We start from the raw sequence: 128,829 nt of genomic DNA on the forward strand, positions 1-128,829 counted from the left end.
TCAAATTAGGAGAAATAGTTTATGCCGTTCATGAAACAATATTCTCACAGCACTTTTTATACTGTCTCGTGTTTCAAAACTATCCTTTTTCTTTTTCTTTTTGGTTTTTTCGAGACAGGGTTTCTCTGTGTAGTTTTGGTGCCTGTCCTAGATCTCGCTCTGTAGACCAGGCTGGCCTTGAACTCACAGAGAGGTCATGCTTGACCTGATGGTTTTTCTAACTCACTAAAGGAGTATAACCTTTATTTTGAAAAAAAAAAATTGACCTCTCTCTTTGATTGTATTTCCGTCTAGAAGCAGTGACCTAGAATAATAAGATGACTAGGCCTAGAAGAGCAAAGAGACATTTAAATTCTAGTTTGAGGGATTAGTGTTAGAGATAAAGAATCCTTACACCAGATCTGGTGGTTTACACGTACAATCCCAACGCTTGGGAAGCTGATGCAGGAGGATTGGCAGAAGAATGAAGCCGACTTGGGCTGCATAGCAGGATTCTGTCTCAAAACACAGACTCCATTGATCACTGGGTATTTTAGGGCTTGCCTTCCCCAGAAGTCCCTCTGTTTAGGAAGGGATAGCACCGTCCTGGAGGGAAAAAGCATAATAGCGAATTAATACATGAGGGACCCAGGTCTTTTCTAGCTTCATTAAGACGCTTGGATCCTTCTGAGTGAGAATTCTTAGCTTAGTTTGGCTTGGATACAGGTGATGCCACCTGCGTGGAGTAAAGGGCCTGTTAGAACTGTACGGGTCTTGGTCTGATATGGACACCTCCCAGGCATTCTGCCAAGCAGCTCTCCTTCTGGGGGCCATTGTTGCAGCTGAGAAGCTGCCTGGATCTCTGGCTGATGGGGTGCAGTCTAACACTGCAGTGTGCCACAGTGAAGTAAACCAAATGCAGGACTATTGGTCTCTTGAGGAACAGCTTCCTGCTGTCTGGGTTTCATAAGGCAGTACAAATTAAAAAATGGTTTAGAAATCAGTATTGGATTGTCAGGGTTTTTTTTTTTTTTTTTTTTTTTTTTTTTTTTTTTTTTTTGTCCTAAGTAAGGAAATATTTGAAAAGGGAGGAGAAGAAAGATGTGGTTATAGGGTAGGGGGGAATCACTAACACCCCCACCCAATCTAATGTCAATCATGAAAAGATATCATCTTGGATGAAAGACAATTTCAAACATTGACTGCATCTAGCTTTTCATATATCACAACTACTACGTTGTTCTCATTTCTCTGGTGACCACACTTCATTACAGATGTGCTGGTGTGTAAACCAGACCCTGGAATTACTGTTCAGATAGATAGAAACTTCTTCCTGAGGTTATTCACCCTCAAATGAGGAAATCTGGATGCTTTAGGCTTTGCTTGACATGAAGATAATTATATAAGTCATAAAAAAAAACATTAAGTGGTTTGGAAAATCACACACAAGCCATTAGCCAGATTATACGAAATATGAGAAACAAGACAGCTCCTATGACCTAGTTTATCAGGCCATTGCCAGTTGTCTGCTAACTACTACCATTCTAGAATCAGCCACTGAATGCAGTAGACACTTGCTTCCTTTTTCTCTCCTGCAGGAGGACACTGGAGGCAGTGGCCTGACTTCCCCAAACCCTTTATTTCTCCAAAGGCCCTATATGTCAAGCTACATGCATTGTATGCATGGTAGGGCTTTGTGTTTTTATTTATTTAGTTTTGAGAAGGTGGGGGTCTCTCTGTTGTCAGCGTTGATCTTGAATTCCTGCAATCAAGCAGTCCTTCTGTCTTGGCCAGGGCAGTAGCCGGGATCCCAGGTGCATTCTACCACCTCCAGCTTATATTTGATTTTGTACAGCCTAAGTTTCTCTGTGAGCTCCAAAAGACACTCTTGCCACTGAACTGCATGAGTTATTATCAGGAAAGAATATGCTTGCATTTAATACAGCATAAAATGGAATCCTAACTGTAGCTGTCATTCTCATAACCACGACTGGTCTTACCAATCGTTAGACTTTAGAATTTGGGGAGTGGGGGAGTGCTTGAAGAAACAGGAAGATGTATTGGTCTGCATCTGTTACAACATATTTGAGAAACTGGATAGATGCACATCTAAACATTTTGTTGAAACTCTACCTCTGCCCAAAAATATTGCAGATGTCACTTGATACCTCCTTGGAATTTCAGTGCATCACCATTCCAATTTATTGCCAATGGTAAGAAATCAAAATCATCATTTTGAAACTTTCCCAGGTTTGCACAGGTCAGGTCTGATGCTGCTTCCTAAAACGAACTTGGGTTTGTCCTTTTCCCTAGCTTTACAGAAGCAAACATATTCTGGAAGTGTTTGTATCTCTCCTCTCCATTTCTGACTGTCGAAACTGATTCAGACTAGCTGAGCTGCCTTACTGATTAAGCCTTTGCCTCAGCAATCCTGAGAATCAGAGATCCATGTAAATGCTGGGTGGGCCCAGGGGCCTGCCTTTAATTCCATCCTTGAAGGCTGAGACAGGCCTCCTAAAAACCCCACAGGGAGCTGCCAGATGAGACTAGTCACATTGGTAAGCTCTGAGTTTGACTGAGAGACCCCCACCTCATTGAATTTGGTGGAAGGATAATCAAGAATGATTCCTGGTGTCAACCTTGGTCTCCGCATGTTTGCGCATACACATACCCACATAAGTGTTCCAATACACACACACACACACACACACACACACACACACACACACACACATACACAGAGGCACGAGCGGATTTAAATTTTAGCATTTAAAATATGCAGAAAAAGTGATGGCTACATAAGTCCAGTGGGTGGCCCTGCACCCACCCAATACTGACAGTACTAAATGGGTTTAGTGAGTTTTTTTAAAAACGCATCAATTTGGGAGGGAAATGTCAGGCATGGGAAGAGTTTGGAGGGGAGAGAGTTGGGGATGGATTTGATCACACATATTCATGTATGAAATTCTCAAACAAATTTTTAGTTTTGAATTAAAAAAAAAATGAAGAGATAAAACTTTCATATGGCCAACCCTTGCACAGATGCACACTAAGAGAGGAAATCGTGCTGTGTCTCAGCCAAAGCAGAAGGAGGTTGGTTGACACTGAGCCCACAGCCACAGCGGGATCTCTGGTCCCACAGGGGGTGCCCGGAGGAGGGAATCCAGGGATGCCAACGGTTTCTCCTGAGGCCCTTGGCAGTGCAGCGCTGTATCACTAGATGTCAGTGTGGCCTTTTCCTGTCACTGCCTTTGTGTGTGGAAGACAGCAGCACCCAGGACCTTTCCTCAACCCAGGGCTGGCTTCAGAACCATCATTTCACCAAGTATTTTGTCTATTTTAATAGTTTCATTTTTCAGCATCTTTAAAAACACAGACACTCTGAATTAAAGGTTACTCTTTTAAATATCACAACTTTTTATTCTCAGTGCTCACCCTAGGAAGGTGGCCGGCAAGGACGTTCCAAGGCAGGTAATGGAAAGTTCCACTCAGGGTCTTTAAAGTCAGAGAGTGTAGGCCCAGCCTCAGGAAGCCACAGCACCCTACCCCGACACCATTGTTCACAAAGGGAGGGTGGGGGAGGGGGGCAGGAAACTGTGGCCAAGTGTTTCTGATCAACCTCAGGAGGTATAGTGGTCTTGTTTACCAGTTTGGGGGGTGGTGGTTAACTGTCCTTTGGGGTTTTTTTTTAGAGATAGTTTGTCATCAGGAGATTTCTGGAGCCTTGAAGAAAAGTCGCTGAACGAGTTAGCTGTCTCTGACACAGCGGCTCCCAGGAACTGGGTAGCTTAGACCAGAACAAACTCACAGCTTCTGAAGGTCGCTGGGTTCAGATCAAGGGGCAGGCAGAGAGCTGTTTGCTCCCGGATGCTCCTGAAGATCCACCTCCATGCCTTTTTGGCAGCTTTGAGGAGCCACTGCATTCCATGGCTTGTCTCTAACCCCCCACCCCACCCCCTTCTGTCTCCAAAGCCAACAATGATCAACCTAGTCTCCCTCCCCATGGGGGGGGGGGAGGGGGAGAGGAAGTAGAACCTAGGACCTTATATGAGCTAGGTAAAAGCCACATTCCCAACCTTAAAACAACAACAGCAAAACAGCAAAACAAAAAACAACACACACACACACAAAAACCAACCCACAACTTTTTATTTTGAAGCACCAACTCACTTACTGGCCCAGGCAGGCCTTGAACTTGTGATCCTCTTCTCTCAGCCTCTGTAGTAGCTAGGATTAGAGATCTGGGCTACCAAGCTCGGCTCTGTCTAGTCTTTCTTGGCATCCCTCTGCCGCTCCCTCTCCTGTCTGTCTCTTTTCCCTGCGAAGAAAGTGGGCCAACCCAGGTGGTACAGGACAATCTTCCTACCTCAAGACCCTTCACCTGCAAAGGCCATCTTGCCATAGAAGGTAGCAGATACGCAGATTTTGGGAATGAATATATGGAGAATCATGGGCTGCTGGTGGTATATGTGTGTGGGAGCAAATATCTAGCACAGTAATTAATTTAAAAACAGCATAGGATGCAAGTTCCAGTGCCACTGACTGGTGCTTATTTATTTATTTATTTATTTATTTATTTATTTATTTATTTATTTATTTATTATATGGCAGACAGTATCACAGAATAGTAAGACCTGAATTGGCTTAGCTCATGGAATATCAACAATGAAAAAGAAATTTGTTATACTCCCTATTAATATTCAGTCGCTCCCCAGCCTGACTGCACTAACTCTACCGGCCCTGGTGACCTCTGCTTCCAGGTGATTGGGTGAGATGCAGCCACAGCACTGAGAAAAGTGAGACCTGGTGCTGGGGAGACATGCTCGGGTGGGCCTCTGTGCATCCCATCCACAGTCAACAAAAGGACTGGATGTCACTGAGTAGGGGAGTGCTGGTTTAGATATTCTTGTTTCGGCCACCAACACAGCAAACAAAAACACCCAACTCGATCCCATGACCTGCTGCAAACCAAGGGCGGGTTTCCTTTTGCCTATGTGTGGCTGAGTTCAGTTCCTCCTCCCAAGTGGTCTTTCCCTCCATATTCATACCCGGCACTAGAAGCACCGACCAGAAAGCTCCTGCCCCAACCTCACCTCTTCCTTCTTTCAGAGTCTGTCTCCAGCCTTCAGAGCCCCCTCCTCCAGTTTCTCCTCCTGCCTGTGTGCCTACATCAACTCCTAAAGGGTGTACTTTCCTCTCCCCCATCACTCCATTCTCCAAAATGCTGCCCGAGATAACCTATCCTTTCAAAATCTAAATATGACCATGCTGCAGCTGCCTAGGAGAGGAGTGCTCTCTTGCCTTTTGGATCCTTGCCCAGCAGGCCAAGCCAGCTGGACTCTGGCCCAGCCCCACTCTTCCAGCTGGTTCTCAGACTTCCTTGTCTCCTTCTCTTCACTCCAGCTAGTGAAATGCTTGTAGTTCTTTGGATACTCAAAGCTCTCCTTTGCTTCATCCAGGTTCTTGCACCCTAGGCTATCTATAGATGGGTAAAGCAACTGTCTCAAGAGTCGGGACTGCAGCTTCGTTCTTCGCCCAACTTCCATCCCTTGGCTCCTGTGTGCAATCACCCCATACTCGGGACCATCTTTCTGTCTAGGCATGGTGGCTGCAGGCCATGAGGGCAGGATTAACTTTGTGTCTCTAGTGCTAAGACATTACACACGTGCAGCCAATGTTTGTTTAAGAATGAAGACGTCTTCCATAGGGGTCCGGATGTATGCTAATATTTCTGTATACCAGGGATGACCCGGCTCAGGGCTATGTTCCAAAAACCTATTGGTTCAGACTTGGAGCTCTAGAGTTCAGCCAAAGACCATCTGGCTTCTGGGAAACAGAGGGTGTGGTAAATTGACCAGTAGCTCTTACCACCCAGTTTGCCTTCTCATTCTCAGCAAGAGGTAATCCTGCGTTTCTGACTCTACTCTTTCCCGCTTGCCCTAACTTGGGAGCCAAGATCATTCAGATGTCACCCCAAGGGAACTGACCACTTAAAGCACAGACTGCTTCAGCAGTAAAACATAGAGGACGACCAACTTGGCATGGGAATAACAGTTAGCTAAACCAGTGGTAATCTAAGGTGTGCATTAATGACTGCTGCCTGCCATTCTGATCCACAACAGGGGCTGAAAGCCTGCAACGGTCTGAGTCTGGAGAAGCATTCACTGTGGGGAGTTAAAGAGAGTACGCTAGAGCCACTGTACTGGGGAGGTTTATACAATCCAGGCCTAAAAGACAGGGCTTGCCTCTACCGGGGCCTTGGCTACCACGGAGGGAGGAGGTGGTACAGGGTCTTATGCTCCTTTTTAATCATTCATATATTGCCTCGGGGATTTGTGAAAGTGGTAGGAGATGGGGGTGGATGGTGCATATGCACCGGAGGAGGGAACACATGCATTATGTAGCAGGGAGCTATTTTTTTTTCCTCCAAGTTCCTTTTCACTTCTATAGCCTGGGAAATCCCCTTGGTACTGAGCCCATTCTTCCCACTAAGTTTTATATCTTTGCAACAGTATGGCCCCAGTAAAGCCTTTTACAACACCATGGAATCTAAGAGGTTTCTTTAGAATACAGGAAAAACATCATAGGTTATGTTTGTTTTGTGCTCAGGGTTTGAAGTAAAGGGTGTGTGTGTGTGTGTGTGTGTGTGTGTGTGTGTGTGTGTTCATTTATGTGTGCACATGTCTGTGCATGCATTCAGAAGACCAGAGATCCATCTTGGCTGTCATTCCTTAGAAGCCCTACACATCATTTATTTATTTATTTTGGGCCAGGGGTCTCTTCCCTGAGTCCTGGAGCTCCCTGATTAGGGTAGGATGATGAAGTGGTAATTAATGAGGCAATTCCACGGAGTTTATCTGGTAACCAAAGGGGTTTATTTTGGGTTAACTTACAACAAACAAAAAGGAGTTGGTTTCGGGGTTCAGGAGGGGTGAGGTGTGGTTCGACGTGGTTCTCTGGAGAACTCTGCCTTAGTCCGCAGTACCAGCATCCAGCATCCAGCATCCAGGACCACGAGGTAGCCAAGAGAGAGCATTCCAGGTCTTAAGGGGTCCCCCCTCGGCATGGGGGGGCAGGTACCTAGCAGTTATCTGCTGCCTATTAGGGGCGGTGCTTCAGGAGTACAGCACAGACAACCACCCCTACAGGATGGCTCAGTGAGCCTCAGGAATCCTCAGATGTTCATCGCCTTGGAGCTAGGATTACAAGCTACACTACCATACCTGTCTTTTTACATGGTGCCGGAGACTGCGGAGACCCAACTCTGGTCCGAATGTTTGTGTGGCAAACAGTTTATAGACTGAGCTATCTCCTCAGCTCCAAGATGTTGGTTTTCTTTCTTTTTTTCTTAATTAAAAGATTGTTTGCAAGCCAAAGTGAATTGAGAGTAGATTATAATACACATATTTAATCTCTTATTAATAACTTTATACTAGTTTGATAAGCAAGAATCAAGTTATTTTTATTAGCAGGTGCTGACATTCTGTCTCAGCTGTTTTTAGAAAAGAAAATGATTCTAAAATCTACATTAACTAGAACACAGGGCACTGCTCAGGAGCTGATTGACATGAAATATTTTTGTGACACACTGAAGCCCAGTTAATACACCAAAGATTGTTCAAAGTGTTAGCTACCCTATGAAATAAAAAAAATTAAAAAAAAACCCTTTAGATATCAAAGATTTCAAATAACTACCTCTGGTCTTTCTATATATCCTTATCCAGTCAAGCCATTACATACAGTCATGACGACTAATCACTTACTAATGACACTTTAAGTGTTAACAATTCAATTGTACAAAATAGTGAAATCAAGTCCATCAAGTTTTAGCATATTCTAAACTGCACAGTGTCACAACCTGCTACAGACAATATGCATGATATCGTTCCACAGTGGGTAGGACACCGAATTCCAAAGTGCTTTCAGACAGACATTGGATCTTTGGAGACGCTCAGCTACTCAGACTGGTACTGTGCTCATGTGCACTTCACACATTTTACAGGAAACAGGTTGAGCTAGGGTAAGCGACTTGGCTTGCCCTAATGGCAAAGCCAGCATTAAGCAGAATCAAGACCTAACCCCAGCCTGACTTGACTTTACACCTACCCTGTGGTGTGTGCGTATAACCCTGTCCCGATGCGTCGCTTTGAGCTCACTAAAGAACGGATGGAGGCAGGCGGAGGGAAGAGCAAGTTTACTAAAGGAATGTGGAGAACTGGTAGGCTGTGATGCAGCTACACATCTGAAGTGAAGTTACAGCTGCTTGGCGATAAAACTCAGTCCTCATGAGGATTGCTATTTGGAGAGAGACGAGAAGGCTGAAGAGAGAGAGAAGAGCATCAAGGAAAGGACAGAGAAGAGTCCCTCCACCCCGGTGAAGTCCAAGAGTAACAATGTAAGTGTGTGAGTGACTTTCAAGAATCATTTTCGGGCCAGTGAGGTGACTCAAGCAAGTAAAGGCACTAAACCCACACTGCAGAAGGAGAACTAACTCCTGAGAGTTGTCCTCTGTCACACAAGTATGTCACGCAAATTTCATAGCATGAGTGCTTCCACATACATTAGTATACACAAATAAATAAATGTAAAAAATTTTTTTTTTAAAAAGAATTATTTGTCGGGCGGTGGTGGCGCACGCTTTAATCCCAGCACTTGGGAGGCAGAACCAGGCGGATCTCTGTGAGTTTGAGGCCAGCCTGGTCTACAGAGTGAGACCCAGGACAGGCACTAAAACTACAAAGAGAAACCTTATCTCAAAATAACCAAAAAAAAAAAAAAATCATTTTAGCATGATTGGAAAATATGAATATACTCATTCACTGAAAAGCTACTGTATTGACATAGACTGTTGAGTGTCTAATGAAAAGTTTAATGCCATGATCAGAGCTATGAAGGGATTATTATATAGCATTGTCTTCTGTCCTGGGAATGGAGTGGCTGGTGACATGTGCAGGGAAAAGACATTTAACGAAATGATGATGTAACACAGGATATTTTATATAAAAGCTCAGAGTAGCTATATATGTATATTAGGTGCAATGCATGTATCCTTTTCCTCCTTCTTCCTCCTCCCTCTCCTCATTATTATTGAGATTGGTTTTTGCTGTTTCTCAGCCCCCCCTACCCCCCCAGACAGGGTTTCTCTGTGGTGTTTTGCTTCCTGTCATGGATCTTGCTTTGTAGATCAGGCTGGCCTTGAACTCACAGACATCCGCCTGGCTCTGCCAACCGAGTGCTGGGATTAAAGGCGTGTGCTACTACCGCCGCCCGGCTCCCTCCTTCTCTTATCTTTTGAAAGAATGACTAAAATCACTACATAAATGACTCACTGCAAATACAAAAGGGGAGGGAACGTGACAACGCATTCATTTTTGCTGTTTGCACAAACTCACTTGCTGTTTTTCTACGCCGACAATGCTTCTGGCATCCTCCAAAATGCGAGCACCGGTCGGAACCCGCTGGCCCAAGCACCACACACAGGAAGGCACCAAGGATTCTGTTAAATTCCATTTAGAGAAACCACAAGATTTTAAAGCCGCTATTGCCCTGGAGATTTAATTCAAACATTATGGGCAAGGAAGCGAAAGTCCAAAAAGGTAAAATAATTTACAGTCTGCATAATTTGGCTCGGGGTTGGGCCTGAAAGCCGAGTTTCAGGGAGATAGTCTCTGCACCTCAGCTTTTGCTGTACCCTTGAAGGTCAGGCTGGATTATCATTCCAGTTTTGTGTTCTTCCAATTGTGGGCTCCCTGCCCCAGGATAATTCAGATCAAGTTGTTTTTTGTTGTCCTTCGCGCCCGCCACCGCCCCCCCCTCCCCGCCAACCCGTACTGTTCTTTTTGTTTTCCTTTAAATCGTCCTCACGGCTGAGACTGATTTGTTCAGTTGTTTGTTTGTTTAATCAGTGTATACAGCACCAGCGAAGGTCACATCCACCCATTCACAGGCTCCGGTCCCAGGGCACCGCCACCAATGCCCCAGCCAGGAAAAGGTGCACTTGCTCTTCTCCAGCGTCCACGGGCCACGTGCGGGAGGAGGGGCCGCCTTCTGATTGGTTCCCGGAGCTTGGCCTGGAGGGCGGGGCCACCCGTCTGTCCATCACCACATGCTGGGCGGGGCAAGGGCGGGCAAGCCTGGCTGCCGGGCAGAGTCAGGCCGGCGGGACCCAATCTGTGCGCTGCGCCTGAGGTGGGCCGCAGCTCCTCCAGTGCGGGCCGCGCGGCGACGGTTGCTGGGGCGCGCGCCGCCCGTTCCTCTTCCCCGTTGCGAGCGGCTGGCGCGCAGGGAGGCGGCCCCCAGTCCAGCCGGGCGCCTCCCACTCTCCGAGCCGCCGGGGAGCCGGAGGATGGCGGCGGTGGCGGCGGCCGCCCGGGAGGAGGCGGTGCGGAGGCCGCGGAGCGCGGCAGCGAACGGTAGCGGCCCGTCGCGGCGGCCCGGCAGCGACCGCGTCCGCACGGCCACCTGAGCGCCAGCCGCGAGCTGCGTCCAGCCCGCCTCGCTCGCTTGCTCGCTCGCTCGCTCGCTCGCGGCCCGGGGCGGCGCGGACATGGGCGCCAAGCAGAGCGGCCCCGCCGCCAACGGCCGCACCCGCGCCTACTCGGGCTCGGACCTGCCCTCCGGCAGCGGCGGCGGTGGCGGGGCGGACGGCGCTCGGGCGGCCCGGTTCGCGGCCCCGGTGCCCGGCGCGCAGCAGCCCAGCGCCTCGGCCGGTGCAGCGACGGCGGCGGCGGCTGCTGCGGCGGCGGCGGCCTCGGTCCCGACAGCGCCCCGCAGCCGCTCGCTCGGAGGGGCGGTGGGTAGCGCGGCGGGCGGCCGAGCGGCGCAGTCGGCCTTCAGCATCCCTGGTGGCGGCGGCGGCAGCGGCGGCGGCAGTGGCCCGTACGGCTCGCAGGACTCGGTGCACAGCAGCCCGGAGGACGGCGGCGGAGCTAGGGATCGGGACCGGCCAGCGGGCGGGGGCCCTGGCGGGCCGCGCCTGGTGATCGGTTCGCTCCCGGCCCACCTTTCCCCGCACTTGTTTGGAGGTACGGCCCCCTGCCCCGGCAGCAACCCCTCCGCCCCCCTGCCACGAGGTGAATGGAACAAGAATTGTTTTAAAACAAACTGACGAGACAGCCTCGTGGTTGTAGTTTTTAGTACCAGGAAGTTAGGGGTGATCGGTGGTTGAGTATAGTTCTGCTCGGGAGCTGAAGGGCGAGCGATTTTAAAGGCCCAAAGCCAGAAGGGACTCACGTGGATGTTTGAGTGTTTGAAAAAAAGGAAGTTATCTCTCCTTTGGATCGACTCCTAACAAAGCTGCAGTCCTTGAGCGTCTGTAAATGGCTCTACATACTTACCGGGTACATGTTATTTGGGTGTATGTGTTAACGGGAAGTGTTCTTTATCCCCCCCCAGGAAACTGCTACTTTATATGTGGCTGATGTCAGTACTGTTTGGTTTGAAGCTGAGTGTGGAAATGTTGAAAAGCAGTTATTTAAGGAGATAATCTTTACAGTGATCACAACTCGGCCCACAGAGGCAGTAATTGGTCAGGGTCTTCCGAAAAGCCGTGCTGACTAGAGTTAAGGAAAAATTTAGAGGTCAGGTCCGTTGTTTGAAACAGGAGAAAGGGTGCACTTTGATTGTGAAAATGTGAACTCAGACCGCATATTCCCACGTTATATGTCTGGCATTATACATTCATATTTGTGCACAGACTGATGTAAAATTCGTCCCTTCTGTTTTAAAGACCCTATTCATGTGTTTATAAATGTAGAAATTCGGTTAAGTGGAGTGTTCACTGATCTGTGTTCTAAAGCAGTTCTACTCCAGTGTTAGTTCAAAAATGTCATGTGTAGTTTCCACCATCTTAATGATATTTTGCACGTTTGGTATGAAAGCACTTAGTTTCAGCTACCTTCATTGTTTTTTTAAAGTATTTTTTGTTTGCAAGGTTCTGGGACTCTAACCTAAGTAAGTTACTGAGCTTGTTAGGCAAGCTCTTTACTACTGAGCTGAACACCTAGCCGGCCACTTAAATAGCTTGCTTGCTTTATAGTAAGTTTTGCAACGCCAATAATTATAGCAGTGTTTCCTAGAATTGAGGCACCTTTAAGTCTTGTTTTTGGAGAAAAGAACTGATCATGTCCATACTGTGATTTGAGACATTGTAGTTTCTTGAAAATTGGAGAGTAATGCTACATTTTAATAATATGTATCTTTTTAAAATGAAGTTGTCATTAAGCAGTTACGTTATGATCGTCAAAAGTATAAACAAGAAAAGGGAATAGGAAAAGTCTTTATCCTCACTACCACTTTGATTCAGTTTTTCTCTGGGCTGGTGATTTCTCTTTGACAAGAGTCAGTATGTATGTCTTTATTTTGTTAAAGTAACTATTCAGAGCAGGGCCGATAGCTGGCCTACCTGCTATTAATTCCTAATAAATTGGCAAGACCTATTTGCCAAGAGTTGGAATGCAAGCTTTTTGTTTGTTTGTCTGTTTGTTTGTTTTTGGTTTTTTTTCGAGACAGGCTTTCTCTGTATAGTTTTGGTGCCTGTCCTGGATCTCACTCTGTAGACCAGACTGGGCTTGAACTCACAGAGATTCACCTGGCTCTGCCTCCTCAGTGCTGGGATTAAAGGCGTGCACAACCACCGCCGGGCAGTTTGTTTATTTTTTTAAACTTAATTCTTAGATTTGTGTATGTAGTTCTTTAGTAGTCCTGTGGAGTAGGAAGACAGGTTTGGTAGCAAGACAGTGACATTGAGGAACCTAGGGCAACTTTTCTCATCCAGATCTGGTGAGCCTGAGTGCTAGGCAGTCGTAAGTCTTCAGTTGTGTGGAATGGCTTTAACTTTTTTCTCCAGTTCATTCTGAACCATTAGAATATGAATCATTCTTGGGACATTTGAGAAAAAGAGTCACTCATTTTTCCGTGTTCCTGATTCTTGTGAGAAACTTCAGTTGATAAAGACCTAAAGAAGACCAGAAATGGCCTGTTCTTATGTGAAAACGCATGAAAAATGCAGTGACCTTAAAATCCTTGTTGAGAGAAAAATAGTGAAGTCCATCCGTCCTTAGTAGCTTTCCTAGTGAGACTCGTACCTGTATGTCCGTGAATGGGGTCATGAGAAAAACTTATAGAAGCACGTTTCTAATTAAACTGAGATGGAGGGTGTAGCATGAATCTTAAAGGGTCTTAATAAAAACAAACCTGGAGCCATGTGTTGGGGTGAATGCTGGAAGATCAGAGAAGCAGAACAAGCCACAGCTTCCTCACCTTGCCAGTTCCTCAACTGATTCTGTTTGCTCATACTGGAGGCCTCTGTGTCCTTATCCAAATGGATCTTAGCTGAACTACTGCTCAAAACCTAAAAGCTTAACCAGCTAGTTCCTGGTCTCCATGCCTTATACACCTTTCTGCCATCACTTCCTGGGATTAAAGGCTTTTGTTACCACGCCTGGCTGTTTCCAGTGTGGCCTTGAACTCACAGAGATCCAGATGGCTAGGCTTCTGCCTCCAGAAGGCTAGGATTAAAGGTGTGTGTGCCACCATTTTCTGGCCTCTGTATCTAGTGGCTGTTCTGTTCTCTGACCCCAGATAAGTTTATTAGGGTGCACAATATTTTGGGGGACACAGTATCACCACAGGAGGGAGCAAGATGTGGAGTCTTAAATAATTAGACTTGATTCTTTAAATTGACTTCATTTTTATTATGTCTTATGCCACTGTGTTTATTCAGTTACAGTTAAAGATTGGGCCTTTGCAGTGTTTGTTGAGTTTTGAATTGTTAGGGCATACATAATGGACTCCATCTGGAAATGGAGAAAAAGAGCATTTCTAAATTAATGGGAAGTACTTATTGTAACTATATATAAAACATTGATGTTTGTATTGTTTCCTAAGCAGAAAATATAGTTCTAAAAATACTCAATAACATTCCTTTGTAGACTCTCAATGTTATGTATTGAAAGAGAAAACCTAAACTATTAGTCTTTAAATTGCTTTACTCTTAGGAGTGTGGCAAGTATATTGGTAAGCTGCTCTATCGCAATGAGTTACCAAATTGAATGAGGTTTTCTGCGATGACTTTTGAGTATTGCTTTCTTTGGGATGTATATTTTGGCTGCACAGTTCAGTTTTTCAAGACAGCGTTTCTCTGTTTAGATCTGGCTGTCCTGGAACTTACTGTGTAGACCAAGCTGGGCTGCATACATTCTTAATTCTCTCTAGAGAATTAAATAACTAGAAGTGAGGTGTATAACCAGATATTTCGGCTTGTAGGCATCAAGTTCTCCTGGAGATCAGGATATGGTTAGACTCTATGAAGATCTTAGAGGAAGTAGGGCTTACTTGTTTTTCTTTACTCTTTGTGGTGAGTCGACTACTGTGTGTGTGTGTGTGTGTGTGTGTGTGTGTGTGTGTGTGTGTGTGTAGTGAACAGAAGTCATCTTTTGATTGCTGGTAATATTCTGGTACCATTTGCTTTAAAACTGCTCTTTAAGGGCATCATCTAATATTTGAAAGCCTGGGTATCTTAAGGAGAATTTGTTTGACTTTATTTTATGCCTGTATTTTTCCCATTAAGTCGCTGATGTTCATAAAAACTGTCAATAGGAATGGGAAACTAGGCTTCACTGATGCAGCTGTCAAAGCAGGTGAATTAGACTCTTTAAATACCCAAATGAGTGAAGATTCATCTGGAGAAATCCTATGGACTTCAGTCATGGATCTGTGTGTCTCGCAGTGGGATTGTGAAGCGAATTCACTTAAGGCATTGAACCACAGTTCTGTGCTGCTTTGGCTTCTTAATTGTCTTGAGCTTGTTTGGGTGTGGCTTGCCTGTGATTATTTCAGCAGCCTGTAATTCAGGTGTCTCCTGTTACAGTGAAAAAGCCTGGGCCATCATTTAAAATTGAGTGTTAAATAAGATTTGTATTTCTAGGGAGATTTATTTAAATTAATTTTCAGCACAGATGTGAGGTTTTATGGAGTTATTCTCAGTGATTACTTACAATAGGTGTCAATGTTTGAATTTGGGAAACTAGTTAATCTGCTCTCCATTCTTGGATTTTCTTTTATACAGTTGATAGTTTTCTTAGGGAGGGGCGGAAGAGATGCTGCTGTGTAGGGGAAGCCATGCTTCTAACTGCCATTCCTGCCATCCTGCCAAGGGACTTGGATGGTTAATGTTTCTCACTGGTAGCATCATCTATCTTTAAAGATCACAGGCGATGCCTTGTGTGGCTTACTGAAGTGTGGCCTGTCCTGGACGGTCCTGCTTTGGGAACTGTTGGGAAGTAACCTCGAGGTTGGAGGAGGAATGGGCTGAGTCGCACAGGCCGGCCCTTGGAGAGCTGCATGACTTGGCTGGTGGAAGAGTTCTGTCTGTTGTGGGCTCGCACCAGCAAGCCTGCCGACTCCCTTCTGCTTGGTTGCTTTGCCTATTGACCAGTAAGTAGGTTCTTATTGCTGGCTGTTCACCTGCCTCTTACTCATCTGATGCGTAATTATATGGAGAATTGACTTAATGTTCTACCTACCAGATTCACTGTCTATACATATAATTCATGATATTGGCAAATGGGCAAAGAGAAAAGTGCAAGAACTGTTGTATGTAATATAGTACTTTCTAAGATTACTTTATATAAATATTCCTAAACATTTTTAAGTGCCAGTTTAAATTTTTTTTAAGATTTATGTATGTATGTATGTATGTATGTATGTATGTATGTATGTATACAGCATACAGCATATGTGACTGCAGACCCCAAGAGGGCACCAGATCTCATTAGAGATGGTTGTCAGCCACCATGTGGTTGCTGGGAATTGAACTCAGGACCTCTGGAAGAGCAGTCAGTGCTGTTAACCTCTGAGCCATCTCTCCAGCCCCAGTTTAAATTTTTGTAGGTTCTGAACTGTTTGACATTAACGTGTTTAGAAATTGGAGAAACCATGGTACTTTGTGTGAACAAAAGGTTCAGAAAAAACTTGTGTGTTGTAGGAGTATTCGGGGTTTTTTTGTTTGTTTGTCTTTGTCCCCCCCCCCCCCCCAGATGAGGTATCTGTGTAATTTTGGTGCCTGCTCTGGCTCTTGTTCTGTAGCCCAGGCTGGCCTCCAACTCACAGAGATCCACCTGGCTCTGCCTCCCGAGTGCTGGGGTTAAAGGCGTGCGCCACTGCTGCCTGGCTGGAGTATTTGTTTTCTATGCTGCTCACTAGCAGCATATTACCAATATAGCTGTTTGATGCAGTACACATTCGTCAACTTCTGTGGTTCAAGAGTGGGGGCACTGCGACCAATGCTTGCTCTCACCTGAGGAGGATCTGCATCCAAACTCCCTCAGGTGGACTGGCATAATTCATCTCCTTTTGGTGGTTAGGCTCACAGCACTTTATTCCCCTCCCCGCCTCCTAATTCTTAGTGTGGAGTCATTGCACTGAATAAATGGATTTTGTTGTGTGACATTCCCCGCCCCCCCCCCTTTTTTTGTTTGTTTTTTGTGATAGGATTTCTCTGTGTAGCCTTGGCTATCCTGGAACTTGCTTTATAGATCAGGCTGGCCTCAAACTCAGAAAGATCCACCTGCCTCTGCCGCCCAAGTGCTTGTGACATTTTCATACATTTATATTGTGTATTTTGGTCATATCCACTCCACCATTAACCCCTTTTGTTCCCATCTCCTTCCTCTTCCCAACTAGTTCTTTTAATTTCATTCTCTTTTTAAACCTAGGTTTCAAAAACAAAGTATTTGTGTTTGAGTGTGGCTTATTTCACTTAATACTCTCCATTTCTGTCCATCTTTCTGCAAATGTCATTTTAAAAGATTGTATTTTATGGGAGTGTTTTGATGGCACGTGTGTGTATGTAGATAGATGCACCATGCCTGTGCCTGCTGCACAAGGCATTGAAGAGGATGACAGAGCCCCTGAAACTCAGTTGTGAGCCAGATGTTGTGAGCTACCGTGTGGATGTTGGTAACGGAGCCCCCTCTGCAAGAGGGACAAGTGCTCTTAACCACTGAGCCATCTTTCCAGCTCCCTAATTTCATTCTTTATGGTGAATAGAACTCCACTGTTAGTGAATATACCCTATTTTATTCATTTATTGAAGGAGACCGAGGCCAGTTCTATGTCTTAGTAATTTGAACAGTATCACTATGAACATGAATGTTCAGATATCTCTGTAATGTATAACTTAGATTTTTCGGGTATATTCCCAAGAGTAGTGATGCTGGCTCATATGGTAGTTCTATTTTTAGTTTTCTGAAGAGCTATCCTACAGATTTCCATAGTGGCTTGTTAGCTTACCGTGCCTGCAGAGACCACATTCATTTCATCTTAGGTTCAGCTTATTGCCCTTACCACTTTTCATTGGTTAGGTGCATATAGGCCTGATCCACACTCGATGAGAGGGAAAGGTTTGAACACCAGAAAGTGGGAATCAAAAGTGACCACCCTAAAATCTGTTTTCCACATTGAGATAGGATTAGGTTGATCAGGTTAGCATAGAACTTCTAATTTAAACAAACCTGTGTTTTTATTTACTTTCTAAAAGTTGTGGTGATTTATGCGGCAAGTGCAATAGTGGCCTTGACTTTCAGTCCCTTTAAGAGGCTGTGCATGTAGTCAAGGGTACAAACATGAGGCTGCCCTTACATAGTTCTTCCTGGAAGCTGAGAAGACTGTCTGGTGACCGTTGTGATACCATGTAACAAGTTCCATAATAGTACATTAAGCAAAATGCTTAGTTAAATATGTGTTGTGGGCGCATGGGGTATGGGGAGAATACTTAAAAGGAAATAACATATGAACTGTTTTTGAAGGATATAGACTTTTTGGTAGGGAAGGCACTATATACTTTGTAAAAGCCTGCAGAAGCTTGAAGTTTGGTAGAGTGTGTCTGGATTGTGGAGTTGGAGGAATGAATAGTGAGCATAGTAAGCTGAAAGAGTAGAGCATTGGGCTGGTTGTTGAAGTCTGCAAGGAGAGAGGTTGTTGGGTAGAGGCTTGTCTATGGCTTCTCTTTCAAATAGGGCTTTAGAAATGTCCTGGTGACATTCCAGCCAAAGTTAAGAAGAGCAAGCCCTGAGACTGGGACAGAACACAATCAAGACCAGGAACAGAAGCTAGTGTGGCTGTCTGTCCCGTGGTCCTGGTAACCCAGGTAGTTGGAGTCCAGAAGGCTGTAGAAGATGAGAACACATGTGGGTTGGGTGAGCACGAGGGTGGAATACTTGGTGACGTTGTCCGAGATTCTTGGCTTTGCTCTCAAGAGTGGTGCAGAGGTTTAGAATGAATGGTTTTGAGCAGAGAACTGAGGGAACCTGGTGGGGTTTAAAAGACTGTGGCCTCTCTGTGGGCATAGACAACAATCCAAGTTAAAGACGACTGTAGGCTAGGTGTAGCATCATAGGTAGTAAGAGGTGGCATGCTTCTGATATTTTTAAAAGTAGAGCTAAGGTGATGTAGAGATGAGAAAGAGTTTAACAGTTGAGTACTTAAGTTTGTAGCTTGTGCTATTATACAGCACATATTATTAACATCCTGCCAAACCAAATTTTACATTGCTCCTGTTCTTGGAAATTTATTAGAGACATGGTAATATTAGAACCCAAGATCTGCATTTATTTGGTCAAGGTGTATATAAATACAGAATAGTAAACACATCTTGTATGTTTTTCAAAACTATAAAGCTACGAAATATATACTCACTCTGTAGCCCAGGCTGGCCTCAAACTCACAGAGATCTGTCTGCCTCTACCTCCCAAGTGCTGGGATTAAAGATGTGCACCACCAGCACCTGGCTGAAGCTAAGTATAATAATAATTGAAGTTCCAACTGTAATCAATCCTTACTGTAACTTGAATAAGCCTGATTATGATTAGCCTGAACAGTTCATTAATTTATCCTATTTGCATACATGTAAATGGAGTGGGGGCATAAATACAATATATGTGTATATATAATGTATGTACACATATTGCCTTATTACATGTGATTTATGTCTGTTCTTGGTTTGAACAATACATTTTGTTTTTATTGATTTTCGTTTCACTCTCTATTGTTTATTGCTTTCTTTCTCATTTTAGAGTTAAATGTGTGTTTGTAGCTGCTTTATTTTTCATGTGTTTTCTAATGCTCAGGACATAATCAGGCTTTACTTACCTCTCAGTACATCTAATCCTCCCCATAGCGTTGGAATGCTCCCTTGTTTCTTCCTCACACGCTCATTGTTTAAAAAAATCTTGAGGAATAATTTTGTTAGTGACATAGTTTGGTTCTTTGCATCTAGGAGCTATTGAAAGTGTGGCTTTAACATTTGCAGGTGGCAGATTTATCATTGTTTTGCTACCTTTTTTTTTTTTTTTTTTTTTTTTTTTTGAAATAGGGTTTCTCTGTGTAGTTTTGGAGTTTTTCCTGGAACTCATGCTGTAGCCCAGGCTGGCCTCAAACTCACAGATCTGCCCGCCTCCCGAGTGCTGGGATTAAAGGTGTGGGCCACCACTGCCTGGCTTGTTTTGCTATCTTTTTGTTCACAGAAGTAACATTATAAAGTGTTACCTGGAAGTAGGTTGCATTGTGGTCAGAAACTCTTAAGAACCTGTAAACGATAGAAACATAGCTCAAGATAGCAAGAACTAGAAGAAAGTCAATCTGTTCAGGGTTGGTCACAGTCCACCTTCTTATCTAACCTCTTGTGCCACAACTCTGTGTGTGTGTGTGTGTGTGTGTGTGTGTGTGTGTGTGTGTGTGTGTGTGTGTGTGAGGGCAGGGGTGGGGTGGCATGTGCCTGCAGTGTGTGGAGGCCAGAGTTGTTGTTGGGTGACGCTGTCACTGCTTTTCTACCATATCGTGTAGGGATCTGCCTGCAGAGCAGGGTGGGTGGGTACCATGTGTGGATGTGAGTATGCATGCATGTGCAAGCCAGAGGCTGACACTGGGTGTCTTTCTCTGTGAACATGGAGCTTTGTGTCTGTACTGTAGTAACTGGTCAGCACCCCGGAATCTGCCTGTCTCCCTTGTAAGCACTGCAGTGACAGAAGCACATCTGACTGGTCTGTGTGCTGGAGATCTGAACTCACGCCATCTTCCCAACTTATTTTTAGAGACTGTTTCTTACTGGACCTGGAGCTCACCAGTTGGCCAAACTGGATGCCCAAACTCCAGGGATGCTGGGGATCCAGACTCAAGTCTTCCATGTTTGTGCAACAGCCATTGTATTAACTAACCTATCTCTCTAGTCTCTACTAGTTATATGTTCTTAATTTCTTCAAACTATTGAATTAGGCTTCATAGTAAACTCACTGTGCCAGGCTTGTGGTAAAAACTTTGTAAATATTGATTCTTAAAATGTACATGAAGGTCACATTATTATATTTTTAAACAAGATTATTGGTCACCAAAACTATTGTCATTTAAATCTATGAAAATGTATTGCTCTAGAAAAAAGCAGTATGTCGCTGATGTAAATATATGTTCTCTTGACTTTGAACAATGAAAGTAGATTCTATTGTAGATACTTTCTACAAATGAGACAGACATAGAGTTGCCTGAGAAGGAAAGGGAAGTACACTGTGCTTACAGCTTGGTTTGTTGTATGACCATTTGACTTTGTGACAGACTATTTTTAGGCTATCTGGATGTGTGTTTGAGATGGTCACAGTGACTGGTAAGGAGGTAAGGAGCCATTCTTTGAAGTGTGATTCTGTAGGACAGAGCCTGAAGAGTTGGCTCGCGCTGCGCACATGCTCCCCCATCGAGTACATCTGCCCAGCTGTGTGAGGTAGTGCACCTCAGGCAGCTGGCGCAGCCTGGCATTCAGTAAAGCAGCTCAGTTGTGTGCCGGCACTCTGCTGTCAGCAGCCTAGATCTGGGAAGTCTTGATTTGCAGTTCTTGCAATTATCTTAGGACAAAATGATATACTCTGGCAGGATATGATGGTGCACGCCTTTGATCCAGCACTCAAGAGACAGAGGCAGGTGGCTCTCTGAGTTCGAGGCCAGCCTGGTCTATATAGTAAGTTCCAGGACAGCTAGGGCTACACAGTGAGACCCAGTCTCAAAAAGGGGAATTCCCCACCCCTGTGGTTATCCTGAAGGCTAGTTCTTTAACTGCTCTCTGCACACTCATTTCTGTCTCAGTGCACAGCAGTTTCCAGAGGCTTCTGTCTAGTTTCTTAAAACACACTCAGAAACTTAAATCAAGATGTGATGGGCCCCTTTCTTTTAAAAATGCTGAGGCAATGCCATGGTTTTATTATAATAATTTGTGTATTAGGAAAGTGATTTCCTAAGATTGGTCTCTTGACTTGGAAATAGGAATGGCAGATTCTTTTGTTCACTTGTTTGGGGGCAAGACTCGGGAGAGAACTGTTTGCAGTAGCAGCATTTTAGATATTATTGATTATGTAGTTCAGCTGTTCAGCTCATAAAACCTAACAACTTTGTCTCAGGAATCAGTGCCTTTTCTTTTTCCACACAACTTCCTATTTCTCCCTTGTGTTTTAAAAGGTTTATTTAGTTTTGTTTTTAAGTTTGTTTAATTCTGTTTGTTTGAGACAGGGTTTCTCTGTGTAGCTTTGGAGCCTTTCACTCTGTAACCCAGGCTGGCCTCGAACTCAGAGATCTGCCTGTCTCTGAGTGCTGGGACTTAAGGTGTGCACCACCGCCACCCTGCTAATTCTGTAAGCCTTATCTCAGCTTAAACAAGTTAGCCACTGAATTTCATCTTTAAAAATTTCTGTATTTTTATTTTTAGCTTTCTTTTTACTTTTGTTTGTGTTTCCAAACGATCATGTAGTTCAGGGTAGCCTTGAACTGATTAGCTGTGTAGTCCAGGCTGGCTGGACTCCTGATCTTCCTGTCTCCACCATCTCTGCAGGGTTACAAGCATGGCTCCCAAACCCAGCTCTCCACATTGCATCTTATTAAGTCTGTCTGGGTCCTCTGACTCTGCCTGGTATGTTGGTCACACCATATGAGACCTTTACTCATCACTACCCAGGAGATTGTCCCTTTCCTGTTTCATCTCCAGGTTCCTTGGTCGCCTGTCATCGTCTTTCTTGATAGTCTCCATTGTTTGGGGTGGAGCACAATTTCCTATGTCCTCCTGAGAAAAAATATGTGTGAAGTAAAACTTTGAGGCCTCTCAGTCTATAAAATATATATATTTGTTTTTTCGAGACAGGGTTTCTCTGTGTAGCTTTGTGCCTTTACTGGAGCTCACTTGGTAGCCCAGGCTGGCCTCAAACTTACAGAACTCCGCCTGGCTCTGCCTCCGGAGTGCTGGGATTAAAGGCGTGTGCCACCACCGCCCGGCTACATTGTGTTTTTTCATATGCATATATATATGATGCAGGTGTGTATGCCTTCTCCCTTCATGATTATTCAGTTTCTGGGTGCTTTTTCTCTTTTGTTTACCTTTTTTAGTCTTTTTGGGGGTGTTTTCCTCAAATGTTTGGTTTTGACTGGTCATGTAAACACTTATAGGGTACTTGAGAGCTAATTGGAAGCTTTCTACACATGCATTCACCTTTCTGAGCCTTAAGGAATGGTAAATTGTTTTCTCTTGGGTTTAGTCATGTTTTCTGGAAATGACTTTTCTTACATATAAGAAGCATCCGGCCGGGCGGTGGTGGTGCACGCCTTTAATCCCAGCACTCCGGAGGCAGAGCCAGGTGGAGTTCTGTGAGTTCAAGGCCAGCCTGGGCTACCAAGTGAGTTCCAGGAAAGGCGCAAAGCTACACAGAGAAACCCTGTCTCGAAAAAAAACAAAACAAAACAAAAAAAAAAGAAGCATCCAAACTGGCCTCAAACTTGTAATTAATACTCTTTCCCGAGCATCCTGAGTGCTGGAATTATAAGTATGTACCGCCATGCCTGGCTTTGAAGACCTTTTTTTAAAAAATATTACATTACATTATTTATTTATTTATCTAGTATCAGCTTGATACAGTATAAATTCTTCTCCTAATAGTGAAATGTTTGATTGAGGCTTGCTCAGTAATTGAGTAAACCCAAAACTTATTATAAGCCACAGTCATCCTAGGGTCCCCCCTGCTATGTAGCCTCCCTGGTTCTGTGGGTTGCAGTCTGATTGTTCTTTGCTTTATATCTAGAATACACTTATGAGTGAGTACATACCATGTTTGTTCTTCTGGGTTTGGGTTACCTCACTCAGGATGATATTTTCTAGTTCCATCCATTTGCCTGAAAATTTCATGCTGTCATTGTTTTTCTCTGCTGAGTGGTACTCCATTGTGTATATGTAATATGTTTTCTTAATCCATTCTTCCGTTGATGGGCATCTAGGTTGTTTCCAGGTCTGGCTATTACAAATAGTGCTGCTATGAACATAGTTGAGCATGGGGCAAGATTGCTCAGCACTAGAAAGCAGTTGGCGTCCCTTCCCCATGGGATCTGACTGGCTCCAGCAGAGCTCATGCTGTGTGTTCATGCACCAGAGAGCTCTTCTAGGTCTTGTAGCCACACTGCTTATTTCGACTTCATTATGTCAAAGCTCCATCAACTCCCTGGAGCTTGAGGTTGACTCAGCTCACCATCCTCCAATCATAAGGAGTCCTTTCTAGCTCCCATTCTGAATGTCTTTTCAGCATAGTCAAGTGTGAGCCAGTCACTTGGGACACTAAAAAAATTTTGGAAATTTGCCAGAATTTTGAGAGGCAAACAAACAAAACCCCCCAGACTCATTCTTTGTTACACAACAGTTACCAAGAAATACAATTTTCTAGTTGAACAGAATGCACATTTTAACTTTCAGTAGATATTAACCCTCCCCAAAGGCATACTAATTTATCTGCTCTGCTAGTACAATTTCTGCTATCTTTGCTCTTAGATGCTTTTCTTCTTTTTAGGTAACTTCTGCTTTTCCTCTGTTTTGCTGATAACTTTTTCACTTGGAATTTTTGGCTATTAGTGAAAATGAACATTTCCATGTGCTTACTGTTAGCCACGCATAAGTTTTTAATTGCTTGTTCATTAGCTTTGCCTATTTTTTGTCTGATATGTTTATATTGTTTTGTGGTTCATTGTATAATGCAATACATAGTGGTTTTTATATATACATATTTCAAATACTACTTCTCATACCACTGGTTTATAAGGTTTATGAATGAAGTTCACTGTATTGGTCTTTAATGATACAGGGTTATGAATTTAAATTAAATTGACATTTGTAAATCTGTTCCTATAGCTGAAGAAGAAAAAAATCTTTACTTTTTTTTCTTCTTCTTCCCCTTTTTCTTCTTAGACATAGTCTCACTGACTAGCAGCCAGTCTCAGCTGGCCTGGAACTTGATATGTACACCAGGTTGTCTTTGAAGTCACAGAGGTTTGCCTGTATGGCTGTTTGGGGGAGGTTTTTTTTTTACTACAGTTTAGAATGTATAATGTTGAATTTCATAGAGACTTAAATTATATGAAGCTGGTATGTCTCATTTTTTGGACATTTGTGTTTGAGAGTAAGGAAGAGTTGAACAGCAAGAAGAGACTATTTGTGGTAGTGTGTGAGAAGTGAAAGCTAATAACTACCATAATCTGGGTAGTATTTCTATAAATAGCTGTGTAGTATAGTGTATTTTGTATAGAAATATATGTTAGAAGAGGGGATTCTTATCAATAAAAGTGATGCTTGGGGGCTAGAGAGATGGCTCAGAGCGTAAGAGTGAGTGAGTACTCTTCTTGCAGAGGACCTGTGTACAGATCCCAGCACCTACTTTAGGTGACTTACAACTGCCTGTAACTCCAGCTCCAGCTTCTGGCACCCACAGGCACCTACCTGTACTCACTTGCACATACCCACACACATAGTTAAGAAAAATATAAAATCTATCTATTTCTAATGGATTTCCTAAAACAAAACAAAAAAAATCTGAAATATTTTGGCATAAAACTGAGAAATATATATTAGGATGAGCTTCAATAACACCAGCAGAATTTTGTTTCTATAACTCTCAGCTTCATATAGCATTTTAATTTATGGGTATTGTTTTATATCTGTAGATACTTCAGTTATCAAAGTATATGGATATACTCATACTTATGCGCCAAGTAACACTTAGCAAAAAGAAAATGATATAATCTCCCATTTTATAAATCAGAAACTAAGGCTCTGCAATATTAATAACTGAATCAATTCAGTGTTGTTTTTTCCATTTCACGGAGTGTTAGTTGCCTGTTGATGTTGTAACAAATGGTCACAAATGTAGCAGCTCTAAACCACACACATTTGTGATCTTACAGTACTAGTGAGCAGAAGTCTGCAGTAACTCTCTCTCAGTGGGCAGATTGCTGCTGAAGACCTCCAGGGGAATCTTTCCTTGCTTACTCTAGCACTAGAGGCTGCTTGCATTTCTGTGCTTATGGCTTGCTTTCCATTCTTCCCAGCTACGTACATCAAGCCAATTCACACTACCAGACTCTACTACAGTTTAAGGATCTTTGTAATTACATTGGATATGCCCATTTAATGTAGGGGCATATTCTGATGTTTTTGTGTGATTTTATATTTGAAGATTTAGTAAGTTTCTAAGTGCTAGATGGTAGTAGCAGAAAAATCTATATTTTATAGAGCTTCATGCTTGTCAAATTTTTCTTGTAAACTTTATTTGAAAACTTTTAAAATGCTTTCTTCCTGAACAGTTTCTAATTTTATTGAGTCTGCTGAGTTCTGTAGGAAGTAAGCAGCTGGAGTATTCATTTTTCAAGGGAAGATTCCCGTGCATACAAAGATCCTAAGTGTAGGATTTGAAGATTTTGACTGATACATACACTATATCATGATCACATCATTAACATGGGGTGTCCTTCTGAGAGGCCAGCTAATACTTCTGTTTCTGTTACCATAAATAGAACTTCATATAAATAAATGAAGCCATACTACGTGTCCTCACTGACTGGCTAATGTGATGTAGGGGCAGTTAGAATTGAGTCTTTGGAAAGGACCATGACTTTCCCTGTGTGCTGTAACAGTGTTCTGTGATCTGCAGACACAGGTGAGAATACCCAGGGTGTTTAACTGAAGTGTGTGCACATCTCTAGTGAGAGAACAATCAAAATTTCATATTTAATCCATTCCCATTTCATCCATTCTTCAGTTTCCAGTTAGTGGCTAAATTTTAGGTTTTTATTCCATTTCAGATAATTCACTACAGCAGTGGGATGTAGTGGTTGGGGAGCTTTAGTTTTCAAAGTGTATGAGAAGTTCCACTTGTTCAAGGAATACAGAGGCAACAGAGAGAGCAAAGATTTGCATGGTAGACATTTATGGTTTTAGTTTGATCTGAAGTTTTTTTAAAAATCAGGTATAGGCAATGGCAGGGGTTTTTGTCTTTTGGGTCTTTTGGGGGGGGTAGTCTTTTTTGTGTGTTTGTATAGTAGCCAATGAAATATAAATGAATCAAATATACTGTTTTGATTTGGGGCAGAGAGGATGCTTTGGAAAGGCTAGCCAGGGTCTCGGCTTAAGGGAATCTGAGACATGGTCATTTTCTTACACTTGTTTTGAGACAGGGTCTTGCTATGTAGCTCTGCCTGGCCTACAACTCACTATGTAAACCAAGTCATCCTTAAACTTGGAGCAGTCCTGCTTCTGTCTGCCTCCTAGATGGGCCACCCATGCTACTTGTATCCACTTTTGACATACTACCTTTTAAATATAAGGAGACTTCATTCTACTCGAAGTCAGAACTTTATTTCTCAGTTTTGGAAGTTTCTGTGTCCTAGCTGGCCTATTTTTAAATGTCCATGTTTTGATTGTTTTAATGACCCAGTGCAGGGAAAATCCCACTGGTGCAGTTAGTTCCACAAAGCTGGTGGGATGCAGTGTGTGCCTAGGAGAAAAGTGCTCCTGTGGGTATTGTGCCAGAGGACCCTTGTGCAGAGTGGCCTCTGCTACCTCAGGAGAGGGAGGGAGTTTCACCTCCTTTTCCCTTTGAGAGCAAAGCTAGTTCTGTAGCCTTGTGTGTGAGGAAAGCAGTTTTCCTTGCTGAGAGTTGAAAGCTCTTGAGCAGTGGTTCTCAACCTACGGGTTATGACTGACCCCTTTGGGAGTCAAACTACCCTTTACAGGGGTCGCATATCAGACATTTGCATTATGATTCATAACAGTAGCAAAATTACAGTAATGAGGTAGCAACAAAAATAATGTTATGGTTGAGCGTCACCACAACATGAGGAACTGTATTAAAGGGTCACAGCATTAGGAAGGTTGAGAACCACTGCTCTAAAGAAATTGAGAAAACTGACAGGTCCTGCACTGGAGGTTGAGATCTGCTAGTTGTCCACTCTGTTCTCTTGCTGTAGCTGTGTGTCTACATATCCAATGTCTTAGACTTCCTTTTAAATTATGTGTAAGGAGGAGAAGAAAACGTGACACGGTTATAAGCAAAACATTACAAGACTTAGCTAATCTTTGTGTTTTAGCTCACTTCAATTTGAGCATGGAGGAAATATGTAAGTTCTAATTACCATGCTTAATCTGTATCACATTTTTATTGCTGTGTGTAAAGCAATAAAAAATACTTCAGTGCCTGCTGCAATAAGGTAGGTAGGCTTTTGGCACTGGAATATAAAGTTGAAGAAAGATTGTTGCCCTTAGGAAATATATGCTTGCTAGGTAAAAAAAAAAAAACCTTGGAAAGAAATTGTTCCAGTATAAAAAAAGTACTGTGTTTTGTTTATTTCAACAACTCTCTCTCTCTCTCTGTCTCTCTCTCTGTCTCTCTCTCTGTCTCTCTCTCTCTCTGTCTCTCTCTCTGTCTGTCTCTGTCTCTGTCTCTCTCTCTGTGTGTGTGTGTGTGTGTGTGTGTGTGTGTGTGTGTGTGTGCATGAGTGAAGAGAAAAAATAAGGTAATACTGATTTACTACTAATGCTTCTAGAACTGTTTATACTCAGGTCTTTTGTACTGATTCCATCTGTGTGCTCTGAACACAATTGGGATGGCACCATTGAAAACTTAGTTTGTAGAAGACTGGCCTCCTAATTTTTTCTGGAAAAATGAATTCTGTAGCCACACAAATCTATAACTTACTGAAGTTCTTCAGTAAAGAAATCTAGTTAACTTATTTTAAGTCACTATTTCCCTAATTAATTCTACAGTTACTTTTACATTTTATTTATTTATTCTATTCTGTGACTCTCAAACTTTCATGATGGTGGAGAATCAGGGCTGGACCACATTCCCACCCAGTTCTGTTTGAGTAGATTTGGGGTGGACTGGGAATTTGCATTTCTGACAAGTTTGCCTTTACCTCATGCTCCCTTGAGATAATTAGTTCCTAGAACTGTGATAGGCCATCATCTTAACTATTTCCCTGCTGAAAGAAGGTACCTATGGTGATGTGAAAAAGAATGGCTCCCTGTAAGCGCATATATTTGAACACTTGGTCCCCGGTTGGTGGAACTGTTTGGGAAGGATTAGGAGGTGTGGTCATGTTGGAGGAAGTGTGTGTAGGAAGCCTACACCATTCCCAGGGTGCTCTCTATGCTTCCTGGTTGTTACTCGTCAGCTGCTGCTCCAGTACCATACCTGTCTACTGCCATGGCCCCCATCAGCTTCCTGGTGGTTACTCATCAGCTGCCGCTCCAGTACCATACCTGTCTACTGCCATGGCCCCCATCATGATGGTCATAGACTCCAACCCTCTGGAATTGTGAGCCCCCAAATAAAATGCTTTCTTTTATAACTTGCCTTGGTCAAGGTGTTTTGCTACAGCAATAGAAAAGTAACTAAGACAGTATCTTGAAATTTGGAAAGCTAGCTGTGGCTATGCACACCTATAATCACAGAGTTAAGAGAACCTGAGGCAGGAGGATTAAGTTCAAAGCCAACCTGGGTTGCATGCATTTCAAGACTCTGCTTCATAAACACAAAAAAGTAGGAAATATTTGTTTTCTTCTTTTTTTTAATGTAGAGGGCCTAGGGCAAGTGGTTTTAATTAACATAATTACCCTAGGTAACATTATTTTCCTTTTTGACTAAGTCTTTTCTAGCCCTGTAACCTTCAGTTTAGCTCCTCTGTCCATAGAAGTGATGAAACCTATTTGGAAAAGATTGTAGTTAAGGATTAAATGATGTATTTACCACAGTATAGGATGCATCACATGCCAGTTACAACTTTAATGAGTAAATGGTAAATAAGGGGTTAGATGGCATTCTTTTAGTTAGAAACTTCATAGAAACATGGAATCTCAGGCCATACTCCAGACTCACTGCTGCAAGTTTGCACTTGGAGAATGTCCAGGAGATTTGTGTGTACATTGCCTTATGAAGAGCATCAGTGTAGCTGCCATGTTGGGAAAAAGCAACTCCCGGTTAGTTCCCGGTTGGTTCAGTCTGTGACTCGCTTTGATCTGTTTTATAAGCTGGCTGGTTTCCCATGTCTATATTGATGTTATCAATTAGAACATGTACTGTTTATTCTAGAGCCCATAGTACTTTGATAGTGTCTTTCTTGGTGTTCCCTAACTATAGAACAGTACATGCTATTGTGAGTCTAGAAATAATACATAAAGACGAAACATGCTTGAAAGTGTATTATCTAAGACAAATTACTACTAAAACCAACAACTCTGGTATATTATTAATCCTGAAATTCTCCAGAAAAATACAGTCCCACCATTTTGGCTGAATTTAAGCAAGCTATTACTAAAATTTTAAGTATTGACCAAGATAGAATTTGGTCAGGACCACCATCTGGAAACTTTCACATGTTAGCGGGGCTTACATGGACAAAATACATAGTCCACTGTACTTTCCCATGCGGCTTTGTTGTTATTTTCCAAGAACTACAGCTCCTAGAATCCCGGGAAGTTACCCGGTCCTTGTGTAAGTGGAGCTTACAGGTTAACTTAGGGTCTAACAGTATCTCTTTATTCATTCTCTTTCTCGCTGTCTCTCTCTTTCTTGCTCTCTTTTGCTTCTTCCTTTATCCCTCACATCCTCATATGCCAGATTCTTGCTCGATTCATTGTGCAATATGCACATGGATTTAATAATTACAAATACGCAGAGAGATTTTGTGGTCATTATTTACAGAACTGGGATTATGTCATAGACCCTCATCAACATCTTACTTGTCTCACTTTATCTATTTCCAAATTCATTTAAAGCTTTTTGCTTACTTTATGTGTATAGGTGTGTGCTTCTTTGTTTGTATGTGTACCACATGCAGTGCTCTTAGATGTTGGAGAGACATCAGATCTTGGAATTGGAGTAACAGATGATTGTGAGCCACCCGGTGTGGGTACTGGGAACTGAACCTTCGTCCTCTATAAGAGCACAAATGCTCCTAACATGAGCAGTATCTTCAGCCCTTTGACTAATAACTGCATGATAGTCCATGGTAAGAAAGTTAGACACATTTCACAATTTTTTGTTGGTGGTCAATTGTTCCTGTAGTCTTGTATACCGATGGTTATCATCTCTATAGGACTTCTGGATAGGACAATTTTTAAAATTATTTGTATTACACAATGAATTTTACATGTAGGAAAGATATACCTATAGATAGATAGACAGACAGATAATGAATCCTCATGTACCAGCTAATCGCTCAAAAATTGGCCACTACCGCCGGGAGGTGGTGGCACACGCCTTTAATCCCAGCACTCGGGAGGCAGAGCCAGGCGGATCTCTGTGAGTTCGAGGCCATCCTGGGCTACCAAGTGAGTTCCAGGAAAGGCGCAAAGCTACACAGAGAAACCCTGTCTCGAAAAACCAAAAAAAAAATTGGCCACTACCAACTTTGGTGTATTCCTGTGTTCATGTAGTAAGCATAGGTTTCCTGAAGTTTATGGTTTTTTTGCTCCCTGGTGCATCCCAGCACAGACATCAAACAAGAGACTTTGGTTTTAAATGTCATGTCCTTGTTACCTTTAAGTAGTTTGATCATTTTCATATTGACAATGCTGCATTGAATGAGTGTGCCACACTTGCTAGTTGATTGTTCAGGTTTTGCATTATAAACAGTGCTGTAGGAACATTTGGAGACGTGGATTTGGGTGTATGTTTGCTCTCTCACAGTGGTCTTCACACTTTTAATATTCTCAAAGTAAGTTTTAATGCCACCTTTGGGTACTGGGCTTGTAGGTCAGTGATTGAGCACTTGCTTAGCCTGCCTGATGCTCTGCATTCAGTCCACAGCTCTGAATCAATACTGCAAGACCTGACTACTTTGCACAGTGTTCTCTTTCAGTTTTTGTCATAATTGAATATTTCAGTAGATAAAATTTTAGGTCCATTACAAATACTGATCTATAAAAATACTCCTTTAAATGTGTCCAAATATGAATATAAACATGATTTCAGATATTTAAAATTTCATTAAATTTTAATTGTTATCAGGCTCCACATAGTGAACATTAATTGCTACTTTAATAAATAGTACACAGTTAATTAAAAGTAAAATTGAAGTTGTTCAAAATTTAATATATACTTATTATAAATAGGATTTTATTGGAAATGCATTTCTTTGGTTTTTCCCAATTCTGGAAGTAGAATCCAAGGCCTCATTCATGTGTTTCTTATTGATACAGGCAAGGGTATGGAGTGATAGGGTGATATGATTAAAGAATGTGTCAGAATGTCCAATGCTTCTTTGGTGCCAGATGCTTTTTGTTGTTGTTTTCTTCTCCTTGTTATTACTGTCTGGTGTATTAAAACATAATTTTCAGGGAGTGAGAGGTATGGCTTTCTTTATAAAGTGGGAGAAGAGCAAAGGAAATGGAGTCTGGATCACTTCCATGCTCTTAAACCATGGAAGGCTGGACCTGCCTGGACTGAGTCTACCAGGTTGATCGCAGTCCTCGGGGGAGGATTTGCCCTAGAGGAGGTGGGAATGGGGGGTAGGCTGGGGATAAGGGGAGGGGGTGGGAGGGGGAGAATAGGAACCCGTGGCTGATATGTAGAACTGAATGGTATTGTAAAATAAAATAAAATTTAAAAAAAAAAAAAAAAAAAAAACAACCATGGAAGGAGGAGGCCCATATAAGACTGTATAGTTTTTAACTGATAGCCTGGAAAGTCTTTAGATCCTCCCAGCTGTAATATTCTCTTCACTCTATGGGATCAGTTTATCCACGTACAGTGCTCTCCTGGCAGTGAATAAGTTACAGGTCTGCTTTTGTCAGATTGTCTAGTCTTAAGTGGTGTTCCAATTGCTTTCTGTTACTGTGATAAAATACTAACTGAAAGCAACTTGGGAAGAAAGGGGTTTATTTAGATTTTACTTCCAGGTTACAGTCCATCCTTGAAGTCAGGGCAAGAGCTCAAGGCAGGAGCTTAAAGAACCATAGAGGAGTGCTGCTTACTGACTAGCTTTCCTTGGCCCATATGCAGCCTGCTTTCTTAGACAACCTAGGACCCCCTGCCCAGGGGTGAGACCATTCATAGTGGCTTTGACCTGCCTATGTCAAGTCACGATCAAGAGAGTGCCCCACAGACATGCTTATAGACATGCCAGTCTGATCCAGCCAATTTCCTCAGGTAATGCTGGGCTGTGGCAGCTGATTGACAGCTGAAGCTGACTAAGAGTGGTGGGAAGATATGCTATTTCATGTTCATATTTGTTCTTTTATTTTTCTTCTGTTTCTCTCTCTTTTAACAGGATAGTGTTATGTGACCCTGACTGGCTTTGAACCTCTGATCCTCCTCCCTCAGCTTCTTGAGTCCTGTTTGTAGATGTTTAACATCATGGCTGGTTGACCAATTATAGTTTCTTTTTCCATGATTCCATGTTTCTTCTTTTCAAAGGCCTATATCATGCTTACTTTTCTGCTAAATTGTTAGTATTTTACTTAGTGATGCACAGATTTCTAAATGTAGTCTTTTCTTTTTTGTTACTTATGTTCTAATCTGAGTTTGATGCTTGTTTCCTTGTTTACAAGGAAAAATATACATAAAAGTTGAGAAAAACAGTATCACAAAACCCCCTATTGTGGTGATATATTGTGGCCCCAATGTACTATGCACCCTAATAAAGCTTATCTGAGGATCAGAGGAAAAAGCCAGCCACTATAGTAAGTATAGAAGTCAGGCAATGGTAGCACACACCTTTAATCCTAGCATTTGGGAGGCAGAGATCCATCCAGATCTCTTGAGTTCAAGGCCACACTAGAACAGAGCCAGGTGTGGTGGCACACACCTTGAATTCCAACACTAGTTAACCATAAAGGTCTAGAGGTCTGTATAAACAGACAGGAAGTGACAGAGCTGGGCAGGAAGAGGAAGTGATGTAGCTAGACGGAGAGAGGAAGTGAGATTACAGAGACAGAAAGGTATATAGGTATGTGTATACCGGAATTAGGTCTCTTTGGAGACTGAGGTGTTGGTGAGGTAAGGTTGGCTGTGGCTTGTCCTATTCCTCTGATCTCTCAGTTTTAACCCCAGTATCTGGCTGTGGGTTTTTATTAACAAGACCATTTAGTAATTCATCTTACAGCCTATCACACACATTCAAAGTCCATGAAAATGTTATCTGTTCCAACCCCTCCTCCTCACTCCCAAGCAAGTCCCAGACATGTCATTTCCAATGTGGACATAGTAATTTATTTAATGTTACTTGTTTTTCCCTGTTCTTTAGATGTCTGCCTTCTCCTCCGTCTGAAAGGGGCTCTTAGTGACTAAAATGAAAGCATGGCACTTTCATTGTTCAGACTTTACTGCTCCTGGGATTGAGTTTTGTATAAGATGCAAGGTAGAGGTCAATCTTTTTAAAACTTTGTCTGCATTTTTATACCCATTTGTCCTAGCACCATTTGTCAATCATCTGTAGTGCACCGTTTTCATAAAGTAATGTTTTGTCTGAAGCTTGGGGGGCAAGTGGAGCACTTGGCTTGTGTTTCTGGCAGAGTGTGCCCCACAGACCAGCAGTGTCAGCATCACCTGGCTGCTAACACAGATTATTGTCCCCCCACACTGAAAACCTAGTCTGATTTAATAGAACCTCATGTGGTTCTGATGCATGCTCAAATATAGGAATGTCAGTTTGATGGCCAATTTAGACTACCAAGGAATTATGATCCAGCCTGCAAAAAACTGCAGGTACTTGTTTGTAATTCTCCATTCTTGTGATTTACCCCTTCCCTGCCTAGTCTCATGAACTTGCTGGGTGATGCTGGAGGTTCTGGAAAGGAATCTAATCTAGGTTGTGGTAACAGTGAAGGCTAAACCCTTTGAGGGCATCATTCTAGCAGAAAAGACCGCTGCTGTTCTCTGTCTCTGTGGGTTTCCATCTCGTTTTTCTGGCCCGGGAATGTGTAACACACTTGCCAGCTCATTCGATGTTCTTGATTTCTCTCTCTCTCTCTCTCTCTCTCTCTCTCTCTCTCTCTCTCTCTCTCTCTCTCTTTCTTATTTTGGATATTGAATTAGTTTCTATCAGAAGGGTAGGTCCAGGTACCTATTCTACTATATTTCTGGGATACCTTTCTCTGTTAAATTGAGTAGATTTTACTAGCTTTCTGTTTAGGAAAATGCAGACTCAGGTGCTCTGATGACAACATTGTCACGATTTGTGTTGTGATATTGGGAACATTCATATTAAACTTAGGTGAAATCTTTCTAAGAGGTTGAGGACAATTATGGCTGCCTTTCTTGCAAACTCAAGAAGTATAGGAAGTTGAGGGGAACAAGCAAAAGGCAGGCATCCACTGTTAATGTCCGCAGAGCCACCACACTTGCACACTTTGGATGCGGGTGCTGGGAAGCCAGACTCCTGGCTTCATGCTGTGTGGCCGTGTGCAGCAAGTGCCTTCCTTCTCCATCCGCTGAGCAGCCAGCCCAGCCTTCAGTCTTTGACCCTTCAGCTTCCACTACCTAAGTGCTGGATTACTGGTGTGCACACCGTCCCAGCTCTCCATCCCAGCTCTCCTTTGTGTTTCAAACAAACACATACGTACATAAACACATAACCTGAATGTAATTTTGTACAGCCATTTTTAGTTTTTAGCTTATTACATTTTGACTATGACCTGTCATGAGGTCAGGTGTGGATTTTTTTTTTTTTTTTTACTTTAAAAGTTTGAGATTTTGGATTGCTTTGGTTTTATGAGGCAGGGTTTTATAATCCAGGCAAGCCTCGAACTCCTAATCCCACTGCGTGCCAGAATGCAGGCACATACCACTGCAGCTGACACACTTTGGATTTTGGAGTAGGGGTGCTCAGTCTGTGTCTGTTCTTGGGGTATTTGTCACTGTGTGTCTGTGGTGGGAACATTATAAAAGAATGTGCTACTGTACTACTTACTACTTGTCTCCTTGAGACTGAACAGTGACTGGCAGCTCTTAGTCAGAAGCGTTAGAGCAGCTGGTCTGTATCCACCAGAATCCTGCTTGGTAGATAGAGCATCTTGTTTTTAGATATCATTTATCCACCATCCCAGCAAATGTGCTTAGGCAATTCCATGATAATATGAAACTATTTTATTCTTCCTCCGGTATTTCAAAAGATACTTTAAATCAGAGGGAATACACCTTGTTTCATTTTTGGTAATTTGTTCTTCTAGTCTTTTCTACTGTGAATGGAACCTAGGGCTTTGAGCTTAATTGGCAAGTGCTTAACCACTGAGCTCTGTGTATCTCTAGCCCTTGTTCTTTTGAGACAGTGTCTCATTCTGTGCCTAGGCTTCCTTTGAGATTGAAATGTTCCTGCAACCATATCCTAAGCACTGGAATTACAGTGTGTGCACTACTAATACCCAATTTTAGACCTTTTTTCTTTTCTTTCTTTTTTTTTTTTTGTGGAACTCATCTCTTATTAATAACATAACATGCTAGTTAAGTCTCCTACCCTGGCTATAGCTCCTTAGTTTTCAAACATTGGTTATTTAAAGAGATCTCTGAAAAACCTAACACAAATAACCACCTCCAAGTTACCTTTCTTACAAATCATTAGAATTCATTGTAACAAGAAGCAATATAGTTTTTTTAAAAAAAATATGGATATACTGTATGAATGCCTTAAATCAATTGAACTTTGTAAACCTCTTATCTCAATAATGATAATAAAGTTAGATGAAATAGTGTAGCATTTAGCAAAATGTTTGGCTCAAGTGAAATCTTTTTCAAATGAAAGCGAATATCCTTATTATTATAATTCTCTATCAACAGTTTGCCTTAAATACCAAATGTGAAAGGTGGCGATGAGTTAGAGACACAGCTCAAAGTCACACAAGTTCCTGGAGCAATTTTCTGAGACTTGAGATACAGACAATTTGAGTAGATTAAGAGTTTCAACCTTTCACTTTTTTTTTTCCAGGATAGTGGTTGGTTATTAACCAAACCAGTAAATAATACAGCTATTAATTTTGCTCAGTGAAATGTTGAAGAGCCCTTTCAATTCATTGTGGATAGATAGTGTTGACTTTCCTGGAATACAGGAGATAGAAGTGAGGCAACAAGATGCTGCTTGGTTCCTGTATTATTGCAGTTGCACAACCGTGTTAGGACAACCAGCGCTTTCCTTTCTGGCCTACCCAAGCCCGCTAGCTGGGATAACTAAGCAAGCTGTACTCCAAATAAGTCAAGGGAGGACTGGGAAGCAAAGGGGCTGCTGCTTCTTGGTCTTGCAGAAAGTGGGCCACTTGCCTCCTAGTCTGTTTATCTGCTGTGTTATTTTAGGTGCCTAAATTTGATGCTACTGAGCCGCCACTTTCTATCATTAGTATTGATTGGGTTTTCCCTCTTTTTTTTTTTTTTTTTTCCTACTCTGCTACCCCTAATCCTCCTGGAACCAATAGTGTAATGGTAAGTATTTAAATAAGCCTTACAAAGTTTTTGACCTAGTGAGGATTTTTTCCCCTCACACATCTTGGTGAAAACTTTGTAGACTCCAGCTGGTCTCTGTGGTTTGGCAGGGTTCATTGTTGCCTTGTTTGTGTGTAGGCTGATCCAACTGTTCTAAGGTACCCTGTCCTTGCATGCTTTGTCAAATGGCATCATTGTTTGTGGGTCATAGTCTGTTTTTCTTGGAGCTTGCATTACCTCCCCCTTTTCTTTTTTGTGTTTTTGTTTGGGGGGTCAGGGAGGGAAGGGAAAGGCTGTGCTGGCATCCCCACTCCTTTTGCCGTAGTCTAGGCCTCTGTTGAGTGGTGACATAAAGCAAAATAGCCAGTGTTTTTGAGCTTTAGATTCAGTCTACGTCTGCTAATGATGCTTTTGTTTGTTTTGTTTTGTTTTTCAGACAGGGTAGTCTTGGCTGTCCTGGAACTAGCTCTGTAGACCAGGCTGGCCTCGAACTCAGAGATATGCCTGTCTCTGCCTCCTGAGTGCTGGGATTAAAGGCATGTGCCATCTCTCCTAGTGACTAATGATACTTTTTAAAAGTCATTGACTCTGGTAAATTCTCTATCAAATTCTATGTTGTGTTATAACTCATTGAAATGTCAAGATATCAGACACCGTTAAGTATTTTTTTAAAGGTACACATACATGTTTAAGACTTACACCGTAGTGTTCAGCTTGTTATGCAGTTACCTCAATAATAAATTTATATATATTATTATTATTATTAATAAAATAAATTTACATTTATAACCAGGCCAGATCTTTTATTCTTTACATTTATTATTATGACATACAATTGGAAAGAGTACCAGGCTGGACTAGAGTACTAAACTTTGTAGTGAACTTTGGGAAAGAACTTTGATAGCATTCTGTCATCAAACCAAATGTCTAATTTTGGTGAAATATACTTAAGCAGATTTAGTAAAAGAATACAGTTATATGCCGAATACCTAGCTGTCACTGTGTACAGACAGAGACTATCTGTATCTAGACATGTCCACCTGTGCCCTCTGATAGAAAGCTCCTATTTTCCATGCCTTGCATCATGATCATTATTTTTTGTCTTTGTGTTTCATTATTTGTGTATTTCTAAATAATGTTTGCCAAGCTGGTGTAAATGCATTTATACTCCGGTTTTGGATTTTGATTCTTTCCCTCCAATATTACATTTATAAGACTTGTTTATAAGACTAATTTATATTGAATATAGTTGTTATAGAGTCTGTAGTATTCCTTTTATGAATACACCAGAATTTATTTTCTAGGAAAAAAAGAAAAGCATTAATGAGTACTAAGAAAACAAACATGGCCCAGTAAAATATGAGACAAGAATGGCCATCATGAGATACTTTTTACATTTGTAATTTCTTCCCTGTGGTTGTTTTTCATTGTTTGTTTGTTTTTAAACAACCACTTCTGGTCATTGGAATTAATCTGACAGTGTTCTGGGATGATGAAAATACCAGATTTTATTTAATCATTTAATAATTGGGCATTTGTTTGTGGTTTTTTGTTTGTTTGTTTGTTTGTTTGTTTTTCGAGACAGGGTTTCTCTGTGTAGCTTTGCACCTTTCCTGGAACTCACTCTGTAGCCCAGGCTGGCCTCAAATTCACAGAGATCCGCCTGGCTCTGCCTCCCGAGTGCTGGAATTAAAGGCGTGCGTCACCATTGCCCGGCTTGTTTGTGTTTTGCTGCTAAGAAAACTATTACCAAGTTACTATTTTGTTAGCATGTATTGTGGTGCATGCATGCACATACTTCTTTAGGACAATATTTCTCAAAGTATTTTGAATATTTTAGGAATGCGGATTCTTTGCGTGCGTGCCCCCCACCCCAGCACCCCTTTCAGTCGGAATCTCTGGGATAGGTCTAGGAAACTAGAGTAGGCTCTCAGGATGAGTCTCCACACAGTTCAACCTGGGAAACCGCTGCCCTGGTTCCCTACCTGGAACGGGCCTCTGAGCCACCACTAGGTGCACTTACTTGTAGCTTGCTGTTGCAGATTGGAAATGTAGTTTTCCACGGGGCTTGTATCAAGCTTCACTTAGCACTAGGGATGCTTGGCCCTCTGTACCTCTGCAGCCTGTAATGGAAACTAATTGTAAACTTAGAGTTTTATAAATAAAATTTGAATGGTTTTTGAGTTCATTTTTAACTACAGTTGAATTCAGTTCTTTCAGATTTACTGAAAGAACTGACTTAAATTTATTAAGGATTTTCTAGAAATATTAGGAAAGTTTTCAAACATACGCTGAAGTATACTGGAAAAATAAGCTTCAGGTCATGCACAACCTGCGGTTCATTGTATTCTCTTACATTTGCTTCATGACTACCTTTGAATGATTTTAAGCCAGCTTTCTGGTATGATGTCCTTTTACCTTGTATGCTCAAACATGAGTATCTAAAATAATGAGCCATTTTCTTGATGTAAAGACAATGTCTTATATCCTAAGGGGCATTTTTTCACTTGAGTTAGAACATTCTAACATGTATAAAAATTCCAAAATAATGATACAGTTTCTATTGTTTGGATACTTAGAGCTAGAGGTTTTGACTTAAAATTATTCTTTCAAAATTTTTTACCTCTAATAAATTCAACTAGTCATATGATCAAGCTGAATGTTACCTGTTTCGCCAACAGAGTAAGAAATCTAGGCTCTTGAAATAATTACTTAAATAAGGTAATTAACTTTGAAACATTGATATAAAAGAATTACATTCTTATTTTGGGCCATCCTCCCCACACCCCACCCCCAATTCTTCAAGAACAAGAAAGTGTTCCAGAACAGAAGTGAAGTTGATCACTTACTTGCTAAAACTCAACATGTGATGTTTTTTTTCCTTCTTTTGTTAATGAGTACAGTAGAGAACTAAATAGTACCCAGTTCTGAAGAGCAGCTCCTGGGAGCCCAGACAGATGTCCCTCAAACCCTGCTGCTGGCTTGCATTTCAGTTGTTCATAGTGTCAGTGTTTAGAGAACCCAAGCAGTGGGTAGTTGGGGGTTTGTTTTTGTCCACCATGCTGGTCACTGGAATTGAGAGAGAGGGAGAGAGGGGCCGGGGGACTTTTTAGGACTTTAGTTAGGGAGGCAAAAATTAAGTAATATGCTGTGTTATTAAGCAGTTCAGATTGATACTTAGTACTTACTTTTCTTAAAATTACAGTAATTGAATTAAATACTAAGTCATGTTGGCTAGGAAGTTGACTGTCACCCTATATAATGTGTGTTTAAAATATAAATGTGTTATGCTGGAGAGATGGTTCAGCAGGAAAGAGTACTTGTTGCTCATCCAGTGGACCCGGGTTCAATTCCTAGCACCTGTTGGTGGTTTTTTACTCCTCTTTGGAAGGCCTGCCACCCAGCTCCCAAATAAATCACACACGGAGGCTTATTCTTAATTATGAATGCCCAGTCTTAGCTTGACTTAGTTTCCAGCCAGATTTCCATAACTTAAATTACCTCGACTTCCTTTTACCTCTGGGCTTTTCCTTTTCTCTAAATTCTGTAAATCACACTCTTACTCCATGGCTTGCTATGTAGCTGGGTGGCTGGTCCCTGGAGTCCTTCTCCTTCTCCCAGATCTCTCCTTCTATATATTCTCTCTGCCTGCCAGCCCAGCCTATTCTTTCACTATTGGCCAGTTCTTTTTTTTTTGTTTTGTTTTGTTTTTTCGAGATAGGGTTTCTCTGTGCAGTTTTGGGCCTTTCCTGGAACTCACTTGGTAGCCCAGGCTGGCCTCGAACTAACAGAGATCCGCCTGCCTCTGCCTCCCGAGTGCTGGGACTAAAGGTGTGCACCACCACCGCCCGGCAATTGGCCAGTTCTTTATTAGACCATCAGATGTTTTACACAGGCGCAGTAACACAGCTTCACAGAGTTAAACAAAAGTAACACATCTTAAAATATAACTACAAGCACCCACATGGCAGCTCACAACTATCTGTACCTTAAGTTCCAGGGAATCTGACACCCTCACTCACATACAGGCAGGCAAAACACCAATGCACATAAAATAAAAATAAAATCATTAAATATATAAATGTAGATTAGGGTTGAAGGAGAAATGAACAGAGTTGGAAAGGAGTAAATGGACAAAGGATGTCTTTGTACAGTGGAGAGAGAGAGAGGAGGGGAGGGGAGGGGAGGTTAAGGGAGGGGAGGAGAGGAGAGGAGAGATAGAACAAATTTGTATGAACAATGTGTGAGTGAGGAGAGCAGGCGCAGGTAGGATATCTCTAGTGGTATTTCAGCTGTAGTGGTACAGGTATAAGCAGGCATCTGTAGCGGTAGTCCAGTGGGTAGCAGACATCTGTCTGTAGCGGTAGTCCAGTGGATAGCAGACATCTGTCTGTAGTATACTCCAGTGGATAGCAGACATCTGTAGTGGTAGTCCAGTGGATAGCAGACATCGGTCTGTAGTGGTACAACAGTAGATAGCAGACATCGGTCTGTAGGTGGTACTCCAGTGGATAGCAAACATCTGTAGAGCTACTCCAGTGGATAGCAGACATCTGTAGTGGTAGTCTGACAGTCACATACACTTGTAGTGGTACTCTAGTGGATAATTATGCCTAAATTTAGGGTGGTGGTGGCTGTCAAATCTATCATGGTGGAGAGGTGCTTGAGCATAGACAGTGGCCATGAGAAACACATGTGTCATAAGCCTGACTGATGCACCCTTGTCCTCAACTCTGCCTGAGAATGGGGAACCTTTTGGTCACATTCACTGGTAACTTATAGTCATGTCATAAGCAAACCTTTTTTGAAGAGATTTTCCTAGTTGCCCCTTTGGAAACAGTTATTCTGAGCAACTAATGATTTCTACAAGGAGGATACAGACTTGCATGAGAGTGCCACATAGCAAATGTTTTAGACTATCTCCTCTTTCTGTAATAAGTGAGGACTAGAAAATAAATAAAGAGTAAAACTACCAGTGTGTACTGAAATATGAATTTCCTATAGTTTTTTTGTTTGTTTGTTTTTTGAGATAGGATTTCTCTGTGTAACTTCCGCACTTGTCCTGGAACTCACTTTGTAGCCCAGGCTGTCCTCGAACTCACAGATATCTGCCTGCCTCTGCCTCCCAAGCACTGGGATTAAATGCGTGTGCCACCACCACCTGGTACCTCCTGTCATCTTTAAAATAGTCACCTCAGGCCCGAGTGCTGGGATTAAAGGGGTGCGCCACCACTGCCTGGCGAATTTCCTATAGTTTTAATGTGTCACATTATTCTGATGCCTTTTACATTTTATTCAGCCGTTTACAAATGTAAAGGTTGTCCTTAACTTAGTTGCTGTACAAAAACAAGTTGTTACCCCAAGTACATTTCCGTTACAAGAAACTTTGAGGTAGAGAGAGTAAGGAGACTGAGACGATAATTCCTTTCATCCCTAAGGGTCATAAGTCCTTACAGTTATTATTATTTATAATGCTATATTTTATTCTTCTATTTGAGTTTGGGAACCCAAGAGACAAAACCGTATACAAACAAGGAACCACCAGCCAGCACAGCAGGGTGAAGTCCCAGAAGAGCAGTGTCTCTAGGAAGGTAATTAACACATTACTAACAGTAGTAGCTTGCAGAGGTCAGGCCCCATGGGAGAGAAGCTAACAGGTTTTGTCAGACTTAGGTACAGATGTGTAGGAAGTGGATTTGGGGTCTCTAATAGTGGCACTAGACCCTATAAGAATATATTGTAAAGGTTTCCTATGTTGTTCCCATTTTGATAAAAACAGCTATATTTCTATGATGAGTGGAGGAGGATTCATACTGCAAACATTTATCAGAAGAATTTTTGCCTCATTATATTGCTTTCTCAAGACCTCACATTCCTGTAGGTAGGTGCTAGATGAAATCATTTAATACATGGCTTACTGATAAACTTTAGTAGAAGCCATCAGCTACTGGCCACCAAAAAACTCGTAAACATTACATTAAGTAGAAGGCTTGGAATTTCTCTGTATAATCCTGCAGTGTCTACCTTCCGCCTTCCTCCTACTTGCTAGAAATGTAAATGGTACATATTTTGTTGCTTTTGATTCAGGTTATGTCTTGATTGTGGATAGCATGGTAAAATCTCCATCTTTGGGGAAGAAATGCTTGATGAACAAGGCATGGCATTTAAACATCAGTTAGCTGTCCAGAGCTACTTTTGTTAATGTGAGCACTACATTGTCTTCCAGTCTGGGCAAGATGGAAGGGTATTCTGAGAGAGGGAGGGCCTGTTTGTTCATTCAGTAATAACTGAACCCATTGCTTTGGCATAGCTTTATAAAGGAAATGGGTATTTTGCTGTGAAGCACAAGATAGGCTTTAAAATCATTGTCTTCTTAGTTAGAATTGCTTAATATTTTATATTTGAAGTCTTGAGGACATTTGATTGGTCGGTTTAAATAAGACTATAATTGCACCTGTGGTTCTTGATAAATTTTAAGTCTACTGAATTTATTAGTAGACTGTTAAAAGCAATAGAGTTTTTTGTTTATATTTTAAGAGACTTAAGATTTGGGATAATCTCAGCAGAACCTTGAGCAGATTTTTTTGAAATAGCCACAAGATGTAAAGACAACAGATAATTGATAGGAATATGATAGTTACGGGAGTTTTTCAGACGGAAACTAAGAACAGGTGAGAACAGTTACAGACCAGTGTTCTGTAAGCAAATTATTCTGAGACATTGAGCTTCAAAATGGAGAGCTTTAGCTATGACTGGGACAGATTTAGAGTGTTGTTTTAAGCCAAGAGTATAATGATTGTAGTGGTTAGTATTCTGTGTAGTAATTACATTAATACTACACTTGCTCTGCCTTCCTATCTTGGCATGTGATCTCTTTTGCACATGTTCCTGTTGCCTTAGTCCTGTAACAGAAAAACCTGTGGCTGCGGACCTTATAAAGAAAGGGAAAGTTGTTTAGCCTGCAGTTTGGAGGGACTCTGCAGCCCCATCTGTTTGGCCTCTGTTGAAGGTGTCATGGTGGGTGGGCCACAGTGGTAGGAAGGAGTCTGTATAGAAGACATTCCAAGTCACCGCAGGAATCCAGAAGGATTCAAGACTAATTAATACATTTGCTCTCTCAGGAGCTGATGCAGGGTTGAGGATTACGCACACCCTGAAGCCTCCTAAAACTTTGATCACCTCTCAACACAACTAAGCTGAGGACCAAGTTTCCAGAAGATGAAACTTTGCAGTGATTGTAAACACTCAGTGGTCATCCTCTCCCTGCTTCACTGCCCTTCATCACTAGTGATGGGGGGGTGGGGTGGGCATTTTGAGGCTCTCTGGTGGCAGAAACCACTCACGTGTACTGCATCAGGCTTTACTATTAGTTAACTCATTGGTCTTTTATTCCCTTGCTGGTGTACTTTCTCAAAAAATGTATTGCCACCTGGGTTTGATCTGGTTTCCATGGGAGCTGGCCTGTCCCTAACTATCATACCACATCCCCATTTCCTTCTGTTCCCCTTTTCAGCTGTCTGTTTGGTGAGTGCAGTTGTATTTGACTGGACATTCTTCTGTAAGGTGGGTTCATTCATCCACAGACTTTAAAAGGAAATCCCACCCTTTGTTCCCTTTCCTGGGGAAGTGCTGTGGGTGGTTAAGGCCACTTTTACTTTCTAAAAGCTGTGCTTTTCAGCATCAGTTTGAGGAAGAGCATCTGTGATTATGACTCACTGCTAAGGTTTTGTTTTTGTTTTTGTTTTGCTTCTTCAAGACAGAGTTTTCTCCTTGTAGCTTTGGTGCCTGTACTGGATCTTGTTCTGTAGACCAGGCTGGCCTTGAACTCAGAGATCTGCCTGGCTCTGCCTCCTGAGTGCTGGGATTAAAGGCGTGCATCACCATCTCCCGGTGACTGCTAAGGTTTTATAATCATTCCACCTTCACACGCACACATGAGTTTGGGGGAGCATGAATATGAACATCTCGACAATGAAAAAGCCACAATACAGTCTGAGAAACAGCTCGGTGACTATTTGAAGTGAGGTGGAGAAAAGTGAAAGAGAATTGTTAGTTAAAATAATTGGAACTGTAACTAAGCAAAGGGCAGATGTCTGCACAGTCTTCTCTAAGATTGTAACTGGGTCAGATGTGAGACTTGAGGCATCCATTGTGATGTGCTTTATGACTTAAACATGGCTGTAAAATGTTCTTATTTTACAGGAGGAATTACTGATTCTCAAATATTTAATCTTCCTCATTCCTCTATAGTGTCTCAAATACATTGTGAAAATGTCTAGAATTTGATCCCACTATGGTTTTTTTGTTTGTTTTATTTTATTTTATTTTGTGGTCCTTAACGCATGCTCTTAATCACAGCCATTCATTTTTGTGTTTTGAGTTTTGCAGTTCTACGAGGAATACCACCTCTTCTTGAAAACAGTTGTAAAATAGTCCCCTGTTACGGTAGCGTGCTTCTCTATACAATATTGTCAATTACTGGTTGAGTTTGCTAACGGATGCCGGTGAGAGAGGTCTAGAAGAGATCTGTTGTCTTAGTTAGGGTTGTTACTGCTGTGATGAAACACCGTGACCGAAAGGGCCCACAGCCCCCATAACGGGTCATCATCAGAATCATTGAGGGCGGGAACTCGGGGAGAAAACTGGAGGCAGGAGCTAATGCAGATTGGCTTGCTCAGCCTGCTTTCCTGTAGAACCCAGGACCACAAGCCCAGGGATGGCACCACCCTCCATGGGCTGGTCCTGCCTCTTCAAATACTGCGGTGGCCTTTAATCCCAGCACTCGGGAGGCAGAGCCAGGCGGATCTCTGTGAGTTCAAGGCCAGCCTGGGCTATCAAGTGAGTTCCAGGAAAGGCGCAAAGCTACACAAAGAAACCCTGTCTCGGAAAAAAACAAAAGAAAAAAAATTCCCCCCAGACTTGCCTGCAGCCAGATTTTATGGAAGCGTTTTCTTAATTGAAGTTCCCTCTTCAGGTGACTCTGGCTGTGTCAAGTTGACACAAAACTATCCAGTACTGTTTCTAGCCCTGGTGTTGACTAGTGTTCTGACTTTTGGTTAGAGTTCGTATCTCACCATCTTCTTGTCTATAAAGGAGATTAGACACTTCTTTCTGTAGGACCCATTTCCATTCTCCTAACCTTGGGCAGGCGCGCTGACCGCATGACGAGCACAGTATGAAGTCCGAGGATGTCTACTCCATGTCACTGCTTTCTTCTCAGGAAGAAGGAATCCCTGGGTTTGGATTTTTGTTCTTAAGTTGTACAGAAAACTGTGGAAGACTTACTTTAAAAAGCGACTGTGAGACATTTAGTGAACTCTTTCAGTACCTCAACTCTAAACAACCGGCAATTCTTTGGATGACCTTTCGCTCAAATATTTGAATGCTTAATGTGTGTCAAAAAGCACTATTAGTGACTTTTGGACTACGCAAAATAGGTCACCTAAACTTTGCTTTATTCATTTCCTGTTTGCATCATCCTCAAGTAATGGTTCTATAAAGATTACCTGGAAAAAAAATGAACAAAGAATTGTCACACACAGGCAGATAATAAAAAAACATTGACTTTCCTTAATGGGCTTAATACTTGGACCCGAATGAAGTAAGTTTTCTAAGAATCCCTGTGATGTGATGCAGTGTTTTCTATTGACATGAGTTATGTATGTTCCTCCAGGACTGCTTTGGATGATTCATTAGAGAATCTGATCTTAGAGGGGTAAAGCACTTGCTGAACAAGGTTAAATGTAACAAGTTACCTTGTTTCCGTAATGTATTTTGCTACAGTGTGGAGTTGGCTCATTCACAGGACTGCCATTTTCATTTTATTTTGTTGGATATATTTTGCTTCTTTACAGAAGTAGCTGTCAGTTTTCAGAGCTGGAGATTTCATCTCCTGTTTTCTCCTTCGGCCTCTTGAGCATCCTTTCCCTGGTAGCTGAAGTTCTACCTGTGAGAAAACCATGGTAGTTTAGAAAGAAGATAGGTGAGCTGCATCTTGTCCTGGCTTTGTAAGTTGTTTAGCTTGTATCTTGGGGAGAATTTTTTCTTAGCAGATAATCCTACACATGCCTACCACTGAATAGGTCTCACTGGCAGCTGAAACAGCTGTCTTCTCAAGTTAGACTTCAAGACTTTGACTGTGCATCATGTATTACTCACCATAAAATTTGTTTGCTTACAGAAATTGATTCATTTTTCTTATTGGTAGATTTGAAACAATTTTTTCTTTTAAATAAATTTGGAAAATCATGAGGTTTAGAGCTTGACTACTTGTAATTATGATTAGCAGTAATTAGAGTTCTTTGTTTGGCCTCTAATTGTGCTGCTCTTACTTTGTAGAATGCAAGCCAACTTGGTTTAGGTTTTCAGTGTTGCCGTGGATCTAGGTGGAAGAGGAAATAGGGATAGTGTGAGTGTGTGTGTGTATAACTTCTGTCTCACAGATGGTGTCAGACTTGAGAGATAAGATCTACATAGAAGTAGTCATGATATATAGAATGAATATATAGGCCAATGGAGGGCATTTGGGTTTTAAGCTCTTGAAAGATTAGAGGGTAAAATTTGATCTGAACTTGAAGAGATGGAAATAGGGTTTTTTTTAAACAAATACAAGAAAGCAAAGCATATTTACTTGAGCAAAACCACAGAGGTGGCATAGTGTTATCTTGGAGACAAAGATCCAAAATTGTTTCACTAAATTTGTATTAAGATACTAATGGGGAACAGTATGGGAAGCCGAGCACAGAGACAGATGGCTGTGTGCGCAGTAATGATCGCGCACACCAGGAGCCAAGACTCAGCAAGCCAGAAGCAGAGCTGAGGTCTGCCACTTTGGATTTCTTTCCAGTTGGACCTATATTCTCTTTAAGTGAGCAACTGAACCAAGTGAGTTTCTAGGCTCCTTTTATTATTTCTAGCTCCACCATTGAAGATGGGAGAGAACAACTGCCATATTTGGAGATCAGAGAGAGCAAATGGAGATTACTTTGTAAACACATTTGTCTAGCGTTAATTTGTTCCACTGTTTTTATTCAGTTCATATATATTTAGAGAAGCTGAAGCCTGTCTATCAGTTCCTTCCAGAAATGATTAGCCAATTCAAGTCTTATAAAGGTGAAAATACAAGAACCTGCAAGCCTGCATCAGTGCCATCCACAGAGCCAGCCTGCCGTTAGACCTGGCTGCCTTTCTTTCCCTGCTGCCTGGACTATGGTGTGGGAAGGACAGCTTCTCCTCCATTGTGGTGGTGAGCAGGGCTTAATCAAGTTGAATGTAGATAATTTACTTCAGTTGTAGAATAGTTCATTGCTATGTAAATCTCACAGTAAGGACTAGAGATTAGGGCTTTCTATTACTGATAAAGGGCTTGCCTTATTTTGCTGGAGGTCCTGCGGTTGACTTGTGACAGCACAAACAGTAAGAACAGGGCCTGAGTACTTACCACCTCTGTCCTTCTGCAATAGGTTCTGACTGATGGTAAGGGTGAGTTTTGCATCATTGTTGTTTTGGGGAAGGGAAAATCTCACCATTACTTGTCCTGCTAAGGTTGGGCATCCATTCTCTTTTTACTTACGTTTTCTCCTAGGTTGGTTTCTAGGAGAACATAATGGACACATTCTGAGTAAAAATATGGTTAGGTCGCCGGGCGGTGGTGGTACACGCCTTTAATCCCAGCACTTGGGAGGCAGAGGCAGGCGGATCTCTGTGTGTTCGAGGCCAGCCTGGTCTCCAAAGCGAGTTCCAGGAAAGGCACAAAGCTACACAGAGAAACCCTGTCTTGAAAAACAAACAAACAAACAAACAAACAAACAAACAAACAAACAAATATGGTTAGGTCATTGAGAAAAAAAAGAATCTTTTAATCTTAGTCATCAACCATGGACAAACAGTAGATACCTATATGATGTTCCCAGTTTAATTGATAGAGTAGGCATGTCACAGGAGTGTGGGTTTTATATTTAGGGAATGCCTTGGATAGTGAAAAGAACAGCCACTGCTTGCTGAACCCTTCTGTACTTTTGGCACTTCCTGTGTAGTCTGTTGAGTTCAGTGTGTACCTAGCATTATCAACATTTTCCTCATCATAGCTTGTAGTACAACCAGTATTGGTACCCAGATACAAATATGTTGGGGTTTCAAAATTAAGTTTTATTAGCTAATAAGTTTTATTACTAAGTTTTATTACTAAGCTAATAAGAAGATAAATATGTAGTAAATACTCTCCTTGCTCTGCTGTGATATTGAAATTGTTAAAGTCCAGGAAAAATACAAAAGGAAGCATGATTAATTTCCTGTAGAGAAGGACTATTTTTTTTTTTTTTTTTTTTTGGTTTTTTCGAGACAGGGTTTCTCTGTGTAGCTTTGCGCCTTTCCCTGGAACTCACTTGGTAGCCCAGGCTGGCCTCGAACTCATAGAGATCCGCCTGCCTCTGCCTCCCAAGTGCTGGGATTAAAGGCGTGTGCCACCACCGCCCCGGCGAGAAGGACTGTTTTAAGAAAGATTACTGTAGAAAGACAACACCTTATCAAGCTCTTGGTGACACTCAGAGTTGATTATGGTAGAAGATGGGGGTAACATCTGGAAGTGGAGTTACATATATGTATTTAACCATCACTTGCTTGTTCATTCTTGGATTTTTGTGTCTTGATCTCTTGGGTCCCAAGTCTTTGAATATTTAAAGATGCATATTTCTTGAATCTCATTTTTTCTAAGAGTTATGAAATTACCCCTACACTGTATCTCAATTAATAACTATATTAGTCTATGAATAATTTCTAGACTTCCCTTTTTTCACTTAACAGTTCCAGCCTCATAGTTTCTTCCAGGCAACATGGTTTTGATGACAGACTTCCCATCTCTTCTCCTAGGTGTTCTTCACTCCCTTGATTTAGTGGAGTGCATGCTCTGGAAGCTTCTTGACAATAGTCACAGGAAGTAAAGGCCTTGCCTATCTAAAACAAAAACTATGTGTTCAGCCCCATGGAAACATGGAAGACTGTAGGCGGCGTGTCTTCAGTGAAATGCCTTGTAGAACTTTGGAGTTACAGTTTGACTTGTCTTCTGGCTTCCAGCTTTGTTAAAGACTAATGCCATTCAGATTCTGAAAAGTAGTTAAACCTCTCTCTCTCTCTACAAAAACGAAAAAGGCCTGGGTTTAGATTTTGCTTTGACTGTCTTTTTTCTTCTTAAACATTTTACTTTATTTAAGTCTCTTGCTTTTTAATTCACAGTAATATACTTTGGCATGGCTACCTGTTCTCATTTATTTTTAGTCTTTCATTCTAAATACTGATTAACTACAGTTTGGGAAAATATGCTGGATTCCCTCTTTCCTCAGTTCTGCAGTTCTGTTTAGTTGGATAACAGAGCACCTGAGCTGATCTTATTTTATTATCTGCCTTCCTTGAATTTGGGTCCTGCTTCAGGCCATGTGGAGTTGTGGTGAAGGACTTCAGAGCCAGAAGGGCTGTTGGAATCCTCTTGCGGCTAATTCCTAGCTATAGCCATGTTCTTAGCCCATCTGCTTTTACCTTTAAGGTATTTACCTCTGCATACTTTGAATTTAGTGTTAATATTCAAAGTATCTAGATAATTTTCTCATACATAGTAAATGTTATTACTAATTGACAATAGTATTACCTTAAATGAAGAACCCATCTTTCTATATGAATTTTTAATTTCTATAGTTTTTTTAAAGTGTGTGTGTGTGTGTGAGTGTGTGTGTGTGTGTGTGTGTGTGTGTGTGTGTGTGTGTGTGTGTGTGAGTGTGATGTGTATTTGTGTCACATATGCCACGGTGTGTGTAGAGGTCCAAGGACAGCTCTATGGAGTCCATTCTCTCCTTAGACCTTTCCTTAACCTGCTGAGTCATCTCACCAACCCTAATGCCTTTCTTCCATTGCTCTGTTACTGTTTTCTAGCCTCTCATTCTTGTTTCATGGATGCAGAAGCTTCTTGAATTATAACTGGATAATTGAGAACAGTTACAGGGGCGGGTGTGTGTGTCTTTAACATATAAGATGGAAATCAAAGAAAGTAACCAGTAACAACCCACATGAATCAAAAATCTTACAGGTTTAGGAAGGATCAGGGTTCAAACTGTTCAAGTTTCCTTCTGTTTTCTGGATTGACATTTGTATGTTAAAGACCTTTTCTAAATTCATGATTATATTCAAATTCTATTTGACCCGAGTATATATAGGTATAGTTTGTTCTCCGTATATCACACCAAGGAGTGCTTGGGGCTGTTTAGAAATTTTGCCCATTTTAAAAACTACAGTATTTGCCTTTATTCATATTGATTCTTAAGAGTTCTTTGTATGGTAATGATACTGCCCATTTGTTTTAGATAGATAATATAAATATTGTTTGTCTGCCATCTTTTGAATTTGCTTCCGTGTATTTTTTTCCTTTCCTTTGTTGTATTGTGCTTAATAGAAAGGTCCCTTAAAAACCCCCATTGACTGTTTTATGTCAAAGACAGGACTTACAGTAGACCAAGAAACCTTGATGTCTGTTTTCTCTTATACATAGACTATATATATATATATCTGTCTCTATAGGTAGACTGTGAAGAGAGTTCTTTTACAGTGTGAGATTTGATTTGTCTTTATTCCGGTTCTCTTCTTTTTTCGCTGTCCTAGTTTGGTCTTCGGTTGCTGTGACAAACACTGTGACCAAAAGCAACTTGGGGAGGAAAGGGTTTATTTCAGCTCACAGTTACAGTCCATCATTGAAGGGAAGTCAGGGCAGAAACTCAGAAGCTGGAGCTTGAGTAGAAACCTCAGAGGAATGCTGCTTCTGGGTTTGTTCAGCTACCTTTCTTATACCTACCCAGTGATAGTACCACCTACAGTTGAGAGAAGACAGTTCCTGTAAGAACCTGCACATCCTAGAAGTAGAATGTCTCTTCCCTCACTGGTTACTCATCTCTCAGAGTGCTTCTCCTCCTTCTCTCAGAACATCATCTACCCAAGGGCCTCCTGGAGGCCTCCTTTTCTGTACTTGTCTTGGTTTCTGTCTTCTCAATTCAGCTTACATCTGAGTCTCCATGAACATTCCAGACTGTGTCTTTGTGAGGTAACTAACATTCTCCCATTTAGTATGTGAGTTTGATTTTAATAGAGCACTTCAGGCAGATATTAGTCCACATTGAATATTGCATGAAAGAATCTAGCATTTAAGTATCAAAAGTGACTGTGAATGCCTCTCTTGGTTTGTTGCTCTTTTTAATTTGCATTAGGACTTAGTATGGTGTGGCAGAAAGGCCACTTCTTCGTCAGTTCTTCATTACTATAATGAAGAACCAAGCATGACTGATTGATTGCATAAGGCTGCTGTAGCTCACATTTTTGGAGGCTCGTGGACTTGGCACTTGGCATCAGTTTGGCACTGATAAAAGGCCTCATGATGATTGGTACCACAGTGGTGGGTGTGGGATGAGGATGAGGATATGGAGGTGAGGTATTACTTTGCCAGCAAGAAGCCAGGGAGCCATTAAAAGCTTAGGCTGAGCCTTGCATGACAACTTAGTGTTGGGAAAATTACTTTGAAATCTCATCAGAACTGCTTTAATATTTTGGAGCACATGTCCTCAGTGAACTAACAACCACCTACTGGAACCACATTCTGAAGGATTGCACTTCAAAAGAGTTGGTGATGAAGCTTTGAACATAGGAACTCTGGAGGTGCAAACGCAAACCATCTCCAAGTGTAGCAAGTGGTAATGTAAACCTCAGGAGTCTTAGATGATAGACCTGCTTTGTTGTTCACAAAGCTTTTGCATTCTTTATCAGTGTGTGTTTAAATTACTGGATTGGGTAGAATAGTGCTAAGGGATTGCCATAGTTACTTTTCTGTTGATGTGATGAAGAGATGCCATGACCATAGAAGAGTTTATTGGGGCTTACAGTTTCAGAGGGTGAGTCCATTGACCATGGTGGGGGAGCATGACAGTGGCAGGCAGGCATGGCCCTGGAGCAGTAGCCAAGACCTTACAAGCTGAGGCGACAACCTCAAGAAAGAGAGAGAGAATTTTAAAAATTTTTTAAAAATCAGAAACGAGAATAACCTAAGTGATAGGAATCCATGAGGGAATTTATGATGGAGTGCACTCTTCTCATTTGACTTGATTATTAGGATAATGGGACAATCTTCATACACTGATTTAAATCACAGTGATCTCTAGTCACATCCACCACCAATTGAGTTGTACGTAAGTACTACAATGCATTTCTTAAGTCTAATATTGAAGTTTTAAATACTTTTGGTCTTCCATGACTTTTAAAAAACTATAGTTTGATATTCAGAATAGTTAAATAACTTGGGTTTCTTTTATGTTTTAGGATTTAAGTGCCCGGTATGCTCAAAATTTGTACCTTCAGATGAAATGGATTTACATCTTGTGATGTGTTTAACAAAGCCAAGAATAACCTATAATGGTAAGTTCAATCAATGCCTTAAATAACATTGTAATTTAGCATTGCCATAAATAATGTGAATTTCATGTTTGAAGCAAAATTTAAGGGCAGGAAAGAATTCAAATTCTCATCTCAAGATACATTTGTATGTTAATTAGGTTATATCTATTCGTAAGTGAAAATAAATACATTTTCCAAGACAATTTAATGGCAAGAGTGGCATTGTCTTTTATTTTATTTTTTTTTAAAACTCTTAGTATCTGGCTTGGTAACAAAGAATTATCATATCTTTTCCACAGTTAGGTGTTTTTGTTTTTTTTTTTTTTTGGTAATAAGACACATTAGATATCCTGGAAAATTCCACTGGGACACGAGAGAGAGTGGAAATGAAAAGGCAAATGATGTGACCATAAAAATAGGATGGCCAAGACTCCCTCACCTCCCCACTCCAGAAGAGAACTGCTGTGCTGAATACAGTCGTTTAAGTTAGGCCTAAAGAAAAAGTAATGTTTATCATGACTTTGTTCAGAAAAAAAAAAAAAGTTTAAGATATGTAATAAGTGAAGGACCGGAGAGATTTCTCAGTGGTTAAGAACACTTGTTGCTCTTCCAGAGGGCCCAGGTTCAATTCACAGCACCCCCATGGTAGCTTACAACTCTGTAACTCTAGTTCCAGAGGCCCTGACACCCTCTTCTAGCCTCTATGGGCACTGCACACATGTGGTGCACAGACATACATACAGGTAAAGCACCTGTCCACATAAACATAAATAACTCTTAAAGGAATGTCTAATAAATGATACATTGTTAACAGTAGGTATAGGGTTTGTTCATAAATATAATAGACAACTGTGGGAGGAAATAAGGGTAGGAAGTGGAAACTGAAACTTTGTCTGTCTCTTTGAACCCACAGATAAATTTCATTTCTGTGCTACCTGGCAGTTGCTTTAGGTCTGGCGTGTAGGACCAGAGTATTCTCTCCTGACCCTAGGAATACAGTCCTTAGTGTCATCACAGAACAAGTGGAATAAATTCAGGAATTAAAAATCAAATTGTTCCTCCTGGCTAATAGAAAAACAAACTTGATTTGGATTTTGTGGTGTTTGCCTATAAATAACTTTGCATAGCCGAGTCTGAACTCAGACCTGGGCTGTTCACATAGTAAGACCCTGTCTCTTGATGCAAAGAAGTAAGTAAATAGAGGCACTTGGTGCATACCTAAATGCCATTAAGAAAAAAAAAAAAAGAAGAAGAAGAAATGACATCTGAGGCTTAGATATAAAGTGCATGGTGAGAATACGAGTAATTAGTAAAATCTGTTGAAAGACTAAGTTTGGCAACTATCTTTTTGGGTACTTATGTATAAGATACTGTGCTAAGTGCTATGATACAGTGAATAAGACAGTTAGAGCTGATGAGATGAATATATTCTTCAGATAACTTTGTCAAGTGTTTTAGGAAGGTAGTGTCTCTAGCCTTAGTATCACAGTGGTGACAAGCATTTTTTTTCATTTACCAGTGTATAAGTGGAAAAAACTTCTAGCAGTTACTTTGAATAGTAAATGTATTGGTTATGTCCTAATTTTTTTGTCTTATGAAACTGTCTTCTTTACTTAATCTAGTTGAAATTCATTTACTAAAAATTCTCATTCAAGTTCAGAATCTGAGGCTAAACATTGATAGTTTTGTTTCTGTACTTGCTCCATTGTTCTGCCATTGTACTTCATAATTATGTTTAAAATATTTATATATATCCATAAAATAACTGTCCTTTATGGAATGTTCTGTAGATATTGATTAAGTCCATTTGAGTCATGACATCAGTTAAGTCCTTTATTTCTCTGTTAAGTTTCAATTTGGGAGATCTGTCCAGTGGTGAAAGTGGGGTATTGAAGTCTCCCACTATTAATGTGTGGGGTTTTATATGTGGTTTAAGCTTTAGTAATGTTTCTTTTACATATGTGGGTGCCCTTGTCTTTGGGGCATAAATGTTCAGAATTGAAGCTTCATCTTGGTGGATCTTTTCTGTGATGTTTATGTAATGCCCTTCTTGATCTCTTTTGATTGATTTTAGTTTGAAGTCTATTTTGCTGGATATCAGGATGGCTACACCCACTTGTTTCTTAAGACCGTTTGATTGGAAAGTCTTTTCCCAGCCTTTTATTCTTAGGTAGTGTCTATCTTTGAATTTGTGATGTGTTTCTTGTATGCAGCAGAAAGATGGGTCCTGCTTTCGTATCTATTCTGTAAGCCTATGTCTTTTTTATAGGTGAATTAAGTCCATTGATATTAAGGGATAATAATGACCAGTGATTGTTCATTTCTGTTATTTTTTGGTGGTAGTATGTGTGTAGTTCTCTTCTTTGGGGTTTACTGCTGTGGCTTTATTTATTGCCTGTGTTTTCGAGGGTGTATCTGACTTCCTTAGGTTGGAATTTTCTTTCTGGTGCTTTCTGTAGGGCTGGGTTTGTGGATAAGTATTGCTTAAATCTGGCTTTGTCTTGGAATGTTTGTTCACTCCATCTATGATTGAAAGTTTTGCTGGGTATATTAGTCTAGGCTAGTGTCTGCATTACATCTGTCCAGATCCTTCTGGCTTTCAAAGTTTCCATGAGTTGGTATTCTTCTCCTTCTTCTATCCCTATTATTTGTAGGTTTGGTCTTTTCATGGCGTCCCAAATTTCTTGGATATTTTGGTTCATGGCTTTGTTGGCTCTAGTGTTTTCTTTGACTGATGAATCTATTTCTTTTACCGTACCTTCAACGCCAGAGATCCTCTCTTCCATCTCTTGCATTCTGTTGGTTATACTCGCATCTGAAGTTCCCCATCGTTTACTCAAATTTTCTATTTCCAGCATTCCCTCTGTTTGTTTATTTTTTCATTTTTTCTATTTCCCTTTTCAGGTCATGGACTGTTTCCTTCATTTGTTTCATTGCTTTTTCATGATTTTCTTTCAGTGCTTTATTGTTTTCTTCCAGGACTTTATTGTTTTCTTCTACTTTATTTGTCCTTTCCTCTAGTTTTTATAGCGTTCTTCCCATTTTTTTTTGTCTTTTCCTCCAAATAAGCCTCTACCTTCTTCATGATGTTATTCATAAGGCTGTTTTCTTCTGCTTCTTCCAATTTTTGATGTATCTAGATGTTTGATCAGGTCTAGATGTTGGAGGAGGGCTAGGTTCTGGTGATGCTGTATTGCTCTTTATTTTGTTGTATGTACTTCTGCCTTGATGTCTGCCAATCTCCTTGTGGTTCGTTCTTGGTCTTATCAGCGTACTTTGTCCAGACAGAGCTGACAGATTCAGGAAGTCTCTCTCTCTTGTCCAGATGGGAGCTCTCTTGTCCAAATGGGAACTCCGGGGCAGGATGGGAGCTCTTGTCCAGATAGGAAGTCCAGGACAGGATGGGCGTTCTTGTCCAGAATGGAAGTCTGGGGCAGGATGGGAGCTCTTGTCCAGAAGGGAAGTCCGGGGCAGGATGGTAGCTGGGGCCAGTCTCTAAGTCTCAGGAAGTGGTTGGGGTCTCAGGTGGATGGGCGTGGGGGCAGGGCGTGGAGATTGCAGGGTCTGCCGGGGGTCTTGGAGAAGGGGAGCCTTCCTGGTAGGGCTAGAAGGAAACCTGCCCGGTGGCCAGAACCTGGGGCCAAGTTGTGTAGGTCTTCCTCGGAGTGGCTGGTGCCCAGGGATGGGATCTAGGTTGGGCCCAGACACTCACCTCTTGTCTAAAAGGGAAGTCCGGGGGCAGGATCTTTCATATTTTTTTTTTTTTAAATATCTAGAACACTACCTAAATGTTAGGATACTTGACAGCTTTTCATTTCCTGACTCAACCATGTTTACATTATTAAATTTGTCTACTAGGTTGTCTCAAAGTGTAACTAAATACAGTGGCTCTTGTCTTGGTAAGTGCTAAGCTAAGCCAAGGAGTACAACCCAAGGACAAAGAATGGAGAAGCCTTAGCTGGCAGCAAGTGAGGAGAGTACTAGGGTTACTACCAAAGTATTGTTCTCTTGTGGTGTTGGGGGTCTTCTGGGCAGACTGTTCAGTATTATAACTAACAGGTTTTTTTCTAGGTTGCCTGAATGAATGAGTCAGAGTGACTCTGTGGCCTTAGCGAGTCCTCTAAATTTTCCTGTAGAGTTTTAACTATAAAAAAACAAAACAAAGCCACTTGAAAGGCATGTTAGCAGTCTTAAAAAATAGCAGCCTTCTCCTCAAGTGTTAAGAGTTTGCCCCTAATGCTTCCTATACTACTTAGTGGTTATTGACACCCCCCCACACACACACTCTCTCACTCACTCACTCACTCACTCACTCACTCTGCTCAGAAACAAAGTTAAAGCCCTTTTGAAAAATAACTAGGCCTGAGTCTTTCTATAAACATTTACAACAATAAGCAAAACTTCCATAAATTTTAGATAGTTTTTAATTTTAAAACTAGCCTATGGGCTGTGATGACACACAGGTGAGTGAAGAAGGATCTTTGGCTGTACATCATGATCTAGGGCTTACAGAGAGGTGGCACATTGGTAAAGTTCGTGTCTATCTTGGGTGTGGGGAATTCTAATTGGGTTAAAGGCAAAGCCCCAGAATACCACTTACCACGTTGATGGTGAGTCTGATTGGAGGTGGCCTCTTTAATGCCTAAGCAAAGCATCTGTTATATTATGTTATCATAAAGTTTAGAGCAAGTGAGTCAGAGACTTTGAAGCTGAGTCTTTCCGGTCACAAGGCTGTTTGTAGTTTTGTGTTTGAATTCCTAAATGTTGACACCAACTCAACTAGATTGGGCCTCTAAATTATGTTAATGCTTAAACAAGAATTCTTATTCAGTACGATAATAGTCATTTGTATCTTGTGTAGACTTCCAGAAGTAGCTAGATCTGAAAATTTGAAATTTATTTATAAAGTGTATATTAACTAATTGCGAATCTTTATAGGTAGTTAATAGTTAGTCAGGCTTATTTTCAGACACCTGTATTTATAGAGGAACTCTGAGAGAAGGTGAGTTCCAGACACTTGAATATAAGCTGATCCAGAGCTTGAGATTCATCCCACAGAGAGACACTGTATATGCTCCTATCTAGGAACCTGGTCTGTGCATTTGTTGGTGTTCAGAGAACCTGTGTCCTTAGTGTCTAGGTTTATTCCTACTGTTGGGGTCAAGGATGGCAACTTCATGTTGCTGGTTTTGTTGGTTAGCTTTTCAGTGACTGTGACAAAAATATCCAAAAGCCAGCTTAAAAAGAGGTTGATTTTGACCCCTGCTTTCAGGTCATGATTCTTTGGTCCCATTTCATTGGCCCTGAGGAGATAGGAGTGTGTAACAGGAAATGTATTCCTATTTCTTGGTGGCCAGGAAGCAGAACCAGGTCTAGTACTGGCTTTAGTGCTCTGGACATTGTGCGCATGTAAATGTCATCTGAAAGGAAATTCCTAGCAAGCTCTCTGCGTGTTTATCTTTGTCTTACTGAAACACTCATAAACTTTCTATGGGATAACCATGGCACTGGGGGGCATGCTGCTTTTTCTTACTCAGCATTAACTTGCTGAATGGATGCTTGCTTTGAGCTTGAGTAGTGTGTGTGTGTGTGTGTGTGTGTGTGTGTTATTTTCTTTCTTTTTTTTTTTTTTTTTTTTTTTGGTTTTTCGAGACAGGGTTTCTCTGTGTAGCTTTGCGCCTTTCCTGGAGCTCACTTGGTAGCCCAGGCTGGCCTCGAACTCACAGAGATCCGCCTGGCTCTGCCTCCCGAGTGCTGGGATTAAAGGCGTGAGCCACCAACGCCCGGCTGTTATTTTCTTTTTTAAAACAAAAAAAACAGCTTAATTTATTAAATTTAGTTAGGTTTGTTTTTGAAACAGAATCTGTAGCCCAGGCTGGCCTCAAACTTAATAAACTTCTTGCTTTGGCCTCTCCAAGTACTGAGATTTTGGGCTTTTTCTTTTTCTTTTGGTGTTAGAATGTGTTGGTAGATTTTTTTCTAATGGTCTAATTGAATTGTATTGATTTCTGATATTGCTGGATTTTTGCATCTCTGACCATGAAGTGTTTGAAAACATTGCTCTGAGGTCACCCACAGGCGAAGACTGTGAACGGGACACTCGTCCTTTGCTCTGAAACCTGTAATTCAGGGAGCTCTGCTGTCTCCTCAGCTACAACACAACTGTGAACCTCTTTGCTCTTAAAGACGACTGACAGCTTCCTCAGTCCACTCATAGTTATCACCTCCTCAGTGCATCTGAGAGTTTTGTTTGAAAAGAATTCTTCTCTATGTCAGAGTGTGGCGGAGCAGTTATTATATAATGATATACCCAGGAGGTGGGGGGCAGGAGAAGCAGGATTACAGGCCAGCCTGGGCTACATGAGACCCTTCTTCAACTACCCAAAATCAATAATATTTTCCTCTAATTTTTATATTTCATCAGTGTACATTTCACATGTTTTCTCACATAATTTACTCTTTAAAATATCTTTGGTTGTATTTTTTTTCATTGTAATATGTGTTTTTTTACTTCAGGCAAAGCTAAAATATTTAATTGATATTTTCAAAGAAGATAATAGTTTTAAATAAAGCTAAAATTTATTAATGCCAGATACTGAATAGCTTATTTCTTTTCATTCTCTATATTTTAATAATAAACATTTTAAGAATTTTTTTTAATTTTTTTTGAGATTTATTTATTTATTTATTTAAAGATTTATTTATTTATTATGTATACAGTGTTCTGCCTGCATATGTCCCTGCAGTCCAGAAGAGGGCACCAGATCTCATTACAGATGGTTGTGAACCACCATGTGGTTGGTTACTGGGAATTGAACTCAGGACCTCTGGAAAAGCAGCCAGTGCTCTTAACCCCTGAGCCATCTCTCCAGCCCCTTAAGAATAAATTTTTAATAGCTTTGCCAACTTAATATGCTTTGTTCCTTTTACTAATTTTAAAGGTAATTTTGGTAGAGAGATATAGTGGGAATTGCTTTTGATTTTGATGTTATAGAGCACTGTTCATACCACTCTGTTTTTGAAATTCATTGATTATTTGTGGTTAAATGCATCATTACTTTCTGTAAATAATGATTATAAGCTGTCATAGTTTTAGCTGTAAACTTGACAGAAACCTATTGATTATTTGTGGTTTAGTTGTCAACTTGACACAAACAAATTGATTATTTATGGTTAAGTACATCATTGCTTTTTATCAATAATGATTATAAGCTGTCATAGTTAGTTGTCAACTTGACCCAAACGTAGAGCTACCTGGGAAGAGGAACCTCACTGAAGAATTATCTTGATGAGATTGATCTAGGGCCTTGTCTCTAGGGCATTTTCTCAATTGCTAATTGATATAGTGGGCCCACCCCACTGTGGGTGGTGCCATTAGCCTGGGCTGAATTAAAAGGTAGCTGAAGGGCTAGCTATTAAGAATATTTAACTGCCCTTACAGAGAGCCCAGCTTTGTTCCCCAGGACCCACATGACAAGCTCACAACCCTCTGTAACTCCAGTCCAGGGCATCCAATTCCTTCTTCCGACCTCCTCAGGCACCAGGCACACATGGACCACAGACATACATGCAGGCAAAACATTAATGTACATAAAAACAAATTTTTCAAAAGGTAGCTAAACATGAGCCTGTGGACAAGCCAGTCAGCATCATTCCTCCTTGGTCTGTACTTCATGTCCTACTTGATTTTGAGTTCCTTCCTTGACTTGCCTCAGTGATGGATTGTGACCTGAAAGTATAATCCAAATAAACACTTTTACCTCCGAGTTTCTCTCAGTCAAAATGTCACAACAACTGAAGCAACTAGAACCTAAGCGAAGTATGTTTTCTGTAGAGTGAAAAGGTCTTGTGCACTTTAGTTTTGTTTTTGTTTTATTTGTTTGAGATAGGTTCTCACTGCCTATCCCTGGGCATCCCTGACTGACTTGGTACTCACCGTGTAGACCAGTGAGGCTCAGACTCAGATCTGCCTGCCTCTGTCTCGGTAGGGATTAAAGACATGCGCCATCATACCTGACTACTTCAGCAGCTTAGTAATACATAAATTGAGTTGGTTGTGTTATGGAAATAATCAATGGCCTTCCTAAGAGGGTATTATTTGATCTACATAAATCTGACAAATTTAGAAATTTTAGTAAAATCCCACATTGTAACTGGTTTTACCAATTTTTCTTGGATTTAAAGTCACTTCAGTCGTGTTGGTGCTAATAGCCTAGTAGGAATTTTTCTGGTTTTATATAATTTGATTATATGTACATGTTCATATGTGTATAGGTGTTTTTACACGTGTATGCATATGTATAGGGGCCAAATACATATACATATATGTATGTATATATGTTATTTTTTTAACTCTCTCATATAAGGCTTTAGCAATATTCTGTTTTAATGTCATCATTTGATGGTGATGGTGATTTTGCAGTACTGTGGATCACAGCCCAGTTTGTACATACTAAGCAAGTGCTCCACCCTAGTCATTTGATATTATTTTGATATGCACTTCTCAACCTGTAAATGCTTGATTTACCTTGCCATACCCAGTTAACCTGCCATGGTTGTGTGAACTCTGGGATAACATGTAAAACTCTGGTCTGGGGTCAAAATCAAAGGATTCTGTTACTCATGAAATACCAACAGGCAGAAAAGCCTTTTGTCTGTCCTGAAGCCTTGGCTCCCACGTCAGTGAGTGGCTGTGATGAAGGGGAGCTCAAGGAAGCCATGCCTCTTCTATGAGGCACATCCTCCCTTAGCTCTGGAACTGATTCTGCTGTACGGGTGTCCATTAAGAAGATGCCCTAAAGGATACAGAAGCAGCAGTTTAAGACTCAGGGAGAATGGCCTTCCAAATGGGGTTGCTTTGATTGCTTTTGCCTGCCATCTTTGTTCTTACTCCGTTTTAAAGTGAGTGAACTTTTCTTTTTGAATAGGTATGTTTGCATGGTTACAGTGCAGAGACAGAAAATACCCTGTGAAAAGCCCCCTCCCCAGAGATGGCTTGTGTTTCTAACCTCTTTCCAGCAGGGATTATTTACGTGTGTGTGTGTGTGTGTGTGTGTGTGTGTGTGTGTGTGTGTGTGTGTGTGTTTTGTTTTGTTTTTGTTTTGCATAAAACTCCAGGTCTCATGAATGTTCTCTATTGCTAATCCATGTCCCCATTCATGTTTATGTAGACACATTCATATGTTCTTTCTACATATACTTTACATGACCATTCTGTACATATTCTGAACTTTTATGTATGTCTTGTAGTTACGCTCAGTCAAGGTTATATGTACTTTTGCATTCTTTTTTTGGGGGGGCGGGGCGGGTTTTTTTTTTTTTCCCCCGAGACAGGGTTTCTCTGTGTAGCTTTGTGCCTGTTCTGGATCTTGCTCTGTAGACCAGGCTGGCCTCGAACTCACAGAGATCTGCATGCCTCTGCCTTCCAAGTGCTGGGATTAAAGCCGTGCGCCACCACTGCCCTACTTTTTCGTTCTTGATAATGATCATACGTTGTAGTCCTAGAGGTATTAGAGTTCTTTTCTGGATTTGTTTTCTCTTCTATTGTTGCATTTCTACATGTACAGGCACACACATATACACAGAGTGTTAAGAAATTACATTTAAAAAAAAGAATACTTTTTCTAAAAATGTGGTCCTCGTCAGCCTGAGAATTTCATACACTTAAGGTTATCTAAAATGGTTTTTGGTGTGTGTGTGTGTGTGTGTGTGTGTGTGTGTGTGTGTGTGTGTGTGTGGTTAGTAGTAACAGACCATTAATCATCTCAGTATAACCTGCCCCATGCCAGGTCCAATAACTAATAGTCAAGTATTAGTCATGTCTTGCCACCGCTGTGGTGGTATTGTGTTCCCCAAAATATTGTGTACTCTAATAAATTTATCTGGGGTCAGAGAACAGACAGCCACTAGATACAAAGGCTAGAAAATGGTGGCACTCACACCTTTAATCCTAGCATTCCAGAGATAGAAATCCCTCTGGATCTCTGTGAGTTCAAGGCCACATTGGAAAAAGCCAAGCATGGTGACACATGCCTTTAATCCCAGAAAGCCAGCCTTTAATCCCAGGGAGTGGTGGTAGAAAGCAGAAAGATATATAAGGCGTGAGGACCAGAAACTAGAAGCATTTGGCTGGTTAAGATTTTGGCTGGTTAAGCATTCAGGCTTTTGAGCAGTAATTCAGCTGAGATTCATTCTGGATGAGGACTCAGAGGCTTCCAGTCTGAGGAAACAAGACCAGCTGAGGATCCGGCGAGGTGAGATAGCTGTGGCTTGTTCTGTCTCTCTGATCTACCAGCATGGACCCCAATAACTCGCCTCAGGTTTGATTTTATTAATAAGAACCTTTAAAATTCATGCTACACACTGCTTTATGAGGTAGATGCCACCTTCAAATGTTCCTAAATAAACTACAAGTTTAGAATCAAACCTGAAGCTCTCTAAGCTATATATATGTGATAGTTTGTTTTAACGGGCTTGGGATGAGATTTTTGTTTCTGCATTCAAATTTATTGCCATTTTGAACCTACCTTTATGCATTATTATAATTTTAAAAGTACACAGTAATAAATTAAGCTTGAAAATCCTGTAGAAATAATAGATTTTTGTTTTTTCAGTAACTGATTTTCCCCTCTGTAGTAGTGATTCAGAACAAATGATCCTGAATCTTAGTTCAAAGCATAGTTTGATGTTTTCGTGCCCCCCCCCCCCGTGGTTTTTTGTTTGTTTTTTTGTTTCCATCTTCAACAATTTAAGGTTTTATGAGTAGAGTGCCATTTGGGACAGTATTTGATTACAGTATAGCAAATACTTGTGATTTTGTATGTTTTCTTTTTGTGGGAAAGAAAAGGGGCCTTGATTGACAGTTTGGAAGATTAGGAAACAATGCCACAGGGTGCTCATTCCTTAGGTGCCTTGCATGGCTGTTTGCAGCCTGTAAGGAACTTAGCTTTATTCGGTACTTCATTTGGAGTTTGCATTTAGATCACCTTGGGAATGGAAATGTGATTGAAAACCATCTCTTCATCCTTTCTGTTCCAGTTTTCCCATTCCAGGTCCAAGTCTATTTTTCACTTTGGTCACATTTTCTTAGAGATGTTAAGTGTGAATTTCCCAAGTATTTCCAGGCATATAATTTTTAAGTTATTAAAAATTCTGCTTTTAAGTAATATTTTTGTTTGCCTTTGAGACATGTGGACTACATTACAGTGTAGCTCAAGTTGGCCTCCAATCCAATCTAAAATTCAATGCTTAGGATTTTAAAGCTGAGCGATCACTGAAAGCTAAGGAGTTGATCTTATTTTTAGATTGTAACAGTACAGTTGAAGGGTAGCTGCATGATTAATAGACTCAGTTCTTAGTTATATTTACACAAAAGAAAGCATACACATGCTGACTTTGGAGGCATCGGGGCAGAGAAGCTAGTCATTGCAAGGTGAGCCAGAACACGATTCTGAATGGGTCAAGAACCAACACTCACCAGGGATTTCCAGTTTGAAGCACACTAATAAAGGTTGATACCATATTTTTATTGATATATTTAACTTAAAAATCAGCCTCACTTTGTTAAATATCATTTATAAGCTGTGTTACAGTGTTTAAATAAAACAACAGCTTTTGGACCTGAACTGTCAAATATTAATATTAACTCTTTAAACTAATTAAGAGATAATATTTGAAAATATTAATAAGAGCCCCCACTTTTCATTATTTGAGTAATTGCTTTCTACTAATATTGTGATTTTTTTTTTTTTTTTTTTTTAATTCTTGATTTTTCTAGGGATTATTTCACATTTCAGCTGCTTTTGTTTTCTTCTGCTATCATTGAGGGGTCAAGAAAAAGTAAAGCTTCAGGTAAAACGCCTGATCCGTGATAGTGCTCGGCATCGTTTTGGCTGGAAAGATGAACCTCCTGTTTGGATGCTTGTCTGAAAGTGACTGTGGTGATTGAGACTTGTGCATGGAATCCTGGCTGCCTCACAATCGGCCTTGGTTTTGTTTTGGCTTTTGGAGATTTTTGGCTGTCTGCTTTTCTTCATGTTGTCTTGATCCACAATAACTATATGGATATGTGCTTGGACGTGCTAAATATTTATTTTGCATAGTTGGCTGCTTGAATTGTAAGTAATCTCTTTGGACAATGCAAACTTAAAGAGCTTGAGAAGCTGTAAGTGAAATATCAATTTATAGTTTATAATGAGCTTTTAAATGTATGTCATTAACATATATTTTGAGGTTTGATATTTTACCACAAGTAAAGTTGAAAATTCAAGAGCTGATTCCAGTCGGTATGTGGCCACTGTAGATGGCACAGATAATACTATTGCTTTTATAATAGAAAATATTGTTGGCCAGGATTGCTTTTAAGCTGCTGAAGCAGTGGAGTGTGAGCGACTTTGTACTGCCACCTTTACAATGTGTTATTAACGCCTAACGATGATGTGTGGCCAGTCTCAAGAACACGTTCCCCAGGGGCTGGAGAGAGATACTTCTGTGGTTCAGAATGTGCTGCTCTTACAGAAGACCCCAGTTCAATTCTTAGCACCTGTATCAGGCCACTCACAACTTCATAGGAAGGACCCCAGCTCTGCAGGATGGATCCAAGACCTCTGACCCGAGGGCACTAGCACACACAGAGTTTTTTTAAAAAAAGAATACTTTCTCTAAATATGTGGTCCTCTCCAGCTTGAGAATGTCACACACTTATGGTTGTCTAAAATTGTTCATTTGCATCAATATTTATGCTACTTTAATGTGAAACTTTTTAAAAATGAAGGAAAATTATGCCTTATAGCAAAATTCATGAAGCAGGCAAAAACCTACTTAATTAGCCAACCTAAATCCAAGTTTTGGTCCTAGGACACAACTAATTTAGTGCCCAGGTTAAGTTGCTTAACTCCCTTGAGGCTTTTTACTCCTGTGTGAATGTAGATAGCCATCGTTATTGTATAAGACTAACATAAAATACAAGTATGTCCAAAAGAACGTAATAAAGTGAGGTTTGTATTGCCTCATGTGAATGAAGCCACAGCATAGGCAGTGTTAGGCACACTCATCTGCATGCTTTTGTTCTGGTCTGGCCAGGATAATGAGTGTGCAAGGATGGCTAGGTCAGAAGTGTGTCGGATGTTCCTTCAACATGGATTTTTTTGAACAATTGGAGTATCAGCATGAGGAGGAAAAGGAATAGGATGCTAACTGGCTTTGTTTTTGAAGAACTCCATAAAATCCTTCCTACTAATAAAACAAATTTCATGGAGTGTTTTGTAACTTACAAAGTATTTTACATAATTCTTTAAAATCCTAACTGTAATATTTTGAATACATTTCCAATGTTGATACTAAAGACAAGTAATAGGATGCTTCAGAGGTTGATTATTAAACTACTAGCAAAATGGAAATCTGTATTGTTTTCAATTTTCAACTTTTTAATTTAGTTTTGTTTTTTGTTTTTGAGATAGGATCTCACTATGTAGTCTAGGCTGTCCTGGAAGATGCCCAGGATGTAGACCAGGATGGCCTTGAACTCATGGAGAGATACTCTTACCTCTGCCTCCCAATTAATTGCTGGGTGTATTGTGCCACCATGACCAACCCATAAATTTTTGTGGGTGGTCTCATCGTTCCCCCCACTCCCATTCTCACCATGTACCCTAGCTGTCCGTGAATACCCTCCTCCCATCTTGGCCTTCTGGGTGTGGTTATAGGAATGTCCACAATGCCCACCTCAACTTCCTACTCTGACCTGCTGTTCCTGCCTCTCCCTTCTTTAATGATCAATTCCCTTTCTGAAGCAGGTGTATATTGTAAAACTCAGAGAAGCTCAGATACCTGTTTCTGTGTTGAGATTCCCTTATCTGTATGTCACAATTAATACACAGATAATAAGGAGCCAGCGAGGTAGAATGGTATGCACTGTACCAGTTTCACTCTTAACTGCTCCAGATGTGTTTGGCCTGTGGTGGACACTTTGAAAAACGCAGTTCAATTTTCACATTGCATGGGTACATTTTATAGGGGGACTTTAAATTTTGAAAAACTAAGCATTATTTGCTTGAAACAGTGATTATGAGGTTTTACTTTAAGAATGAACATATTCTAATTTAGTCACTTAGCAGATTACATTTGAGCATTGAGTAGCTGGAGTGTTAACATTGGCTTTTAATTGTCTGACAGAGGTTTACAGGAAGCTGTTTCCAGCAGAGGTTGAGCTTTGGCTGTAAGCTGCTGTCTGGGGTGTTTGTGTGTGGGTGTGCTTGTCTTGATACTGAAAGTACAGTTGTGATTGTACTGGAACTGAATAGAATTAAAGATCAAAATAACTGGCTTTAATACCATATTCTGAATTATGGTAGAAAGTATTTGAGAGTTCATACTTGCCCCCATCAAGTTTAAAACAGCATTCATTATATAGAATTCTTAAAATATAATTCTTATTCTTAATTCTTATATTCTATATTCCTAATACAGTTTTATAGGTTGGATTTGCCTTTATTGTGTGAGTTTTATATGTAGAATAAAATACTATTTTTAAATAAAAACTTCAATTATATATTTTAGCTTTAATAAATACTAAAATTGTCATAGAAAAGTTTATAAAAAATGCTTATTGTAATAAATGAGACTTCGTTATAGGTTAGCCTAGAAGTGTTAGAAGTCATTTATTTTTCTCTCAACAATATATTCAGAGCGTGTTAAAAAGTTCTACATATTTCTATTTCATGTTGAATCTATAATGTGGAGTTACAGGAAAATAATAATGGCATTGGTTTTTCACATGCTCATCTCATTCATCTTATTTTGTGATAAGACTTGAGAGTTGTTTTCTGCTGAAGTCTGAACACATTGTTAGCTAGAAGAGACTGCTATGTTTTTATTTTTTTTTTATTTTTATTTTTTTTTTTTTTTTGTTTTTTCGAGACAGGGTTTCTCTGTGTAGCTTTGCGCCTTTCCTGGGACTCACTTGGTAGCCCAGGTTGGCCTCGAACTCACAGAGATCCGCCTGGCTCTGCCTCCCGAGTGCTGGGATTAAAGGCGTGTGCCACCACCACCCGGCGAGACTGCTATGTTTTAAGATCAATGTGTGCTGCAGTTTTGATTGCTTTTAATTATTTCTTTTGAGACAAGGTCCCTGTATGATCCAGGCTTGCCTTGAACTTGCAGTCCTCCTGCCTAAGCTTTCTGTGTACTAGGGTTGTGTGTCATAACTTATGGGAGTGTATTTTTCTTATTTGGGATTATATAAAGCCAGTAATGTCATAGTTATGGGTTGTATAAAAATAGTTTTGAAGTTTATTAGAAAATTCATTCATACGTTTGTTTGATTTGTCTTTGCAGATAGAATCTATGTGGTAGGAATACACTGTATTTTTTAGAATTACAGACCTTTACAAAGTGGTTTTTTCTATTTTGCAATGCTGGGGTTGAAACCTTTTGCTCTCCCTGCTATCTGTCTATTTAGTGCTTTGACTGTGAACTGAGTCCTTAAATGATAGGCTAGACACTAAGACTTCAGTGGAGATAAGAAAAGGGTCAAGGGAGAGACAGAAGAGAACTCTCTAGGGAGAAAACAGAAAAGGGGAAAGGCTGGGGTCCTCAAGGGTCAACAGAGAAACAGTAAAGTTCAGGAATGTGAGGGAAATGGTATAATACTTTCTTTTATCTCTGCGGTAGTTGTTGCTGATTATAATGCATTAGCTTTTGAGAGCTGATACCTTTTTTTACCCCCCACGGAAGTTGTTCATTACCAGGATTTTCTGTGGACCAAAATAGACTATTTTCCCTCCATCTGCTGTCTCAGAATGAATCATTGAGAGGGAGCCACACTATTCTCTGCAAGTCTTTTATTCATACTCTGCAGTGATGGCATGATTTTCAGCTTTTTTAAAGGGCACAAAGGATCTCTAGTTAACGTGCTAGTTGAAGCAGGGTTAAAATTGAACAGTCGTCTGGGTGTGGTGTTGCACACCTTTATTTCTAGCACTCAGAGGCAGAGGTGGAAGAGGATCTTTGTGAATTTGAGGCCAGTTTGGTGTACATAGTGAGTCTAGGTCAGCCAGGGCTGCACAGTAAGACTCTGTCTCAAAAATAAGCAAACAAATAAATAAAATAATATTGAAACAATTTAAATTAGAATTTCAGAACCCTTTACAGGCATATCTGCTTTGGAGTAAGGGGTTTTTCCTCGAAAACGCCGCAGAGTTTTTAGAATACCCTCAGTGCTGCATGGAAGTCACTCAGATCTGGGGTTGGTGTGGCATGAAGGGCTGTGAAGAGTTCCCTCCTGTACCCAGTCTCTGAAACTCTCAAGTTCCTTGAGTTGCTTTCAGAATTTAAGCAAGGGCACTGATAGCCTTCTGCTTTTTTCTCTTATTTTTTCTTTCTTTCTTTTTTTAAAGATAAGCAGCTTTTTAGCAGTTTTCTGTGGTGATTTCTCTTTGTTTCCTTTAATTAAAAACCTTAGAGTGGTGGTTTATATTCATGTCTTTTCAGCCATACTATACTAAACTTTTTTTTAACTATCTTGGACACTACACTAATATTGATACATAGCAGAAAGACTTAACTACAAATTACAAATGACTGAGTTGTTGATCTTTTGGCATTAGAACCTTGTGTAAGTTGAGAACTATGGTAGTCTGCCGTGACTTACTCTTATGCCTCAGTGCAATGGGAATGCAAGGCACCTTCCAGAAGCAGATCTGATGAGCGTCACTCAGTGTGAACAGTACTTCAAGTACAGGTGCTGGGTTTTGTATGGTTGTACAGGTAGAAGAAGTCATTCTTTGGTGGTTTTTTTTTTTTTTTTTTTTTTTCAGTTTGATGGCTAGTTTTCTTGTACTGAATTCATTGTTTTCTTCACAGAGGATGTGCTGAGTAAAGATGCTGGGGAATGTGCAATATGCCTTGAGGAATTGCAGCAGGGAGATACCATAGCACGACTGCCTTGCCTGTGTATATACCATAAAGGGTAAGTTTAGTAGTACTTTAAGTTGATAGTAAAGCAAAGGGATTATTCTTAGTTTCAAACTTTATAGTTAGGGCTAAAAAGTTTCTTCTTCATTCAAACTCTTCTGCCAAATTTAGAATCTCAATAACACCCCACCCACCTACATCACCCCCTTTGCTCAGATAAAATTTGAACATACATCTGTTGTATCTAAAAGACTGCCATTTCTAAAGCACCTAGTGTGGTGCAGGTGTTTGCACCTAGCAGCAGGTGGTCTGTGTAAGCCTAGCAGCCATTTCACGTCACAACTGGGAAATGAGAAAGGAGGAAGTTTCTCCAGACCTCTATTTCTAGCAAATGGCAAACCAAGATTCCAACAGATTGGGAATTCCAAGAGATTGACTCCAAAGCCCATCTGGTGTTTTGTACATTCTTCTTGCTTTCAGAAGAACACAACAATTTTTAGTTTAAAAAACAAAGCCAGGTGTGGCACTTCTTTAATCCCAGCACTCAAGAGGCAGAAGCAGGTGACTCTCTGTGAGTTACAGGCCAACCTGATCTACATAGTGAGTTCTGGGCTAGTAGAGAGACCCTGTTGCAAAAACCACCACTATTTGAGGTAGCCACGTAAAGAATAGAAAATTAGGGACTGGAGAGTTGGCTCAGGGGTTAAGAGCACATACTAGTCAGTTCAGTTCCCAGCACCCACGTCAAACAGTTCACAACCACCTGTGACTCTAGCTTTGGGGGAGGGTACCGGCACTCAAATGCACATATCTATACACATACAGATGATTAAAAGAAATAATAATAAAATACATTTACATAGAGAAAGCAGAGTAAATAATTCAAAATAAGGAGACAAAAATAAAATCCAGACATACCAGTAATTATTATCTATAAGAATAAAATGGAATTAGGTGAAATATTAGAATATTGATAAACAACATGCGTTAAGGGTATGGACAAATATGCAATTAAAAGGATAGAGAACTATATCCAGGCAGTAATAACTAAACTAACAATGTGTACCAATGTCACACAAAGTAAACCATTAAAGCAGCATTATTTAGAGAAGATTTTTTGTATAATGGTAAATGCTGAAAACTCTCCTTGATCTGTTTTAACATGTAAACTGTTAGAAGAAACTGACAACTCTGTCATCATAATGGAAAAGTTTTACATTTTCGTGACTAAATAAATAAAAAAAAAATGAGTCAAGATACAGATAAATTGAGTCGTTTCAGCTTTTCAAGATGTGGTTTTGTTTGTTTTTGCAGATAGACTCTAACTCCTGGCCCGGGATAGCTTCAGACTCTCCATGTAGTTAGACTGCCCTCAGCTCGTTCCTCCCCAGCCTCCTGAGAGCAGGCATTTTGGCTGTGCTTCTGTGCCTTGTTTCCAGCTCATTTCTTGGTACTGGAGATAGACTTTGGGGCCTTGCATTCTTTACCACTGAACTGCACCCCCAGCCTGTGGTTCAGTCTAATGAGTGCATACATTTCCCTGTCAAGTACACAAAGAATATTCTAGAAATCAGTTGTGTTTTAATCCATAAAGCATACCTCAGCAGACTTTTACAATAAATAGGCACCATACAGAACTCTGACCATCATCAGATACCAGGAATGACAGCAGAACTCATTCTTAGATAGCCTTCTGAATAACATATACATCAAAGAACGTGGGAAACAATTGTAACTGAACAGTGACAAACAGTCTGGATGTGCGCCTATAGTGAGTAATCAGGAGATTGTAGAGTAGATGCTGAGAGTTAGCAAAGTAGCAGCAGACGGCGAAAGTGCTGATTAAAAACAATGCATGAATCTTAAAAGTTCTTATTAATAAAATCAAACCTGAGGCAGGTAGGGTGAACACTGGAAGGTCAGAGACAGAACAAGCCACAGCTAACCTCACCTGACCAACTTCTCAGCTGGTCCTATTTCCTCAGACTGGAAGCTTCTGTGTCCTCATCCCAATGGCTCTCAGCTGAACTGCTGCTCAAAACCTAAAAGCTTAACCAGCCCAATACTTAACTGGCCAAATGCTTCTAGTTTCTGGTCCTCACACCTTATATACCTTTCTGCTTTCTACCACTAGTCCCTGGGATTAAAGGCGTGTGTCACCATGCCTGGCCATTTCCAATGTGGCCTTGAACTCACAGAGATCCAGAGGGATTTCTGTCTCTGAAGTGCTAGGATTAAAGGATGTGAGTGCCACCATTTTCTAGCCATTGTGGTTGTTTTATCTCTGACCCCAGATAAGTTTATTAGGGTGCACAATATTTTGGGGAACACAATACCACCACACAATGCACTAAAGTTGAAGATAATTCTGGGAAAAACTGTTAACAGAATTGTCTCCAGAAGGAAAAAATAGAAAAGGACATAATTTGACACAAATTAAGAATAAATGGAAAACTCACTGCTAATATTCTTGAATTTAGAATTTTAACAAATGGACAATCTCCTTAAATGTGTAATTTTATTAATACTGATTAAAAAAGAAATTCAAAACCTCAACTGCTGACTGCTTTAAGAAGTTAAGACTAAACCTGAAAAATGGCAAACATTGATTAGAGAAATGCAAACAAACCCTAAAGCAGCCTTCAGAGATGGTTTGACGGTGGGTCTCTGTATTCAGAGAAGAAAGAAAACAGCAGCTATTTGACACCAGACAAGGACTGAGTGCGAAGGAAACTTAAAATGCAGAAATCCAGATTGAATAATACCAGTCTAAAGTAGTGTCTCATGCTAGGGATAAGCTCTGTGGAAAAGCGCTTGCCTTAGGACCTGGAGCCAACTATTAGTGACACACACATACACAGAATAAACAAGCAAATAAATGAGTGAATGAAATTATACCTCAGGACCAAATTGGATTTATGCTGGGGCTGAACCAACACTATAAAATGAGACCATTAGCCCAGTAAATGAGGAAGCTTTAAGGAAAAGTCTGTCTGTGTTCATGACCTTTACAGCAAAAACTCAGGCTCAATAATAGGTCAGAACGATATCAGAACTGGGCCAGTGAGAGGGATCAGCAGGTAAAGGCACTTGCTGCCAAGGCCGACAACTCAAGCTTATTCCCCCAGACCCACATGGCAGAAAGAGAACCAGTTCCTGTATGCTGCTCTCTCACCTCTGCATGCACAGCAGGGTGCTCACATACACACACACCCATGCACACACATGGATGGGTGGGTACATAGAGAGATATGGGTGATAGGGAATAAAAATTATTTAAATCAATGAGGGTTTATTGGGTTGTCAGATAGGTGACTTATGTGTGGAAATTGTTGCTTTCATGTCCCACAAAGAAAAAAAATGAACTTTTCTTTAAATAGTACCATTAAAAGTAACAAGGGCTACAGAAGCAATAATGTATTAGAAATAGTTTCTAGAAAAGGTATATGAGACTTTTAAAAAAATTTAAAACCTTATTGAAATAAGGTATCTAAGATTTATACATGTAAAGCATATTATGTATAGAAAAATGCAGTATTATAAAAATAATATTTATACCCTAATTAGCCTATATAGTTAATGCTATCCTGTTGTTGGTTGTTTTTGCTTTTTTGTGGGGTCCACCACCCAGCTCCCAAATAAATCAAACACAGAGGCTTACTCTTAGTTATAAATGCTGGGCCTTAGTTTGGCTTGTTTCTTGCCAGTTTTCCTTAACATAAATTATCCCATCTACCCTTTGCCTCTGGGTTTTTTTTTGTTTTTGTTTTTTTTTTTTTCTCTTTTCTATAAATCTTACTTTCACTCTTAGGTGGCTGGGTGGCTGGCCCCTGGTGTCCTCCTCTCCTTGTTCTCTTGCTCTTTCTCTTTTCTCTTTTCTCCTCCAAGAGTTCTCCTTCTATTCTCTCTGCCTGCCAGCCCTGCCTATCCTTTCTCCTGCCTCCCTATTGGCCACTCAGCTCTTTATTAGACCATCAGGTGTTTTAGAGAGGCACAGTAACACAGCTTCACAGAGTTAAACAAATGCAACATAAACAAAAATACAACACATTTTTACATCATTAAAACAAATGTTCACTTCATAAACAAATGTAACACACCTTAAAATAATATTCTATTAGCCGGGCGGTGGTGGCGCACGCCTTTAATCCCAGCACTTGGGAGGCAGAGCCAGGCGGATCTCTGTGAGTTCGAGGCCAGCCTGGGCTACCAAGTGAGTTCCAGGAAAGGCGCAAAGCTACACAGAGAAACCCTGTCTTGAAAAAAAAAAAAAAATTCTACAACACTCTCCCAATCAAATCTTAGTTTCTTGTAACTGGACACAGTGTTTATATATATAAATAAGTGAAGGGCTAAAGAGCAGTGACCAAAGGACAATAGTACAAACTTCATGTGCTTGTGAGGATTTAAATGTGTTAAAATTTGGGAAATGTTGGCACTAAATTGAGTGAAAAAATTATTTGACTACAGATGGTGTTACAGTGTCATAGAGCAGGCTGTTGATGAGTAGTGCTGGGATTCATTGGTTATTGATATGGAAAAACAGTTGAATCATTTTTGAAATTTGAAATAAAAGTTCTAGGTTGTCTCCATAATACCTGTGAAATTCAAAAATCTAAAGAAGTAAAATAAGGGAAGAAAATAAGGAATTGTTTTTGACCTTTTGGTAAGGAATTTCTTTTTGCTTAAGATATACCCTTTTCCCCTCCATCCCCGCCCCCTCAAATAAGCTTAAGGGTGCTCAAAGATGACTCAGCAGCTAAGAATACTGTTCTGCTCTTGTGAAGAGGATCTGAGCTCGGTTCCCAGCATTCACATGGCTCATAGCCTCCTGTAACTTCAGTTCCAGAGGATTTAACTCCCTCTTATCAAGGGCTGATGCACACACATGGTACCCTACATACATTTAGGCACACATACATACACATAGACAAATTTAAATTATAAACTTAGAAGACTGATAATTTAAAATTTGATAGTTTAAAAATTGTAGCATATTCACATTTGAGGTAGAAACTAGACTTTGTAGTGGAAATTGCTCTTGACAACAAAAGTTTTGTGATTGAAATAGTACACAGTCCTTTGGTTAGATGCTGTAGCAGATGATGCTTAAGTTGGCAGATAGAAGCATGATAGTGTAATGACATGGTAATAGTCTGGTCCAGGTGATACCTTTTCTCCACCATAAGTGCTGCTTTGTACAGCTGCAGAGGAGAAGACACAACTACAACAAGCCATGCAGTAATGCAGTGTTGAAGAGCACTCATCCCCCCATGGCCCTGTAGGTATCCCTTCAGGCTAAGTGTTTCAAAGGAGCCCAAGTCACAGTTCTCAGTTTTATGTGCATTGGCTTTTGTCTTCATGGCCTATCAGTCTGGATTCTTTTTAACTATATATGGCAATAAACTCATAACATTCCAAAAAGTACATTATTTATTAGAAATGAACATGTCATTGTTCTGATAACAAATTATGTTGCATGGTCTGCCTTTAATCTGTTTTTTACCATCAAACCTTGTTATTTTAAGTTTATAATTTTGTGGAAAGGGTTATTAAAAAAGCATTAAACAGTGCCATTATTTAGTAGGTAGAAGCAGAAAGATGTCTAATTTGTGATCAGCATAGCAAGATCTTGTTTCAGATGCCTGACTCCGCCCCCCCAAAATATATATATATATATATATATTGTAACTAAGGTACCTGAATAATAGTAGCTTCTTGAAAATTTGTAAGAAAAAAACTGTAGAACATTGAAAAATGCAAAGAAAAAATTGTGACTGGTGCGATAGTTCATGGGGAAAAGTGCTCTCTCCAAGTCTGACCGCCTGAGTTGGATCTCCAGCACCATTAGGTAGAACGAAAGAACTTACTCCTGTGGGCTCGTGCCAGCACATAATCACCAAATCTCTCTCACACACACCCCACACCCTACATATCAATTATGATAAAAGATTTTTGAAAATGTAATTCAGTAAAGAGGGTTGATGTGGTTGGTAAGCAGCTATAGTTACAACGTATATGCTATAAGTCAGTCATTCTGTTCTCAAGTCTGTGCTGCAGAAGAAGTCTAGAGAGAGCAGCCACTGCCCTTAGTTACGACCAGGAGGAAAGAAAGCATCTAAACCAGGATGTGAGAAAGCCTTACTGTGACTCTCTAAACTGTAATTAGTGACAAGATTAATTTATAATTTGTGTGACCTTTCAGAAACTGTTCATAGATAATTGGGGATATCTATAGTAAAAGAACAGATAAGAAAATTGTGATATACTTTTTGTCATTATTTATTTTGAAACAGGATCTCATCAAGTTTTCTATGCTGGTCTTAAACCTATAATCTTCCTGCCTGCCTCAGTAACCCAAGCAGCTCGGATTATAGGCTTGTGGCATCAAGTCCATGTGCTATATTTATATAGTGGAATACAAATTGAAAAGCACTTACAAAGAAGGCAAATATGGCATAATATTTATGGTGGCACTGATGTAGATTTTTAAACATGGGACAATACTATGTGTATTTAGAATACATGCCTCTATATTTATGCGGTAAGAAAATGGCTGAGAATAAAATTCAGAATACTGATTTCCTGTTGGAGCTGCTAAGAGAAAGGGCTATCACAGTCTAAACCACCAGTGAGGTAGTTTACAATAGAAACTATGTGAGTTGATACTAGTTTGATGAGATGGGATCTGGAGTGAGTTATATTGCCTTCTCATGATGAGCCTAGATGACATGGATATAAAGTAAGAACCCATTTTAGACTGCATAAGTATTATTCAAATGCACTGTGAGTGTAACTACAGCTGGAGCATTTGGTTTGAGATGTATTTTTGTAGATGAGTTTTTTAGGGTGCAGTGGTACAGACCAGAGTAAAACCATGATATTTAGAGTAAATATTACAGTGGTGGCAGGAGCTGCTTTAGTCGCTTGGAAGACATGATTATTGAGGTAGTGTACCTTTATTTTCTATTTTCACCTGTAGAACTCCCTGTCAGACTATGAGGATGACATCTTTTTGTCCCTTCAGGATACTGGCTAACCTGGCTATATGAGCATACAGAAATTAACCTGTGCCCCCAATGAGAACTCTGAGAAGTTTGAATCCTGCTCTAGTACTCATACACTGCTGCCCGAGTTACTTGTCCTTTGAAGACATTGATGTAATCATTTGCCACAGCTCTGCGAATTTGAGAAAATGAAGGAACAATGTGTACAACTGTTTTTTTTGTACAACGAGGGAAATGTATTACATCTGTCCAACAGTGGAGCAGCCATTACACATCACTACTGAGAGCACTTGAAATGGGGCTGAGAAACTGGACTCTGTTGTTAATTAAGCTAATGAATTTAAATAACTACTGCATTGGACATTGCTGATCTATGTTAGGAATAATTATGAGCTTCGAAGATAGCTCACTAAAGTGCTTGTCTTGTAAGAATGAGGACCTGAGTTCAATCCTTGGAACACACGCAGAAAAGCTGCTGTGGCGACAAGCCATTACAATCTCAATGCTTAAGGAGGTGGAAATGAGTGTCACTGGGACTCACTGGACAGCTAGCCCCACGAACCTACTTAGAGAATTCTGGGCTACTGACAAGCCCTGTTTTGTTTGGGTTTTGTTTTGTTTTAACAAAAAAGGTGGGAAGCACTTGAGAAATGACCTCCTAGGTTGTGTGTGGCTTCCACATGTACACACACATACATATATAGGCATGCACATATGTATACATACACAAACCCAAAGAATAATTATGTGTACCCTGTACATCATTTCCAGTAAGACCATGAATGCTCTATAAATGTAAATAGATCAGGGTATCTTTGTCTGTGTATATATGGACTGCAGAGCAGGGTGGAATTAAAGGGTCAATAATTATCTATAAACATGAAATTTTAAGTGTTAAGCATTATTGTCAAGAATTAAAATTTTAAAGCTTTTTATTGCATTGCTAGGCAAGCTAAACAGGCCTGTGTGTAACTGTTTTGAAAAGGAAATGTTATTCTAACTTTTGAATATTAATGAAATGGTAGTTCTTTAAGGTAATAGTTACTCTCTTTAAATTTGAAAGTATGTCATAGCATAATTATTCGAGGATTTTCTCCCTTAATAATGTAAAATAACTAAAATATAATTAACATCCTTTACTGTATTTGTCAGGTGTGATCATTAAAAATACTGATTGTTTTCCAAAGACACTAAAAGCCAAGTAGTAGATGTTTTTATTATGACTGTTGTGATATCATTATACGTAGGATTATACTTTTCTGGTTTTGTTCTTTTCTAGCTGCATAGATGAATGGTTTGAAGTAAATAGATCTTGTCCAGAGCACCCTTCAGATTAAGCATCAGATTCCTGTGTTATGGGTAAGTGTCCCTTTGTTTTGTTTTGTTTTAATTGATTTATAAACTATTATTTTGAATTACTATTTCACCTTCAGTTTTTTTCAACTTTTTTAGTGTGTGTGTGTGTCTGTCTGTCTGTCTGCACTTGCCTACTGCATGTGGTCATGTGTCATGTACAAGCCTTGGCATGTGTGTGGAGGTCAGAGGACAACCTGCCTGCAGAAATTCGTTCCGGCCTTTGACCATGGAGGTCCCAGTAATTGAACTCGGTTCTGAAGCACTCACCTTTGCTGCTGAGCTACCTCTCAAGCTACCTCAGCTCTCATTGTTATCCATCCATTTACTCACCAAGGCACGTTTCTGTGTGCATGTCTGTATATGTTTTCTAGGTATTTTGCGAGACTACTATACAAAAACTCACATTTAAAGCTATACTAAGGAGGCTAAGTCTTGTTCAGGGTTAGAACACAGACTTAACTGTCACAAGCACCAAAACCACTCCCCAAACAACAGCAAAACAATAACATGAAAAGCAACTGTTCCTGATTCTTGAATAGAGTTAGGTGTTGAATAACTACAATACCCTTGCTCCTTAGAAACATACTTGTTTATTTAATTACAGTTTACTACTTGGAAAAAAAACAGTGAGGTACAAATCATGACCACATCTTCCAGGAAGAATTCTTTAAGGGTCAGAGAGAGAGGTTAAGTCCCATGATTTTAAAAAGCAAGTTGTACCATACTTCTCAGAATATTTATGTTGCATATGCATAGCTTTTTGCATGTCATTACATCTGAGTCAAGTGGTTTAAAGAAAGAGGGTTGGGGGCATGCCAGGGAAGCATGAAGACCCGAGTTCAGATCCCCAGAACCCATGTGAAAAAAACACTGGGCAGGTGGTCCACACTGAAATACTAATGCTGGGGGAGCGGAGGCAGGAGGATCTTGGGAGCTTACTGGTCTAGCCTAGTTGGCAATCTCCAGATTTAGTGAGAGACCCTATATCAAAAATATGGTGGAGAGCAATTGAGGAGGACATGACTTGTCAACTTCTGGCTCCCACATGTGAGCACAGGCACACACACTCTCATATATGAACGATAAAAAGAAGCAAGGCACACTTCAAGTCCAGATTGTACAGAATTTAGTCTACATGTTTAAGCATTGTCCCAGGTGTTTTCTCAGGTAATATAACTGCAGTCATTCAGAAGTCTTATGTGCTGGGGTCATTTCCTGTCTGCTACTTGTTTGAAGTGAGAGTAAGCTGCTCAGTACTTCAGTATTCAGATAAGGAAGTTAGAGCCGTGGGAGGCTTGGAGGACATGTGGTCTGTGGTGCCAATTTGCACCCAGCCCATACATCACATTGCAGTACTAAATGGAGAGTGGTTTTATTCTGCAGAGGTAGTTTATTTGAAAATGCTTAGTGAATTAAAGGTAAACCGTGACTATATTTTTCTTTAATGTATCTCCCATAAGGAAAATTAAAGTAAGGCATCATTTAGCATTGAAAAAAAAATGAGGTTAACTTAGTTGTCATCTTTAAGCTAATTTAGCTAATCTTGCAATGATTCAGAGAACTGAGAGACTCATGATGAAGGTGAGAAGACTAGCCAGCTGTAGACTTGCTGAGCAGCTGTAGCTAGAAGTTGGGAGTGTTGTTCTGGGGTCTTGTTCTCTGCCATCCTTGAATAATTTCGTGGTGCTTGATGTGTGTGCTGGCTAATTTTATGTCAGCTTGACACAAGCCAGGGCCAGCAGAGAAGAGGGAACCTCAATTGAGAAAATGCCTCCAGAAGATCAGGCTATAGGCAAGCCTGTAGGGCACTTTCTTATTTAGTGATTGATGTGAGAGGGTCCAGGCCATTGGGGGTGGAGCCATCCCTGTGCTGGTAGTCCTTAGTTCGATAAGAAAGCAGATGATCAAGCCAGTAAGCAGCACTCCTTTATGGCCTCTGCATCAGCTCCTGCCTCCAGGTTCCTGCCCTGTTTGAGTTCCTGTCCTGACTTCCTTTGATGATGAACAGTGATGTGGAAGTGTAAGCCAAATAAACTATTTCTTCCTCAACTTGCTTTTGATCATGGTATTTCATCACAGCAATGATAACCCTAACTAGAACAATGAGGAAAGGTGCCTGTCACCAAGCCTGATAACCCGTATTCTATCCCTGGGACCCGCATAGTAGAAGGAGAGAACCAATTCCTATATGTTGTTCTCTGACCTCCACCCATGGACCCCACCTCCACAGACAATAAATAAATGATATAATTAGTATTTCTTGCTCTTTAGCTTAGAAGTCTAGGTATTGAAGTGATGTACTCAAGAAACATGGTTGCAGCATTGTTGAGGGTAACTTAAGGGTAACAGATTCAGCAGTGAGAACTACAGCAGGGCACACGAGAAAGCAAAGGCCCTGGGAGACTGGGGTGCTGAAAGACCCTGAGGACAAATGGGATAGCAGGAGTTCTGGTGCAGAGCAGTGGGATGGAGTGAGGTTGTATCAGGGCACGGGTGTGTGCGTCAGTGTTTTTAGTTCACTATTAGAAAGGTAGAGATCTTTATTGGTTTTGTTTTATGGTGTTGGAAATCAAACCCATGATCTTGTACATGCCAGCAGTTTACACTGGGGTACATCCACAGCCCCAGTAAAGTTTCCTGTTGTTGTTTCAGAGCTTGAACTGAAAGTTCTGTTCTGGCTAGGTGGTGCCCCAACCTGAAAACATTTTCTGATGGCGAGGATGCTTTGTCAAGTGTTGTCCTGTGTCTGGGTCAACACAGTAAGGGGAAATTACTGAAGCATTTTAAAAGAAATAGTAAAAACTAGTGCTAATAAAATGAGGGTTTTGCTGGGCATGGTGGCAGAAGTTCTGGGTCAGCCTGACCTACACAAAAAGGGGAGGTTTTTTTAATTTAGTGTTTAACATTGCCAAAATCTATCCCTAAATCTTTAACCTGCATATAAATATGCTCCTTTTAGTCTGTATTAGTGCAGTCAAGATAACCTAACAAAGTACCTGAGATGGCTGATGATGAGCAAAATCTTTGCTCAGAGGTTTGCACACTGGAAAGTCCAGATCAAGGTGCCAGAAGACAATGTCTTCGATGATCATTCCTCAGGTGTCCTTGGAGGACAGAAGAGAGGTCATTGGCCAGGAAAGGCTCTGATGCTGCTGTGGTGGTGATTAGCAAACACCAAGATCACAGCAGACAGTTTTTCCTTTCATGGTCTCATCACTGAACTTTTTTGTTTGATGTTACAGTGAGCTCATGGGATTTTGGAACACATCCTATCTCATAGTCACCAGCATATCTTTTTAAGCTCAGACAACATTTGTTTTCTTAACATCTTAGTCCTTCCTTTTTAGGAGTGTTTCTGCACATGGCACCTGTGCTTTGAGACGAACTTACATGGGATAAGTTGATCTTTCTACACATCTGCCTGCAGAAATCCAAACCAACGGAGTCTGTTTCCAAAAGCTTTAAGGAGTCTTTTTAAGTAGCAAGGCCTTGCATTATATCTATAGCATAAGAATTTAATAATTACCAACCCAAAATAGAGACATGAATATGCATAATCTTGATTAATTATGAAGTTGCTTACTGCTTTTATTTGGGGAGATGATTTTAAGTTTGAGAGGGTGTATGTATATGTGTTCATATGCGTACTTAAGCACTTACTGTGGAAAAGGAATGGCTTAAGTTTTTGCTGATTTCTTAGACTATGTTAAGCTTTTATTGTCATGCTGTTTCTTGATTTGTTCTACAGAATAATAATTTTGTAAATTTCTGAAGTAAAAAGGGTGGTATAAAAGGCTACAGTAGTAAAGCACTCTTCATGGGGAAGTGGGTGTTATATTTATTTCTGTTTGCATTATTATTATTGATCATGACTTAATAATTTATTTTTATGCAGGTTTTCTTGTCTTTTCAAGATGCTTGAGAAATCTAGAAGATTTGAAGATCTGTCTCTGGGGGAAAAAAAATGAAAACTGCAGGCTTCCTCAGCCAGGAACTGAGTTCTGTGACACTCGGTAATCCAGAGATGGACAGGAACCACAGAACTCAGGGTACCAAACTTGCATATAAGGGACACACAGGGATTTTGAAAATGCTGCACATCCTGTACTCGTCACTGCGTAGATGATACTGATAAACATTTTGTATTCAGACGCCAAAGTTAACTAATTTCAAAGTTGATTTACTTTTTATTAAGTTCTGTAGAGCTGCTGTTTTATTGTATTTGTTTTATTTGTTTGTTTTTAGTTTGGGGGCTTTTTATTTTCCCCAACATAATGCTTCTGCATTCACCTATTCTTAACTTGAAAACCACCCAATTTAGTTCTTACAAACTCTTCAATGTGAAACCAAGAAATGTAATCAACACAGAATAATATTCTATGAATGGAGAGTATAATCTCAAGTTCTTCCATTTTTTCCCTATGTGTGAAAAATAGATTTCTGGATAGGAGAGCTAAAATATGTTAGTAGTTTGAATTAAAGGTTTAATATTATAAAAATGCCATCCAAAGAGTAAATCAAGTTACATAATTACATTTTAGCTAATTAAATGTAGAAGTGTCTACTGAATTGCAGTTTCTGAAAAACATTGTTTCTTTTGAAATAAAACTGCGCAATAGCTTGTTAGCAGTGACCATCTTGCAGCTATGCAACTTTGAAAAGTCCAGACTTGCAGGTCGTCTTGGTGCGGGGCCGCAGTGACTATCCTGACAGGGATCTTTTCTTCCTTTCATATAACTATGTCATTGTGCTTGGCATTTCCAGGCAGGTTTCCCATGTTTGGTAAAATGTTTAGCGAGTTGTAAACTTAATACCTTATGAAAAGGGTGAAATAAACACGTCTGCAGTGGGACTTGTAGTAATTTGAGGGACATTTTATATACTTTTAAAAATCAGAATTTAATTGGGATGCCAGATTTCTAGCAACTTGCATCTTTAGTTTTCCAGATAATCTGGAAGTTAGCATTTGATAAATGATTTTTAAGCAAATATAAAGATTTTGTTAATTTATAATTTATTAATGTGTTGTTACTGTAATTGAAAATGTTGTGGATACTTTTAAATTCAGTCTTTGTAGAAAGAACTGTATTAAGCAAAATTATGTGAATAAATATTCCCCCAAAATACATCTGATGGTTAAGAATACTGAAAGAGTTTAGCTATGAGGACTCCAACAGTGTATGTCTTTTTAAAATACTGTCAGAGTATCACTAAGTAGGTTTCACGTTTGGGTTCCTCAGGAGAATGTCGTTTCCCTGGTCTAGTCCGGGCTGCACAGTCCTGCTTCCGGCCGAGCTGTCAGGGTGCTGAAGTATGTGTTCCTCCGATGCTGCTGCGCTCTCTCTCACTTGGTCCCAGCCCTATTGCTTCTGCTTCCCCTTTTTCAAAAGGGCAAAGGGCAGGACGGGGTGGGGGTGGGAGGGGGAGTTGTCCAGATCATGCAATGAACTTGCATTGTTTTCCTGTGGTTGTAGGCTAGATACTACTTCCCTGCAGTTACACTGTGGCCTACCTGTTGGGGACAGTGGTCAGACACAGAACCTCAGTGGGAGGGACGGCTGCCAGCTCAGCTCTGTAGCTGCTTTTTTCCTATCCAGGTGTAGGAAGTTACTCTTCCCTCAAGGGAAATTTTCTTACCTTAATTTTTTGTTGTTATTGTTAATATGAAATCTCAATCTATTTTACTTTATCTTTCATTTTGTACACTTTCCTCTCCCCTCTGATTTTCCCCAAGGAAGAACTCTTAGAATGTGAATAATCACTTTGCTTTCTACTACTGGTGTATTGTCGTGGTAAGAATTACCTCCGCTGGCCTCTCTTCTTGGAGAGCAGCTGTGGTAATGAATGTTTATATTCCCCTGGAAGGTGACCTGCTTTGTGCCAAGCTCAACTTGTTGGACGTCTCAGCCTAAGTTTGCCCTTCCTTCACATGTCCTCCAGCGCTCTTGATGGCTTCTCTGCTGTGGCTGCTGCCTCCAAGCTCCTGCGGTATTAGAGGCCAGTACTGCTGTGTCCAGGACACCGGCAGGCTGTGCCTGTCTGGACAGTATTTGCTGAACTCCATTAAAACAACCTTTTTTTCCTCCCTCAGATTTTATAAAGTTGGCATTTTTACTTTAAATTCTGTCTGTAATGATTTCCTATAAAGAATAATTTAGAAATAGAAGAAAGGAGATGTTCCAGTTTCTGTTCAAAGTTACTATTCTGGGAATGTTCTACAACTGATAGTTTAAAACACTGTTTATAATATTTATCAGTCTGTATTCAGACACTGAGTAGCATCAGTCATAAAGTTATATTAGTTATTTGAATGTTCAGCTGAAACTACTGACAGTAACTACGACAGAGACGGGATCACAGTGGGTCCTCACCTACCCAGCCAGCCATCACCCGCTAGGATCCTCCCTCGTAAATGCTCTCAGATAAGGTCGGTCACGAGTATGTGCAGAAGAAGGAGGTACATGCTTGAATTTCTCTAATGCTGCTCTGTCCATCATGAACTTTCTGCCAATTTTTATTCTTTCATCTGGCTGTTTATTTCCTCTTTACCAGGATATTTAAGAGAAGCACTATTCTCTTTAGAAAACCAATTCTTTCTTTGATTCCTCTCTAGAGAAATAGACAATGATTTTCAAACCTAGTTATAAATCAGACTGTACGATTGTTTTAAGAAGAATTTCTGTGACTAAAATAAGCAGTGGTCTCTCACTGACTTGGTGTGTGTGACAGAAACCACAGTGGTCAACTCAGGTTGACTGTGGGAGTGTATAGGCCTGGGCTTCCCAGTGCAAGTCTTCTGCATTCTTAAATGTTCCATAATTACTCTGGTTTTCACCCGTGTAGACACTAGGGTGTAGCCCAGAATAACCAAGGACAATCCTCAGCATAGCTGCAGCACATACAGCAAAGCTGTTTCCACCTGAATGAATTGTCCGAGATGGCAAGCCTTTCCAGACCTTATCTCAGACTGGGGTTCTAAGTCTGGGTGTGGTGAGGTTTCAGAGCACTCATTGCCACAAGGTCCAGGCTGGCCTGGGTTGTTCTAGGCTAGCCTGTCTCAAAAAAAACAAAAACAAAAACAAAAGCAATCATTTTAATATGTTACAGCAAGACATAGGCATATTCCTCTCAGTGAGAAGGATCATGAATTCAGTGTAAATAGGAACTACTTTTCTGTACTGACTTGAGTTAGGTGAGGGGATTTCCCCAACAGTAAGCTAATGGTGAGCAAAGCATGAAACTCAAAATTCGAGAATAGTTGTGTTTGTAATCTGACTTTATATTGACCATATGACTCAGACAGCCTTATGCTTCACAAAGGAGGTTTCCATCTAAACCAACGCAGATCGTCCGGGACATACAAAATGACTTAGAGGCAAATGACGCTGTTGTCATCAATGTCCTTTGCTGCTGGTGGGTGCTCTGGTGCATTCGGCCATTTTCTGTGGGTTTGGTTTACCCTGGTGTAAACTAGGTATTCACTGACAGAGAGGAAACGTGAAATGTCCCTTGTTACTCACTGTACAGATAATTTAACTTGACTTAAAAAGAATAGTATGTCAGTGCTTTGGAGCCCATTCTCCTATTTTTCCTAAAATCTGTAATTTAGTATTTTCTTAGCTGTGGTGTGACTGTAGTTTCCTGTTTCACTGTCTGCTCCTCCTTCCCACATCTGCTGCTGAGTCTGACTGGCTGCTGCTTACTGTACTCCTGGTGGTGATTCACATTCTGAAATCATTAAGAAAACAGTTTTGGTGAGACTGTACCCAGTACTTTATACCATATTCTCTAAATGTTGTGCTTAAGCTAGGAAACGGAATTTTTTTTTATTAGAGTTCTGTCTTAAATGGGAAATACCTGATCTCCTAAGCTTGTTGACTTTCTGTGAGAAATAAAAGGCCTTGAACACCAGAAATGTTAATATTTAGTTTACTATGCACAGTCATTGTCCTCACAGTTATGTCATAACTCTTCTTCGTTTTTTGACCAGTGGCTGAATATAAGGTAGTTTGTTGTTTTGTTTTGGTCTCTTTGTTTATGGAGAAGCAAAGAGAAGTTGATATGAATTAACATCCCCACACCAAAAAAAAAAAAAGAAGAAGAAGAAGAATGTGATACTGTAGCATTTATTTATTAACATGGTGTGTTTCTTAGCTCTGCCCCTATGGCATTACCATCTCAAAATTGGACAGAGGTGACATTCTCCTGTCACTGAGGAGACATTTCTGATTTAGTATGTTGGAGTTAACATGTACCAATCATTTATTTGGGAAACTTCATAACTGCCCGCCTTTTGTCAGCAGTAACTTAGCACCAGAAATTTTTCCTTCATTAGCCAAGGACATGCACATCTGGTATCCCAGCACCCAAGGGGTTAAGGTCACACGTTTGAAGCCAGCTTGGGCTACACAGTGAGTTTGAGACCAGCCTGAACTACAAAATGAGAGCTTGTCTCAGAGTTTGGTTGTATTTGGGTGTGCACAGTATATTTAGGAGACTAGTCTAGGAGAAACAATAGGAACATGGGACTTGGTGGTACTGAGTAACAGTTCGTTGCATTTCTTTGCAGATGACTTGCTATGTGGACTTCTTTGATTGAGAATCACAATATTTACCTCTATTGATTTGCTCCTGGTTTCCACAACTCTTCTAGAATACCTCTTAATTTCCTCTATTAGAAAGTATTTTGTTGTTCTCTTTAAATAAGGCCCTGGAAGCACTGATCACAAGAAACAGAGAAAATGTATTAGGAACAACTTTTATTAGTGTGATCTAAACAGAAACAGAACAATTCATCGTTAATATTTTAATAAGTAAAAATTCTAGAAGATCTTGTTAAACTCTGTTCTTTAGAAGTAGAAAATAAGAATACTCTCAAAGGAAGTTGTCATGTCCTACCTTATGTCTTTAAGTTGACAGTGCATTACAATAAAACAAATATTTGAATGCTGGAAAGTTGGCATGCTTTAATTGATGTTACGGCCTCTTTATTTTATTTTTACCCATAATAACACAGCTAGATCCAAAATTGTGAAAATTTCTCATTAGCTTACAGTAATGGACAAAGGTGTTTTTGTATTTCCATGACTATAAGTAAAGATGTACTTTGAAATACCTGATATAAACCTTTAATGTTATCATTGAAATGCAGCTAGAACACTGTTGGGAGGGATACCCTATGAGTGTGCAGTCATACTTTGTAGACTTAATTTGTTTTATAACTTGCCTTTATTTCTGGAAGCAGTTTTTAAGATATAAACACCATTGGGTTCTGTAATGAAGTGATTAAGAAACTAGGCTTTGGGGCTGGATCTCCTAGTCTTAGGCATCTCTGGCCATGGATTTTATTCTGTGCCTTGCCTTGGTCTTCTGATACCAGGGCTCTTGTATTAAGTAAGAAGGTATGTGTATTCAAAGTCAGATATGTGGTATACATAAATGTTGCTATATTAAACAAAAACATTTGTACCTATTTATATGATTTTTGTTAATATGTTTACCATGAAGTGTGATGATAACATCTGAGATCTTAACTGGTGTATTGAAAGAAGCCATGTAATAACGGAGCATCGTGGGTTCTGATTTCCATTCTCACCAGTTAGCAAGAGTGCTATTTGAGCAACTTTTCATTGAACAGCTTTTGATTCCATGCTGTCTTGGAACTAGAAACATAGTAATGAAAGACAGCTGGTCTCTAGGAGCCTAATTTCAGTTACCATTGCATGCTAGAGAGTAATAAGCTTTAGCAGATGTGTTACTATGTAATATGACTCAGAGACTCAGAAGAAATTGGAGCATGAGTAGGTTTTTAAGAATAGGTAGATGATTCATAGCTCTAAAGAGTATGGGTAAAGGGATATGGACAGTAGACAAAATCAACCTTCACTCTGTCTAGGGAGGTAAGCTAGCAACAGCTCATGCAGCATGTGTATGACTAACTGTGATTAGAGAACTTGAAACAGGAAAAAGACAATCATGCTTACATTTCAGATTGGGGACAGTGAAACTGGAGGCAGAAAGGCCTGGGAAGAAATCTCTAGTAACTCAAGAGATGAAAGGGAAGTCAAGAGAAGGTGAGGTCAGGAGGACCTGGAACCTTAGGAAGGAAGGTTGATTCACCTCAGCAGTCATCTCTGTAGAAAGGGATAGAGAGTTCCTGGGACAACTCATTGTCCTTTCTGTCTATCTTGAAAGGTTGACTGCCTGGGAAAATCTGATTATGCCAGGAATATCCTAAAGAACCGGAAATAAGGACCTTCCGTTTGAAAATGAATTGAGGTGGGGGTCGGGATAAAGGGTTGAGAACAAAGGCAGTTGCTTCAGGGTCATAATGCCTTGGGGCTGCAAATATCAGCAGCGCTAACTGCTCGTTAGTGAGGAACACGGAGTTACTTAAAACTCCAGCTTGGCTGAGTTGGACTTCTCTTGAAGCCCCATTGCCTTAGCCTCTGTTGCTGTGGCCCTTGCTTAGTGAGTGCCAACCTGTACCTTGAAACACTTGAGAGTTTTGTCTTGGGTTCATTTTCCATGCCCCTTGCATTGTGCCTGACTTCAAATCTTGACAACAGAAAGTAAAGGGACTGCTTGGTTTGGGTTCTCGTCCACATCCATGTGAGCCTGTGGTCCTAGTGGCAGTCGCTCTTCAGGAAAGCGCAGGTTCTTCTCTGGAGAAGGACCAGAAGGCTACAGGGTGCTGCTGCATGATCTTCGCTGTTGTGCAAAGGACAGAAAGGACTGGTAAAGATGGGAGGAGCAGCAACCTCAGGGTAGCTGTATGGGTCAAGGAGGAGACCTCCCGATGACCTAGTCCAATAACACATCCTGGCAACACCACAACAGATTGCTCCAGAGTGACCTGTGAAAACAGAAACTTAACCCTGAGATATATATCCCAAGATGGCAAAGGACCACCCTAGGTTTATATATTTCACATAAAATGCTCTTTAAAATAATGTCTTCAGTACTTACTATAGAACTTAAAATTTTGTCAAATAGTGCTTATCTCCTCTAATAATATTTTCTGTGAGCTCTTGAATTCACTATTTTATGGGATTCTGATAGAATATAACCAAAAAATGCCTTCCTGATAAAATAAAATTGAGTTTTTAATATTTCTAATTTACTTGGTCCTTTAAGAGCCGAGTGACCAGGGCATTAACTGAACAGTAGCTGCATAGTGTTGGCCTTGGTATAAAACAACTTCAGAAAAATATCAAAGAACTGCGTATCATGAGCCTTTGGTATCTCTGTAATGCCTGAGATTTTTAGTGTTAGGTCAGATGTGGTGGCACACACCTTCAGTCTCAGCACTCAGGAGGCAGTTTGAGACCAGCCTGGTCTATATCGCCAGATCCAGGCCAGCCAGGGATACATAGTGAAACTGTCTCAAAAAATAAAAGTCTAAGGTTATTCACCACCCAGATATTCAGGTCCTGTACATCAAGGACAGCAAATGACATATAGTTCATCTGTTGTTAGAACACAAACTATAAACTGCACTAGACTGTTCAGATATGCAGATCCACCTTACCACGTAATCAATTTGATAGTCCCCAACTGATAGATAACTAGGTGTTTTTTTTGTTGTTGTTGTTGTTTTCTTTCATCTTTGGGATCTATTTTGAACCAGCCCTGTTTTCAGTGCTCAGCAGTTAAGCAACCAGCAGCTATAGGCCGGGCGGTGGTGGCACACGCCTTTAATCCCAGCACTCGGGAGGCAGAGTCAGGCGGATCTCTGTGAGTTCAAGGCCAGCCTGGTCTCCAAAGCGAGTTCCAGGAAAGGCGCAAAGCTACACAGAGAAACCCTGTCTCGAAAAACCAAAGGGAAAAAAAAAAGAGAGGGAGGGGGAGAGAGCAAGCAAGCAAGCAAAAAAGGAAGACCTCCGTTGCACGTATGATTTTACAAATGAGGGAACTGAGACACCATGGGGTACAACACAAGATCACATGGCTGCTGGATTCGGTGGCATCCCTGGGTTTTGAACCTCAACTTGGGAACCTCTGGCTTAATCATGACCCCAACTCATTCTTCCACAGGACTGTAATGTCCTGAGGAGACAAGAAAGCGGCAGAAAATAGAATAATCCCATGTTCTGGTTTGTTGTGTAGGGAAAAGGTGGTCGCAGTTCACGAGGGGTAGGATTTTTTTTGTTATTGTTTCAGATAGGGTCTCCTGTAGCCCAGGCTGGCCTCCAACTTGAGATGTGGCTGAAAAAGACCTTGAACTTCTTTCTGCTTCTTCTCCTTCTTCACCTCTCCAGTGCTGTGCTTACAGGCCTGGACCATCCCGCCCAGCTTCCATTGTTTGTATATTACTTAAGTGTTTCACAAGGAGCAGTTACCTTTTCAATTAAAAATAAACTATTAAGAGCCCGGAGAGATGGCTCAGCAGGAAAGGAACTTGCTGCCAAGCCTGATGACCCAAGTTTGATCCTTGGGCCTCACATGGCGGAATATGAGAAGTGATGAACACAAGTTCTTCTCTGACCTCCACAGATGTGCCATTACACACACACACACACACACACACACACACACACACACACACACACACACACTGTAAATACAGTAAAATAAATAAGTAGGACATTGTGTTCCCTATGATTACTTATTTCATATAATCTACATAATCCTTATATTTGGGACATCATTTACATAAATGTTCTATTGTCCTGGAAGGCACAGCTTCGGGCAACTTGGGAATGTTTTCTCTCTGACTTTTTGTGTCTGGATAGTTCTGAAGGCTTTGTTAAGACCCTGACCTCATTTGGAGTTGGTCTGGTTGAACAACTACACGTAAGCAGCTCTTGCTGGCTCTGTATTGGGACTAGACAGGAATTGTGCCAACTTGTTCGGACAAAAGAACTGGAAAAATCTTTGCAAAATTAAGGTCTTCGTGTGCATTCATGGACAACTCTAACCATCATTGTGGCTGCAGCTTTTGGTGGTTATATGCAGACTTTGATTAGCTGGTCTCCTGCACAGGAGCTGGGGGTTTGTGAGGTCTGATCAAGCAGAGTTGTTTATGAACCCCTTTCAGATGCATCACCTCTCGAGTTCTACCTGACCATCTACTTGTAGTTAACTCTCTACCATGTTCTTGCTTGGTGCTATTGTTAGGCTTACCCACAAAATACTCCTTTGCAAAACAGACTTGACAATCTTGTGTGGGGAGCAGTCTAGAGGCAGTGGAAGTGTAGATGTTACTGAAGCCACTGCCCAACTTGCTGAGGGGTCTTGTGTTCCAGTGTCATGCTGAGTGGGGTTCATTAAGTTGAACTGTTCCCTGAGAAAAGGCATATTAAACACTGTGCCCCTTGATTCCTGTGAGTCAGTAATTTCTCAAAACTTGGCCAAGCATCAGATTAACTCAAGAGGCAAGAGGGAATGCAGGAGCGGCTCTAAATCTGTGGGCTCTGGGCTAATCTTTGCAGTATGGTTCTGTGGAGTATCCAAGAGACCTCAGACCTCAGCCCAGCTCTCGACATCTCTTCTACTGCTCTTCCTGTTAGGTCCAACTTCCCTTGTTGAATGTTGAGAAAACTGCTCTTGGTGAAGTTATAAATCCTTCCCCTCCTTGGTTAAGGAACCAACTCTGACTCGCCAAGGCTCCAACACTGATTCTGCACAGCCGAGTTTAATAGGTTCCTCAAAACCTTTTTTCCCCCCAGAGCTTGGCACTCAGACAAAGCAAAAGTCCTTTTGCTTCTAAGCTTTTGTCTTCTTCACATTTAATAAACTCAGCTTTGACTGAGCACTGACATCTTTCTCTCCATCCTGAAGCAATGACTCTAATGAGTCCGACTTCCCAGAAGCACCCAGAACACAAAAAAATCACAGGAACAAGGACCATAGCAGCTAAAAATAGTGTCACTATCTGGCTTAGTAGCACACACCTCTAATTTCAGCACTTAGGAGTGGAGGCAGGAGGATCAGTTGTTCACAGTCACCCTTTCTACATAGCCAGAGACCAGCTTGGGTTACACAAAACTCTGTACCCTAAAAATGCTGCATTCCAGTGAGACAGAAGAGCTGTCCCAATCTGTTCCACTCACAGATAAACCTTCAGCTCTCATCTTGTGGAGGACTGTGTGAAGCTATGCTGATAGGAGACAGATAGGGAGTGGATGGTTGCTGTTTGTAACAAAAGATTGGGACTCACATTCAGTATAACAACCATAAGAATAAACGGCACATGCCTGTAATTTTAACACTCAAGAATCTAAGAGTTGCTGTGAATTTGAGGCTAACCTAGGCTTCATAGTAAATGCCAGACCTGCTAACGGTACGCAACTAGTATCTCAGCAACAGATTTCAAACACTTCTTGAGTAGGCGTGTGTCGTCGGGTCTTAGAAGGAATAAGGAAGGATTGTTGCACAGGACAGCGGTTTCACATACTACCAAACTGATGTACTGCTGAGAACCAGTGTGAGCCCTGCAGATGCCAGGCAAACTCGGCCCTGTTTCCTCAGCAAGGGCAATGGTGTGTCCTAATCAAGCTATTTCTTTTTCAGAGCAGCTCTCCTCTGAGTTAAAATTTACATATAACAGAAACACCGAAGGGAAACAGTGCCTAAGGAATTGGACAGAAATGTACCTGCGTGGCTTTTCTCCACAACCGAAATAGAGAACATTTCCATCATCCTCAAAGTTACCTCGTGTCCCTTGAGTAGGTTCCCGTCCATCTACCCTCAGCCCCAGCCACTGCTGTCTGCTTTGTGTTGCTGTGGATTAGGGGAAATCAGTATGGCTTTTATTTGTGTGTGGTTTCACTCAGCGTGACTCTGTGAAAAGCACACGTTACTTGAGTCAGTTTTCTTCTGAGTAATATTCTGTTACATGAAGATGCTGTTATCCTATTGGTGTGGACCTCAGCTGTTTTTAGTTTGGGTTATTATGAATAAATGATTGTGAACATTTATATACAATGTGTGTGAACATATAACTTCATTTTTCTTCAATAAATGTTGGTGGTAAAATTGCTGAGTTATGTGGTATTTCCGTCATAAGATGTCGCCAAATTGTCACGAAGTGACATTGTGTTTCACTTCCCACCAGTACCACACCTTATTGATACATGCCTGTAATCCGGCATTCAAGAAGTGGAGGCAGGAAAACCAGGAGTTCAGGGCCAGTCTCAGCTACATACTACATTTCAGGTTTGAAGCCTGTGAGGCATGAGGTCCTTTCTAAAAAAAAAAACCAACACTTTATCAATCATTCCCATCTACTCCCCAGCCAGAGGACCCTCTGGCCATCATACTCTCTGTAGATCTGCATTTCAGGTTATCTAGCCCATGTCAGTGGACTCCAATATGCTCTTGCATTTGATGTTTTGCACCTTAACATTTACCCATGCGTAGTGCATATTACAGTCATTAATACAGACAATATAATAAGTCATTCTTAATTTAGTGACTAGTATAATGTGTGTGGCTATGCCACATTTTATCTGTCTGCTAGTTGGTAGAAATCTGTAATTGTTTCTATTTTGTGGATGGCCACTCTGAAGAATACTGCTTTCAACATCTACCCTCAAGTCTGTATGGACATTGGTTTCCAGTAGGTACTGAAGGGTAGAATTGCTGGGTCATGTGCATGCAGCTCCCTTCCTCTCTGTTGGTCTCATTCCTCAGACCTCTAGATTCCTGGCTGTACTGTCTCCTGTTTCCAGTGAGTCTCTTGTCCTTGGGCTGATGACGACCACATTGGTTTTCCTTGATTTTGTGCCTCCCACATCAATACTGTTTCTAACACTGACCTTCACCAGAGTTTCCCCCACTTTACTCCCACCCAGTCTGTTTGGTCCTCCCAGCCAGCTCCACCCTGGTAGGGCTACTTTGACCCAGAACCTGTCAGGGGAGGGGGTAGGGTGGGGTAGCGGGGAGCTTGGTTAACCTTCTGTGTGGTCATTGGGCTGTTCAGTTTTTTTTTTCTTTTTTTGTTTTTTTTTGTTTTTTTGTTTTTTTGGTTTTTTTTTTGTTTTTGTTTTTTTCGAGACAGGGTTTCTCTGCGTAGCTTTGCACCTTTCCTGGGACTCACTTGGTAGTCCAGGCTGGCCTCGAACTCACAGAGATCCGCCTGCCTCTGCCTCCCGAGTGCTGGGATTAAAGGCGTGCGCCACCACCGCCCGGCGGGCTGTTCAGTTTTTAATTGGCTCATATTTCTTACTGAGTTTTGTGGGGGGAGGTTTACACAAATTTTGTTTGTTTGTTTGTTTTTGTTTTTTGTTTTTCAAGACAGGGTTTCTCTGTGTAGCTTTGTGCCTTTCCTGGAACTCACTCGGTAGCCCAGGCTGGCCTCGAACTCACAGGGATCTGCCTGCCTCTGCCTCCCTAGTGCTGGGATTAAAGGCGTGCGCCACCACCGCCTGGCCTTACACAAATCTTTTATTAGGTGATTTATAAATGCTAGTCTATGGCTAGCCTCAAAAATGTTCTATTTTAATGTCAATTTATTAGTGTGTTCTTTTCTTGTCTCCCTGCCTTTTTGTCCTAAGCAATTCTTACCTAATACACAGTCACAGGGTTTTCTCTGTAGCTCTTACAGTTAGGCCTATGACACAGCTGATGTTAATTGTGTACTGTGCTACAGTAAGGGTTATGGTTTGTGTTCCTCCCTATGACACTCGACCTTGTTCCAGATAATTTGTTGTGATGGTATTTTCCCTATAGTACTGATTTGACATCTTCATTAAAAGTCTCTCTCGGGGTTGGGGATTTAGCTCAGTGGTAGAGTACTTGCCTAGCAAGCACAAGGCCCTGGGTTCGGTCCTCAGCTCCAGAGGGGGGAAAAAGTCTATTTTTCTCTATGGACCCATTTCTGGTCCCCTTTGCTTTTAGGCCCCGTGGTCTGCTGTGTCCATGCTAATGTGTTTGCTCTGTTTTCTTCAGTACTTAGAAGATTCTAAGAGCTCCATTCTCTTTTGTCTTAACAGCACCAAGACAGATGTCACATGCATAAAATTCACTGTCTCCAAGTGTGCAGTCCATATTTTTGATATATCTAAAAACATCATGCAGCCATTTCCTTCAGATAATCTCATCACTCTAGGAAGAATGTCCGTGTTCTTTTTAACTAACCCCCCACCCGCCCACCCCCCTTGTGAACTCCCAGTGATCTGCTTTGTCTCTGCCTCTTCTAAACATTTCATCAATGGAATTAGACAGCATGTGGCCTCTTAGATCTTGTCCCTTTCACTTAGCCGTGTTTTCGGGGTTCATCTGTGTATTACCATGAATTCTTTATATTGTTTGTGCAAACTAGCATTCCATCCTATGGATAGCTTCTTCTTGATATTCTCTGGTGTTTCCATTCTGGGGATTCTGAATATTGCCATTTGCATTAGTGTGAAGATGGGTTTAATGCCTTCAGGTCTACACCTCAGAATTGCTGGGCCATGTGGTAACCCTGTTGAAGAGGCCAGGCTTTTTGATTGCACCATTTCCCAGTTCCACAGTTCATGGCCATCTAGCAGCCAGGAGGGTGGGGAGTGCTTGTCTTTGGGCCTTTCCAGAAGGATTGTGCTGCATTGCTGTTTGTCTTTTCGTGTGCTTACTGGCCTTCCGGAGAACTGTCTAGATCCTTTGCTGATTTTAAAATTAGTCTTCTGTTACTGAGTTCTGCCTACTAGCCTATAGTCAGATGGATGATTTGCAAATGGTTTCTACCATCCTTGGGGTTGTCTTTCCATTCTTCTGACCTTGGCGGCTTTGATTTTGGTGACGTACAGTTATTTGTTTTCTCCCTTGGTTGCTTGTGCATCAGTGTAGCTAAGAAACCATTGCCTAAGCTAAGTCATAAAGATTCACACTTGTGTTTTCTCCCAAATTTTTTATAATTTTGCCTCTTACACTTAGGTCATTACTTTAACCGGGATTAGTTTCTGTGTTGTGGAAACCTAGCTTCATTCTGTGGTATGTTGACAGCCAGTGTCCCAACACCATTCTGTTCTTCTGTATACCATCTTGCATCTGGTTGAAAATGACTATGAATGGGTGCTTTCTTCCTGAGCTCACAATGTTTTCCATTGCTGTATGTCTGTCCTAATGCCAATACCACATGGTTTTTTTTTTTTTTTTTTGTGATATATATTTTTTATTTTACAATACCATTCAATTCTACATATCAGCCATGGGTTCCCCTATTCTCCCCCCTCCCACGCCCTCCCCTTACCCCCAGCCCACCCTCCATTCCCACCTCCTTCAGGACAAGTCCTCCCCCGAGGACTGTGATCAACTTGGTAGACTCAGTCCAGGGAGGTCCAGTCCCTTCCTCCCAGACTAAGCCAAGTGTCCCTGCATAAGTTCCTGGTTTCAAACAGCCAATTCATGCAATGAGCACAGGACTTGGTCCCACTGCCTAGATGCCTCCCAAACTGATCAAGCCAATCAACTGTCTCACCTATTCAGAGGGCCTGATCCAGCTGGGAGCCCCTCAGCCTTTGGTTCATAGTTCATGTGTTTCTATTCATTTGGCTATTTTTTTTCAATAATTGAGTAAAACTGAAATTTATTATAAGCCACAGTCGTCCTAGGGACCTCCATGCTATATATATATATATATATAGCCTTTATGGTTCTATGGGTACCACATGGTTTTAATAACTATATATTTGTGGTATGCTTTGAAGCTCAGACCTAGGGCTTTTTGTTTGTTTTCAAGATAACATCTCACTGTGTAGCTCTGGCTGTCCTGGAACTTTCTCTGTAGACCAGGCTAGCCTTAAACTCACAGAGATCTGCCTACCTCTGCCTCCCAGGTGCTGGGTTTAAAGGTATACACCATCATCGCCTGGCTCAGACTTTTTGTATGAAAAGTTAGTTTGTACTTGACCTTGTACTTGTATGGAATGCCAGTTTGTAAGTGTCAATACACATCTCTGTAGTTAGTAAATGACAGTAATAATGCAGGTGGCAGCAGGAACCTCAGCTGAGCGTCTACTGAGTTGTTGACAGCTGGCTTGGCTCTCTAGTGTTGTCACAGATATTAGACATCCCTTTGGCTGTGGAAGTACCCTCACATATTAAACAAGTGGCCAACCACTGAGCTCTATGACCGAAGTGTACAGTTCTTCAAGACTGTCCCATGGACCCACTTGTGAACGTTAATGGTACATTCTCAGTACCCTATTAACTGCTCTTCTTAGTGGGTGTCACTCTGCCAGGTCCAGACCTGAAAGCTACCCTTAATGATTCTAGCCTTTGTGGTTCTGTTTAAAAAAGACTTTATACATCTCAACTTACAGAATTTTTCACCTGTGTTTTCTCCTAATACTTCAATGTTTAGTTCATTTAAAAAATATCTAAATATTTAATCCATCTGTAACTATCAAAACTACAGGATTTTTTATTCTGTACAACACTGAGGAGTATCTTAGGTGGATTTTTGCTTTTGGAGAAATGAATCGCTTAAGCTTTTTGATTCCCATTGAGTCAAGAAATTAACAATCCAAAAGCATCTGAAATCATAAATTAAAAAGGCAATGGAACTGGGGAGGTGGTCTAGCTGGTCAGATACTTGCCACACAAGATGAAGGCCTGAGTTCAGATCCCCAGCATTCACATAAAAAGTCAGATCCGGCAACCTGTGTCCAGTCTCGCAGTTCTGTAGAGGCGGAGACAGGCAAATCCTGGGAGCTCGTGACCATCCAGACATCTCGGGGGAACTGATAAGCTCCAAATTCAGCAAGTTACTCCATCTCTAAAAGTGAAGTGGAGAGTGATTGAATTGACTTCTGGCTTCCATCCACCTGTATGTAAGTGCCTGTACACACGGAAGAACATGTACACATCCTACCACTCAGACACTTCAAAAGAAGAAAGTAATTCCACGTAAAAACTTCTCGGAGTCATTTGATACGTGATACATAGGTTGAGCACAGAGTGAGAAAAATAAGCCTATTATTGAAACTACGTAATCAGCCTTTTGATGTTCTTGCATCAGGATTTGGCAGTGATGAAATGATGCTCGTTACCATGGTAGCTCTCATGGTGTGTGGGCTGTCATGTTAAACAGAGTTACTTCATCTTCACAGTAGCCCAGTCTGAAGACTGGAAGGAAGAAAAGGAGAAGTTAAGGGTTTGCCCGAGCACAGGCCTCTGGAAGCTACAACTGAAGGCAGGCCTGTGATGATCAGGAGTCCTGGCTCCAGAAAGAGTTTCCGTGGAGGAACAGAGTGGCAGGCGAAGGCTGGCAGGGTCTGAGTCTAGGGAATGCCTAGCACCGGCTGTATCCTCTCCCTTTGGTCTTGATGGCAGTTATAGGAGTTACTTTTGTGTCACTGTGGTAAAAACACACGACCAAGCAACTTACAGAGGAAGAGCTTCCTTGGGCTCCATCACAGGGGAAAGGTAGCAGCAGGTAGGCATGGTGGCCGAAGCTGGAAGCTGAGGGCTGACATTCAGAACCACAGGCAGGAAGCAGAGTGAACTGGGAATTGGTGTGAGGCTTCAAGGCCCACGCTGAGTGATGGATTTCCTCCAATAAAGCCGGCCCTGAAACTTATCCAGACAGCATCACCAACTAGGGACCAAGTAGTCAAGTGCCTGAGACTCTGAGCGGGAGGGGCATCTTATTCAAACCACGCCAGCAGCCAACAGTGAGACTCATAACAGGCTGCCCCATGGAACACAGGAAGCTAGGTTGTCACACAGAGAAAGGGCAGATGTGTCCAGGACCTTAGGGACCCTCTACTTCCAGAGGTTGTGTGGAAACCTCCAGACTCAGAGAAGTGGCTTTCCTCATTGCTCTGGCAAAATCCCCGACACAAGCGGCGACTTAATGATTCCTTTGGGCTCACAGCTTCAGAAGGTGGCCACGCAGAGTGGCTTGGACGGTGCCAGTAGGGTCCTAAGATGGTTTCTCAGAGTGGGCAGGAAGCTCCCAGGCACAGACTGTTGGTCTGTTTTCTCCCGTCAGTCTCCAAATCCTCAAAGTTCCACAATCTTCCAGAACAGCCCTACCAGCTGGGATGGTGAGTGTGTGTGTGTGTGTGTGTGTGTGTGTGTGTGTGTGTGTGTGTGTGTGATCTAAACAATACTGAAAGGGATCAGTCCTTAGCCTGGGCTCTCTCTGTCTCTCTGTCTCTGTCTCTGTCTCTCTGTCTCTCTCTCTCTCTCTCTCTCTCTCTGTGTGTGTGTGTGTGTGTGTGTGTGTGTGTGTGTGTGTGTGTGTGATCTAAACAGTACTGAAGGATCAGCCCTCAGGTTGGAAGTCATCCAAGACAGGAAAGGGCACTGAGCAAGATGGAGGTGGGACTCAGCATTCTCTGACAGCAGTGTGTGTCTAGTGCTCCTCCCCACTTAAAGCCTCCAGCTTTTCTTTTTTAAATATGAAAGAGAAGTCAGCCGGCAGGAAACCAAGAAATGGAAAGATGGAGACAAAAACTAAGAACTATTACCAGACAGCAAAAGCCAGCCCGGGTGGGTTCCAGATCTGTGGCAGCTGCATGCCTCCCCTTCCTGTTTCAGACGGTGGGACTGAGGGAGGAGGATGAAGTGTGGTCAAGAGCACTGCTGCTCTTGCAGAGGACCTGAGTTCAGATCCCAGCATCCACAGGGGCAGTTCACAACTACTGGATCAGTTACTTTTTTTTTTTTTATCACCGTGATAAAACACCGTGGCCACAAGCAATGTATGGAAGAGAGGGCTGGCTTACAGATCCAGAAGGATAGGAGTCCATTACGGTGGGCAGAATAGCAGCAAACGTCAGGCAAGGTGGCAGGAACAGAAAGATGAGAGGTCACATCTCCACCCACATGCAGAGAGCAGAAGTGGAGTGGGGCTGTGAGCTCTCAGATCCCACCCCTAAAGACAGACTTCCTCCAGCAAGCCTGGACTACCTCCCCAAACAGTGCCACCGACTGGAGACTCGGTGTTCAGATATCTGAGCTTATAGACGACATACTCATTCATACGGCGCCAGCCTCTAACTCCAGTTCCAAGAGATACAACACGCTTTTCTGGCCTATGTAAGCATTGCCGGCACATGGGGTACATGCAGGCGTACAGACATATAAAAATAAAGGTAGTAAAGGCTAATGTGTGATTGAAAATGACATTGATTTATATGGGAGTTGCGTGTGTGTGGAAGTCAGATGGCAACTTGCATAAGTCAGTTTTCCTCATTCACTATGTGGGTCGAGGGATCAAACTCGGGCCATTAAGCTTCCTGGTAGGTACCTTTATCCACTGAGCAATCTCACAGTACCTCCCTCCTTCCTTTTTGGAAAAAACAAAAGACTACATACAGTAGCTTTCATTACGCCCCTGTCCTCAGTGCACACTGGGTGTGTGAAACAGCCCAGTCTCAGCCCCTTGGATAGAGAGGATAGTAGCTGCTTTTTCTAAGGAGCCACTTCTGCTCTTGAGGCCCAGGCACATGACAAGGTCCTGCGGCACTGGCTTGAGCTGGTAGGCACCAAATGGAGTGGTGTCTGGGAGGAGTCATGATGCTGTATGTCGGAGGGCACGTAAATACATCTGGCCAGAGAGTGGACTATTGGCTTTGAATCATGTCCACAGACCCCTTTGCCTTTCCTACACGTAGAGCCTCAGTTTTGCCCCTCTGGATTATAGCCTTGTCCTGGCACCTTGCTCCTAACTCATTAGAATCGGCCTACATGTGCTGCAGAAGCCTCCAGCACCAGTTTAGAAAAGCCTTCTGTCTGTCTCTGGAGAATCTCCATGGTTCCCAGCTTTGTACTTGAGAAAGACTGGTCACCAGGCAAGTGAAGGAGGAAGCTTCTAGAAGACTCTCCCCAGCTGCCATCATACTGTGGCCAACCACATGAGAGAGCCTGAGTGAGGGAGTCCAGCCCGCCTCAGAACTGAGAGGCCTGAGAAGGTGTGTCCTACCAGGAATGAGGTGTTTGGACACACTAAGAAAACTAGAGCAGACCTGTTCTAGAAATGAGAGCATCTGCCAGGCGGTTCTAGGCCATGCAAAGGTTTGGCCACTTGCTTCTCTACTCATGGCCACTAATAGGCTTTCCCCTACCCCCTATTTGTAGCCACACAAAGTGTTTTCTGATCCTGGGATGCTTGAGAGTCCTAAAGTGAAGAGAAATGTAGAAACTTAGAGGGAGCCAGGCTACACCAGTGCTATGGTGTCCAAGAAAGAAGGGGGGCTGAGCAGCTGCGTGGGATCACGAGAGCTTGCCGCACAAGCATGAACAGTTAACTAACTGGGTTCTGTATCCAAGACTCCCAGGGAAAAGCTGTCTCTGCCTCCCAGTCAGTGCTAGGAAGGCAGAAACAAGTGCAGCCCTGGAGCTCGCTGGCCAGCCAGCCTAGCCTAACAGGAAAGCCCGGCCAATGAAAGACTCCGACTGAAAACAAGGTGGACTGCTCCTGAGGAATGTCTCCCCAGGTTAACCCCGGGCCTCTACACACCCATGTGTACCCATATCGATATCCACCGCCCACATGCCACACACACTCACAGAATGGGGGAGGGAGGGAGAGAGAGAGCGAGGAGGAGGGTGGAAGTGGGGGAGAGCAAGAAAGAATGCCGGCTGCAGCAGTGCAGAAGAGTTAAGTCTGCTCGCTCTAACACTGTTAGGCTTTACTGGTTGTCGGCAGCTCCTTCTAGGAAGGGACTTGCTTACACGTCAGTTAGTATTGGCTTGGTAATTATCACAGAAAGGAAATGGAGCACACAAGGAGGACCTTTTTAAGGTAAAGCTAAGGAAAGGGTTGTTTTTGTGTATGGCTATTCTAATTAGGGTTTCTATTGCTGTGATAAAACACTATGAGTAGCCAGTGGGTGGTGGCGCACACCTTTAATCCCAGTACCAGGGAGGCAGAGGCAGGCTGATCTCTGAGTTCTAGGTCATCCTGGACTACAGAGCAAGTTCCAGGACAGCTAGGGCTATGAAGAGAAACCCTGTCTTGAAAAACAAAATACAAAACAAACAAAAACCAAATAACAACAACAAATAAAAATAATACCGCCGGATGGTGGTGACTCACGCCTTTAATCCCAGCACTCGGGAAGCAGAGCCAGGAGGATCTCAGTGAGTTCGAGGCCAGCCTGGGCTACCAAGTGAGATCCAGGAAAGGCACAAAGCTACACAGAGAAACCCTGTTTTGAAAAACAAACAAACAAACAAACAAACAAACAAAAAACCAAAATACAATGACTATGGTAGTTTAAATATAATTGGCCCCCATAGTCTCATAGGGAGTGGCACTATTAGGAGGTGTGGCCTTGTTGGGGGAAGTGTGTCACTGTGGGGCGGGCTTTGAGGTTTCCTATGCTCAGGATACCACCCAGTGTCTCAGCCGACTTCCTGTTGCCTGCAAGACTCTCGGCTCCTACTCCGCCACCACTTCTGCCTGCACGCCACCATGTTCTCTGCCGTGAGGATAATGGATTGAACCTCTCAAACTGTACGCTGCCACCCCAATTAAATGTTTTCCTTTGTAAGAATTGCCATGGTCATGGTATCTTTTCACAGCAATAAAGCCCTAACTAAGACAATGACCAAAATCAACTTGTAGAATAAAGGGTTTATTTCATTTTACACTTCCACATCACAGTCCATCATTGAGGGTGTCTTAGGGTTTCTATTGCTGTGAAGAGACACCATGACCATGACAACTCTTATAAAGGAAAACATTTAATGGGGGCTGGCTTACAGTTCAGAGGTTTAGTCCATTATCATCATGGCAGGAAATATAGCAGCATGCAGGCAGACATGATGATGGAGAAGTAGCCGAGAGTTCTACATTTTGATCAACAGGCAGCAGAAAAAAAGACTGAGCCACACTAGGCCTAGCTTGAGCATCTGAGACCTCAAAGCCCACCCCCACATTGACACATCTCCTAATAGTGCCACTTTCTTCCAACAAAGCCACACCTACTCCAACAATGTCACACCTCCTAATAGTGCCACTCCCTATGGGCCAAACATTCAAACACGTGAGTCTGTGGGGGCCATTCCTATTCAAACCACCACAGAGGGCATTCAAGAAAAGAACTGATGCAGCTGCCATGGAGGAATGCTGCTTACTGTATTGCTCCTCATGGCTTGCTTAGCCTACTTTCTTATACAACTCAGGGTATCTGCCCAGGGGTGGCACCACTAACACTGAGCTGCCCCCCCCCCACCAATCATCAATCAAGAAAATGCTCTACAGCCCTTGCCCACAGGCTTGCCCATGGGACAATCTGGTAGAGACATTTTCCCAATAGAGGCTCCCTCTTCCCAGATGATTCTAGCTTGTATCAAGTTGACAAAAGAACAACCAGGACAATGGCTTTAATAATGCATCCTTTATTTCCAAATAAAATTTTTCTCCCTGCAAAATAATGGAATTTTGCTATAGAGACCTTTGAAAATGCAAGGAAGGCACAAATTAAAAAAATATCCATTGTATTTCCCTTTTTCTCATCTGGCCAGAGATTTGTTTTCTGTTAATTCCTTGGTAAATATTTTTCCTCACTCTTTTCTGTGCATATATATTCTTGTGTGGGGTGTTTACCCACCACCCCCACAGCTTCCCAGAGTTTTCTTGAGTGCGAGCAGCAGGAAATATTAGATAGAAGGATTTATAGCAGAGCATCTTGCGGATATAAACAGATAGAAAATAAAGGATAACCTCGAGAGGGCCTGGAACCTATTCCAACGGGCCCGGACTGTCTCTGGTCCAGGGTTTTTATAGAGACGCCAAGGGGTGGAGCAAAAGACCTCCTCCCCCAGCACAGCCAAGTGCAGGCCATCTCAGACACCTGCACTCAGGCCCGTGGTCCTGATCATCCTCTATTCGGACCTGCTGGGTAAAGCCACGAGGAACCCCAGAATGGGCTCCCACATTCTTGGAATTATATATAGTTTTTAGAATCACTTTCGTCTTATTTATCATTTTTTCCATAGTATTTCATTACATAAGTTTTCTTTCATTTCTAGTTTTCTTTCTGTTACTGTGCCATAATATCAGATACTACTAATATATTTATATTTATATTTAATAATAAATATTTAACAGTGCCATGGTTGAGTAACTCCTTCATTTTTTAAACATGTCTTGTCTAAGGCTGGAATGAACAGTCTTATCTAAAGTTGATGGGTCAAGCTCACAAATGCAATGTCAGGTCATGGTATTCCTCCACTGAGTCCAGTCCTGTGGCTCCATCTTACGCAATACCAAAAAGTCCTTACCATAACCTAAGGACCCCATAACACACAGACATAGACACGCCCCTTTCACTTCCTTCTCTAGCCCTTCTTCTTCCTCCTTCCCTCACTGGCCCCCTGGTCTGGGCTCTTCTGCTTATGACACTTCCTCCCCAGAATCTTGTTGCTTTCTTTTGCTCTGGCACGGTTGTCACTCAGTGGAGACCCTTCTTCAGTCACACACTAAACACCAAACACTGCCTGACACGTAGCTGTCACTCAGCAAGCTCAGCAGTAGTAACACCAACACTGACATTGTGAAAGAGGCGACCATAGTATAAAAGACACCACCATTTTAGATGCTGGGGCAACCTTTTGTATATTTTCTCTCTACTAATACTTGGTTCAGGATTTTTTTACCCCACTCATATGGGATGTGATTTATGGTTTTCTATTGTTGCAGTGTGTTTTGTTTTTCTCTCTAGAAAATGGAGGGCTCATTGAGAGTCTCGGGAACTGCTCCCTGGTTTATTTTAAAAGTTTGTACAAAATGCTAGAAATGTCCTCCTGTGTACTGCTTAGCCTGCAGCTCACAAATTGTGTCTTGGTTGAAAAGAGACCATGCCGAGATCTGAAGCAGATGGTACTGGGAGTGTAAGTAAGATTTATCCCAGCAGGTATGGGCCAATTTCCTCTCCTGGGAGGGAGAGCTGGGGGGGGGGGCGTGTAGCTAGTGTCTGCAAATCATGGTGGAGAGTCTCAGAGTCTCAGAAGAAAGCCGAGGATCCTCATAGCCAGAACAGCGCTAGCAGCTGTTCCCATGCATAGCACGTTGTGCTTCAGTGACTACAAAATAAGGATTTTGTGAATCTGAGGTGAAGCTCCATTCTAGTTTTCTTTCTGTGATAAGATACCCACCAAAAAACATCTTAGAAAGAAGGGGTTTATTTCAACGGACAATTTCAGGTTCAGCCAGTCACTGTGGGAAAGCGAAGGCGGCAACATCAGACAGTCAGTTACATCACATCCATGCTCGAGAGCCACCCACCAGTGCAGGGGTTACAAGAATGCGCTGTGACCTCACTTTTTGTATGGGTGCTAGGGGTCCGATCCCAGCGTATCTTGCTGTCATGGCAACCATTCTGTTCACTGAGCTGCCTCCCCAGCCCCTGGTAACTTTGTGTTTCTCTCCAGCTGGACTCCTCAACAAACAGGTAAGTGTTTATCTGTGCTTGTGATTTCAGTTCTTTTGCACAATGAAGGTTTGTCTTCCGGCTCCAGATAGGATCTGGTCCACCTTGGCATCTTTTACCTGTCAAGGCCATCTTCCCCTTGCTGAGAAGCCTGGCCTGGAGAGAGATCACAGAGATCCCTTCTGCCTGTGTGACACTGTGCTAAGTCATACGACCACAGCTTACAGTGGAGGTGAAAACTGAATTTGGCTCTATTCCCAGGAAGAAATGTGAATAAAATCAGTAATTCAATAACATGACCGCTTGTACTTCTTCTTAATTATTCTGCTCTTACTCCCACCCTAGTTTTGTAGGTATACACCCTTCTGACTGATCCAGGTAGTTGATTAGATTGGTGAATATTTGACAATATATAGGATTTTAACGTTTATTTATTATAGGTATATCATTCTTTACTTATTATTTATTATGTTTTTGTAATCTATGATCTTGTTTCATATAAATACCATTCGTCCCTTTTTACTTTTTAAAACTGTTCCATGGTGGCACAGGCCTGTAATTCCAGCTTTGGAAGCTAAGCAGGGGGATTGAGAGTTTGAGACCTGCCTGGACTATGTTGTGTTATGGAATAACCTTTTTGTACACCATGAAGATGTGTCATTCTGGTTGATTTAATAGAAAGCTGAACAGCCAATAACTAGGCAGGATTTTCAGGCAAAAAGGTCACTGGAAAGAAGTGTAGCATTGCCAGACAGACAGAGAAGGAGCAACACATGCAGGACAGGTAAATGCCATGAGTCATGTGGCAACACGTAGATGAATAGAAATGGGTTAATTTAAGTTATAAGAGCTGGCGGGACAAGCCTAAGCTATCAGCTGAGCTTTCATAATTAATAATAAGTCTCCATGTTGTGATTTGGGAACTGGCAAGAGGGACAGAAAAATCCGACTGCAAATGGCGCTGAATGTCCAGACATATATATCCACATAAGACCTGAGAAAGCTTTAAAAAGGTTCTAAACATGCAAAAATAGAGCCAAATGTGGCTTCCTAGCCTCCTGTCTCTCATGCCAGCTGCGGTACAAAGACACATCTCCCAGCAGCTGCCTACGTGCTTGAGGCCCCAGTTCACCATAAGCTAAGCCATGTGACAGATTTAAGGTTTTGTTCTTGCAGACAGAAAAGGTTACAGATACACAGTAAAGCAGGTTCAGACGAGAAAAATCCAAACCAAACCAAAACAAAACTCTAAACAGGTCACAGTGTGTTTAACAATGTGCATAAGCTTAAGAGGAAAAGGATATAGGCAGCCATAAAATAAGTAAATAGTTTTAAAATAATAAAGTCTTTAAAGAAAGAGCAAAGTAATAATAATAAGAAGCCACATAGATATGGGAAATACACAGGAAGTCTGGATCCTGTATGTTACTGTGTTGTCTTTAAATTTTTTGATTGCTGATGAGTAAACAATAGCTGCTGAGAGACATTAGATTATAAAAACTAAATTAAATCAACCTATATATTTTTAAAATGTCTTAAAACTTCGAAATGGAAGTTGGACAATGTGTTGCATTGGGGGAGAGGTTATGCTTTTGTTTCCATAGGAAATGAAAGGCTGTGGATTCCTTCCAGATTAATAGAGATCAGATTTGACCTGAAGACACCTCCTGAGTATGTTGGCTACAGACATGGGGGAGGAAGCCAAAAAAGACTACAGGATAGGAGACGTGTAAGCTGATCCCTTGACATGGGAACAGCTCTGAGATGAGATGAGACATGATAAAACTTTTTGGCTACAGAGTCCTCATGACTTATTATTACATGCTTCCTTTCATATGACATGGATAGAGATCTATATTACAATTTAATTATACAGTTCAAATGGACTTATAAAGTTGATAGAAGCATTCTACCTCTTCAAACATAGAACAAAAAACATCTTTAACTGATTTGTGCATACTGCATATTTCATATTTGTGTTAATGCAGATATGTATGTCACCTTTGAAAGTCTGAGTGTTTTCAGAGCAAGGGGACCAGACACCAATGAAAATGGGTGGCCAGGTGATCCAGCCTCTCAGAGTGCCTCTATTACAGTTTCCTCAGAGTTCTGTATCCAGAACAGCTTGAAGGCTGCTGACTGAGATAGTCCAGCCTCAAAAACTATTCCAGCCAGGACTGCAGATAAGCCTTGCACCTTCCCATTGCACAGAGACTGGACAACAGATATTATATATAACTGTTCCAGGACCTAACCATTATCCCAAATTTTCCAGGGTCTCCTAAAGATGCCAATGCCTCCAGACAACAGAAAGCAGTCTAGAGAACACAACACCCACATTCCCAAGAGATGGAGTGAGTGATTTTTGATCATTTGGTGGGTTATAGATGTTTGTCATTGTTTAGGGGGGTTGGTTACAAGTTGTTATTGGTCATGGTCAGGAAAAAAGCTAAACAAAGGAGTAAGATTCAAGGATCTCTTTCTGAAGGAAAAAAGGGGAATATAGTATAAAAATGATGAGATAAAACGATGGATTGCTGAGTCCACTTTTAAACAATCATTACTCTCAAATATTTTACTTTGGTATGGATTTTTATGTATTGATACAAATTTAAGGCTATTTTTATTATACTATATATATATATGTTTCTATTCTTGTTTAAGGTATTGTACCTAATTTAATAATGTAATATAAACTTGAAGTTATTGTTACAAACTATTTAGGATAATAAAGAAATGCAGGTTAATAGTCACCTATTATAATCAAACTTATAGTAATATTAGGTATGTTTTCAAGGTCAAACAGAGATATATTTTAGATAGATAGATGGTCTTCAAATACTTCAAAGACCTATAGAATATGGCATTTAAAATGTTTTGTTAACATAAGGCTTTTCATGACAATGAGATATGTCTGCTCCTGGCAGCACCAGTTTACTTCAGAGAAAATGATGGGCATAGAAGAAACTCCATATGAAGTTTGCTTTCAATATGGCAAAATTAGCCATTTAGGCAAGGGGCTGCCCTTGCCTTGACTGCTGACAGTATGCTGTCCAAAAAAATAAAAAAAGAACCAAAAATGTATCTACTTTATTCATTTCAATCCAATATATTTTGCTGGCTGGCCCTCTGTGTAGTCACCATCTTTACTAATGCCACACTTGTCTATGGTCTCCTCATTATCCCTGCTGTGTGCAAGTCAGCCCTAGTGACTTCAATGACAGTGGCCATTGTTTCATTACCACTATGGGCTGAACTGTCCAGAGCAGCTTGCTCATCTTTGCTCCATGCACTTTAGTTGATGCACAGGTTCAGGTTGGAGTTGCCTGAAACTTCACTCTTGTCTGCTGGTGGATGTTGGTGGTCAGTGTGGACCTCAGGCAGCTGGAGATCTTTGCCAGAACACCCACTGTGAAAATTAGTGTTGACTATCAACTTGATAGACTTGATAGAATTACTTCTGGGCCTGCCTCTAGGGAATTACCTTGACTGTGTTCATTGCTGTGGGGAGACCCACCCACTGTGGGCAGCACCATTCCCTGGCTACATAGGTAGAGAAAGAGGGCTGAGCAGCGGCAAGCACTCACTCGCTGCTCTCTGCTTCTGAAGGTGCCACTCTGTTTCAAGTCCTGCTGCCTTAGCTTCTCAGTCGTGACGGACTGTAACCCAGATCTGTCAGTCAAAACAAACCCTTTCTCCGTTAGGCTCTTTTGTTAGAGTATTTTATCACAGCAAAGAGAAAAGAAACCAAGACCCCACTCGTAGCATGTCTGAGTAGCAACTTGACTTCCTAACTGCAGGGACTGGACTCTCAGTGTGGTTTCCCCAAGAGAACAAGGCAAAAGTGCTCGGATTTTATGATCTCAGCTCCCAAGTCACACACAGTCACTTTCACTCCATCATGTTTGTGCCAAGGACACAAAGGTCTTCCTGGGTTCACAGAAAGAAGACAGGCCCACCGCACAGGACGGGGCATACAAAGTTAACGTGCTAACAAAGCATGTGAGGCGGGGTAGGTCAGTGTCCCTCTTTGGAAAAGACAGTTTAGCATACCTCAAAATTAAAAAACACGAGTTAGACACAGCAGCATGAGTTAAGTATTAAGGCTGATAGGCAAGTATATAAAGAGTTCTACTTGAAATGGTTAAATTCTATACATACACATACAATATATATATATATATGTATATATATATATATATATATATATATATATATATATATATACCAAAGTACTAAGTCATAGCCAATAAGTTCTTAACTTCCCATGTCTCTGGTCTTTTCTTTCTGAAGTTATCTCTGTCTTTCCCCTGACCTTTGTCACCTTTAATGCTGACAACTCATACAGCAGGTTACAAACCTGGATGCCACCATGAGAAACTGAAGATTTAGCTCTGTAGAAAATATTTCTTATGGGAAAGAAATAGTAACTGGTGCTCAGCCCCTGCGCCCTCATTCTGTGTGGTGGGGCGAATGCGCAAGTGCCAGTCACATGACTAGGTACCTTCCATCTGCAACGACCATCCTGAAGGCTTGTTGTCCCCAGCCCAAGCAAGTGGGTCCATAGTTTTTGCAACTCTTTCTGTGATCATTTCTCTGTGGGATCTGCTGGGTCTCTGGTGCTTAAAGGAAAAAAAAAAAAAAAAAAACAGCCATGTAGCTCTGCCTTCTTTGGAGGATGGCCACAAGAAGAGACATGTGTTCCAGCCATCAGTACACTGGGACGAGGTGAGGTGGGTTCTTCAGCCCCATCGAGGTCCTGGTTTCTGTGGATTATGCCATCAGCGCAAGGCCTCCTTGGGCTGCAAGTATAAACACAAGGGAACCTTCTGCTGTGAGCTGTTTCATCCTTGGGAGTCTGTTTCTTTCCGTGGCTGTTCAGTCTTAATTTGTGTGGGCTACTTCAGTTACCCTTTCCTGGGGTAACAGAGTACTCTGAAATTGTAGCGGCTTCAAACCACAGTCAGCCCTAATTAACCCCTGATTACAGAGGTCAGAACTTTGGGCTCTCAAATGTGCTTGTTTGTGCAGCTAGAATCAGCAGGTGGATCTCATGGGGTCCAGCTGGGCTGTCGCTCCCCTGTAACTCCTTGGTAGGCGCTGGCTGCTGGCTGGACCACGCGCTTGCAGCACGCTTGCCTGAGCTCATTCATGTGATGGTGGAAGCGTTCCCAGGAGCAGGAGAGGACAAGCCCCGTCTGCAAATACTTCCTAAGCTGCTCTGGCTTAGTGCGCACCGCTGTTCCCTAGCCCTGACGCCTTACCCAGGCTCAAAGGACACAGGATTTATGGGGGCCATTTCCCGCTACAGTCGCTTGTGTATGTGACAAGTATGCAAAGTAAGTAGGCACTTGGTTCCCATTTGTGTGACAGCTTAACTGCGTATTTGATAATGATGTCAGCTGTGAAGCTGTTTTCATAACCTCCTGAATCAATTAAAAATGTGTTGATGGGAGGGAGTAGGTGAGGAAGGAGTCTCCCTGTGTATCCCCCTTCTGGCCTTGGATTTTTGATCCTGCTTCAGCCTCCTTTGTCGCTGGGGTTGTAGATGTGCACCTCAGTGTTCTGCTTCTCAATCAACCGAGTCAGTGCTGGGCGTAATAACATTCCAGTTATTTTAAATTACTTTTCCGGTTTGGATATGAGACTACGATATTGGCCAATCATTACGGTTGGGATGTGGCTTTTCTCCCAGGGCTCCTGTTGGCAGGTGGTGTGGGGCCTTTAGGAGACGAGGTCACCAGGCGGTCCATAGGTCATTGGGAAACACCCTTGGAAGGAATTAGGGTAGTTCTCATGGATCCCTGAGTTGTTTCTCATAAGACAGTCATAAAATTGGGTGTGAAGGTGCATGCCTGAGATTCAAAAGTAGAGGCAGGAAAAGCCAGAGTTCAAGGTCATTCTCAACTATAGTGAGCTTGAGGCCAGTCTGGAATACTTGAGAGCCTGTTGACAAACCAAGACAAACTTTCCTATGGAAGGAGCCTGGCCCCTCCCAGCCTCTCTGGCTTTCTCCTCTAGACGTCCCCATCTCTCCCTCTCATTCCTGTTCCCACCACTGTGACACCGTCATCTGGGACATCCTCACACAGCCATGCTGGCACTGGTGCCGTCACTGGACCCCAGAAGGGTGAGTTGTTAGTTATTTAGCTGCGTTGTGTTCTTACTTTGCAAGGAAGTGTCATGAAACACGACAGAGTCCCCTTATAAGAGTTTATTAGAGATAAAGGGACAGAGAGTGCTCAGGCCTGTGGGAGAGACACGTGCGTGGAGAAGAGGAAGAGGAGAGAAGAGAGAGAACCGGGAATATGGCGCTCCACTTTAAAAACCGGCTGGGGGCGTGGCCAGGTCACGTCACTACTCCACGCATGTGCGTAGATCACATGGTCACGTTGCGCGCTTATGTGGCCATGTAACATCACGGATCCTGGTCATGCGAGATGCCTTGACCCGGAAATGGCTATCTTGACTTGGAATTGGCTAGGCAGAAGTGTCCGCCTGGTATATGCGACCGTGGGGGCATGTTGTGAACCCTTCATGAGTTGCACACATCTCTTTATAAAGTTACCCAGACTCAGGTGTTTGTTTTGTTGATACAACAATGAAAACTGTGTATTCATTTTTCATTGTATAACAGTGAAAACTGATACTTAAAAAGTATCATTAGTCATGGGGAGAGGTGATGCAAGCCTTTAATCCCTGTACTCTGTGGGGCAGAGGCAGGTGGATCTCTATGAGTTTGAGGCCAGCCTGGTCTACAGAGCAAGTTCCAGGATAGCCAGGGCTACACAGAGAAACCCTGTCTTGAAAAGCCAAAACTAATCATCCAACCAAACAAACAATGAAAACTGGGATAAGACTGTGTTTGATTTTGATCCATCATATGTCAATATGAGGAATATCAAGTTTATTTCTAGAATATATTAGTGCCGTCCAGCCAACTGAATGTTGGCAAATACCAGCTCAGTCATGTTTTAGAAGCCTCTTGTCCCCTCAGGCTGGAGGATGCTGACGTGGTGTAAGAATCAGATGAGGGGGCTGGTCGTAACCACCACCCTTACCATCTTCAAAATGCTGTGCTTAGGTCGTGCTGAATTTCTATCAAAAAATGTAGTAGACATGTGCCACACTGTGGCGGCTCAGAGCCTGGTGCCCTTCTCTTCAGGAGGATCTCCAGAGTCTTCTGGGTGGAAGAGAATGGGACATGTCATCCCTCTGTGTCCTGGCAACTGAGGCGCTGCCTCCACCCACACTCACCCTGGTGAAGGGTTCTGATGAGTGAAAAGTTCCATTAGACGTCATCACTCATGACTGAGTCAGTGGCCCTTGCTGTGGGATGGTCTGTATGTCAAATTGCTCTGATTGGCCAATAAATAAAACACTGATTGGCCAGTGGCCAGGCAGGAAGTAGGTGGGACAAGGAGAGAGGAGAATTCTGGGAAGCAGAAGGCGGAGGTGGGGAGACACTGCCAGTCACTGCCATGACCAGCAGCATGTGAAGATGCTGGTAAGCCACCAGCCACATGGCAAGGTATAGATTTATGGAAATGGATTAATTTAAGCTATAAGAACAGTTAGCAAGAAGCCTGCCACGGCCATACAGTTTGTATGCAATATAAGTCTCTGTGTTTACTTGGTTGAGTCTGACTGGCTGTGGGACTGGCGGGTGACAAAGATTTGTCCTGACTGTGGGCAAGGCAGGAAAACTCTAGCTACAGGCCCTGGTTCCACTGCCACTGCATCTTCTTGCTCAGCCTTTCAGAACTGTTGGGGAATATTAGTTGAAGATGTGTTATATTTGTTTATGCTGTGGAACATTTGTTTAATGATGCAAATATGTGTTGCATTCTTTTATGTTGCATTTGTTTAACTCTGTGAAGCTACCTTACTTTGCCTGTCCAAAACACCTGATTGGTCTAATAAAGAGCTGAGTATCCAATAGCCAGGCAGGAGAGAGATAGGTGGGGCTGGGAGGCTGAGAGAATAAATAGGAGGAGAAGAATGAGAAGAGGGAGGAGTGAGAAAAGGAGAAGGAGAGGAGGATGCCAGGGCACAGCCACACAGCCACACAGCCAGACATGGAATATGGAGGAAAGAAAAGATACACAGAAATAGAGAAAGGTAAAAGCCCAGAGGCAAAAGGTAGACTGGATAATTTAAGTTAAGAAAAGCTGGCTAGAAATAAGCCAAGCTAAGGCTGGCATTCATAAGAAAGAATAAATCACCATGTGATTATTTGGGAGTTGGGTGGTGGGGCCCCAAAGAGAAAAGAGTTAAAAAAAAAAAAAAAAAACTACACAGAACTGTCTTAGTTCCTGCCGTTTTTAATACTAGTCATCTCTAGCCTCCAGAGGACTCCTGTGATTCAGCTTCCTTTTGCTTAAGATGCCCAGAGAAGAATTGTAACAGAGAAATGAAAACCACTAGAGATGCTGATGTTCCAGATGGATTCGGACGGCTCATATATTGAAGGCTTGGTCCACAGTACAGCAATGCTCAGAGGTGAGCTTTGTGGAAGTGACTGGATCATAAAGTATCCGGCCTCATTAGTGGAGTAATTCTCTTCTGGGTTCACAATGTGACAAGCTATCTGGAGCGTGATGGAAACTTAGCAGAAGGGATGGAGTTAAAGGAATGGGTCTTGGCTGCACCTTGTACCCAACTCTTTCCCCCTCCTGTGTCACCATGAGGTGAGCAGCTGCTCCCCTGCTCACTTCCACTGTCCATGTTCTGCTTCACGTGCCCAGAAACATTCAAGCTCCAGGACCATGAATTGCAACTATGAGCCAAAATAAGCCTCTCTTCCTGTTAAGTTAGCTAGGCTGGTCCTTTTTCACAGGTGTGGGAGGCTGACACAAGAGACATGAATATTGGTTTGACCTGAAGTCTCTGCCCTAACATCCCTAACAGAGCTTTCTTGGCCAGCCAGCTCTTATTCTGATATATGAATTATCTGACATGGATACTGTCTTCGTCAGGGTTTCTATTGCTGCAAGGAAACGCCATAACCAAAAAGCTAACTGGGGAGGAAAGGGTTTATTTGGCTTACGCTTCCACATTGCTGTCTATCATCAAAGGATACCAGTCACTTTCTCTTATGTGAACTTTGGTGTATCTGGCCTTATATTGAGGTTGTAGGTCCAAATGGAGCTGAGTTTCAGGCAGGGTGATAAGTATTGATCTATTTGCATTCTTCTTCATGCAGACATCCAGTTGGCCCAGCACCATTTGTTGAAGATGCTGGTTTTTTTTTTTTCTTCCCCTTGTTTCTTTATTATAAAACATCAGATATCTATGGATGTGTGGACTTATTTCTAGGTCTTCAGTTCTATTGCACTGTTGGTGTGCCGATACCATGCTATTTGCTCTTGTTGTCACTATATTTCTGTAGGAAAGTCTGAGCTCAGGGATGGTGACACCTCTACCCATTCTTTTATCATTCTGGAATTTTAACTCTCCTTGGGTTTTTTCTGTTTCCATATGAAGCTGGAATTGTCCTTTCAAGTTCTGTGAAGAATTGTGTTGGAATTTTGATGGGGATTGCATTGACTCTGTAGATTGCTTTGGGTAGTATAGCCATTTTTACTGTTAACTCTACTGATCCATGAGCATGGGAGATCTTCCCATCTTCTGATATCTTCAATTTCTTTCTTCAAAGAATTGAAGGTTTTATCATACAAGTCTTTCACTTGCTTGGCTAGAATTACCCCCAAGATATTTTTTGGTGCTGTTGTGGAAGGTGTTGCTTCCCTGATTTCTTTCTTGGTCGATTTGTTATTTGCATATAGGAAGGCTATTGATTTTTGTGTGTTAATTTTGTATTCTGCTACTTTGCTGAAAGTGTTTATCAGCTGTAGGAGTTCACTAGTGTAATTTTTAGGGCCACTTATATATACCATCATATCTGTAAATAAAAATACTTTGACTTCTTCCCTATCAATTATATCCCCTTAGTCCCCTTCAGTTGTCTGATTGCTCTAGCTAGAACTTCTACTATTGTATTGAATAGATATGAAGAGAGTAGACAGCCTTGTCTGGTTCCTGGTTTTAGTGGAAATGCTTTGAGTTTCTCTCCATTTAAGTTGATGCTGACTATGGCCTTGCTGTGAATTGCCTTTATTATGTTGAGGTATGTCCCTTGTAGCCCTAATCTCTCCAGGACTTTTCTCATGAAGTGCTGTTGGATTTTGTCAAAGGTCTTTTCTACATCTAATGAGATGATCATGTGATTTTTGTCTTTCAGTTGCTTTTATAGTGGATTACATTTATCAATTTAGGTATGTTGAACCACTGCAGCAACTCTAGGAAGAAGCCTACTTGATCATAATGATTATTTTGATTTGTTCTTGTTTGTTTGCAAGTGTTTTACTGAGAATCTTTGCATCTATGTTCATAAGGGAAATTGGTCTGTAATTCTCTTTCTTTGTTCAGTCTTTATGTAGTTTAGGTATCTGGCTAACTGTGACCTTAATAAAAGAAGTTGGCAATGTTCCTTCTGTTTCTATTTTGTGGAATAATTTAGGAGTATTGGCATTAATTCTCCTTTGAAAGTCTGTGGAATTTTGTGATAAAACCATCTGGCCTTGGGTTTTTTGTTGTTGTTGTTGTCGTTGATTGTTGTTTTTTTTTTTCCAGAGACGGGGTTTCTCTGTGTAGCTTTGCACCTTTCCTGGAACTCACTCTGTAGCCCAGGTTGGCCTTAAACTCACAGAGATCCGCCTGGCTCTGTCTCCCGAGTGCTGGGATTAAAGATGTGCGCCACCACCGACCGCCCAGCCTTGGTTTTAATGACTGCTTCTATTTTGCTAGGGTTTCAGGTCTGTTTAATGCTTATCTGATCTTGATTTAACTTTGGTAGGTGTTATATAGAGAGAAAATTGTCCATTTCTTTTAGATTTTCTAGTTTGGTAGAGTACAGGCTTTTCAAGAATGTCTTATAATTCTCTGGATTTCCTCAGTGTCTGTTGTCATGTCCCCCTTTTCATATCATATCTAGTTTTGTTAATTTGGGTATTATCTCTCTACCTTTTATTATCGCTCTACTTTGGCTAAGAGCTTGTCAATCTTATTGACTTTCTTAAAGAACCAACTCTTTGTTTCATTTATTCTTTGTATTGTTTTGTTTGTTTCTATTGTATTGATTTCAGCCCCGAGTTTGATTATTTCTAACGATCTACTTATTTTGAGTGTTATTTCTTCTTGTTTTAGAACTTTTGGGTGTGCTGTTAAGTAACTAACATGAGGTCTTTCCAATTTCCTTATGTAAGCTATTTCTGTTATTTCTATGAACTTGCCTCTTAGAACTGCCTTCATTGTGCCCCATAAGTTTTGTGTTTGTTTTATCTTCATTTTTATTCAGTTCTAGAATTTTGGTTTTTTCGAGACAGGGTTTCTCTGTGTAGCTTTGCGCCTTTCCTGGAACTCACTCAGTAGTCCAGGCTGGCCTCGAACTCACAGAGATCCGCCTGCCTCTGCCTCCCGAGTGCTGGGATTAAAGGCGTGTGCCACCACCGCCCGGCTAGAATGTTTTTTATTTCTTTACTAATTTCTGTCTTGAGCCATTTTTCATTCAGTAGTGAGTTGTTCAGTTTCCAGGAGTTTGTAAGCTTTCTGCTGTTTCTGTTGTTGATGTCCAGCTTTAATCTGTCAGGGTCAGACATGATACAGGGTGTTATTTCAGTTTTATTGTATCTCTTGAGACTTGCTTTGTGTCTAAACCTGTGATCAATTTGGAGAAAGTTCCAATAGCTGCTGAGACGAAGGTATATTCTTCTGTGTTTGGCTGAAATGTTCTGTAAATAAGTTAGGTCCATTGGGTATGACATCACTTAGCTCCAGCATTTCTGTTTTTGTCTGCATGGCCTGTCTATTGGCAAGTGTCAGTCAGGTATTGAAGTCACCCACTATGAGTGTGTGAAAGTCAGCTCTGATTTAAAATACTATATCTTAAATATAGTGTTTCTTTTATGAATTCCGGTGCTTTTATGTATGGTGCATAGATGTTAAGAATTGCAATATCTTCTTGATGGATTTTTTTCCTTTGATAAGTATGTAGTGACTATCTCTGTCTCTTCTGATTAGCTTTAGTTTGAAGTCTACCAGATATTTAAATGGCTATAGCAGTTTATGTCTTAGATCTGTAAGCTTGAAATATCTTCTTTTATCATTTACCCTGAGGTGATGTCTATCCTTGATGTTAAGGTCTATTCCTTGGATGCAGCAGAAGGATGGATCCTGTTTTCAAATCTATTTTGTTAGTCTGTGTCTTTTTCCTGGGGAATTGAGAGCATTGAGGTTGAGTTATCATTGAGCAGTGTTTACTGATCCTGTTAGTTTGTGATGGTGTGGGTCCCACCCCCACACCCTGCTTCTTTTGACTTGCTGGTCTGATATTTATTTCTTGTGTTTTCTTGGGTGTGCTTAACCTTTTCAGGTTGAAGTTTTCCTTCTAAGTATGCCTCGAAATGCCTTCTATAGTGCTGGGTTTGTAGAGAAATACTGCTTAAGTTTTATTTTATCACAGAATTTGTGTTTTCATCTATTGAGATGGGAAGTTTTGTGGGTATAGTAGTCTGGGCTGGCATCTATGGACTCTTAGAGTTTGTAGAACCTGTGTCCAAGCTCTTCTGGCTTTTAGGATCTCCCTTGTAAAAGTCAGGTGTTATGGGTTATATGTTATTTGGTCTTTGCCCTTTGCAGCTTTTAATATTCTTTGTTTTGTATGTTTAGTGTTTTGATTATTATGTGCCATGGGGGAATTTCTTTTCTGGTCCAGTGTATTTGGTGTTCTGGATGCTTCTAGTATCTTCCTTCTTTACATTGGGCAAATTTTCTTCTATGATTTTGTTGAAATATTTCCTGTGCCTTTGACCTGGATTTCTTCTCCTCCTTCTATTCCTATTATTTATAGATATGATCTTTTCATAGTGTCCCAGATTTCCTGGATGTTTTGTGTCTGGATTTTTTTTTTTAGACTTGACATTTTCTTTAAAAAAAAAAAAAAAAAACCAAAAACCAAAAACCAATTCTTTATTGATTCTTTAGGAATTTCACGTTGTGTACCCCAATTCTGCTCACCTCCCAGTCCCTCCATATTTTCCATTCACCCCTGCAGCACTCCTCCAAAGAAACCCCCCCAAATCAATTAAAAACAAAACACACACACACACACACACACACACACACACACTACCTCACTCCTCCATTTCCAACACCTCTTCATCCATCCTAGTGGCACTGGGTGCTGCGGTATGTCACGCAGTGTACCCCTTTTGTCCACTCAGCCCCACCCACAAAATGTTCGTTGCAACGAGTCATTGGTCTGGTTCAAGTCCTCTGGCATGCCATCATCACTGGACCCTCACCAAAACTCCTCTCAGACATCCTGCTGTTGCCCCGAGTCATGGAGGTCCTGTGGCCATTGTTCCGCCGGACCAGTCCCTTCATGCACTCCAGCAGGTCATAGATGTGGTAGATGTCAGGGTGGACCAATCGAAGGCTCAGGATGTGGGTCTGGGTGGTAGCTGAGCTAGTCAGTCCTGGCCACTGGGACCACCCCCCCAGTCAAGGAGTGGAGCCAGCTCTCCCACGCCCATGGTGTGGGGTGGGGCCAGCTCTCCTGAGTGTGGGGGCCAGCTCTCCCATGGGAGAGCAGGGCCAGCTCTCCTGCTGCAGTGTCCAACAAGGGACAGGGACAGCTACCTCAGGGACAGTGAGGGGCAGGGCCAGCTCAGCATGGCCCTCTGATTTCAACATGCAAGGTTCCTATGATGTGGCAACATGGGCTATGGACATCATCACAGACCCCAGCTGCAGCAGGACCATGGGCCCAGACATGGCCCTCGGCAGCAGCTCAGACAGTGATGTCACCATGGCCCCAGTGGCCACACAGGCCACCCCAGACCAGTATGGCCCTGGTGGCAGCAAGGCCCTCAGACACCAACATGGTCTCAGGTAGCTGTCCAGACCCTGGGCATCTGCACAGCCCTTGGTGGCAAAAGGAGCCACAGACATCAACCCAGATCCTGGCTGTTGCTGGTTCACAGACCCAGACTTGGCCCTCAGCAGCAGCCCAGGCCTGGACAGTACCATGGCCCCAGGTGACAGCACAGGACATTCAGGTCGGCATGGCCCTGGCAGCATAGCCCTTGGATGCCAACATGGTCACAGAATGTGGCCCAGACTCTGGGTATCCATGTGACCTTTGGTGGCACCACAGGCCACAGACAAAATTATTTAACAGTTTCTCTGACCAGTGTATCCATTTCTTCTGTCTTATCTTCAGTGACGGAGAGTCTCTCTTGTACCTCTTATATTCTGCTGGTGACGGTTGCCTCTGAGGTTCCTAAATTTTTCATTTCCAGTTTTCCCTCAGTTTTGGTTTTCTTTATTGCTTCTGTTTCCACTTGAAAGTCTTGAACTGTTTTCTTCACTTCCTCCCACTGTTTGTGTTTTCATAGATTTCTTTAATGGATTTGTCCATTCCTCTTTAGGGACCGCTCGCATATTCATAAAGGCTATTTTGAAGTCCTTGTCTGGTGCTCTAACCTTATTGCATTCCTCGGGGCCTCCTGTGGTAGGGTTGCTGGGCTGTAGTGGAGACAAATTGCTTGGATTATTATTGATTGTGGTTTGGGGCTGGCATCTAGGCATCTGGGTTTGGGGTGATTGTAATTCTAATTTCTGGTATCTGGTCTTGTCTTTGTTGGGTGAGGGTTCCATTCCTTGGTTTCTGTTGCCCTCTCTTGTTCTTAGCAGAGTGTGGTAGCTGTGGGTGGCCCGGTAGGGAATGCTTCTGAGATCCTGCCAGATGTGGCCACTGGGGATTCTGGGTAGAAGGTGTTTCTTTGTATTGGGAGCTGACAATAAATTGTGGGGATTGACTAGAAGAGGGTGTTGAGAGGGTCCACAGGAGGGAGGAAAGCAGGGTGTGCCACCAGGATCTGCTGAGTCCCCCCGGGGCAGAGAGGGAGGAGAGGCCAGAGCCATCTGCTAAGGAGCTGAGGGTGAGACTGGAGCTTTGGATTTGGAAGAGAGGAGGGACGGTGAAGATCTGCTTACCTGCTTCCCTGGCAGGCAAGTTCCCAGGGAACACTTGTGTGAAACAAAGGCATGGGGTGGTCAGGAAGTCCGTGGAGTTCTGTGTGACCCTCCGTAGGTGGGGCAGAGGAGAAAGGGAGGCCATAGCAGCTGGTTTGCCACCCAGCTGGGGGCGAGACTGGATGTGGAAAAGAGGGAGAGTGAAGGTCTGAAGGTCACCCACCTGCTTCTCTGGCCAGTGTGGACCTGACGGGGCGGGGGTGGGTTCCAGGGAGCCTGTGAGAGCTGGCTGAGACAAAGGCATGGGGTGGTGAGGGAGGCTGCAGGAGATCTGCTGACAATGGGGGGCAGGGGCGCGCGCTTGCATTTTGTTCCGAACCTCCATGTGAGGCCTTGACCCTTAGCCGGCGTCGTGGAGAGATGGCATGATGTGTGTGGTAAGGAAGCCAACTTGGGTGCCCGCAGAGGAGGCCCTGGTCTCTCCGAGGGCAGGATGGGAGGAAGCCAGGACATGAGAGGAAGTGTGACAGCAGCCCACACAGGCAAACTTGGCCTCTCACTCTGCCCCATGGGCTGCTTTCAGGAGTCAGGGACCATGGAAGAAATGCTGTGCACCCGCTGCTGCCTCGTGTGCTTTAGAAGGCAGCTGCTCCTATGGCAGCCTCTTCCCCTTCTACAGGGGTGTCCAAAAAATAACAGAGACAAAGCTGTCGCATGCGTTGAGATGATCTTCAGGACAGGTGAATGAAAGAAAGCAGATGGTTAGACCTGTGGCCATGATTTGCTGAATGGAAAGTTGCACAGTGTACGGAAAGACCCTTGGTGGGGCAGAGGGACTTGGGATGGGACAGGGAGAGTGTTGTTGGTGTTTTTTATTCTTTTGGGGGGCCCACCACCCAGCTCCCAAATAAATCACACACAGAGGCTTATTCTTAATTATAAATGCTCAGCCTTAGCTTGGCTTGTTTCTAGCCAGCTTCTCTTAACTTAAATTATCCCTTCTACCTTTTGCCTCTGGGATTTTCCCATTCTTTTACTTCTGTAAATCTTATTCTTACTCCATGGCTGGCTGTGTAGCTGGATGGCTGGCCCCTGGAGTCCTTCTCCTCCTCTGGCTACTTCTTTTTCCTACCAGATTTCTCCTTCTATATATCTTCTCTGCCTGCCAGTCCTGCCTATTTCTCTCTCCTGCCTCACTATTGGCCATTCAGGTGTTTTAGACAGACACAGTAACACAGCTTCACAGAGTTAAACAAATGCAACATAAACAAACACAGCACACCTTAAAATAATATTTTATAACAGAGAGAACTACCAGGTGTGGGGAAATAGAGCTCTCTCTCTCTCAAGAGCAGCCAACCAGGAAGACAAAAACAGGTGAGACCAGAGAGGTAAGGGGGCAGGGGTGGTAGGAAACTTAGATCTTGAGTGTGAATCTTTGGGACTTGAACAGAAATGCATCACATCGAGTGACTAAATGCACTGAGGGGAGAGAATCGAGAAAATGTGATGGAAGTCAGTTCTGGAGGTTATGACAAGAGTGTGGGCAAACACTGGGCTGCTTGGTGCAGTTAGAAGAATTTGTTGGCCACTAATGAGTCCTGCTGGGAAATTAATTGCAGACAGGAATCCTCTTGGCTGGTTGTGTTGGCAGGCGCCTGTATACCCAGCACCCGGGAGGTTAAGGCAGGACTATCATAAAGTTGAAGCCAGCCTGGACTGTATATGAGACCTTAGGCCCTCTTTCAAATAAATAACCAAGTGCTTCTCAGTAGCAGGAATCAGAGCCCTACAGGTCACCTAGTGAACACTTGATTGGACATCTAAGTGCCACAGCAGGCAGCTGGCCCATCCTGTGCTTCTGGGGGCTCAGTAGCTTGTGCACTTGCTAACTACATCAATCTTTCCTGTACACAGGCTGTTGGGTGGTGACCTCACATGTGAGGCGAGTGGAACACCTGTGGAGTGGATGGAAGTCAAGGTTCCAGGAATTAGCCCACCCACTCCCTCCTGTTTGTTCCTGTCTTGTCTTCCTCTCATTTCATTGTGCTATAGGCAGGAGACTGAGCAGCCGTGCAGCTAGTACGTGAAAGAAAGGGGTCCTGGAAACAGAACTGTTCACTGAAACAACAGAAGCAACCTGCAGCCCTAGAGACTGATGTGGACAGCCTCTTGTCTGTCCACACCATGCCCTGCTCACCGGGATGCAAGGCTGCTCACCCTGCTCACCTGGATACAAGGCTTCTTTATTAAATAAAGAAGACTGTTGCAGTATGGATGTGGGTTTTCTCATCCCTCAGCATTGAGCATTGCACATAGCCTCGTGTGTCTAAAAGCTTCATCTTGTCTGGCCATGTGAAAGGGTGATGTTGTCTTGGCTGCATACTTAAGGCTGGGGAGGGTAGCCCAGCATATCTCTGCTTCTGCCAACTCTAATTCCTGATCCCGCTGAGGCAGGCCCAGAGGGAATCAGAATGATGAGGTAGCGGGAGTCGCTGTTTCTGCCCCCCGCCCCCCCCCCCCCCCCCCCGCAATGTGAGCGGAGCTTTATATTAACTTGTTTAACGCACTTGCTCAGATAACCCTGCAAGGGAAGCGCTGTTTGATTGGTCCCGCTGACAGATGGGAAACTCAACAACAGAAAAGCTAAATCATGTGTCCTAGGTCACACACAGCTACAGGTAGTACTGGGCTTTGAACTCAGACCCTCAGCACTACAGTGATTCACCAGATACGCTTTTAATGTGTCCTTAGCCCGTTCTCTTCTTGACCTGATGAAGGAGTGGAATTAAGATCAAGTTTTTTTAGCATGGTATGTTTTGGTTTGAATTCGTGACTCTGTAGGAAAAGCGTTTGTCGGCAAGTCTGACAACCCGAGTTGGGTGCCTGGAACCCACAGAAACAGCCAGATGCAGTTGTGCTCATCTGTGGTTCCAGCACCCTACAGTGAGATGTGAAGGGGGAGATGGGAGAACCAGCTGGAAGCTTCTCAGCCAGCTGGCCTGAAGAGGGCAGCACAGCCGCAGAAACAAGAGGAGCTGGAGACAGTGGAGTCAGACCTCTATAGTCAGCCATGGCATGTGTACACACAGACAGACAGACAGACAGACACACACACACACAGACACACACACACACACACACACACACACACACGACGTAAATAAATAATTTAAAATTTTATTTAAAAAAACGAGTGAATGGAAGAATGTGACAGTCACCAGGGTCCCTGTAGAGATGGCTCTTTCGGGTCCTCTTGTGGTGAAAGTCACCCCCACACACAAACACCCCACATGTGCCCTGCAGCTCTGGAACGCACCTGCCGACTTCCTTCAGTCCACACTCCTGGCTGGAGGATGGGGATACAGTTGTTTGCTCTAGCAGTCTTCCTGCCGTTCTCTATGATGGCCCCCTGGACACGTGAGGCCCATCAGCCTGACTCCAGAGTCCTGGGATGCAAGCACCTAAATGGAAGGAGTAAACATGAGGCTTTCTGAAGAAATACTTGGTGCCAAACAGACATACCGTGCCCTTGGGGAAGTCCTTTTCTGCTTGGCCTGCCCGTGTTTAATAGGTATGGTGGGCAGGTTAGTTGCGAAGTAAGCAGCAGACCATGAACTCCCCCAGAACAGAGGGAATAGTAAAGCAGCCAGGGAGAGGCCTGTGTTCCCACCCCAGCTCCACCAGTAACAAACTGTGCTCTTGGCTTGTCACCCTGCCATCTGATACCAGTTTCCCCACTGGTGGAGTGACCGGTTGACTCATAGGAGCCTCAAGTCCCAAACAGGACAAGTGTGGACTTCCGCCTCTGACAGGGTCCCATCCTTCCAGTTTGCTCTGCTCCGCTGTAGACATGTCTTGGCTAACAAGACAATGTGCACACTTGGATCACCATTCTCACTGCTGCTGTTCTGGAAAGCACCCCCACTTCCCCAGGCTGTGCAGGGAAGCAGTTCCCACAGGTCTCAGTGCCGGGCTTAGACTGGATTTGTTCAGGTCGAGTGAACACACTCAGAGATATGACATGTTTACATCAAGGGAGAGTCTAAGCCCTGCCCTCTCCCCTCTGTCTCATACAGTCCCCCTCACTACAGGAGCCGCTCCTGGGGCTGCTAACTCCTCCTGGGGCAGGTGTGGCCACCACCAGCGGGCTTCAGACATGCACATCCGGGGCATCGGCAGAGTCTGGACAGTGTCTAGGCTGAGGGGCACAGAACTTTACTCTCCGGTGGAAACACTGTTGGCATTACCAAAACATTGTCTGCTGTCGTCACCAGCTCCGTAACCAGTCTGGAAACATGAATGTCCCATTGTTAGAATGCAATTGAGTTCTCCCAATTTCAAGAACAAAGGGGGAGTTGTTAAGAGTGACAATGTGGGAGAAATGTTTTATTAAAAGAACTGCAGGCATAGGATGTGGCTACACACACCTTTAATCCCAGCACTCGGGAGGCAGAGACAGGCAGAGCTCTGTGAGTTCGAGGCTAGCCTGGTTTACAAAGCGAGTTTCAGGACAGCCAGAGTTATATAAAAATAACTGCAGACATGCACCATGATTGGAACAGTGAAGAGGGGGTTCATGGGTCAGTGAGATGGTTCAGTGGGTGAAGGCACCTACCAACAAGCCTGGTGACTTGAGTTCAATTGTAGCTATAGTTTTCCTGCCTTGCCCACAGTCAGGACAAATCTCTGTCACCTGCCAGTCCCACAGCCGCTCAGACCCAACCAAGTAAACACTGTATGGCTGTGGCAGGCTTCTTGCTGACTGTTCTTATAGCTTAAATTAATCCATTTCCATAAATCTATACCTTGTCACGTGGCTGGTGGCTTGCCGGTGTCTTCACATGCTGCTGGTCATGGCGGCAGCTGGCAGTGTCTCTCTGCCTCAGCCTTCCGATTCCCAGAATTCTCCTCTCTCCTTGTCCCACCTACTTCCTGCCTGGCCACTGGCCAATCAGTGTTTTATTTATTGACCAATCAGAACAATTTGACATACAGACCATCCCACAGCATTCAATTCTTGGTGCGCACCTGGTGGAAGGGGATAACCAACACACCAACACCTGAAGTTATTTTCTGACCTCCTCCAGACATATGCTGTGGCATGCATGTACACCAACCACACACACACACACACACACACACACACACACACACACACACACAAATATTTTAAAATTTTAAAGATATTCATGCAAAGTATAGAAGATCATTGAAAAAAACTAAAGTAGCTGTGTTACTATCTTGGTCTGGTATGAAGAATACCCCAAAGGCTTATGTGTTGAAGACTTAGTTCTCAGTTGGCAGATCTACTAACTAATCAGATGATGAGAGTTGTGGTAGACTTGGTCTTGAGGTGTCTTGAGCTGACTTGGAAGTTCCTTACAGTGAGAAAGAGAGCAAGCAATTAAGGAAAAATTGTGAGGCATTTTGATATTTATAGACTCAAAAGAGTAGCCTAGTAATTAAGCAGGGCAACCCCACAAACTTATTTAGCATCCTCATTTTCCCACAGCCTCTTTCTGTGTTGTCTAAATTATCTTGAGAAGCCTTTTTAGCATTCGATGCCCCTAGAAATCTTAAGCTGATTGTGGGTGAGGTTCATTCCATCTCAGGTGATGGGAATCATATTGGGATGCCCCGCACTCACACAGCTGTTACAGGATGTTTTTACCCATCTGCGTAAACGTGTCTTGGCCTCCTCTAGAGCTAATCACATGCTACTGGAATTCTCTGTAGAGCTGGATAATGGCCGAGGTTTTTACCTCTCAGCACCACAGCTAGGTTTTGCTTGTTTCTGTAAACTAGGTAATTAGCTACCAGAAACAGATATGTCCCACATCTGGAAATGAACTAAAAATATTAATGTTCCTTCCTGGTTCAGTGGTGTTAGCTTCCCATCCCTGTCACAAAATACTAGAAAGCAAATAACTTAAAGAAGAAATGTTTAACCTGACTCACTGTTTCAGCTCAGAGTCCCTCAGCTCTATCCGTTGGCCTGGGTGAGGCAGGACATCATGGCAGAAAGGTGGGGTGGAGGAACGCTGCTCTCTGCAGGGTGGCCAGGAAGCAGAGAGAATAAGCAAGTGAGTGACAGGTTGTGACTAGGGAACAAGATACACCCTCTCAAGAGCATGCCTCCATTGACCTAACCAAGTGACCCCAACTAGGCTTTAGACCTTCTTCCAATCATTCATCAATAGAGTAGCCCTTTGATGAGGCCAGAACATCCATTATGCAATAACTTTCCCAAAACACCAGCTTTGGGACTTTGCTGTATTGAGGACCAAATCTTCAATGCATGAACACTGGGGGGAAATAGTTCCAAATGAAGCCATAGCCGAACCTGAAAGGCAATTGGAACAGTTCCTGGGCCTAGGTCAGCCCTGTGGTGCTAGCCCCTGTCCTGCTCTTTCTTGTGAGGTGGAGACATGGCTACCAGCTGTGCTCAGCAAGTCCCACTTAAACTACAGCATCCTTCAGGAACTCCGGTGAGGACTAGCTGCTGTTCTCATTGGCAGAGCTAGGGTGGTACAGGAAGTGTGATGTCCAGTATTTGGGGGGAGGAGATGAGAACATGACTGTCCTGTTTGACTTTACTGCTGAGGGAGAAGAAACAAGTGGGGAATCCACTTGAGTGGGAAAGAGGAAGTCAGGCCTGTAGGAACTGGTGCCTGGAGAGTGGGGACCCTGTGCCAGCCCTGCTGAGTACCATCCGTGACACCTCCTCTCAACAGTTACCCTCGTCAGTTACAGCTCTCGGATTCTCCTTTTCCAAGGAGGAAATCAAGATTCCAACAGTCTTATGCCCGGCCCACGTCTACCAGGCAGGCTGCGGCAGAGTGCGGAGTGCCGGGAAGTTAACTCTACTCAGGTACATAGTGATTTTATGTGGCTTTTAAAAGTAAGTTCCAGGGTGAGGAGACAATGCAGTCAGTGAAGTACTTACCTTTAAGCATGAGGACCTGAGTGTGACCCCCAGAACTTATATTTTTAAAAAAAGCCAGGCATGGTGGCAAACAGAAGATCCCTAGAGGGTCCCTAGAGGTCATTGGCCCCCAGCCTCGCCTATTCAAGGAGTTCCAGGCCGATGAGAGACCCTGTCTCAAAAACAAGGTGGACAGCACTTGAGCAGCAAGTCCTCAGACTTCTATATTCACACGGTGCACACACATATGTATACACACACATACACACATACTAAATAAATAAATAATAGATGATAGAAATAAAGTTGATAGATAGATGATAGAAAGAAAGAAAGGAAGGAAGGAAGGAAGGAAGGAAGGAAGGAAGGAAGGAAGGAAGAAAGAAAGAAAGAAAGAACGAAAGAAAGAAAGAAAGAAAGAAAGAAAGAAAGAAAGAAAGAAAGAAAGAAAGAAAGAAAGAAAGAAAGAAAGAAAGAAAAGAAAAGAAAGATTTCTTTTAAGAAGAAAAAAGTTCCAGATTCACTTGATATGTCACGAACTCAGCTATGAAAGACAGGAACTGGGGCCTTAACGCCATCTTCCCGGGGTCCCCTGCGCCATGAGAGCGAAGTGGAGGAAGAAGCGAATGCGCAGGCTGAAGCGCAAGAGGAGGAAGATGAGGCAGAGGTCCAAGTGAGCGGCGCCCGTGCACGCGGGGCCGGAGCAGCCTCGGTGCCTGCAAGTCGCCGGGCCGCGCGGCCATCGCCATCGCGGGAGTCCGGCGGACCTGGGACATCGCCACCGGCTCGCGGAGACCCCGTCCACACCAGCCCCGCCCGCCCTCCGCCCCGTGCCCGGGTGTAACTCGTGTATAATAAACCCTTTGTCGCCTCTCGGCTGGAAAAAAAAAAAAAAAAAAAAAAGACAGGAACTGGCTGGGTGGCAATGGCACACGCCTTTAATCCCAGCACTTGGGAGGCAGAGCCAGGTGGATCTGTGAGTTCAAGGCCAGCCTGGTCTACAGAGCAAGATCCAGGACAGGCACCAAAACTACTACACAGAGAAACTCTGTCTTGAAAAACCAAAAAAAAAAAAAAAAAAAAAGAAAAGAAAAGACAGGAACTGTTTGTTTGTTTGTTTGTTTGTT

General features: G+C 42.1%; 1 protein-coding gene across 2 annotated transcripts; it reads left to right on the plus strand.

Moving 5' to 3' along the window:
* The first annotated feature begins 10,385 nt into the window (after positions 1–10,385).
* Positions 10,386–86,516, plus strand: Znrf2 (zinc and ring finger 2). Of its 2 annotated transcripts, XM_028864120.2 has the most exons (5): positions 10,386–11,003; positions 53,073–53,168; positions 70,008–70,113; positions 78,345–78,424; positions 82,317–86,516. In XM_028864120.2, the coding sequence occupies exons 1-4, from the start codon at positions 10,526–10,528 to the stop codon at positions 78,400–78,402; spliced, it is 738 nt and encodes a 245-aa protein (XP_028719953.1). In that variant the 5' UTR covers positions 10,386–10,525; the 3' UTR covers positions 78,403–78,424; positions 82,317–86,516. The 2 variants fall into 2 exon arrangements, with proteins under 2 accessions (XP_028719953.1, XP_028719954.1); XM_028864121.2 differs by lacking the exons at positions 78,345–78,424; positions 82,317–86,516 and adding an exon at positions 64,924–64,997 and having other exon boundaries at positions 10,392–11,003; positions 70,008–70,107.
* Positions 86,517–128,829: the final 42,313 nt, after the last annotated feature.

This window comes from Peromyscus leucopus, chromosome 3 (assembly GCF_004664715.2).
Source record: "Peromyscus leucopus breed LL Stock chromosome 3, UCI_PerLeu_2.1, whole genome shotgun sequence".
NCBI classification, from domain to species: Eukaryota; Metazoa; Chordata; class Mammalia; order Rodentia; family Cricetidae; genus Peromyscus; species Peromyscus leucopus.

Bases quoted from the DNA above. Each gene is read 5' to 3' on its own strand.
- Znrf2 (XM_028864120.2), top strand. From the start codon at position 10,526: ATGGGCGCCAAGCAGAGCGGCCCCGCCGCCAACGGCCGCACCCGCGCC. The intron at 11,004-53,072 runs GTACGGCCCCCT...TTTATGTTTTAG, and splicing joins TTCCCCGCACTTGTTTGGAG to GATTTAAGTGCCCGGTATGC. The intron at 53,169-70,007 runs GTAAGTTCAATC...TTTTCTTCACAG, and splicing joins GCCAAGAATAACCTATAATG to AGGATGTGCTGAGTAAAGAT.